General features: G+C 50.0%; 4 protein-coding genes and 3 long non-coding RNA genes across 28 annotated transcripts; 5 read left to right on the top strand and 2 right to left on the bottom strand.

Annotated features, from left to right (window-relative positions):
• Positions 1–739: 739 nt before the first annotated feature.
• On the bottom strand, positions 740–12,749 carry Igfbp4 (insulin-like growth factor binding protein 4). The gene is made up of 4 exons (NM_001004274.2): positions 12,160–12,749; positions 5,412–5,557; positions 4,507–4,641; positions 740–2,032 (listed from the first exon to the last, which is right to left on the bottom strand). The coding sequence occupies exons 1-4, from the start codon at positions 12,506–12,508 to the stop codon at positions 1,898–1,900; spliced, it is 765 nt and encodes a 254-aa protein (NP_001004274.1). The 5' UTR covers positions 12,509–12,749; the 3' UTR covers positions 740–1,897.
• LOC134480868 (uncharacterized) lies at positions 12,459–15,284 on the top strand. Of its 4 annotated transcripts, XR_015632085.1 has the most exons (5): positions 12,459–12,826; positions 12,954–13,196; positions 13,640–14,045; positions 14,292–14,442; positions 15,062–15,284. It is a non-coding gene; the product is annotated as an uncharacterized LOC134480868 (long non-coding RNA). The 4 variants fall into 4 exon arrangements; XR_015632084.1 differs by lacking the exon at positions 15,062–15,284 and having other exon boundaries at positions 14,292–14,852; XR_015632083.1 differs by lacking the exon at positions 12,459–12,826 and having other exon boundaries at positions 12,856–13,196.
• Positions 15,285–31,126: 15,842 nt separating this feature from the next.
• Top2a (DNA topoisomerase II alpha) lies at positions 31,127–62,268 on the top strand. The gene is made up of 35 exons (NM_001393768.1): positions 31,127–31,256; positions 32,307–32,459; positions 33,009–33,099; positions 33,830–33,893; positions 35,609–35,754; positions 37,476–37,573; positions 37,764–37,976; positions 39,112–39,285; positions 39,414–39,515; positions 39,648–39,785; positions 41,492–41,630; positions 43,519–43,676; positions 43,987–44,112; positions 44,413–44,523; positions 44,639–44,744; positions 44,830–44,939; positions 45,612–45,704; positions 47,324–47,438; positions 47,539–47,660; positions 48,110–48,258; positions 50,638–50,869; positions 51,025–51,159; positions 51,277–51,477; positions 51,981–52,176; positions 53,570–53,661; positions 54,086–54,247; positions 54,373–54,456; positions 56,236–56,418; positions 57,177–57,267; positions 58,305–58,457; positions 59,394–59,517; positions 59,641–59,684; positions 60,046–60,180; positions 60,826–61,025; positions 61,282–62,268. Exons 1-35 carry the CDS (start codon positions 31,236–31,238, stop codon positions 61,405–61,407), a joined length of 4,587 nt encoding a protein of 1,528 aa, NP_001380697.1. The 5' UTR covers positions 31,127–31,235; the 3' UTR covers positions 61,408–62,268.
• A 10,755-nt stretch (positions 62,269–73,023) lies between these two features.
• On the top strand, positions 73,024–73,860 carry Gjd3 (gap junction protein, delta 3). The gene has a single exon (NM_001100765.1). It carries the CDS (start codon positions 73,024–73,026, stop codon positions 73,858–73,860), a length of 837 nt encoding a protein of 278 aa, NP_001094235.1.
• A 5,199-nt stretch (positions 73,861–79,059) lies between these two features.
• On the bottom strand, positions 79,060–124,957 carry Rara (retinoic acid receptor, alpha). Of its 18 annotated transcripts, none has more exons than XM_087569792.1 (11): positions 124,826–124,931; positions 124,323–124,536; positions 105,109–105,277; positions 102,041–102,590; positions 86,990–87,138; positions 85,334–85,475; positions 83,207–83,367; positions 82,889–83,065; positions 81,869–82,073; positions 81,320–81,478; positions 79,060–80,580 (listed from the first exon to the last, which is right to left on the bottom strand). In XM_087569792.1, exons 4-11 carry the CDS (start codon positions 102,216–102,218, stop codon positions 80,363–80,365), a joined length of 1,389 nt encoding a protein of 462 aa, XP_087425918.1. In that variant the 5' UTR covers positions 102,219–102,590; positions 105,109–105,277; positions 124,323–124,536; positions 124,826–124,931; the 3' UTR covers positions 79,060–80,362.
• Positions 93,943–98,351, top strand: LOC120095181 (uncharacterized). Its single transcript, XR_015632081.1, has 4 exons — positions 93,943–93,985; positions 96,366–96,606; positions 97,294–97,475; positions 97,945–98,351. It is a non-coding gene; the product is annotated as an uncharacterized LOC120095181 (long non-coding RNA).
• On the top strand, positions 110,083–114,870 carry LOC134480867 (uncharacterized). 2 transcript variants are annotated; one of them, XR_015632080.1, is made up of 4 exons: positions 110,083–110,215; positions 113,170–113,418; positions 114,054–114,330; positions 114,712–114,870. It is a non-coding gene; the product is annotated as an uncharacterized LOC134480867 (long non-coding RNA). The 2 variants fall into 2 exon arrangements; XR_015632079.1 differs by lacking the exons at positions 110,083–110,215; positions 114,712–114,870 and adding an exon at positions 112,207–112,383 and having other exon boundaries at positions 114,054–114,375.
• Positions 124,958–129,469: the final 4,512 nt, after the last annotated feature.

Here is a 129,469-nt window from a genome sequence, read left to right as displayed (position 1 = left end):
CCAAAGCACATAGCCTCTGTTACTCGGCGCTAGACAGCTCTCTCGGAGGCCTACAGTTTACTCCATAAAAAAGATCCACTCATGCATTGCCGGGAGAGAAACACACTCTGTAGAGGTCACATTATCATACACACACACACACACACACACACACACCACACACACACACACACACACACACACACAGAGTGCACCAGGCATACGCGCATGCATACGCACCCACTCCTGGGAACATGTCTATGAATCCACAGAGGAACAAGTTTCGAAGCACAGGCTGACACTGAGAGTTTCATGTCAAAGGTTTGCATTCTCCCAGTCTTTCAGAATTCATGTTGGCGTATGCCCATCCCCCAGTGGAGAACACGATGGACACTGGCACCACGGGCGGAACTTGCCGTCATTTACCCACCTTACCACCACCATCCAGTCCCTCAAGTGCACAGTGTCCTCTCCATCCCCATCTACATAAACTAAATTGAGCTGTGACCTCATCCTGTGCAAACTCTCAGGTTATGTCCCAGGTCCGTTGAGTACCTCATTCAAAAGCCAACTACACCAGATGAGGCTTCCTTGGCCTCCCAAACCACAGGACCCCACTCCACTGTGATAGGACTGCAGGCTGGGGGTACCTTGGGAGAAACCTCAGGGAGAGGGCTTTTGGAAGCAGAGAGGTCCCACCTCCCTCCCCCTGATTCATCCCGGTGTCTCTAACCGTAAATAAATCAAACAAACACATTTCTCTGGATACTTTTTGGTTTTGTTGTTTCATTTTGTTTTTTTAAAAAAAGAAAAAGAAGAATGAATGAATGAAAAGACATTATAGCCAACAAGCAGGTCTCTAAAACTATCCAGGCAAGCCAGAAAATGCCCAGGGGGGTTAGAGAGGTTGGGACAGGAGGTGTCAGGGAAGGGAAATATGGGGGGGCAGGGGGGGGAAAAAGAGCCACAGGTGGTGGGCAATTGGAAAGACAGGGTCATCCTGGTGACTTACTTCATGACCAGTCACCACAAACAGGGAGTGGAACAGGACCCCCACAGCTAATCCCCCAGCACGAGTCTTCCTCTCCTTCATACACACGCAATCCAATCTCACATTCTTTCTTCTCTCCTGTTTGCTCACATCCATGAGCTCACCTCTCTGCGCCCTGTCCCTCAGGCCTTCCTCACCCCATTCCCCTCCCACAGTGGAGATCCACCTGCCAGGCAATGTCAGATGACTGAATCCCCAGACCCAAAGCTGGGCCCTGTCCCTCAAGCTTGTGCCCTGGAGGACCTGAGGAATGACCTACAGAGCACAGAGCGGAGGTGGGTCTCATGAGCTACAAGCCTCTACCCCACTCCTTCCCACACTCTGGCCACATTGAGAGGGAGGGTGTTCAATGTTCACAACTTTCTCTCCGACTCCAAGAATGAGGTTTCTTTTCTCCCACAGGCCTCTAGCTGGGAACACCTCGCATCCCACAATCAAGAGGAAGTCAGGATGAGGCTTCCTGGGGCCGAAAACTAAAGCTGGCTTGTAGTATGTGGTCAATAGATGTTTTCAGATGGCTGAATGAATGAATGAATGAATGAATTCAAGAATGACTTGAAAACTCACCGGGGTTTCCTGTTGCTACACTCAGACCTCTTGGGCTATCTAAGCCCACTGTGGGCACGCCAAGGCTCAGGTTTACCCCGTGGGGCACATCCCATAAACACACACACACACACACACACACACACACACACACACACACACACACAGAGACAGACACACACACACCAAGGGAAACTTTGGGCAGGGCCAGAGGCAGAGAGCCAGGACTCAGGCCAAGACTCCATGCCAGGTCAACTCTACAGTCCCCAGAGCATAGGGACCTAGTAGGGGGCACTGAGTCCCCCCACCTGCTGGCAGGTCTCACTCTTGGAGGCTGTCAGCCAGTTGGTGGCAGTCCAGCTCCCCCTTGGGTTCCAAGCCCCCTGGAAGCTTCACCCCTGTCTTCCGATCCACACACCAGCATTTGCCACGCTGTCCATCCAGAGCAGGATGACACTGCCAAGACAAAGAAAGGGTATAAGGTCAGGTCCCAGGCAGACAAAGAGCCCAGGTACCCACACCACCTCCAATCTAGCCCCCAAGGTCAGACAGACAAATGTTCCTTCAAGATGATACTTGAAGGCAAGGGCTCTTTTGAAACAACAGTTCCCGGAGCTCGTCCCCGGAGCTCACTGTAGTGGGGAGACTTGTCCAAGGAGACATCTACAGAGCTCCTAGAGGCAGGCCCTGAGAAGGCTTGGACTTAAAGGGATAGATGATTATAAAGGCTGGGAAAATCAAAAACCAAACCAAACAGAGACTATGACCCTTGACCCTTTATCGAAAAACAAAATCTCAAAAACATTTCCACAGGAGATGTTCCAGCTTCTTGTGACTGGGCTGGGACTTGAAGCATGGGCTTACAAGCTGAGAGCAAAGGCAGCATCAGGACCACAGATGAGGATGGCTTGGGGATACGGTTAAAACGGGAGCCAGGTGACACTGAGACCCCAAGTCAGAAGCAGTTGGATCAGATGTGGTGGCACAATGCCTATAACCCTGGCACTTAGGAAGAAGAGGCGGGGGGGGGGGGATTGTTGCAAGAAGCTTAAATCAGAAAAAAGACAGAAGTCAAGGTCAGAAGAGTTGAGGTCAGGCTAAAATTCAGGTCAGAATTAGACTAGGGGTAGGAGGAAGGGGCAGGGCACAAAAGTATAATTCAAAGTCAGACTCGAAAGTTAGAATGAAGGCTGGCTCGAGACGCAAAATTTGTTTTGAGATAAAGGGTCAAGGGTCATGGTCTCTGTTTGTTTGGCTTGGTTTCTGATTTTTCCAGGCAGAGTTCCTCTGTGTACCCATGGCTGTCCCCGACTTGCTTTGTAGACCAGGCTGGCCTCGAATTCACAGGGATCCACCTGCCTCTGCCTCCCAAGCGCTAGGATGAAAGGTGTGCGCCACCACGCCTGCCTGCAAGCGCCATAGTTTTTGTTGCGATAAAAATTAGGGGTAAGGGCTGGAGAGATGGCTCAGAGGTTAAGAGCACTGACTGCTCTTCTAGAGGTCCTGAGTTCAATTCCCAGCAACCACATGGTGGCTCACAGCCATCTGTAATGGGATCTGATGCCCTCTTCTGGTGTGTCTGAAGTCAGCAACAGTGTACTTATAGACATTAAATGAAAAATAAATAAATAAATAAATAGATAGATAGATAAATCTTAAAAAAATTAGGGGTAAAAAAAGTATATGTAGCATTTTATGTAACAGGAAAAATGAATCCTGGTATAAATGTTGGACCTTAGTCAACAATCAACTGTACCAAACACAATTCATTACGTCACGAGTAATGAAAAGAAGACACAGTGCAGGCACGGGATATGATCACTCTGCACTTTCTCGCTTTCCCACACACCCAATGGTCAAGTCTTTTGGTCTTGTTTGTTTAATTAAGGACGAGAGGTATTAAAAATTGAGACACCTTGGGGTTGGGAATTTAGCTCAGTGGTAGAGGCCCTGGGTTTGGTCCCCAGCTCCGAAAAAAAAAAAAAAGAAAAAGAAAAAAAAATTGAGACGCCGAGTTTATGTTGGACGGAGGCTGAAGACAGGCCAGGCGCCGGTTCTAAGGAGCCTCCTCTGACCCTTCTTCACTCATCGCACACAACTGCACACCTTCATCTTGCCCCGTATAGACCAAGAACAGTTGTGTCATCCTCCTGGCGAGCCCTCTCTGCTTAGGTGGTATCTGACTATGGGGATGCATCCGCAGCGAGAGGGCAACATTCTCTATTGCTCACGGAACCTAGAGAAGCAGGACAAGGCTCCCCAGGCCACATTCAGCCCAAAACACTCCAACTCCAGTACCCTGCCCAGATCTGACGCCCTCCTGATGGGCCAGCGATGAGATGGGACAGTCTGCTCCTGCTGTACACGCCAGCTGGCGTGCTGGATGGTGTGAATTGGTGAGTCAGTGTGATGCGGCTACCCGCTGCCTTCTCTCCCGGCCCGTTTCCACGTGACACTCTCAGGCCACCAGACCCAGCTCTACCTCTGTCTTTATTGCACCCGGGGAGTCTGAGCTCAGCTTCGGACTGACTTCTCATAACTTGGGATCCGCCAACCCAAATGAAGCTTCGGATGGTCAGAGACAAGGAAAGGAGGAAGGGAAGGGGAAGCATGGGGAGCAAGGTCTACACCATTGATGGCGGGGGGGGGGGGGGGGTCCTGATAAGCTGCAAACTCCAGAAAGAAATCAAGTTCTGCCAGGAGCTCATTCTGTGGCATGGGCTGGCCAGGGTCCTTTCTGAGTCTGAGTCTGTCTCTCATCTCCAAAAGGAATGAGGTGGACAGACCACGCTGAGAGTAGAACAGAGCTTAGGGAGACCCAAATGGTTGGGTTGGATTTGCAGGGCTTCCCTTCCTTCGGAGCATCCTGCGGAGAACTAGGAGTCCCCCCAGGCTGAGGCCAGGGCGGAGCAGCAGGAAGGGAGACCCACCTGTTTGGGGTGGAAGTTGCCGTTGCGGTCACAGTTGGGGATGGGGATGATGAAGAGGTCTTCGTGGGTACGGCTCTGCGAGGCGGCCAGTCGTTCCAGGGCCCGGTGCAGCTCGCTCTGGCAAGAACCCTGGGGCTGGGGACAGAAGACAAGGTGCTCAGTAGATGAGAGAGGCAGATGATCAAGCTGGGGCTCTGAGCTAAAGTGGGGGTGGGTGGGTAATGATCCTGAACCAAGGGTCAAGGCCTGGGCATGGGGCAGGGGCTTAAGAAGCAAATCCAGAAACTCAGACTCAGCACCAGCCACGGATACTGAGCAGAAGGTTTTGACACTAAGCCCTCCTAAAGAAGCAGGAGGTGGGGGCACATATCTGCAATGCCCGCCCTCTGCAAGCAGAAGCAGGACGGTTGTTGCCAGTTCAAGGCTAGCCTAGCATATTTAGGAAGTTCTAGGCCAGCATGGGCTGCAAAGGGAGACTCTGTCTTATAACAAATAACCATTAAGCAAAACGAAACAAAACAAAACAGGCTGTGATGGTTCATGCTTTAATCCCAGTACTAGGGAGGCAGAGGTAATCCAAACCTTTAATTCAAGGCCAGCCTGGTCTACAGAGCAAGTTCCAGGACAGTCAGGGTTACACAGAGAAACCCTGTCTCAAAAAACCCAAACCAACCAAACAAAAAAGGACTGAGAAACATTAGGGCGCTTGGGCCCTGCTTTTACCAGTCAAATATTATCGTGCAGAGAGAAAAAGGAATCGCAGAGAGAGATAAGGATTCTCCCCGTGTCCCGATGAAGTCATGTTGCACATAAGGAGCTTCCATGTTTGCTGGGTGGACATAGCCCAGGTCTGGCAATTTTGGCAGGTCTATAAGCATACACATCTGTGGGCTAGAGGTGCTCACCACAGGACGGGGTTCCTCCCGAGGTGTCCCCACAACCTTCATCTTGCTCCGATCTCTCACTTTGGCCATATGCTTCTGCAGGCACCTGTGATCGTGGGCGCTGCAGGGGTTGAAGCTGTTGTTGGGATGCTCACTCTCATCCTTGTCTGTGGGGCCGTCCAAGAAAGGCAGAGGTCAGCATCAGGTCAGAGGTCAACACTCCTCCAACGCCCCCAACTCCGTCTCCAGCTTCCTCCTCCACCGGGAGTCTCGGGGCAGGAAGGAAGGAATATGACCACCACCACCACCACCCCCATCTCCACCCCAGTCCTCTGGATCTCTTGAAGTCCTTGACGTGTTCCTCTCCCCACCCAGGTCACCATGATGAATCACCAGCTGCAGCTGCCCAGATGGCAGGGGGGGTCCCTTGGGCCCTGCAGGGAGGTCTGAGGCAGGCAATGGGAGGTGGGGCTACTGGATCTTCTCCCTCTCTGTTCGACTCCTCCCACCATCCCCCCTCTCTCCATCTGCTCACTCTTCCTGTCTCCTCTCTGCTCTTTCAGCATCTGGCTGAGCCTGCCGGGGATCCCTAGGGCTAAAATCATATTTTCCATGAGCAAGGAGTCTGGCCCCAAAGTTTCTCCCACTGTCTGCGTCTGCGAGTGTGTGTGTGTGCGTCTGAGAGAGAGAGAGAGAGAGAGAGAGAGAGAGAGAGAGAGAGAAGAAAGAGAGAGAGAGAGAGATCGTGTAGCTCCAGAACAAAGAAAACAGCCGCACGCATTTCTCCAGCCTCTACCTCTAAAGTCTTACATCCTTAAACTTGAGGCCTCATTCAATGTCCATGAGAGACAACCAGAAGCAAGCAGGCAAAGGGCTATCTGGAGATGCAAATTATGAGGACAGATCCTGTCTCCACGGCCTCTCTGAAGGCTCCGTGTGAGTTGCCCCATGCAGAAGGCCCTGCACTGTGACCCGCTGCTCACTCTTGGCTGCCAGGGCCAGAACCCAAGGCTGAGCTGGAGAAAGAGGCTGGAAGACTTCTCAGTACATCAGAGGCACCTCTGAAATACTCAGACTTGGCAGTGCAATGCGGGCCCAAGTGCAGAGGCCCTGCCAGCATTCCAGATGTTGGCAGGCAGACAGGAGGTTACATCTGGTTTGCGTCAGGACTTTTTTTTTTTTTTTCCTGAGGATTTAGCAGGTTCCTCCATACATGGCAACAGTCCCAGAAGCTGCCTCTGGGTCAAATGGTATTTCTCTGCCCAGCCAAACTTGGGGAGTTGGTTTCTGTCTTATTCTTCTAGTTTGGGGGACAAGGGAAGAGAAGCACATAAACGAAGGGACACCAGGCAAGAAGGGATCTAAATCATCATCAAAAAAACAAAAACAAAACAACAACAACAACAACAACAAAAAAAAAAAACAAAAGACAAACAAATTCCATTAAGTTCCGTACCAAAGTAAACCTGACTCACTACAGACAAATTGTATCTTGAGAGACGAGCTAATGTAGAATTAAGTAACAGAACTAGACGGAGCAGATAGGTACAACCATCCTTCTGCCTATGTCGTCAAAGGATTGTCCCAAGGAGGCTCAGGGCTACATCAAGCTTGGGAGAGTCAGCTCAACTGAATGGAGGAGATCACTGGGACTCACATGACACATCTCAGGACTGACTCTAGGCACACTGTTCCAACCGGTTTATTCTGTCCGACGCGCTGTCCTTTCAGTCACAATGGCACTGCCAGCCTCAGTTCTTCTCGGTTAAACATGAAGTGTTTTCGGCAGGAAAGAAGAATTTGAGGCTAGGCAAACATTCTACCCCTAAGCTACTATCCCAGCCCTAATGTCTCTTTTCTTTCTCTTTCGGGTCTCACTGAGCCCAGGCTGGCCTCGAACTTTCGATGTAGCTGAGACTGACCTTTAATTCCCCCTCCTCCCAACTTTGCCACACCAAAGTATTGGATCATAAAGCAGGCGCCACCACACCTGGCTCCTAGCCCTTGAATTATTTTTTAGTTGGGCTTTAGGAGGTTTTTTGTTGTTGTTGTTGTTGTTTTTGTTTTTTTTGTTTTTTTTTTTTTCCGGAGCTGGGGACCAAACCCAGGGCCTTGCGCTTGCTAGGTAAGCTCTCTACCACTGAGCTAAATCCCCAACCCCCTTTAGGAGGTTTTTAAAGAAAGAGGTTGCCTCAGGAGATAAGAGAGCACCCCCACCCTATAGCCCCAGACCTATGATACAATGAGTCCTCAAGAGCGCAGACAAATACGGCCCAGAGACTTGACCACAACAAGGCTTCCCAATGTGGCATATCTGTGAATAGAAGCCAACAATAGGAGTCCTTGGGGAGCTTATCCATGGGTACTTAAGATGTTCCCCATTAATGAGAACAACTGAATAGCTTGTCGAAACCTTACAACTGCACAGGACACAGAGCAAACCCAGAAGCATAACTTATACTGATGTCAGAATTAAATGGCCTCATGTTGCAGAGGGCCTTAACTGGGCACGGCTGCATCAGTGGCCTTCTGAGTGTGCATGGTGTACCCAGAGAACCCTGGTTTGAATATACACTTAGAAAGAACCACCATCTTGGAAGAATGGCTTCTTTTTTTTTTTTTCTTTTCTTTTCTTTTTTTTCGGAGCTGGGGACCGAACCCAGGGCCTTGCGCTTGCTGGGCAAGCGCTCTACCACTGAACTAAATCCCCAACCCCGGAATAGCTTCTTATTCGCCTGGGGTCTTAAGGCAGATTAAGTCTGCACCCACCTACCAACTCAGAATCACAAAAGTTTACCAACAATCACATGTCCAGACACATGCTCTCATCCAGGTGCGTATGTCTACACCCCCTCATGTACTCTGACCTTGCCCTGGTCAGACACACAGACCAAGCCAGGACACGCTAACATCCGGGCCGCTCTCACCATGGTTTGTTGACTCTCCATTTAATCTGTAACTTTCCCCCCATCCATCCATGCTTACCTGTCGGGCTGAGGACTCACCCTGGAGCCCACCTCTAGGAACTGAGCTTCGGAGGGGGAGGGGAGTAACACTGAGCCTATCAAAAACATTAATTCCTAGCACGGGTCAGCTTCTAATGCTCTCTACCAAAGTCCCAATGACCCCAAGCGGGAGCTGGGGGGCAGACCCCTCACCCTCTTGTGAGGTCTCTGAGAAGCTTGTCCAGGAGGGGGAGTTGCCAATGCGAAGCAGGTCTTCTCAACCAGTTCCTGCTTAGAGCTGGGCAGACAGCCATCCAGCCATGCCAGAAGTCCTGCTCTTCCCTTCATTGCAAGGAGCCCCCAGGGAGAAGCTCTGGCCCCAGTAGAGGCAAAGTTCCCACTGCCTAATTTCACTCCCATGATTTCTCTTCAAGACCAGCCCCTGACCCTTCCAAGACACCCAGGTTAAGAACTGAGTGGATCCTGCCAGCCAGACTCAGAAGCGTCAGCCGTGCTCCAAAGGGTCACCCACCTGCCCACAAAAAAAGAAAAAAAAAAAAAGCCTCTCTCTTTCTTCATCCCTATGACAATAGCTGGAGAATGCAAGATGACCCAGGACAGATACCAGGCTGTTTGAGATTTTGCTCAAGGGGTGCCCCTCACTGTTGCTCCCCACTGCTGGCCTCTAATGAGACAGGGGATCCTGCAAAGCCAAAGAACCCCTCTCCTCTCCTGTGACGCCCCCCAGCTTCGCTCCCCTACCCTATGGTCTCCGAAGTCCCAGCCTCAGCTCCTTCCTCTCCATCCTCATCGTCACTCCGATCTATGAACCTCTTAATCTACGTCACACACCTCAAAACTATGAGACACTTGGCGGAGGAGGAAACTGAAGTTGCCTAAGTGGAGAAGAGGAAGGGAGATGTGTCTTTGGCCACTTGAAGTACCAAGAGTTTAGGCAATGTCAATATTAAAGAGAAACTCTAGGCAGCCATGTTCTTCCCCCCGCCCCCCGCCCCCCTAAAGCACAGAATATCTGGGAAAGGACAGTTTCCATGACATGAGTAGATTCCCAGTACTGATGTAGGGACAATATTTGCTATGTTGACTAAAAATTAACCCAGCCTGCCTGTTCCTTAACCCTGTCCCGGAGGGACCTAGAGCCTAGTTTAGGAACTCCCTGTCCCAAGCTTGACCTCCCCATCGAACACCCTCTCGGATTTCAAAAGCCGAGGGTCAGTCGGTACCATGATGTAAAACTGTAGACTTATGATGTATACACCCATCCCCACCTCTGGTGACCTTGGTAGCACTGATTGCCAACCTGTCAGAGGGAAGAGCAAGGCAGGCTGGAAAGAGAAGGGATGGCCTGCCCCCAGCTGAAGCTCATCCCCAAGAGGAAAGAATAGAAAGAATAGAGCTATGTGCCCTTTATTATTAAAGAAAATAATGTCCTTTATTTCTGCATCCCAAATCTGAAGACCTAAGAGGGACAATGGCCTACTGACAGTGTACAGTGTAGGCTGAGCCCCGCTCACTAATTCACCAGAGACCCTGCAAGGCTGTGGTGCATCTATAGGTACTCCTCCCATGATGCAAAGGTGCCAGGCCATGGCAAGGAAGTGCTTCTCTGATGACTAGAAAACATCAGCCATTGCTTGCCAATCACGTGTCTAAGGTCTCCAGGGCCCTCCTGTTACTGAATTTTCCCTGTTCAGATGGCCATATCCACTGTGTTCAGAGACGACAAGTTCAAGAAGTGGGAGGGGAAGGGGTGTCTTGAGATCTGAATTCTAAAACAGACGGTCTGGCACCCTCTTCCTAGACACCTCTTGAGACTGGCTAGCCTCACGTCCACCAAGCAATCAGAAACTGTGCCTTCAGATGCAGGGGATCTGATTCTCCTCCACACAGAAGGGATGTTCCTATGCAACCAGAAGAGAAGGCTTTGTTGGGCTCAAGTTTGGGAGAGGGGGGGACTACCAGCCATCTTCACCTGGGGCTAGAAGCTCACCAGCTGGGAGGGAGCAAAGATTCAAAGTGGGCATCCTAAAAAATGCAACCCTTTCTCCGGGTCTCACTGCCCCAAGATCAAGGAATCTCTCCCCTGGGACCCTCCTCCTCCTCCAGCAATGCTGGTTGCCAGACTGGCATTTCTCCCAGAATATTTTCTGCTGACCCATCTCTCCTTGCCCCAGGAGAAGGAAGGGCAGAGAGGCACCCCTGGGGTCTATCTCCTTCCTGTTTTCCCTGCATCCTGCTTTCCTCAGACTAAAGAGCTGTTGAGGATTGAGGAAGTGGAGTGGTCTGGGACCCAGAGCAGGAAGCTTGGGGCTGAAGTCCCAGCAGCATCCGGACTGCAACAATGGAGGATTCAAATATCAGGAAAGAGAGAAGCTCCGAGGTGGTCAGAGAGCCTGGCTGTCAGAGAAGAGAGGACAACCAGAGTCAGGGATACAGAGAGGCAGAACATGCGAGGAGCAGAGGACGTGCAGAAGGAGTCACTGTCAGAGACGTCAAAAGAGCAACAGAGCAGCAGTATCCGAGATGGAAGCGGGAGGACTACAGAAAACCAGACTAAGACAGAGCAAGAGAAGGAAACTAGTGAAGCCCAGGAGACCCAGAAAAAGAGAACTCGGAGCTGTTTGGTGAAACTGGAAGCTGAGGACACAGCAGGAAATAAAAGGACAAGAGAAAGATTCTAAGAAGAAATTGAGAAAGGCCCAGGGATGAATGGACAAAGGAGAAAGAGTAAATACAAGATCTATCTATCTATCCCTCCTCTCCTCTCAGTCCCATATACCTAAGGGGTCTGTAACTCTGGACTGGCAACAATACTTCCCTCCAACCCCCTCAGATGCCACCTGACAAAAGGAGGGAGCAAGAAACCTGGATGTGCCACCCTGGCAGAAAGAGCCCTGCCTTCTCTTCCCCTGCTTCCCGTGCCTTTAGGGAAGTCCAAGTCTCATGATCTTTACCACTCAAGTCCTTCTGGTTTGTATGCCCCACTTCACCACAGGGTGATCACTGAAAGGCCCAGGCCCTGGGTCCTCACACCTCTGGCTTTCACCTGAAACTGGCTGTGGATCAGGCTCTGGATCAGGAACAGAAAGGAACCATCCCAACACACACACACACACACACACACACACACACACACACACACCATCCTTATCGCATACACTCACGCGCAAATGCAAACACACACACTACCCTTATCCTGCGTGTGCTCACATACACACACATACACATGCACACGCACGGGTAAGTGCAAGCACATGCACTATCCTTATCCCTCATACACACACCCACACATCATCCTTATCCCATGCGCGTGTGCACGCGCGCACACACACATACACACATGCGAATGCGTGCACACACAAAACCACACACTATCCCTATCCCACACGCGCACGCACACACACACACACACACACACACACACACACACACACAGGCATGCACACATCATCCTTTATCGCGGTCTTCTAGCTCTAGATGACAAATGTAACTGAATCTGGTCATGTAACTTACCACAGTCTCCTCAGGAGCTTGGCTTACCACTGAGGCCAAGGCCCCTCTTCCCAAAGAAGTACTTGGGAGGTTTGAGATGAAAAAGTGGGGTAGGTTCCCCTTGACCAGTGGCAACTGGTGTTGGGATTAAGTGGAGCTTTCTTGACTGTTCCTATCAGGCTCTGCCACGTACCTCCCTCCTCCTCAACTCACAAGGGGCATCGACGGGCCTTCCAGACCAGCCAGAATGGGAACCAAGTTGCAGGGAGGAGGGTGTCTGGGAAATGTGGCAGAGGGAAGGTGTATCTTACCAGAGGTCTGCAGGCTTTCCTGGATGGCTTCGATTTCCGACAGCTCCGTGCATACACCTTGCCCGTGCATCAATGTGCGCAGGGGCTTCTCCACCCCCCGGGGCGGGTAGCAGCGCATGCCTGAGCCACAGCGTGGGGTGTACACCCCGCAAGGCATCCCCAAGCCCAGGGCGCAAGTGGCACAACAACCGCAGCCAGGCTCCCGCACCAGCTCCTCACAACCCACGGGGGGGCGGCAGCGCGCCAGCTTCTCCTCGGAGCAAGGAGGGCAGTGGATGGCTTCGTCGCCCAGGCTCGGCCGAGGCCCTGCGGCCAGCAGCAGGGCGGCCACGAGGCCGAAGGGCAGCATGGTGAGAACGAGGGTGGGGCGCAGAAGGGGAGCGCGGGCTCGCGAGCGGGCTGCAAGGAACCCGGAGGCAGCTCCCAGAGAGCTTAGAGAACCAGACCCGGAGAGCGAGAGGACACGGTGCGGCCCCGGCAGGCTGGGACGGAGCCAAGGGAAGTTAGCAAGCACGCTGGAGCAGAGCGAGCCTGGACACCGAGGCGCTGCGCTGCATCCTCGGCCGGCCCAGCAGGCGGCGGGGGCAGGGGGCTGAGCGGCTGCCCGGGACCGGCTCCCGGGACTTTATACCGGCCCCCTGGCCACACCCCCAGCGCCGTCCCCGAGGTGGGAGAGCAGGGGAGGGCGAGGGGGAACTGGAGCAATGGAGCGGGAGAAGAGGCCGTTAGGGGGAGGGGGCGCTGGCCTGAGTCGCCGCCACCGCTACAACATCTGAAAGTCCTTTGCTCCGCAGAAGAAAGCGACGCAGTTGGAAGCGGTGGCCCGCGCAGAGAGCTGGAGGGGAAGCAGGGCGAGGGGAGGTGAAGGGGATGTTGCTTGGTCCCCTCCCTGGACCTCGAAGAATTCCTTCCCAGACAACTAGGCGATCCTCGTGCTGCCACTGAGAACCTGACCTCAGAGCGGACTCAAGATCCTCTCGTTCAGTCCCTATCCCCCGGCCAGAGTCCTACCGCCACCCCCACCCACCCAACACCCGGTACGTCCATTCTCAACTCTAGAGACCGCGCTGAAGTGGGACAAGGAGATCAAGCACACTGCAAGGGGTCCAGGAGAACTCTGGCCTTAAGGTGCTAAATAGGCAGTCTTCTCACTTGCCCCTTGAACCTCTACCGCTTGATACCACCCCACCCCTTCCCTCCCCCGCCCCAGGGTCCATTTGGCCCTTGCTGCACTCTGCTTCCAGAACTCCCGACAGTTGACTGCCATTGACTTTGTATAAGATGTGAGTTGAACAACTCCAGGGGGCGCCACTCCTTGTATTCATTGTGGGTTTTTTTTTTTTGTATTGTTACTGTAACAGTTTCCCAATAGATGGCAGTCAACGATTTCCAGAAAGGGAAGCCTTCTTTTAATTTTCCTGACGCCACTTTGCCCCTGGGTGATGTCTCTATTGATAAACAAATTCCCTTCCCCTCGCAGCAATTCTGTTGGAAACAGGAATTGAGCGGGAATCGCTTTGGAGGAGAGACCCACCCCTACCACCTTCCTTTTCGTTTCTTCCTACGCCTCCTCATCCTCCCCAACCAAGGAGTTCGCTTCACTGTCCAGGCACAGTCTGGGGTCCGATAAATGGGGGTGGATGGGATAGGGAGGGGTTGGGCTAAACATCTGAGGAGCAACCAACCTAAAGACTTCCTAGACCTCTTCCGGTTCTTTGTCCCAGAGTCGGGGTCTTTCAGCCTCCGGGGTATTAGGCCACCTCCCACTTTCTGTAACGCCGACTGTTGGCGCGGTTGGAGGGAGAAAGGCACCAAGACCGGGACCTGGAGGACAGACCAAAAAGTTGCGAACTGACGGCACCTACTGGCAACCTCTAAGACTGCAGGCGAGTTGAAATGTTAGGGCAAGAAACAAGGGTTCACATCTCTTCCTTCTGTCACATCTCAAGGGTAAAGTTGGGTCTCTCCTGTCCCATCTGACACAGAGAAAAGTGAACAGAACAGGTTCTTCAAGCTCCTGGGGGAAGCCAGCGAGGGTTTCCAGCGGGAGGTGGTGGTGGTGGTTTTTGTTTTTTTGTTTTTGATTCTGAAGCCAGTCCCTGCCCCCATTCTCTTCCTTCTACTTAATGCAGGAACTTGAAGTTTGTATCTAGCTAAAAGGCTAAAAGTCACCACTTATGTCACTTCTTGGAGCTCCTGTGGGAACAAGATGGACCGATAAGGACAGTTCTGAAGTCCACCACCCAACTTGCAGGCCAGACAGCAAACCCAAGATGAATAGAAGTGAGTGCTGGTGAAGGCAGGCGGTCTATACAGGTTTCTAGATGAGACAAGATGCCCTGACCCACGACGGAGCACCTCCTCTGCCCCCAAACCTTCCTCCGGTGCCCCTCCCCCCATCACTGCCTAGACTCATTCCCAGGAAGCCAGATCCCAAGCACGGCTCTCCAAATAAGGTACACTCACTAAGCACTTTTACCTCAAGGAGAGAGAAGACACGTGTATAAGGGAAATAAGTTTTCTAAGACATGGACAGGTGCCCTGGGAGATACTTATATGGGCCACAGGGGGACGCAGAGGCACCAGCAGCTATTTCTACCTGCGGGGCATGAGAAATACTGGTCGACACCATGACCTGAGGCCAAGTCTCCTGTGCTCAAGGATAAAATACAACTGGTATCAGCACGGCCAGACTAGATTATTGTCCAGCTTTGTCCCTTGGTCCTCATTAGGGACCCTGAAGCTCTCTGAGCCTTCAGGACTTGTCTAGCAAAAGCATCTGTGGGAAGTGCCTGGAAAGAAATAGACACCAAGGGTTGGGGATTTAGCACAAGGTCCTGGGTTCGGTCCCCAGCTGGGGGGGGCGGGGAGAAATAGACACCAAGCCTTTTGTCCTTCCTAGACCTGCATTGCTAAGAACCCATCCCAGATTACAGGAGCTCTCCTGATGGTGCGACCTGTGTCTCCCCCACCTTACTGGGACTCTTACGGTTTAGCGTGCCTCTCAGCAGGAGAAGCTGGTCAAGGAGAATAGCATAAACAGAAGTCAGAGCGGGGCTCTGAGTGTAAGTTGTCGCAGATCTGCTACTTAGCATCCTTTTATAAAAAAAAAAGATTTATTGGTATTTATTTATTTTGAGATGGGGGATCTCATTATGTAACCTTTGCTGGCCTAGAAGTCACTGTGTAGACCAGGCTATCCCTGAACAGTTGAAGATCCACTTACCTCTGGTTCCTGAGTGCTAGCATTGAAGACGTGCCACCAAGCCCAGCTATTTTTTAATTGTGTGTTTAAGTGGGTGTCTGTTACGTGGACGCGTACGTGAGTGCAGTAACCCACAAAGGCAGGGAGGCCAGATCCTCTTGGAGCTGGGGCTCTAGGCAGCTGTAAGCCACCTGAGAACTTCTGGGAACTGAAGTGGAATTCTCTGGAAGCTGAGCCATTTCTCACAGGTCTCCATTTAACATTTAAATGGGTAATTTTCATTACTGAAGAAACGAAGGGCGGGAGGTAAAAAGGAAGTTGGGGGGAGGGGCAAAATTCTTGGGCTCAACCACAGAGAATGGTTAGAAGAAAACATGAGGTGATGACAGGGGTCCTGAGAACTGGAGATATAGCTTATGGTAGAGTATTTACCTGGCAATGCCTGAGGTTCTGGATTCAAATCTCTGTAGCCCTCGAAGATCATTTTCTCCAGGCACAGTTGTCCATGCCAATATGCCCAGTACTTGGGAGAGGCCAGCCTGGGCCATACAGTAAGACTCTATCTCAAACCATCACCACCGTCCAGAAGAATGGGTGGAGTCTGAAATCCACAGGCAGAGTTACTGGCACTGACTGGTTCCTCCATCTGGCTTTTTGCCTCCTGTGGGCTGGATGCTCCCACAGTGTGCCTCCCGGAAACAGAAGAATTCAGTCCTATTTCCCTGCTCTTGCCTGGGCCAGAGCCTGGACGGCTTTGTCAGTCCCTGTTTCCTGGGACCTGGGAAGACATTCTAGCTGGTGCGCAGATGAGGAAAATCTTCCACTCCCTTCCACTCCATTCTCTCTCTGACTTGTTCAGCCAGTCTCGCTAGCTAGCTGCCCGACTGGGACAGTTCTAGACTTCTGCTGACCCTGAACACTCCTCACAGAACAGATTCGGGGTCGGGGTCCAGGTCAGGGCTCTCAAAGCCAATAAAGACAGAGTTGTGGCTGGGCATGGTGGTGCATATACTTAATCCCAGCACAAGCAGAGACAGGACGGGAGCTCTGTGAGTTTGAGACCAACCTGATCTACATAGTGAGTTCCAGGACAGTCAGGGCTACACAGTGAGAGCCTCTTGTAAATAAATAAATAAATAAATACATACATACATACATACATACATACATACATACATACATTCTGTTCTCAGGGAACGCCCAATCTGATAAGCTTGCCCTCGCGGGCATCTTGTCTGATGGAATAGACAAAATATATAATTATGAGAATTAACCCTTTATCTACCACTGACCATGTCACTCGGAGCTTCACAAAGTCCGTTATCAGTATTGTCCTTTTTAAGACAGGAAAAGCGAGGCACATAAGGATTACATAACTCACTCACAGTCCCCTAGCAAGTAGAGGGACAAGGATGTGAACCTAAGCTGTCTGGCTCCAGTCTGCACAATTAACTCTTATGCCTCACCGTCCCTCGAATCAGCCATCAGCAACACTCGACATGGACATCAAGGGCAGAAGACTATGACAGAGTTTAAACTGAGCACTCCGGGTCAGGTGGAGGTAGTATCAGTATGGGAACATGCCCCAGGCTCCTTACGATTTCACTATCCAGCCCACTCCTGACTGCCCTGGACTTTACTGTGTCAACAGTGATCCCCTTCATATCCACTGATATCCAAGTACTGATAGGGCAGCCCCATAGGTGCCTCCCCGTGTGGGCCACGCCAAAGCATAGCAGGACAGCCTTCTTCCTGCCTACCACGGCTTCATACTTACAGAGGTGTCATCGGGAGAGCCAGGCTCTTCAGAGAAGCCCCGCAATGCAGAGAGACCTCTGGTTCAGCCTATCTCTAGAGATTTCTTCCCTCCCTGCCATCCCACTGAAGGACAGGCAGGGGAGGAGGCACAAAGAGGGAGTCGGGCCATCTGCACTTGGGCTGCTGGGCACCCTGTTTCCCGTCTTCAGGTCAGCCAGTTCAGCCACTCACCGGCTTTGTGAGCATTTCTTTTCCTCACTACGCCCTCACTCTTTGTACAGTGGCGTGGGAGAACCCGTTGGATTTCGAAGCCCTGTCCACTGCTGACAATCTTGGAATATTAGAATTCTGGAGGGTATTGTTTACTTTTGCTTTTGCTTTTTGTTTTTCTTCTTTTGAGACAGGGTTTCTCTGTGTAGCCCTTCCTCGAACTCAAGAGCTCCACTCGCCTCTGCTTCCCAACTGCTGGGATTGAAGGCATGTACCACCACCACCACCATCACCTTCACCATCACCACCACCATCACCACCACCACCACCATCACCACCCTCACCACCACCACCACCATCACCACCCTCACCACCACCACCACCATCACCACCAACACTACCATCACCACCACCACCACCATCACCACCCTCACTACCACCACCACCACCACCACCATCACCACCATCACCATCACCACTACCATCACTACCATCACCACCACCACCACCACCATCACCACCCTCACCACCACCACCACCTCCATCATCACCACCACCATCACCTCCATCATCACCACCATCACCACCACCACCACCACCACCATCACCACCACCACCTCCACCACCACCACCACCACCATCACCACCACCACCACCACCACCGGCAAAATTCTGGAGTTCCTTTGTGGAGAGACAAAGCACCCTCTGACACAGCTCCCAACACTCCAGAGTCTACCCAGGCCAATGGGCAGAGCCTATACAGAAAATAAGCCAAGAGAACAGTGTTGGACTCCCTAAGAGCTCTGTCACCACCCACAGAATGACAAGACTCACCCAAAGGCACGAAGGTAGCCAATGATCCTGCAAGTCCTGTGTGTAACAGATCAACTTCCTGTGCACACTCCTACCTCTGTGCCAGAGCTGTTACCACAAGTTCCGAACTCAAGGTAGGCTGGAAGGGAGAGAAGAAAGGGCAGTCTAGAAGGTTCTACAGACTCTCGGCAGACAGAGCCATGAACTAGCATAGAGAGAGCACTTGCTTTGTCTTCCCTACCGGGAAGGTCAAAAACCCAGAATCAATGTGAAATCCCTGTCTTTTCTCCTCCATACACTAGAGGGCTCCCAGGCCTTGCCTCCTAACCTCCCAACTCTGGGGAACAAAGTGCTTGTTACCTACCCACTAAAGAAACTCTACCAAAGTACCCTTGAGCCAAAAGGAGAACCCCCAAAAGGGCTCCAAGCTTAGAGAGACCCCACAGAGGGTCCCTGGACTCAGCAAACCCCAGAGAGAGTTAAGTCGAAATGCAGAGAAATCCCAACACCTGTACACACCCATAAATCATTCATCCCACAGCTGTATGGCTTCTCTTTCCTGACAAGCACTAGGAGTCTGCACACTGCCCTCTGCTGACTTCTGGACCTCTTCATGTCACCAAAGTGGTAAAAACTAAATCCTGACAATACCAGGATTTGTAGAGGAAAGGGGCTTTCCACTCAGACTGATAGATATTAAGAAGGCAAAAATGTACAAATGCCTGGACGAAACCTCTAATTCCACCCCTCAATGCGCATTCCCAATACAAACGGGTGTGTTCTAAAAAGCGTCAGAGTGCGTTCCCCAGGTTCTGTTTAAAATACTACAGTGGGTGCAGAAGAGATGGCTCAGTGGTTAGGAACACTGGCTGCCCTTCTATGTAAGCTTCAGTTCCTAGCACTCACGTCACGGCTCAAAACTGTCAATAACTCCAGTTCTAGGGGATCCAAGACCCTCTTCTGGCCCCCAGGGCACCGGGCACACATGTGGCACATAGACATACATGTAGGCAAATCACTCCTACATATAAAACTTTAGAAAATATAGTCCCCAGTGAGTTGATGAAGTACCTCACAGGTAGGGGCACCTGTCATCCAATCCTGACAAACTAGAATCCACCATGGAAGGAGAGAATGAACCCCCAAAAGTCTTCTGACCTCCAAAGACATATGTGCAAGCAAAACACCCATACACTAAAATTAAAAAAAAATTTTGGTGGTAAAAATTACTGACGTGGAAACTTAAGGGTTCTTTAGAGAGTCGATTGTGTCGGATGGTGGTTTGCTGAAGCACGACCCGTGCTGAGGCAAGGCACGTGGAGGACACGTGATGTTTGCAGGGTATAAACAGGATTCCATGGAGTGACAAAGACAGAGCTTAGCTAGCTGTGCAACGTTTGTGGGCCTTGCATCTTTGCTGATCTTCGATTCCCTGAGAGGCACAGTTGAAAACTTTTCCTGTTGGTTCCTCCTGCTGACTAGAGCCGAGGCTGAGGCCTGACTCTGTGCTAGGTCGAGTCACCGCTGTTGCTAACCTGACTCTAGCAAACTGCGAGCACTGCTGGTGTATCCATGAGGCGTTTGAGAGTGCATTGAGCTGCAGCTGCCAACCTGTGAACTGAACCAGCGATTTCCAGCCAAAGAACCTTTCTAAACAGGTCCACTTCCCCCATATCCTTTCTGTTCAACTACCTCTGGTGGGTCGTGGGCTAAAGGGAGGTTAAAGCGTTTCAGAACCACCATTAAAAATAGGATTTGAAGAAAATTAAAGTTACAAATTACCATCAGGAAAAAGAATGGGGACAAGGGGTTGGGAATTTAACTCAGTGGTAGAGCGCTTGCCTAGTAAGCACAAGGCCCTGGGTTCGGTCCCCAGCTCCGAAAAAAAGAAAAGAAAAAAAAAAAAAAGAATGGGGACAAACTTATGGAGTATGATTAATGATTATCATTTATTTATCGGGTACATGCACTCACTACATGAATATTCACTGAGCTACATGTCTTTCGTTTCTGCACAATTCTCTGTACATACGCTATGTCAGAACACGGTCAGAGGAATGACTCACAGTGAACTATGCCTTGGAGAACTGTGAGAGAGGCTCCAGGGAAAAAAGAAAGAGGACCTTTAGCTCAAGTGCATTTTGTTCCCTGAACTGTTCTTGGATGTGATTTTGTGCTCCTGCAACAAACGTTTACGTTCAATTTACACGACAAGTTTATTCTTGTTGGGTGTCGGAACACAGCTACTGAACGCAATCTGGTGAAAGGCTGTGCTGGGCGCTGTCCTCAGAGTGCCCTGGATCTGGATCTGGCCTTCTGCCTGGCTTCGTGTCTTCCCAGAAATAATCTCCAGCATGCGCCAGGCGACTGTGTTTAGGTTAGTCGGCCCTGGGAAAGTTCTGGGAACCGGCTGCTCTGTTAATATTTAGTATGTGCTTACTGGCATTTATTTACATGATTTTCTGAACTCAGCCTTCCTTGGATTACTACTTTAATGGTTTGGTGTACATATGGGTGTAATATATGTGTGTCTGTGATTGCAACTGTGTGTGTGTGTGTGTGTGTGTGTGTGTGTGTGTGTGTGTGATGTGTGTGTGCTCGCGCACATGCGTGCATGCACGCCGCACTCTGCTGAAAAGGTGCATGCTGTTTAAGCAGAGGCGGGCATCAGCTGTCTTCCTCCATGACTCTCCACACTAGCTTTTGAGACAGGGTCTCTCCCTGAACCTGGTGCTCACAGATGGCTACAATGGCTGGCTAGTGTGGTCTGGGTATCAGCCTGCCTGCCCACTGTCCACACCACCTAAGATTAGAGAGGCAGGTGATGACATCCAGCTCCTACATCAGTGCTGTAGTATCCTAACGTGTGCTCTCATGTCTTGCTTCAGGTACCTGATCCACTGAGCTAGCCCCTCAAACCCTATACTTCATGTTTTTTTAAAAAAAAAAAAAAGGGCTGGAGAGATGGCTCAGCGGTTAAGAGCACCCGACTGCTCTTCCAGAGGTTATGAGTTCAATTCCCAGCAACCACATGGTGGCTCACAACCATCTGTAAAGAGATCCGATGCCCTCTTCTGGTGTATCTGAGGACAGCTACAGTGTGTACTTATATATAATAAATAAATAAATCTTTAAAAAAAAATAAAAAAAATAAAAAAAAATAAAATAAAAAGGCTAGTGAGACAGCTCACCTGGTAAAAAGAGCTTAGTGCCAAATGTGAGGGCTTGAGTTCCCATCACCTAAAACCTGCCTGGGAAAAGAAGAGACCGGACTTCTAAAAGTTGTCTCCTGACACTACACACTACACACACACATGCATGCACGCACATGGACATGCACACACACACACACACACACACACACACACACACACACCTAAATAAATAAATAAAGTGTTTTGAAAGGTTAAATCTTTTGTTTGTTGTTTTGTAGTGACAACTACAGATACAGCCTTCTGGAGCTGTATTCCTGCCAACAGAGTCCAGAGTTAGCTAGTGCCTCAGTGTCCCTGTCTTTCATAGGAAGCGAATTTCACATAGGGTGATTAAGACGATTAAAAAACAAAAAAGAGTCCAGGCATGGTGGTGGTGCACACCTTTAATCCCAGCCCTCAGGAGGCAGAAGCAGGTGGATCTCTGTGAGTTTGAGACAGCATGTCACACAGAGAAACATGTAATGAATGTCTCAAAAAAGAAAGAAAGAGGCCTGGAGAGATGGCTCAGCGGTTAAGAGCACTGACTGCTCTTCCAGAGGTCCTGAGTTCAATTCCCAGCAACCACATGGTGGCTCACAACCATCTGTAGAGAGATCCGATGCCTTCTTCTGGTGTATCTGAAGACAGCTACAGTGTACTTATATATAATAAATGAATAAAAGAAAGAAAGAAAGAAGAAAAGAAGTAAATAAAGAAAAGAAAAAAAGAAGAGAAAAGAAGACCTTCAATAAAATACTCAAAATGGAACCCAATACATAGTAAGTACCCAGTGAGTATTATTAATCATGACTGGCCAAGTGAGTGGGAAGTCAAAATGCCTAAAGTGGTCCTGGATTTGCTCTTAACTGGCTCTGGGATTTGGCAGTAATGTCTTCTCTCTATCCTCGAATGCCCTTTGTTGTAACCGAGGAATAGTGTCACCCCAGCCTAAGAGGACTGGGCAAAACTTCGGGGATGACACTATGTCTGGCAGGGTTTGTGTCAGAACATTAGCCACTGTGATCATAGTTACCATGGTAACCCTATAAACCTACATATAGGTAGAGCTCCAGGCAGTAAAAAGACCAGCCTAAGGTCATTACAGCTAAATATGATTGAACCTATTTGTGAGACAATGGAGCTTCGACTCCACTGACAACTACCCAGCCTTCAACACATACACACATATGTGCATATATACATACATACATACATACATACATACACATGCACATGCATGCACACGGGCACATACACTCAGACTTGTATGTACATGGACATGTGTACACATACATTCATGCACATGCAGATGCATACACATGACACACATGCACACATACACACATGCACTTGCGTGCATGCGGGCACATACACACAGACTTATATGCACATGGATATGTGCACACATTCATGCACATGCAGATGCATACACATAGATACATGTGCACACATACATACACACATGCACATGCATGCATGTGGGCACATACACACAGACTTGTATGCATATGCACATGTGCACACATACATTCACGTTCATGCAGAAGCATACACATTGACACACGTGCACACATACATATACACACAGAGGTACCAAAGCCTTGGGTTTCCTCGAACCTAGCAGTGTCTCTTCCACCATTGGGCAATGCTGTTAATGTTAAGCCCCTTACCCCTCGAGCTGCAGCGACTAGGGTCCCGTGTCCCCATGAGCCAGCTCTAGAGCCAACCTGACAGCTCTGAAACTCTCAGTCAGGGTGATGAAGACACAGCCCTGGAACCAAGTACAACTATGGGCAAACAGACTCTCAGAGAGAAACCCCAGGACTTCTCCCCTCTGATACCAAGACTCTCTTCTGCTGCAGTCTTGTCTTTGGCCTAACAGAAGGAGTCACACTCTGAAGATGGGAACTGGTTAAGGGCAGAGGGACGAGACTATGTGGCCCTAGAAACAAGGCGTACTGTACCCGATTCCCTAATCATTTAGCCCCCTGTTCATTCCTGAAATCTCCCCATGCTCCCTCAGCCCATTGTGTCTCCAGAGGCTTGATGTTTGGGGAGAGCAAATTTCCAGATCTGTGCAGTCAGATTCCCATCCTACCAAGTCACAGTGCCAGAAGGGCATCAGAAACTGGGCCCTATGCTAGAGGGAACGCAGAGAACCAACGACAGAGGAGATCTCTGCTCCCAGATTTGTATGCACTAGTAAGACTGAGAGCCTGGTGTCCCGCTGTCAGAGCCAGGGCTGCAAGGCCATCTCTGTCTCTATCAGCTGTGCCATGTGAGCTCCCCTCTCCAGAATGGTTGGCCTCACCTTTGACATCTGGTCCCTGATTCTCTCTGTAAGACTGTTGAGAAGGACCAGATCGGGGCTGGAGAGATGGCTCAGCGTTAAGAGCAGTAACGCTCTTGCAGAGGGCCCTTTTTAAAGGGAATACAACTCAAATTTTAATTGTCTTTTCACACAGCCTGACAATATAAAATATAATCTTAGAGTATAGATATAATAATTTGATGTTAACAAAAATACGTATTGTCATGTTTCCACATACCAGATATGGTCATTTAAAAATGGTCCCCATTTTTAAAATTTCACTTTATCAAATTGTTTCTAACCAAAAAATGGTGTTTTATTTAAAATTCTGCTTTTAATTCATTAAATAATTGCTGGCATTGTTAATATTTGAAACAAATGTACAAAGTTTATCACACTTGGAAGCAAGTAATACCACTCAGACACTTTCCGTTCGGATCCATCCCTTAGGTGCGGACTTTGACTGACGTCTCCTACAAAGCTCTCAGGTGCTTATTCCTTAAGTAGAGTCTGATGCAAACATTTATTACAGTCACCTTATCCTTCTACAGAACTCTGGTAGGTGACCCAGCCAGTCGTACAACTGCCTTTAACCTGATGTTAACTTCATATTTAATCTTACTTTATACTGATTGATGTTAACCTTCATGTAAAAGTTTTCCTCCTGTAACTTTGTCTCTTAATATTACCCACAGAGTCACACAGTTATTACCTCCCGCTTACATCCTGGAATTTTGCTGTTAAGTTTTATCATGGCCCCTTGGATGGACCTTCTCCTGCTGTTCCCCTTGGTGTCCTTTGACAGCCTTGAAGAAGTTACTAAGAAGCCAGGTGGCGCTGGCACACTCACAGTTAGTCCCAGCACTCCAGAGTTAGAGGCATGTGGATCTTGGCGTTCAGAGACAACCTGGTCTACAGAGTGAGTTCCAGGACAGCCAAGGCTACACAGAGAAACCCTGTCTCAAAAAAGAAGAGGAGAAGGAAGGAGGAGGAGGAGGAAGAAGAGGAAGAAGAGGAGGAGGGGGAGAGAAGGAGAAAGAAAAAGAAAGAAGAGGAAGAGGAAGAGGAAGAAGTAGTTGTGTTGTTAGTTGTTAATTGGAGACCAATACCCCAAACCCCAAAATCCCTGAAAGCAATTCAGGCAACCCCTAAAAGAGAGACTCATGGGGCCAACTCATCCCTCTTCTATCCATGGAGGGCATGGGCATTGTTTCTAGGATTCAGAACTAAAACAGCTGGGCTGAAGCCTTCTTTGCCTCACTTAACTTGTGTTTCACCAGCTCAGATCAGCTTATCCGCAGGACCAGCAGAACTCCTTGATCGCCGCAGTGCTCCACCATGAGAAGGGACAGCTCTGACTGCTGCTAAGGATGGGACCTGTGTCCTCCTCCACCAACACTGTTCCACCCATGCCGGCAAATCCTAACTGGTTTGAAATGGGGTCTAAAGACAGGGGACTGGACAAAACTCTTTCTGGTTCCCTCCCACTCTGGATCCTCCTCCTGTGGGGTCACTCTGTTGTCGTTTGCCCTGAAGTTATCTGTATTTTGATGCTAATTCCACTGCCCCAAGGACAGCTGCCTAGTCATGTACTCAGGAACCAGGAGACTTCACCAGAGCCTCCCCATAGAATTTGTAAAGTACAGGTGAAGGGCAGGTACAGGATAGAAGGAAGCCTGTCATTGGAGGAAAAGGAAGGATGGGCGGGAGAGAAGTTTGAAGGAAGAGGAGGAGACTAGAGGAGAAGGAGAGACAGGAGAGAGGAGAGGGGGAGAAGCCATGGCAGGTGATGTTAAGATTCTGCTCTGTATTTACAGGTTGTTATCAATGTTCCTAAGGGATGGATGGTACCGGGCTTTGTATGTTTAAGTGGGCAATTATATCTTATCAATTGGGTCAAAGATTATTGTGTTGTGTGTTCTTTTATGTGAGGGTTTGAGTGTAGGAAAGTATGCGGCTGGGATGTGTTTCTATCTAGCAGATATCTTGGGGCACTGCGGTGCGGACCTAGTGGGGTAAAAGACCACACTACCTATTTTATTTTTTTATTTTTACAACAACATCACTCCTCGTTCTCCTCATATTGGTGTTTTCCTTTTAAACTTTTTTTTTATAAACAACTTTTTTTTTAAGATTTATTCATTTATTATATATAAGTACACTGTCGCTGTCTTCAGACACACCAGAAGAGGGCATCAGATCTCATTACAGATGGTTGTGAGCCACCATGTGGTTGCTGGGAATTGAACTCGGGACCTCTGGAAGAGCAGTCGGGTGCTCTTAACCGCTGAGCCATCTCTCCAGCCCCCTAAACTTTTTACTTAATGAACTTCACCCTATACCCACACAAAATGTCCCAGGCATGCTCTCTCAGTAACTCTCATCCTACAACAGTTTGCTTCGATACATCTACAAAAAGACCTTTCAGATGCTGTAGGGAAACTGACCAACGGGCTGGCCTTGAATTTACAGAGATCCACGTGCCTCTGCCTAGCCACCACCATCTGGCTGCAGTCCATTAGTACTCTTCCCCTGTTATATGACCAGAGGACCCCCCCTTCAATGGACTCAAAACTACCCCCTCTGACAAAGACCCTCCTCAGCAGAAAACAGCTTATAACACCCCTGCCCTGCATTTTTTTTTTTTTAAATCTCCTCTCAGTGTTAAGAATGCTTGCTTCCCACTGCAAGACTACACTTCCCAGCTTCCCCTGTGGACTCCAGAAGCCAGTTTTGCCTCAGAAGGAGCACATCTTCCCTGGCAGACATTTTGACCATCCACACGTGTGGGCGACAGAGACACCCCCTCACTGTGGCTATGAATAAACATGATCCCTCCTGAGCTTAGCATCTTTCTTTCTACCTTCCATCGCCCTTCAGTCGTTTTAATAATCTAACACAAACACAAAGCACTGTGCAAGTCAGCGAGGTTGTGGGATAGCATTTGTGATTCCTAGACACTAAGTTGTTGAATGGATACATGCTGCCAGAGGGAACTTCTCAGCACATTTGAGAGTTAATGGTCCCGAGTCACCTCCCAATGGGACCTCCTTTATTCTTTTCTGAGGTATGTGGTCCTCTATCTCCCTTTGGGGCAGGCCTCCCAGAGACTGAGCTCTGTAGGCGATCTGGGGATCCAACTCCTGGGTAATATTCTCAGTAAATGGGAGGAGGGAGGATACAGAGAGAGAGAGACAGGGGGCCAGGGAAGGGAAGAGGGGGTAAAAAAATCCAGAGCTCCTACTCAATTGGTAGTTAATCTCATTGAGGGAAGGAGAAAAGCAACCAACCCAAACCAACATGGCCAAGTTAATTAAAACAAGCTTTTTTAAAGTTTGGATACACGGGCTGCCTCCCCCTTAAGGCAAGGTTTGAGGGGTCAGCCTTGGATGTGAGGAAGACAAGGTTTTAATTGTCCAAGTGCAGGGGTTTCCAGATAGGGGGTTTAGTGGGCAAAATAAGTGGGGTTACAGTAGCAGAAAACAAACACAACAAGTTAGTCCCATCAACCTTCCGGAACCAAGACAGGACTGCGAGGTGGACGAGGTAACAGCCGGCAGTCACAGCAAGACATCCATAACAAACCTTTTGTAACAAAGGTAGGGTCGCAAGATGGTTAACTTTTCTGAAAGGAAACCACCATTGCCATTCTTGGAGCAGGCAGTATAGAACTGTTTGTGGTTAAGGTTACAGATGGAGGATAGCCCAATCCTTGAGAAACAAGTTTAATCAGAAAAGGGAATGAGGGCTTGGGGACTTAGCTCTGTGGTAGAGCACTTGCCTTGCAAGCGCAAGGCCCTGGGTTCGGTCCCCAGCTCCAAAAAAAAAGAAAAAAAAAAAAAAAAAAGAAAAGAAAAGGGAATGAGCCCAGTTCGTCTTTATTGTAAGAGGGCTTTAAAGCCTAAGATGGGGGCAGGTTGGTTCCTCACAACCCACTACAGGGAAGACAGGCAGCTCCGACCCAGGAGTGGCCCAGATTGATAACTGACACACAGAGCTTTTGGAACCTCCTAACCTCCTACTGCTGCACCAGAAAGACCAGACACACACAGGAGAAAATACCCAAACCTTTATTAAAGAAGTGCACATGCTCCTGCAAATACACGACTGACAGAGACACTCCCTAGACACAGGACTGACTGTTAAGGCAGTGTGGGGAGAAGGGGAAGCCAGTCCTGAAGAGAAGTAGAGGTGAGCACTGTGGATATATGCTGAGCACCTCGTCTTTCCTAAGTCGTGTACGGGGCACTTTATCTGTGAGTCTTCACCCTGACAGGAGGAGGAGCTCTCAGTCAGCGCCATTTTAGATGAAGGAACCCACCCACCACACAGCAAGTTGGCACAGCAAGATCCAGTAGCTTGCCCAAGTCGGGATACCTAGCAAGTACTCAGTGACATCCCTACGGGTGGAGGCAGGTCTGAGGCTGGAGAGTAGAAGCCAGTTTAGGCCCCTCTGGAGTCAGGAGGGTCACATGGATGGTAGCCTTCCCCTCCCCTCCGCCATCACCACAGAACTGAGTCCAAAAGCCTGGACTCTCCAACATGTAATGGCTGGAGAGGTGGTTCAGTGGTTAAGAGCACTGACTGCTCTTCCAGAGGTCCTGAGTTCAATTCCCAGCAAGCACATGGTGGCTCACAACCATCTCTAATGGGATCTGACGCCCTCTTCTGGTGTGTCTGAAGACAGCGACAGTGTACTCACACATATATAAATAAATACATCTTTTTAAAAAGTCAGTTAGCATCTAGCTAATTCTGGAATTCTCTTTGTGGGCAATGCCTTTCAGTTCTGTCATTCCCGTATATGCCCACCCTACCCCCACATACACCCTACTTCCACCTTCAATGGATCCTACAAGTCCTGTAAGACACCCCACCCTAGAGGACTCCTAGGAGGAGAGAGTTCTGGCAGAAATGGGGGGGGGGAGCTTGTATCCAGGGAAGGTCAGAGCAAACTGCTACCTTTAATATCTAACACTAAGCCAGCATCTGGGAGGCAAAGACAGGAGGATCTGAGTTCAAAGCAGATCTGAGTTCAGGCAGATATTGAGTTCAAGGCCAGCCTGATCTGCAGAGCAAGTTCCAGGGCAGCCAGGGATACATAGAGAAACCCTGTCTCCAAAAACTGAAATAAATTAAGTATTAACACTAAGTGCCCCCATATCCCATTTAGCTCCATGTACCTTTAACAATGGGTAACGTCATGTGGGGAGGGGGCTGAGGCAGAAGTTATTTGGGGGCTGGTTAGTGGAGTGGTTGCCTAGTATGCATGAAGCCCTGTATTTGATCCTGAGCACTGCACTTTTTTTTTTTAAGGTTTATTTATTTATTATATAGAAGTACGCTGTAGCTGTCTTCATGCACACCAGAAGAGGGCATCAGATCCCATTACAGATGGTTGTGAGCCACCATGTGGTTGCTGGGAATTGAACTCAGGACCTCTGGAAGAGCAACAAGTACTCTTAACCACTGAGCCATCTCTCCAGCCCCTAGCCTTAACCCTTAGGAGGCAGAAGGGAAAGAATCAGTCAGAGGTTCAAGAGCATCCTTGGACACAGCAGGTTTCAGGTCCAGTTTGGGATACCTGAGGCCTGCAGGGGTGGGAGGAGTGACTCTGCCTTCTGAGATTTAGAAAAGACCAAAAATCATGATCCAGTTGAACTTGTGGGGAGACTTTAAAGCTCATGCCTCTCATCTCCACTGAAGCTGTCCCAGAAAACAGGATTGAAACTGCTTCCTGTGGGAACTGAATTCCTGTGGCCTCATCTCCAGGTGGAGCCTGCAGGCTTCGAGCTGGGATGAACTACAGGACAGAGGACAGGAGTGAAAGGGCCTCCTTGAGAAGCATAGCCACCTGGCTTCTGTGCTCCAAGAGAGGTAAAGGTAGCTTGCCTGGCTTCTGAATATCAAGGAAAGCTGCAGAGAATGACAACCCTGGATGTGGCACCCACAGCCTTGTCGGTCTTCCGACTGGACAGAAGTCCTAATTGCTGAGTCCCTACTGGCCCTAAGCATTGAAGTCAGCCTCCTTTATTAACACACAGGATAAGGCTGAAAACACTGAAGAGAAAGAGAAAGACCAGAATAAGATCAAAACTCTATTCCTTTGGTTTTCCTATCATCCAGGCCACATTCCTTCACTGACCTTCTCTTTCATTTGCCAGTGGGGTAATTGTTGGACGTGTGGAGTTATTTAATAATGGTTGACCCCGGGCTTCTTTTGGAAAGGAAAAATATTTTAATTCACCAAATTCGTTGCTGATAATAGCTAGCTTTTTTTTAGGGTGGTGGTGGGGTTAGAGACAGGATTTCTCTATGTAGCCCTGGCTGCTCTGGAACTCACTCTGTAGACCAGGCTGACCATAAACTCTGAGATCCACCTGTTCCTGCCTCCCAAGTACTGGGATTAAAGGTGTGGTGTCGCACACTAGCTTCTTATATTTATCATTTCTGGGTTTGTTTGTTTGTTTGTTTGTTTTTAGCACAGGAAATTGAAGCTTTCTCCATCGAGAACCCACCAAGCCCCAGCCTCCCATGTCAAACTGAACAGCGCTCTAGACTGCATTGTGCGCAGAGGGCAAACATAAAGAACACTTGTGGGTTCCCTCACCAGCTGAGGGAGACGTTATGGTCTCATGACCGCTTCTCATCTTCTCCACTGAAGAAGCACGAATGAATCTTTTTATCAGTGGTGATCCACAGGGGATGTTAACGCTGTCTACGATTCTACTTGGTGTCTACTCTTTCTGTATGGAAGGCTAAGTCCACAGCGGAAGAACTTTACAGAATTTCTCCAGAGCTAACCCAGTGCGTCTCAACTTCCACTTCCTAAGGTTGCAGCCCTTTAACACAGTTCCCTTATGTTGTGGTGCCGTCCTATCATAATCATTCCATTGCTATTTTATCACTGTAATTTTTGCTGCCGTGACGAATTGTAGCGTAGTTATCTTCTATAGGATCCCCCTCAAAGGGGTCACGACCCACAGGTTGAGAACCGCTGCCCCTCGTCAACCCCGCGAGAGAATGGGCGTTGCTTCCTTGGTCAGAAAAAAAAAAAGAAAAGCAGAAAAGCACATCCCAGGATTAGGAGAGAATCTCTGTAATCTCAACGAATCTGAAACAAAGAATGCGCATCCGTGTTCTAGTTTTACTCAGGAGGACAGTTTAGTCAACCGCTTTGCACTTCCAAAAAGCCTTCTCTCTTCAGAGTATCTCTCAGAGCACACAGACCCTCCTCATTGGTCAGATTTCCTGTCAGTCACAGTTACAATTGCTATTGGTCCATCTTGAGGTTTCTCCCGCCTCCCTTTACCTAATTGGTTCATTCGAAAAGGCCGCCTGTTGAGTAAAAGACCTTTGTGAGTAAAAGACCGTCTGCGATTGATTGCTGTAAACAGAGCAAATGAGAGCGAGTCGGTGATTGGTTCCTCTGATTTGGGCGGGCTAGATGAATGTTCAAATGAAACTAGGGAAGCTCTCCTAACCGACGCACGTCTGTGGAGAAGCGTCCAAGTCGCCGGTCGCCTAGCGTTTCTCACTGATTTTGTCGCTTTTAGGATTCTCGAGCCCCTTCAGGACGGTCACCATGGAGTTGTCACCGCTGCAGGTACAGCTCGCGGATGGGACCGGGTAGTAGAGCCTTTACGCGGCTTCTGCGTTCATGGCGGGTGATGAAAGTTGAGGCTCCTGGGCCGAGGGCTGGCCGGCGACGGGCTAGGATCTGGTCAACTCCATCTTCTGGGCCTTGAGGGGTCATGGACAGGGTGAAGCTCTTTACGAAATGATATCGATAATCTAATCTGGGTTCTTGAGTGTCGTGTTTTTATTGTTGGTGGGGGCAGGTTCAACTCGTCCTGTGATCGGTCTGTATTCTAATAGCCCCAGGGTGACTTCCAACCGGCTTATAGTTGAATTCGATGGCCCACTTTCCTTCCCTAGTTGATTTGAATAACTCATCACGGAAGGTGCAGAACATGACAGTTCCCACTGAGGAGCTGGCTGACCGAGTGGCTCAAAAAAGTCCTGTTTCAGGATGTGAATGTGGCCAAGGGTTTGCATCCCTAGCATCCCAACTGCTACGGCTGGATAACACCACCATCTGCAATCTGCACGAGACTGTGTGGGCACTCAGTAAACATTTTTCCATTAGATGAAAGAAGTTGAGTGTAGTTTATCGATGACATAAAAATATTATTCAAGGCAGAAATGTCCATACTTGGCTGAAATAAAATACTTATTTAAACGGGCACCTGTAGCCAGACCTAGTGGGGCAGGCCTGGAATGGCATCTGCTCCAGAGACTGAGGCAGGAGGATGGCTTAAGCTACCTAATGCGACACTATCTCAGAAACAGCAACGGGGTTTTGAGAAGCAGGTCTGGGGAGTTTGCTCAGTGGTCAGAGCATTTGCCAAGCACGTGCATGCAAGGAAGGCCTTGGGTTCCATCCCCAGCACCACACATACACAAACCACAGAACCTAGTTCCAAGGATTTTAATTGAATTGTTTGTTTGAAACTATGCAAACTCTCCCGGTACCTACAAGCAGAGGACAGATTGTGATGCAGTGTATTGACTTTATCATAACTGCAGATACTTTGTTGGCCACTTCTGATAAGGTTGTAAAAATCAGTTTATTTTTGCTTCCCCAAATGACTAGCCTGTAAATGAAAATATGCTACTCAACAAAAAGAAGAATGAAGATGGCAAGAAAAGACTGTCCGTTGAAAGAATCTATCAGAAAAAAACCCAACTGGAACATATACTGCTCCGCCCAGATACCTACATCGGCTCTGTGGAGTTAGTGACCCAGGTAAAACCAAACTAGCTTAGTGCACTTGCTCTATAACACGGCATACTGTGTCAGGTTAATGTTTCTTACTTTACTTGGCGTCACTGGAACTGATCCTTCATTGATGCAGATACGGACTCTGTGCGTGTGTTTCAACATTTATTCTAGAAGACTTTACTCCTGAATGTATTGGTGCAGGCCTTTAATCTCAGCACTCAGGAGTTAGAGGCACATGGATCTCTTGAGTTTGAGGCCAGCCTGGTTTGTGTAGCCAGTCTCTGGCCAGTCAGTGCTACGTAGTGAGACATTGTCTCAGAAAAGGCAAGAATATTAATGTCAAACAATAAATAAATAAATAAATAAATAAATAAAAAAAACTAGTGAGACACTGTCTCAGAAAAAGCATGAGTATTGGGGTTGGGGATTTAGCTCAGCGGTAGAGTGCTTGCCTAGCAAGTGCAAGGCCCTGGGTTCCGTCCCCAGCTCCAAAAAAAAAAAAAAAAAAAAAAAGCAAGAGTATTAATGACAAAACAATAAATAAATAAAAATAACTTTCTTTGCCTTTTCTAGCAAATGTGGGTTTACGATGAAGATGTTGGTATTAACTACAGGGAAGTCACTTTTGTTCCTGGTTTGTATAAAATCTTTGATGAAATTCTAGGTAAGTAAATATTTTTATATAAAGATCTCCTGGTTAAGTTCCTAGGTATCATGCATACCAAACCTTCTGTAGACATAGCCTCTGCTCCTGTCATTTCAGGTAATTAGTGGTCAAAAGTGAGGCAGTCAGGCTGCCTGTGGCAGTCACGTCTTTAATCCTAGCACTTGGGGGTACAGGTGCACAAATGTCTGCATTTAAAATTGGCTTGAGGGGTTGGGGATTTAGCTCAGTGGTAGAGCACTTGCCTAGCAAGTGCAAGGTCCTGGGTTTGGTCCCCAGCTCCGAAAAAAAAAAAAAAGAATAAAGTCGGCTGATCTACGTAGTGAATTCAAGGCACTTAGACCCTACCGCCAAAAAGGAAAACAGACAAAAAAAAAAAAAACCAAGATAATCCAAATAAAGTCCAGAAAGTTAAGTTTTTCTCTGGAAGTAGTACTATGAACAGAGATTGGTATACTAAAGCAACAAGGTGTTAATTCCAATGCCCAGGAGAAAGATGCAGGAAACTCAAAAGTTCAAGGTTATTCTTCACCACGTAGCAAGTTCAAAGGCAGCATGAGATGCGTGTGATTCTGTCTCAATAAAAACTGCTGTAAACTAATGCCGTGTTAATGTTGGGGTTTTGTTTTGTTTTGTTTTTTGTTACTTGTGAATGTTTTTCTTTATTATAGACCTAGTGTGTTGTAAAGCACTTTAATGCCTTCTAAGTGTGTATTTTATTTTCTTACAGTTAATGCTGCTGATAACAAACAAAGGGACCCAAAAATGTCTTGCATTAGAGTCACAATTGATGCGTAAGTGAAGCTGTCTGTGCTAGTGCTCCTATTCTTGTGCTTGCTTTGATTACCGTGAAGATAGCTTCTTTAAAATTAATGTTTTGGGGGCTGGAGAGATGGCTCAGCGGTTAAGAGCACTGACTGCTCTTCCAAAGGTCCTGAGTTCAAATCCCAGCAACCACATGGTGGCTCACAACCATCTGTAATGAGATCTGATGCCCTCTTCTGGTGTGTCTGAACAGCTACAGTGTACTTATATATAATAAATAAATAAATCTTAAAAAAAAAAATTAATGTTTCAGGGGCTGGAGAGATGGCTCAGTGGTTAAGAGCACTGACTGCTCTTCCAGAGGTCCTGAGTTCAATCCCCAGCAACCACATGGTGGCTAATGATCCAATAATGAGATCTGGTGCCCTCTTCTGGCCTGCAGGCATACACGGATGCAGAGCACTATACATAATAAATAAATCTTTGGGGAAGAAAAAGGACTGAGTGTAGCTTGGTGGTAGCATGTGTGTAGTCCAGACCCAGGACTACAAAACCAAAAAGCTTACCAGCTGTGGGTGGTATATACACTTCATCCCTTCAGGAAGAGGCAGAGACAGATATCTGCATACCAGGCCACCTAGAATTTTGTGGTGAGACCCTGTCTCAAAACAAAACAAATTTCCACAGTTGCTCTGAGCCATTTCAAAATAATTTGTAGACATTATGCTTAACCATGCAGTGAGACAGGGCAGGATGTCGGCTAACATTTGCAATAATTATTCTAGTCATCTGAAAGTCTAGAAGGGTTTGGGGTTTTTGTTACTGTTATTTCCTTTTTGATGATGCTATTGAAACAGCAAGCCAGCAGCTGGTAGTAGAGAATAATTTGGGTTTATATTTCTGGTTTTAAATGCGAGTGTGCCTGATCCACATTTTCTATTACCCTGATCAGTGTGATGTAAACTGTTTAAGGCTCCTGGAGGGGGTATGTTATTGATGACCAAGTACTTGAGTACACTTAAGGACTTGATAACGATCTTTTCAAGAATGTTGACCTAGTTTTAACTGATAAGTTTTTTTTTTTTTAATAATATTAAACCAGTATTCTGAGAATTAACCCAAAATAAGATAGAAGTCCAAGTAACTGAGCCGGGGACATGGGTCAGTTTCGAGAACTTGGTATTCTTGTATAGGTACCTGAGTTTGGTTGCCAGCACCCACATTGGGGTGGCGGGGGGTCCAGTGCCTCTAAGCTATGCAAGCACTTGCACTTATGTGCAAACAGGGACACACACCTGTAGACAATTAAAAAAGTCTGAGTGACCGTCAACATTTTGCTAGTGAGCAGGGAAGTTTGTTTATTATGGGTAATATTTTTCCTTTTTAATGCTTTTCAGTGTGCTTTATTGGGTGGGAACACTAAAGGAAGTAGGAACTCACAGATGATCCTCTTGAAAATGATAGTATTTCCTGATTGTCTTTCTTTCTGTTAGCATAACTAATTTTCTTTTGTTTATCCTAGTATTTTTAAATTTCATGTTTTTTCAGCATTATCAGTGTCTATCCAGGTGTTGGAAAAGGTTTCTATTCCCAACCCTGCCTGGTGGGAAAGGCTGACCATGCTAGCTAGTAGCTTCAGAGGCAGTCACAATGAAATACACTTGTAGATTTATGTAGTTTATTTTTCAATGTTAAGCATTAATTTAACATTTGTTGTATAGTAAAATTTTCTATCTTTTCTCAGAGAAAATAATTTAATTAGTATATGGAATAATGGAAAAGGAATTCCTGTTGTTGAACACAAAGTGGAGAAAATGTATGTCCCAGCTCTCATATTTGGACAGCTCCTGACCTCCAGTAACTACGATGATGATGAGAAGAAAGTGACAGGTGACTACTGCTAGAGAAGAGTGCTTGTGGCTGGGAAGGACACATCTTTTAAATCACTGTCTGCAGTATGAGGATTAATAATATGGAATTAGGGGACTAGAGAGATGGCTTATTGATTAAGAGAATTGGCTCCTCTATGAGAGGACCCGAGTTTAACTGTGAGCATCTAAGACTTGTAACTAGGGGTTGGGGATTTAGCTCAGTGGTAGAGCGCTTGCCTAGCAAGCACAAGGCCCTGGGTTCAGTCCCCAGCTCTGAAAAAAAAAGACTTGTAACTATATTAGATGGCCTCTTCTAACCTCTGTGAGACCATGCATGCATATGGTGCACTGACATACATACAGGTAAAATATGCATACAATTAAAGTTTAATACAAATTTCAATATGGGAATAAGCTGGATATAGTATCTGGAAGCAAAGGCTCACTGTGTGGCTCTGGCTGGCCTAGAAATCTACTATGTAGATCAGGCTGGTCTTGGTGTCAAGACAGCCAGGGCTACACAAAGAAACCCCTTATTGAAAAGCCAAAGGAAAAAGACGAATGTCTTAGGGTTTTACTGCTGTGAACAGACACCATGACCAAGGCAACTCTTATAAGGACAACATTTAATTGGGGCTAACTTACAGGTTCAGAGGTTCAGTCCATTATCATTAAGATGGGAGCATGGCAGCATCCAGACAGGCATGGTGCAGGAGGAGCTGAGAGTTCTACATCTTCATCTGAAGGCCTCTAGAGGAAGACTTGCTTCCAGGCAGTTAGGGCAAGGTTGTGAAAGAAAGCCCACGCCCACGTTGACACACCTACTCCAACAAGGCCACACCTCCTAATAGTGCCATTCCCTGGGCCAAGCATATACAAACCATCACAAGGAGGTAGAGAAACAGGAGGAAATCTACTCACAGAGATGTTCCTGCCTCTCTGTCTCCAACTGCTGAGATTAAAGAGGTGTACCACCACTCTCAACAAGGGGAAGAACTTTCTTAAAGAAAAACTTAAAACTTTTGTAAAGGTAGAGTGTTTTATGTATGTGGGGGTCCATCACAGGCAAGGGCCGCTTAATGAGACTGACTCAGAATGAGAAGGCTAAGCTCGGTGATACACACATTTAATCCCAGCACTGGGAGGCAGAGGCAGGTGGCTCTGTGAGAAGCCAACCTGGTCTACAGAGCGAGTCTTAAGACAGGGCTATACAGAAGAAACTCTTGTGTCTAAAAACAGAGGAAAAGTGGGGAGAGAAAGGAGGAAATTGATTAGTAAATAAGGTAAACTGTATTTAATAACTTTGCCAGCAATAAAGAAAACTACAGAACTTGGAGAAACGCTCTGCAGTTAGAGCATTTGCCAGGTCCAGTTACAGTACCCGGATGGTGCTTCACAACCATGTGCGATTCCAGGCCTAGCAGAGCAGACACCCTTTCTGGGTTCCGCACATGCAGGCAAAACCCCAATGTGCGCGCGCGTGCGCGTGCATGCATACGCGCGCACGCGCGCGCGCACACACACACACACACACACACACTCTCTCTCTCTCTCTCTCTCTCTCTCTCTCTCTCTCTCTCTCTCTCTCATTCACCTTAAAATACTAAAGCTGTGTGTGCTCAGTAGTAGATTGCTGGCTGCCATGGACAAGGCAGTGTTCCCATTCTAGTATTCAAAAAGAAAATAACCATAAGAAAAGGAATTTAGTTGAGTAATAATGTTATATATTTACTTGCCCAGGTGGTCGAAATGGCTATGGAGCTAAACTGTGTAACATATTCAGCACCAAATTTACTGTGGAAACAGCCAGTAGGGAATACAAGAAAATGTTCAAACAGGTAAGTAAATAGGTATCTTGTGATTTGCTAAATTGCAGACCAGTCATTTATAGCATCACTAATGTTTGGCTAAATTGAACAGTTTTTAAGCTACATAAAATTACTTTCCAGAACCTGTACACTTACATTGTTTGCCTCTAGGTTGTGAACTGAATCGCTTTTTCCTCGTTCCTTTTCTTTACTGCCATAGACATGGATGGATAACATGGGGAGAGCTGGTGACATGGAGCTCAAGCCCTTTAGCGGAGAGGATTACACGTGTATTACCTTCCAGCCTGACTTATCTAAGTTTAAAATGCAAAGCCTGGACAAAGATATTGTCGCACTGATGGTCAGAAGAGCATACGATATTGCTGGTTCCACCAAAGATGTAAAAGTCTTTCTTAATGGAAACAGGCTGCCAGTGAGTATTTTCCTGGGAATGCGGGCTGCAAAGGAATCCCTGATCATTATTGTCAACTGCACAATTTGTTTTCCACTCAACATTTTTTTTCTTACTACTTCTCAGATAAGTTCCTGAAAGAAAAGACTAGACTAGCACAATTTGTAAGAATTATCTAATTTTAAGCTTAGAGAAAGAAACTTTATTGTTTTTGAGACAGGATGCAACTGTGTAGCTCTGGCTGACCTAGAATTCCACTATGTAGATCAGGCTGGCCTTCTAAGTCCTTTTAAGTTTTTTATGCATGTGGGCTTTTGCCTGGCCTGTGTAAGTATGTGTGCAACGTGTGTGCACACATGAGACTTTTTTATACATTTATTTGTGTGTGCATGTGATAACACATACTACATGCCACAGGGGTGTTTGGAGGTCAGGGGACCGTTCTGTCCAATCAGTTCTCTTCTACCATATGGGTCCCAGGGGTTGAGCCTGATCACCAGAGTTCCATTCTCTGGAACACATATGGGTAGGAGTGACTGAGTTCTGACATTTCTGCACCTCTGCACATACTGCCACGGCACATGCACACCCTCTTCTCCTCTCCCTCCTTTTTCACATGTACATAAGCTAAAGTTTCGAAATAAAAAAATTACAATCCTCATTTTCTTTCTTTTTTTTTTTTAAGGTTTGTTTTTTTATTATTATATATAAGTACACTGTAGCTGTCTTCAGATACACCAGAAGAGGGCATTGGATCCCATTACAGATGGTTGTGAGCCACCATGTGGTTGCTGGGAATTGAACTCAGGACCTCTGGTAGAGCAGTCTGTGCTCTTAACCACTGAGCCATCTCTCCAGCCCTCATTTTCTTTATTTTAAACATTTATTTTATATGTGTGAATGTCTTATTTGCACATATGCATATGCATCCCATGAGAATACTTGGTGCCCAAGAAGGTCAGAAGAGGTCATCAGATCTCTTGAAACTGAAGTTAAAGATAGTTGTGGACTTCTGTATGGGTGCTGAGACATAAATGCTGGTGCTGCTCAAGAGGAACAACATCTCTTCAGCCCTCTCACAGTTTATTGTTGATTTTATTTTCCATTGTTTAAGTTTCCCATTATTTTAGCACGCCCTTCTTTAATTCCTCTACAGGTCAAAGGGTTCCGTAGTTACGTGGATATGTATTTGAAGGATAAGGTTGATGAAACTGGGAACGCACTGAAGGTGGTGCATGAACAAGTAAATCCCCGGTGGGAAGTGTGCTTAACAATGAGCGAGAAAGGCTTTCAGCAGATTAGCTTCGTCAACAGCATCGCTACTTCTAAGGTGAGTTCTGAGAATTCTTACTAGTTTTTTACTATATAATGTAAAGTGGAAGTGGGTTTAGACCTTTGTCTAAATTATGTTTACAGTTATAATCTGGAGGAGTTTTAAAAGGATATTTTTTTCTTTAGGGTGGCAGACATGTCGATTATGTAGCCGATCAGATTGTGAGTAAACTCGTTGATGTGGTGAAAAAGAAGAACAAGGGAGGTGTTGCAGTGAAGGCCCATCAGGTATGCAGTTTGTCAGCTCCCCTGTTCTAGAATCAGGAAGATGAAGCGCTGGGGTGCAGCTTAGAATAGAACATTTGCTTTAAGTACAGCAGGACATAAGACATTTCCGTGACATATCATCTTTCTCTACAGGTGAAGAATCACATGTGGATTTTTGTAAATGCCTTAATTGAAAACCCAACCTTTGACTCTCAAACAAAAGAAAACATGACTTTACAAGCCAAGAGCTTTGGATCAACTTGTCAATTAAGTGAAAAATTCATCAAAGCTGTGAGTACCTACATGGAAATTAAAATAGAGAAGTCTTATTTTTCATTATCCTCCACTCTGCAGAAACAAAGATTGCCTGCTGAACTACGCCTCTTCAGAACTTCTGCCTTAGTTTGGCTTTTACTGGTGTGAAGAGACCCTGTGACCATAGTAACTTTTCCTCCAAACAGGGACATGTGACGAAGCCTGTCACAACAATACTCTACTCCTGATGCAAACTTGTCCAGTTAGTATTGCTCTGAAAAAACACTGTGACCAAAAAGCAAATTGGGTTAATTCAGCTCACACTTCCTGGTCATATTCAAATCACAGGGTCTAGCTTTGTAGCCCATGATGGACTCTTAACTCAAAGTCCTCCTACCTTGTACCCCAGTAGTGCTAGGGTTAAGCAATACACCTCCATGCCTAGCCCTGATCTGACAGATTCACCAGTCTTACCCAGGTGCTGTCTTACCATTGACTTGTCTGTATTTCCCCCAAAACACAAATTAAACTAGTTATCCAATACTGTTAGTTTAAAAGCGTAAATATATTTTTTATTGTTTCGTTCTCCCCACCATCCCACCTGGAGGCAGGGTTTCTCTGTGTAGCCTTGACTGTTCTGAAACTTGCTCTGTAAGCCAGGGACTGGCCTCGTACTCACAGAAGTCTTCCTGCCTCTTGGCTCCCGGGTGCTGGGGTTAAAGGCGTGCGCCACTTGTAACTTCTTCTTCTTTTTTTTTTTTTTTTAAATTAAACTGTGAAGTTTTTTTTGTTTTTTTTTGTTTTTTTTAAGATGTATTTATTCATTTACTATATATAAGTACACTGTAGCTGTCTTCAGATACACCAGAAGAGGGCATCAGATCTCTTTACAGATGGTTGTGAGCCACCATGTGGTTGCTGGGAATTGAACTCAGGACCTCTGGAAGAGCAGTCGGTGCTCTAAACCGCTGAGCCATCTCTCCAGCCCCACTTGTAACTTCTTATTTCTGTCTTCCATGTTATACTTTCAACTACAAGAAGACACAAACATGGCTTGTTTGCTTTTCTGTTTTCATATGCATGTAGTGTGCATATGTGTGTTCATGGTTTGATTCTTTAGGCACATACATATGTGTGAGAGATGTGCATGGATATGGATGCCTGCCTGGGTTGAACTTGAGGATTATTCTGGATCACTCTTCCCCTGAATTCAATGAGGCAGGGTCTCTCAATACAATGTAGAACTGGCCAATGTCTAGTCTCACTCTCCCAGGCTGGGATCAGAGATAGCCTGCCATACCTCTCTGGTATTTACTTGAGATCTATACAATAAGCCCTTATACTTCTATCCACAAGTTATCTCCCTTGTCCTAATTTTGACCACTGTATCACTAACAAGTTGCTCAGTGCCAGGCACAGCATAAGTTCATTAAAAACACTGAGCTAAAGGCACCAGCTTCCTTGCTGATAACAGCTAACATGGAGAGATCCAGGGTCACTATGGCACACACACCACACCCAGTCTAGAAATGTTGTAATTTTTTTGAGTTTTGTTTTGCTTTGTGGTTTTGGTTGTTTTTTAAATATCTCATTAGATAATGATGGCTTGTCTTAAACTCACAGAAATCCACCTGCCTCTAGCAGCCAAATGCTAGGATCAGAGGTTTATGTCAACATACCCAACTTGTATTCTATATTTGACTGAGTCTTCCTTTCCTAATGCAAATGTTTTTGTTTTGAAGGCAATTGGTTGTGGTATTGTCGAAAGCATACTAAACTGGGTGAAGTTTAAGGCCCAAATCCAATTAAACAAGAAGTGTTCAGCTGTAAAACATAACAGGATCAAGGGAATCCCCAAACTTGACGACGCCAATGACGCAGGTACACACCTCACATGTCTCTTTCAATGACAGCAGCACACTCACACTCACAATAGCCAGCACAATAGCTCTCTTTAAAAAATTAAACAATTTCTTATTGAATATTTAGGTTATTTTAAATTTGTGGCATTTTAAATAATATTGAGATGATTTTATAGAGAAAGCGGTGATCTACCTAACAAGTATTTATAATATGATATGAAATGAGCATCCAACAGCAGCATAATTATTATGAGGCATTGGTCTAAGAGATTAAGATGTTAAGCCTGGGAATGGTGGCTCTCGCCTTTAATCCCAGCACTTGGGATGCAGAGACAGGTGGATCTCTGAGTTCAAGGCCAGCCTGGTCTACAGAATGAATTCTAGGACAGCCAGGGCTACACAAAGAAACCCTGTCTTGGGAGTTGGGGGTTTACAATACACTATTATTTGTATGGGGATGTTTTCTTAAAGCCTCAGTGAATTCCAGATACAACCCCTGGAATTCTTATGCTTATGATAAAAGCACAGAGATTATAGCTGATAGAACAGTTAAAGCAATGTACACTATAATAACTATGTCACTTTGCTGCACTCACCTTATGCATTCTGGGGAATGTTCTATCGTAAAAGAGATGAGTAAGTTCATACATGGTATTACTTGCTTGTATCCCCAACATAGCCAGGCAGGTCTCTGATCAAGGCCAGCCTAGCTTATGCAGTATGTTCTAGGCCAGCCACAGCTACGGGATGAGAGAGATGAATGACAAGCAATGTGACGTTATGTTTATTTACTATTAACGATTATTTGAATTCACATTCAAGTACTGTGGTGCCAAGACAAATGATCTGATAGCTGAGAAATCTACTAAGTGACTAACGGACAAATAGTGTATGAGCACTTTGAGAAAGTAATAACTGATGTTCCAGGCAGAATTGCATGAAGTTTGGAAACATCAGACAAACCTAATGAATTGTCTTTTCTTGAACCTTTGGAAATGTGTGTGTGCTACAGCACATGTGCAAAGGTCAGGACACCTTGCAAATGGTTTTTCTTCTTTTACCATTGGGTCCCAGGCTGTCGGGTTTGGAGACAAGGGCTGGCTCTGTTTTAGGGTTTTTTGAGGCAAAATTGTATTAGATAACTCAGGCTGGTTTTGAATTCATGATCTTATTTTCTAAAGTTCTAGGCTTACAGTCGTGAGCTGTCATAATTGGGTATGAATTTTCCCTTAATATTCTCAGGCTACTGTTAATTGGAAATGTGGAAAAGTAAAACCATAAGGCCTAGAGAGATAGTTCAGCTTTAAAGAGCCTGTATTAGTGTTACGGGGGAGCCAGGATGGGTTCCCAGTGCTTATGTTGGATGACTCACAGCTTCCTGTAACTCCAGCACCAGGGGAATCCAATGCCTCTGACCTCTGCAGGTACCTGCAGTCACACAAATGAACCTCACAGACATATAGTTCAAAATAATAGAAATATGTTTTTAAAGCACACCATAGGTAAGGTGTACTACTGTATTAATTTACTATGATCCTTAACTGGAAAAGATGTGTATGAGGGAGTGTGGTGGAGAGTTAGTTCAGCAGTTAAGAATACTTGGGCTGGAGAAATGGCTCAGAGGTTAAGAGCACTGACTGCTCTTCCAGAGGTCCTGAGTTCAAATCCCAGCAACTACATGGTGGCTCATAACCATCTGTAATAGGATCCAATGCCCTCTTCGGGTGTGTCTGCAGATGGCTATACTGTACTCATATAAAAATAAATAAGAATACTTGATGCTCTTAGGATACAAGTTCAGGTTCCCACATTATCTGCTTTATTAGAGTTTATTGACAGTATATTTAAATGATTATGCTTTAAATTGAGTTAAATGTGCTAAAATTAATTTGTATGTTTTATTTTAGGGAGCCGAAACTCTGCTGAATGCACACTTATCCTGACTGAAGGGGACTCAGCCAAAACTCTGGCAGTCTCAGGACTTGGAGTGGTTGGAAGAGACAAATATGGGGTGTTCCCTCTCAGAGGAAAAATACTCAATGTGCGAGAAGCTTCTCATAAACAGGTAAGTGGTTATACTATTTTCAGAATCTGAACCTAGGTCTGAGAGTGCAGCTCTGGTACAGCACTTGTCTGGAATGCACAAGGCCCTGTGTTTAATCCCCAGTACTACAGAAGGGCTGGCGGAGCGGAGGGGAGGGGATCTACTTCTAGTTTATAATGCAGGAATCCATGCTTGTATTTTGTTTCCTCACTCACTGGCGTCTTAATAGACCTGATTTACTAAAGTGTAAATAATTCAAAATATAGAGGCTTATAAACATTCAAGCAAAACCTATGATTATATCTCTTTATTCTTTTCAAACGCATTTCAGATCATGGAAAATGCTGAAATTAACAATATCATCAAGATTGTGGGGCTTCAGTACAAGAAAAACTATGAGGATGAAGATTCATTGAAAACTCTTCGTTATGGGAAGATCATGATTATGACAGATCAGGTCAGTTATGTCAGATTTTTTTAAACTGCTGTCAAATGTGTGGGCTCAGCTCTCCAGCCCTACACACAGAATGGCTGGAACTGCAAGCAGGTGTTACTATTGCTCTACTTCCTGCCACAAAAAGATGTTTCTAGAAACTTTGTCCATTATCTCTAGTAAACATATGTACAGGACAAGTGAATTTACTTTTAAATAGGCTTTGTTTTTAATTTGCATAGAAAAATTTTTGAAAAGTTGCCTATCGGTGGTAATTTTATTTCTAAATAGTTCTTTGTGTTTTGGCTTTTCAAATATTTGTAGGACCAAGATGGTTCCCACATCAAAGGCTTGCTGATCAATTTTATCCATCACAATTGGCCATCTCTTCTGCGACATCGTTTTCTAGAAGAATTTATCACTCCTATTGTAAAGGTATGAATGTTCAAGGATGCAAAAAGACTCTAAGGCCATGCTCAATGCTGGGTGTACCTGTAACTGGCTACGTTATGTAGGGAGCCTACACTGACAGATGTGCTCTTTACCACAGGTGTCTAAAAACAAGCAAGAAATAGCATTCTACAGTCTTCCCGAGTTTGAAGAATGGAAGAGTGCAAATCCAAATCACAAAAAATGGAAAGTCAAGTACTACAAAGGTTTGTGATGAAACCTACGTAGAAATTCTCAGTTTTGTTCTGTAGGGCTACATGGGGAACTGACCTGTTTTGTTTGTCTCTGTAGGTTTGGGCACGAGCACATCAAAGGAAGCTAAGGAGTATTTTGCAAATATGAAACGACATCGTATTCAGTTCAAATACTCTGGCCCTGAAGACGATGCTGCGATCAGCCTGGTGAGTTGGAGTCAGACTGTCCCTGTCCATTCTGCCTCCAGGAGTCACTATCAGTGTGCTCAGTTACAGCGCTTAGCTCCCAGAAGAGGGTTTGTGCTCAATTTTAGCAGTTAACCCTAGAAGAGTTTTTTATGAAATAAAACTTTTTTGAGGGCTGGAGAGATGGCTCAGAGGTTAAGAGCACTGACTGCTCTGCCAGAGGTCCTGAGTTCAATTCCCAGCAACCACATGGTGGCTCATAACCATCTGTAATCAGGTCTGGTGCCCTCTTCTGGCCTGCGGTGTACATGCAGGCAGAAAGCTGTATGATGTATACATGATAAATAAATACATGTTTAAAAAAAGTGATTTTTGTAAGCATATCTGAGTGACAGAACTAGATACCTTAGAAAATGGGACCTTTGATGTTTCTGTTGTATAAAAAAGATGGGACCGGGCTGCTGAGATGGCCCAGTGGTTTAGAGCGCTGGCTGCTCTTCCAGAGGTCCTGAGTTCAATTCCCAGCAACCACATGGTGGCTCACAACCATCTGTAATGAGATCCGATGCCCTCTTCTGGTGTGTCTGAGGACAGCGACAGTGTACAGTGACAGTGACTCATATAAATAAATTAATTAAAAAAAAATGGAACCAGTAAGTACCAGTGACATCTTTTCTACCTTCTAATTTATAGGCCTTTAGTAAAAAACAGGTCGATGATCGAAAGGAATGGTTAACTAATTTCATGGAAGATAGAAGACAGCGGAAGTTACTTGGCCTTCCTGAGGTAAGAGCTTTAAATATATCCCATAAAGTATGCTATTTTAATTGACTTTAGAATTGGTGTTACACCAAGTTAATATTACTAAGCAGTAGTTTCAGTATAAAATTTGTAATAACTATAGTATATAACACTGGTCCTATGAGCTTATGACGGCATTGAAAAAGTTCGGGTGTTGGGAGTTCTTTGTTTGTTTGGATTTTTTTGGTTTTTTTTTTGGTTTTTGTTTTGTTTTTGTTTTTGTTTTTTTTTCTGAGCTGGGGACCGAACCCAGGGCCTTGCGCTTGCTAGGCAAGCGCTCTACCACTGAGCTAAATCCCCAACTCCGATTTTTTTGGTTTTTGTTTTTTTGTTTTTTTTGTTTTTTGTTTTTTTTTTTCAGACAGGGTTTCTCTGAGTAGGCCTGGCTGGCCTGGAATTTGCTTTGTAGACCAGGCTGGCTTTGAATTCACACAGATCCTCCTGCCAGTATTTGAATCATAGGCAAGACCACCTCCTTAAATGTCTTGAAGTTAAGAGGCAAGACATTTTTCACACGTTTATGCTGATGCTGCTATAAACAGTTACCATGTGGTCAGGCACCTGCAAGTGTGTGCTCTTGTGTGTAATATGAAGTATTTATATGACAAGCAGCCAGGTCAGGCTGGGCTAGAGAATAAGTAAAGTTAAAAAAAAAAAATTAAAGGGCTGGAGCTACAGCTGAGATCGAGTGCTTGCCTGGGCCTTGAGTTTAATTCTTAGTAACACTCCACTTCCCCTACAAAAGAGCTTCAGTGTTTTACACACCGCGGTGTTAGACAGCAGCAACATCATCTACCTGTTGTTTTCCTTTTGTGATTATTTGTCTCTTTGTTTTTCTCTGTTTGTCCTCGGCTGTTGTAAAACTTGCTCTGTAGATCAGGCTGCCCTTGAACTCACAGAGAAGAGATCTTTCTACCTGCCCTCTGCCTCCCAAGCACTGGGATTAAAGGTGTGTGCCACCACTTTCTGGCTCACCTATTGGTTTTGTTTTCGTTTTAATTGTGGAATATTTATTATTGCAATGAAGAATATGTACAGTATAAATGGACAAATGAAATTAATTCATGCAATATACTGAATAGAATCCAAATCAATTAAGACAGAAACACAGGAGATATTTTAAAGACAGAATGTTCTCAATTACAAAAAGACAGAAGGAAGCATCAACTTAGATGGCTTCTCTCAGTTTATGCTTGGTGTTTTGAGTATTTTCTGGAGGAATTCACTTCTGTACAGGCAGGATTTAAACTAAGTTCTAACAAATCCTGCCAGCATTTTGAAAAGGAGTTGTCAAGAATGCTCAAACATCAAATGAAGAAGGAAGAAAATATGTGGTTACAGGGATTCTAGTCTCTAATGAAAGAAAAACAAAATTATGGACAGCTAGCTAAACAGGCAGGTCTGGAGAAGACCTCAGACCACCTACTGCAGTTGTCCCTGCTGCAGAACACTGCGGTCTTCAATGGTCTTTTGCCAGCTCACTTAGGGTGTTTTAAGGAGTGAAGAAGTGATAGTTCTGAGTGTTTTTAGTGTTGTACTAAGTGTTGGTAAGACCAGTAGTTTATTTCCAAGCAGACCCTTTAATGCTGTCTTTGGTCCCTTAGGATTATTTGTATGGACAAACCACTATGTACCTGACCTATAATGATTTCATTAACAAGGAACTTATCCTCTTTTCAAACTCTGATAATGAAAGATCTATCCCATCTATGGTAGATGGTAAGTGCCAGTGGGTTAGTCTGTTTTTACCATGAAATGGTGATTTATGCCCAGAAATTACTAAATTGAAAATGCTAATGATTGTTCTTTCATTTTAAAGGTTTGAAACCAGGTCAGAGAAAGGTTTTGTTTACTTGTTTCAAACGGAATGACAAGCGAGAGGTGAAAGTTGCCCAGTTAGCTGGGTCAGTGGCAGAAATGTCCTCTTATCACCATGGTGAGGTAAATGCACTTTAACATTTCCACCATGCCTTGAGCAGGAATAATTGAAAGTTATCCTTGAAACACATTTGGTACAAGTGTACGATGCTCTCTCTCTGTCCATAGTAGAGAACAGCTTATAAAACCTTTCAAAACTAAAATATGATTACCCTCTGACCAACAGTTCTATTTCTAGAAATAACATTCCACTAGGATATTTGTCTGCCAAGTTATGTTCATAGGTTTTTAGTAAGATTTAGTATTCTTGTGTGATGTAAAAGTTTAGACACCTTGAAGTCTTATGTTTTGTGCCCTTTCTGCCATCTATTCATCTTGAAAAGATCACTAAACATCTAACCCTCACAACCTTAGAAGACTGCATGACTTAGTTGAAGTAGTGAAGACGTACACAGACACAGGTTTGTGTCCCTCTTTGGATCAGAGCAGTGATTGTTCTTTTCCCTCCACAGATGTCGCTGATGATGACCATTATCAATTTGGCTCAGAATTTTGTGGGTAGCAATAATTTGAACCTTCTACAGCCTATTGGTCAGTTTGGTACCAGGCTGCATGGTGGCAAGGACTCAGCCAGCCCTAGGTACATCTTTACAATGCTCAGGTGAGTTGCTTTAGTGCCTCGAAGCAATATGCAACCAAAGGATAAAAAGGTCAATGCTATGGATGGTCAGTTTTCAGCCTCAGCATCACCTTTGCAACAACACTTAGCAGTTGTCAGCCACTGTCCACACTAAACACTGGCCTATGAAGGGACTCCTTCATCACACTGATCTAAAAAAAAGTCACTTCCAACCAAAAAAATGTATACATACACACATCCTCCAAAACCAAACCCTCAGCTAAGATTAGCTTAGTCAGCAAAGTGCCTGCTGTGCAAACATGCAGATCTGAGCTCACACTCAGAATTCACGTTGTTAAAGAAAGCGTCAGGTGTAAGGGCCAGGGAGATGGCTCAGCATTTAAGAGCATTTGCTGCTCTTCTATGAAGACCCAGTTTGGCTCCCAGCCTCCTCATGGTGGCTCACAGATGTCTGTGCTCCACTTCCAAGGGATCTGGCACTCTCAACTGGTCTCCTTGGTCACCAGGCCACACGTATGGTACACAGACATACACGAAGGTAAAGCCCTCGTACTCATAAATTCATTTTGTTCTTTGTTTGTTTGCTTGCTTTTTGAGACAGGGTTTCTCTGTAGAGCCCTGGCTGCCCTGGAACTCACCCTGAAGACCAGGCATCGAACTCACAGTGCTATTTTTTTCATAATTTATAATTATTAACTTACGATCCCTACACTGGTAAGGTGGAAACAGGCAGGTTCCTGGGGTTTGCTAGGCATCCATCTAAGCCTAATTATGGAGCCTCAAATAAGAGATGCTGTCTCAAAAATCAGAAAACTGTGGATGGCTCCTGAGGAATGGCACCCAAAGTTGATCTCTGATCTTTACATGCATATGTACATATACATATGACCTATATGCAAAAGACAAAAAGTTCAAAATCAAAATTCATTTATTGTTGTTTTGCTTTTTTTGTTTGAGATCAGGTCTCACTATGTAGCACTGGACCTCACCAGAGACCGGGCTGCCTCTGACTCCCCAGTAGGAAAGGTGTGGGCCACCACACCTAGCATTTCCTGGGGTTTTTTGTTTTGTTTGTTTTTCAAATCCTGAATTGTCCTTATTTAAAAAACATGTTCTCCTTCTAATTGTTCAGGCTAAAAACCTTGAAGTCACCCCTGACTCTTTCTTACTATTTTATTCAGTTTATTAGCAAGTGTGGTGGTTTCTGCACCGGAAAGGTAGTAAGCACTCACCTCACCATCTTTCCAGTTAGTGTCTCACCAAGCAGACGGCTCAGCGAGGGATGCCCTTGCCTCACAAGCAAGTGCCTGCATTCTGAGTCCCAAAACCCACATAAGAACCGGGTGCAGTAGTTGGCACATGTCCCTGATCCCTGTGCTCTGATGACATTACGGAGGTGGAGGCAGTAGAGTGTAAGCTTGAGGAGTTGGAGTGGGGAGGAGACAACAACAAGGTAACCTGGCCTCACAGTAACAAACAACGAAAGACTGTCTCAAAAAGGTGGAAGCAAGGACTGACATCCAGGGTTGCCTTGCACCTCCACATGTGCGTCCACACTAACACTCTCCACGCACATAATGCATATTACATACACACCTTCTCAACATATATACACAGAGAGAGGTAGAAAAGAGAGATCGGAAGGAACTCATGTTGCCCAGGTTAAACTAACTCCGGGCCTGAAGAAATCCATTTGTACCAGCTTTCCATGGGCGCATGCCTCAATTTGACATTGTTCTTTTGTAAGTTTTTACCCAGTTTAGCATTTTTTTGTGTCCATACATGCATGTCTGGGCAGCCTTGGGTGTCATCCCCCCCATTTCTTATAAGGCAACACCTCTCCTGACCTAGAATGAGGTGGACTAGCTAGGCCACCTGTTTTCACTTGTCCAGCACCAGGGTTATAACTGAGTGGGTTGTTCTGGGGTTAACGCTCATGTCCTTGTGCTAGCATATGGACTGAGCTGTCTACCTAGCCCCAGCACCTGCTTTATTTAGTTTGGTTTTAATTTGGGTTTTTTGAAGCAGTCTTAATACATATCCAAGGTAAGCCCCAAACTCAAAATCCTCTGACTGCATCTTCAGGTCCAGCGTTATAGACATGTTACTATAACAGTCATTTCTTAGCATCCTAAGTAACCTATTGTCTAAGTTTCCTTTTTAGCCTTTTGCCCTACAGAATACATGTTCATTATCTGCCTGCCTATACTGAATCTTGAGCTTGAGAGGCTTTTGCTTGCTGTTGAAGCAAGGTCTCATCTCACCATGCACCCCGCCTGGCCTAGAAGTCAGAGAGCTGCCTGAGGTCTTTGTCCAGCGAGTGCAGGCTTGTGTCACCACGCCCAACTGAGTGAAAAGTGTCAGGGCCATTTTCTAAATGATGTTCTTTGCTCTCTTTAGCCCTTTGGCTCGGTTGTTATTTCCATCAAAAGATGATCACACGTTACGGTTTCTGTATGACGACAACCAGCGTGTTGAGCCTGAATGGTACATCCCTATTATACCCATGGTGCTGATAAATGGTGCTGAGGGAATTGGTACTGGGTGGTCCTGCAAAATCCCCAACTTTGATGTTCGTGAAGTCGTAAATAATATCAGGCGGCTGTTGGATGGAGAAGAGCCTCTGCCCATGGTGAGTGCTCTGGGTTAAAACTGTTTCTCCTCAGGCACAGTTGAGTAGATTGGACAGTAAGAGAGGGTATAAGTACGAGATTTATTTCATAGTTTAGATTTGTTTGTCGAACATATTTGTGATTTAACATTTAGAAATCTTTGTTATTAATTTAGCTCCCAAGTTATAAGAATTACAAAGGTACTATTGAAGAACTGGCTTCAAATCAGTATGTGATTAATGGAGAAGTAGCTATTCTGAATTCCACAACCATTGAGATCACTGAGCTTCCCATCAGAACATGGACCCAGGTAAGTAACTATTGAATTCTTGGATTTTCAAGAGAAAGATATTGTTTTTGCTGTTGACTTTTCAAGAGACTCCTTAGCAAAGATTATTGTGTTTTGGTTTTTGGTTTTGTTTTTTAGACATATAAGGAACAGGTTCTAGAACCTATGTTGAATGGCACCGAGAAGACACCCCCTCTAATAACAGACTATAGGGAATACCACACAGATACCACTGTGAAGTTTGTCATAAAGATGACTGAAGAAAAATTGGCAGAGGCAGAGAGAGTGGGACTACACAAAGTCTTCAAACTCCAGACTAGTCTCACTTGCAACTCTATGGTATGTCTTATTTTGTAAGAGATAATACTTTAAAACTATTATCATAATAATCCTAGCACTCAGGAGATCCCTATGAAGTCCAAGGTTATCCTGGGCTATGTAGTCAGATCCTGTCTCAAAAAGAAAGGCTGGAGCGATGGCTCAGTGGTTGAGAGCACTGACTCTTCTTCCAGAGATTCTGTAAGATCTGATGCCCTCTTCTGGTGTCTGAAGACAGTGACAGTGTACTCATAAGAGCACTTAGTACTTGTACATTGGACCTGTGTTCTGTTTTCGGCACTCACACAACAGTTCACGACTGTCTGACTCAGTCATAAGTGATTCAAGGTCCTCTTCTGGCCTTCATGGGATAGTGCTACAAGCATAAGCTGCACATATACATGTAGACAAACATCCATGTAAATTAAAAATTATACATCACAATTTTAAAGAGTGTATCAGGCAACTTTTATGGGGGTTAGCCAATTTATTGATCATAGCTTAAATGTGCTTTTCTCTTCCAGGTACTTTTTGACCATGTTGGTTGTTTAAAGAAATATGACACTGTGTTGGATATTCTAAGAGACTTCTTTGAGCTCAGGCTTAAATATTATGGATTAAGAAAAGAATGGCTTCTAGGAATGCTTGGTGCAGAATCTTCTAAACTGAATAATCAAGCTCGCTTTATATTAGAGAAAATAGATGGCAAAATAGTCATTGGTATGTAAATATCTATACCTAAATGTTGGGGACCGGTCTTCCTGGATCGTTTATTATTTGAAAAGCTTTAGTGGTACTGGGGCTCAAATATAGGGTCTTGTACTTGCTAAGCCTATATTCTGCATTAGCTTCATCCCCCTAGATTGAACATTGAAGAAATCTATACTCAGTTAATGTTTACACAGAATCTAGAGAACTAAAAGACCTTGTGTATGGCTGGGGTGTAGCTCTCAAAGTGGTAGAATGCTTTCCTGACATCCACAGATCCTAGGTCCAACCCCAGTCTCTGCATCAGCTTCATGTGTTAGTGCATGCCGTGATCCCAGCACTCAGGCGTGGGAGGGTGGGGGAGGTGGGGGGGGAGAATCAAGGCCAGCGAGCACATGACCCCTGTCTGAGAAAAGAAATCTTGTATAGCTAAATTGATCACAAGAAGAGACACTGATTTGCTCTTAAAATGAAGGAAGGTTATAAATGCCTTATAAGCACGGAAGACTGGAAAATGGCAAATCTTAGTGATGTTTTATCTTTTGCTTTACTGGAAATTTCATAAGCAATTAAACAGGGTTTAAATGAGTAGGAAGAGTCTTGACTGAAGCTGAATATAAGAGGAAGATTAGGGGTTGGAGAGATGGCTCAGTGGTTACAGCTCTTATTTATAAACAGCCCAAGTTCAGTTCCTAGCACCTACGTGTTGTTTCGCTATCATCCATAACTCCAGTCCAAGGGAGCTGCTGCCCTCTTATGGCCTGCATGCGCACCAGACACACATGCACAATAGGTACATTGCCAGTGATTTTGACTGACTTTAAAGCATGATGGTCTGCAACAGACACTGAGAGAACCGCTGGAGAAAGGGAACAGACGTGCCCCGTGCTTCTGTAACTAAGAGATTCAAGCTCTGTGCAAACTGCCCTAAAACCTGATGAAGTGTTGAAATAAAAGCCAGAAAACAGGATTGAGTTCCAGGCTCTTCAGAAGTGGAAGTTTTCCTTCTATTTTAAGATTATGTAGATTACTGTCTCCTCTATGGTCTAACTGGAACTGTCCCATGGTAATTCCTTTGTCCTGGCTTACAGAAACTTGTCTGTTCTGCAGAAAAATGTAGGCAAATCATAGTTCTGCAGGGAGGAAGGTTGGGGTAGGGGAATTGTTGGTTTGTTTTTCATGGCAGGGTTTCCCTGTGTAGCCCTGGCTGTCCTGGAACTCACTCTGTAGACAAGGCTGGCCTCAAACTCAGAGATCACCTGCCTCTGCCTCCTGGGTGCTGGGATTAGATTCGAGGGCTGCCACCACCTGGCTCTAATTTTCCAGTTTTAATCTTTTGACTTAACAACGTAAAAATAACTTGTTTTTCCAAATCTTACTCAAAGCTTTCTCTCTTTTTAAATAGAAAATAAACCTAAGAAAGAATTAATTAAAGTTCTGATTCAGAGAGGCTATGACTCCGACCCTGTGAAAGCCTGGAAAGAAGCTCAGCAGAAGGTATTTCCTCCCTCTCTGTCAGCCCTGCAGCTCCACATGTGCTTGTCCTGCTTACGATCCTGCTGTGACACTCACACAGGCAGAGCATCACACACAGAAAGAAAATAGAAAAAATACTTCGTTAAAAAATGTAAAATTTGGGGCTGGAGAGGTGGCTCAGTGGTTAGAGCACTGACTGCTCTTCCAGAGGTCCTGAGTTCAATTCCCAACAACCACATGGTGGCTCTCAACCATCTGTAATGGGATCTGATGCCCTCTTCTGGTGTGTCTGAGGACAGTGACAGTGTACTCATATACAATAAACATATAAATCTTAAAAATAAAAAAAGTAAAATTTACTTTCTAGCATTTCTAGAGGTCACAGTACAGAGTAAAGGAAGCTGTGTGTCTGTATTTCATAGTCCGCGTGCAATTCACCCTTCAGGTCCCAGAAGAAGAGGAAAATGAAGAGAATGAAGAGAGCGAGAGTGAAAGCAGCAGCCCTGCAGCGGAGTCTGGACCGACCTTCAACTACCTTCTTGATATGCCCCTGTGGTATCTAACCAAGGAGAAGAAGGACGAGCTGTGCAAGCAAAGGGACGAGAAGGTAAGCTGCTGGTAGGAGGGGTGGTCAGTGTTTAATTTCGTTCTCATGGGAAAATGGTGTTCTGTTTAAAAACGAATGGTCCTTGTACATATTTACTAACCCCATATTTTGGTGATTTTATGAAGGAACAAGAGCTCAACACGTTAAAGAAAAAGACTCCATCGGATTTGTGGAAGGAAGACCTGGCTGCTTTTGTGGAAGAACTGGAGGTTTGCATTTATAAAGCCTGTATTACTATTTACAGCCTAGCAACATTCCCTTTCTTATTTTCCTTATGGATGAGGAGGTGGAGGGGGAGTAGGTGCAGGTGCCCACAGAAGCCAAGGTGCCAGTCTCCCAGAGCTTCAGTTGTGAGTCACCCAGGGTGTGTGCTGAGGACAGAACTCAGTCTTTGCAGCAGTAAGGGCTCCTAACCACTGAGCCATCCTTCCAGCACGAGCAACCTGTCTTTTTATCAAGAAAGTTCTATTGGATAAAAGAAAAAATATAGGAAAAGAGACTACATGACAAAATAATGAAGAGGCTGACTGTGGTAGCCATGTAGACAGCCCTCAGACTAAGGCAGGGACATCACAAGTCTGCGGAGCCTGGGCTACCAAGTGAGTTCAAGTCCAGACTAAACCATAACACAGTAAGACTGTGTCAAAAACCAAGGACTAGGATGTAATAGAATTATAGAGCACTTTCCATACACTTATAAACCTTTGCCCTCTATGCTTTGCACTTCAAAAAATAATAACATGGCACAAAAAATAATGGCATAGCATATGGTGAGTGAACATAAAAGAACCCTGGCTGGGCTGGAGAGATGGCTCAGTGGTTAAGAGCACCCGACCTGGGTTGGGGATTTAGCTCAGTGGTAGAGCACTTGCCTAGCAAGCGCAAGGCCCTGGGTTCGGTCCCCAGCTCCGGAAAAAAAAAAAAAAAAAGAGCACCCGACTACTCTTCCAGAGGTCCTGAGTTCAATTCCCAACAACCACATGGTGGCTCACAACCATCTGTAATGGGGTCCGATGCCCTCCTCTGGTGTGTCTGAAGACAGCAACAGTGTGCTTACATATAATAAATAAATAAATCTTTAAAAAAAAAAGAACCTTGGCTGGGGTGGTACAAGCCTTTAATCCCAGCACTCAGGATGCAGAGGCAGGCAGATCTCTGAGTTCAAGGCAGCCAGGGCTATACAGAGAACCCCTCTCGGAAGAGGGGAACCACACGTTAGGCAGGTGTGGCACACCCAGGGATTGGCGGCCATCCTGCACAACTTGGAGACAGAAGCAGAGAGCAGTCAAGATGGCTTAGCCAATAAAGCCCGACAGAGAGAGTTTAGTCCCCAGAGCCCAGGGGAGGCGCAGAGTGCGCCTCTGGTTCTGTAAGGTTGCCGTGGTGTGTATGTGACCGTGCACACACATCAGTAATGATAATGTGCTTGTAGAGAGAGAAGGAAAAACAACATTATTAAGTAACAGCCTGAAGCAAATGATGGCAAGAAATAAACTAAAATTAATATTTTTACAAAAGAAAGGGTAGAGTTGTTCATTTTGGGGGTGGTCCCTCTGTTACCGAATGTCCTTTGTTACTTAAACCCCCCAAACAATACTTTGTTTCTGGATATTGCAGATATATGTGTGTGTACATGGTTTACCTTATGGCACAGCTTCTTCTTTGTTTCAGAAAGGTTAAGTGATGAAGTTAGGCATAGGCACTCAATTCTTTTGTTTCTGCTTTTTCTTTTTTTTTTTTTTTGGTTCTTTTTTTCGGAGCTGGGGACCGAACCCAGGGCCTTGCGCTTCCTAGGTAAGCACTCTAACCACTGAGCTAAATCCCCAGCCCCTGTTTCTGCTTTTTCAAAGTAAGCCCATACTGTGTCTTCATCATGGCTGATCACAGAATCACCTCAACTGTAAAATTCTAAAGTTTGCTCAACTGATGCTTTTTAGGTGTTGTATTTTCTCCACGTGTACATTTGTTCTCACTCTTCCCTCTCATAGGTTGTTGAAGCCAAGGAAAAACAGGATGAACAAGTAGGACTTCCTGGAAAGGGGGTGAAAGCGAAGGGGAAGAAAGCGCAGATATCTGAAGTCCTGCCTTCTCCTGTGGGGAAAAGGGTCATCCCGCAGGTGACTATGGAGATGAGAGCTGAGGCAGAGAAGAAAATCAGGAGGAAAATTAAGGTAATAACAAATTAAAAATAGGCAGTCAGATGGCTCAGGTATAGGTTTGAATGACCAACGTTTCAGTCCCTGGGATCACATGGTGGATGAAGAGAGCTGGCATCTGACCATAAATAAATAAGTGAAATACCATTTTTTTTTTCAATGGAAAAAATAATATATAAATTTCTAATCCTACTGATGGAAATTTATCCTATGTCCAACTAGCTTTCCTTTTTCAAGCACCCAATTTTTTTAATCCTTAAATATTAGAGATCATGACTTACCTGTAGTTGGATCTCTTAATATTTTACGTCTATGGACATTTGCCTGCACCACGTTCATTGTCCACAGAAACCAGCAGATGACATTGGATCCCTTGGAACTAGAGGTACAGACAGTTGTGAACCTCCATGTGGTTGCTGGGAACTGAACCCTGGTCCTCTGGAAGAGTAGCCAGTGACCTTAACCACTGAGCCATCTCTCCGGCCCTTTAATTAAGACTTCTTTTCTTTTTGTTGGTTTTGTTTTGTTTCCAGACAGCCTCACTATATAGCTCTGACTGTCCTGGAGCTTACGAGATAGACCAGGCTGGCCTTGAACTCTGCCCCCTCCACACCCGAGTGCTGGGATTAAAGGCTGGCTTATTTTTTCACTGTATTTGTCTCTGTCATCTATATATGTGAATATTTGACTTTATTATTCCAAATTATAAGATAGAAGTTGAGTGGTTCTGTTTTGCTAAGTTTCCTTATTCCTTGCATGTTGCTGTCTTTTAGAGCGAGAATGTTGAGGGCACCCCTGCTGAGGATGGTGCTGAGCCAGGAGGCCTCCGGCAGAGACTAGAGAAGAGGCAGAAGAGAGAGCCAGGTATTGCAGTGTCGGGCAGGATGGTATAAATTCTCGTTTAAACTGTTACTATAGCCTATATAGGTGTTGTTTTTGTACAGTTGGACTACGTGTGTAAAGGAAAGTGCACATGAGTTTTATTTGGATCTTGTGTTGCCCTTGATGTTTGACTTATTTTAGAAGAGTCTCTTAGAATATAGTTATTAGGGGGCTGGAGAGAAGGCTCAGCAGTTAAGAGCACTGACTGCTCTTCCAGAGGTCCTGAGTTCAATTCCCAGCAACCACATGGTGGCTCACAACCATCTGTAATGAGATCTGATTCCTCTTCTGGTGTGTCTGAAAACAGTGATGGTGTACTTATATATAATAAATGAATATCTTTAGAATATAGTTATTAATCTAATGACTTGAATTCCTTAGTTGGGATCTAAAATAGCTCCCACCCCTTTCCAGGAAGTCCTACTTGTTTCTCCTGGGCTTCAACAGCCTACAGAAGAGAGATGTGAGAGCAAATTCATAACTATTAAAGCATTGTAGCACGTGAGACTATCTTTACAGCCTGTGAGCATGGGTGACAGAAAGAGGAAGGGTTAATTCCTAGTGAGCTCCAGATCTCAGCTCAGACATCTACTTCTCAGGGAACGTTGATACTTAGGCATTTGTATCACATTATTTACTAGAAATACATCATCATATACTCGTGTATTAAATAAGCAAACTCTATAGGAACAGGAAATGCAGCTGTTTCTACTCATGCTTATACCTTACCCCTTTACAGTGTATAGGTAATGATGAAGAGGCCAGAGTATATCATACAGTTAGTTTCTGGGCCAGTAGAGTGGCTTACTGTGTACAGGACCTTGTCATTAAGACTAACAACTTGAGTTTGACCCCACGACCCATATGGCAGAAGGAAAGAACCAACTCCCCATAAGCTGTCCTCTGACCTTCATTTCAGTGTGCATGCGCACACGCACACACGCACACAAATGTAATAATATAAAACTTTTTTTTAATATAAAACTTTTATAAAGAGTAAATTCCTGTCTCCCTTCTAGGTACCAGGGCAAAGAAGCAAACTACATTGCCATTTAAGCCTATCAAAAAAGGGAAAAAGAAAAACCCTTGGTCTGATTCTGAATCAGATATGAGCAGTAACGAAAGTAATTTTGATGTCCCTCCACGAGAGAAAGAGCCAAGAATTGCTGCAAGTAAGGAAAGCTACAGAAGAGCATGCTAGCAGTGCTGGGCGATTGGGTGGCCATTGGGCAGTGGTGGCACATGGCTTCATTCCAGCACTTGGGAGGCAGACACAGACAAATCTCTGTGAGTTCACAGAGTCTACAGAGTGTGGTCCAGGACAGCCGGGCTACACGGAAGGGCCCTGTCTTGAAAGAAAGAAAAGAAAAATAATGTAGTACACATATTCCTAAAAAGTCAGGGTCTGGAGAGGGTCTCAGTGGTTAACAACAGTGGTGTGGGTGTGTTCCTTTAATGCCAGTTCGTTCTCTCTCTCTCTCTCTCTCTCTCTCTCTCTCTCTCTCTCTCTCTCTCTCTCTCAGTTCAAGGCAGGCCTGTCTACAGTGTGAGGTACAGGGCCGACAGGGAAGTTTTGCAGAGAAACTCTGTCTTCACCCCACCCCCACCACCCCACCACCCCACCCCCACCACCCCACCACCCCACCCCCACCACCCCACCACCACCACCACCCCACCACCACCACACCACCCCCACCACCCCACCCCCACCACCCCACCCCCACCACCCCACCACCCCACCACCCCACCACCACCAAAAAAGAAAAAAAGCATTAGTTGCTCTTCCCGAGTACCTGGTTCCATTCCCAGCACCCACATGCATTGTCCCGAGGTTCTGTCTTCTGGCCTCCACTAGAATCAGGTGTCCACGTAGTACACAGACAGAAATGCAGTGAAGTGGGGTTGGGGATTTAGCTCAGTGGTAGAGCGCTTGCCTAGGAAGCACAAGGCCCTGGGTTCGGTTCCCCGCTCCGAAAAAAAGAAAAAGAAAAAAAAAGAAAGAAAAGAAATGCAGTGAAGTGAGCACTATGGTAATGCGTGTGCACAAGACGGATGACCTATGCTTAATGTCTGTGTCCTCTCTGCTTGTTCGTGTATGTATTCAACAGCAAAAGCCAAATTCACGGCGGATTTAGACTCTGATGACGATTTCTCAGGCTTGGATGAGAAGGATGAGGATGAAGATTTCTTCCCATTAGATGATACTCCACCTAAGACCAAAATGCCCCCAAAGTAAGTACCTTATCTAACGTAGTTAACCATGGCTATTTGTCTATTTCTTGATCACTGATGTTTTACACAGGTAGAGTGGGTTGGCGGGATGCCTTCTGAGTGCTTTTGTTCTTTTTCTTTTAGAAATACTAAAAAAGCACTGAAGCCACAGAAGAGCTCCACATCAGGTATGCTTGTGGGTAGGATCATTAGAGCTGCACATCGGGTATGCATGTGGACAGAATCATTCAGTGCTTAGAAGATGGCTCGGTCAGTCCTGTGTGTGCTACCCAAGGGTGAGGACCTGAGTTCTGCCCACAGCACCCGAATAAACCCGTAATCCTTAGTGCTCAGGACTTAGAGGAAGGAGGTTTGTAAGTTCAGAGCCAACTTGTGCAAAGCTCTGTGCCCCAAAAAGTAAAAAACTTAAATTCAACTAAGTTCTAAGATTATTTAAAATAGTCCAAGCAAGTTAGGATGGGAATACATAGCAGCAGTGCAATGTTTGAAATTGTTATCATGACCAAACATTTTCCTTCCTGTTTGAAGTTGATCTTGAAAGTGATGGGAAAGACAGTGTGCCAGCTTCTCCAGGCGCTTCTGCTGCTGACGTCCCAGCTGAGACTGAACCCTCCAAGCCGTCCTCCAAACAGACAGTGGGAGTGAAGAGGACAATAACCAAAGGTAAGCCTGGAGATTGCTAGCATTAACTCACTTGGCCAAGTTAAGCTTAATTTTTTATTCTGAAAATATCTGTTGATCATGAAGTAAAACATTATCCAAATGGGAGTGGCATCTTTTACATCTTTATTTTCAAATAAAATACAAAAAATAGTGGGTGCTTAGAGAGATGGTTCAGTGGTTAAGAACATCGCCTACTTTTCCAAAGGACCTGGGTTCAATTCCCAGCACCCACCTGATAGCTCACCACCATCTGTAATTTCCAGTTCCAGGAGATCTGACACCCTCACACAGGCATCATGGAGGAAAAATACTAGTGCTCTATAATAAAAATAATTATTTTAAAAACCAAAATTCAAAGTTTAAACTCAGCACATTACTTAGACTCCAGACATTGTGTAGTTCATTTCTTTGAATACAGAAGGAATTTCTAGGCACTGGAAGTAATCCAGCTTACTTAGGTAACTTAGAAACCTAGGCTGGGCAGTGGCTTGGCTGGTGGGTTGCTGGCCTAGAACGTATGAATCGCTCTCCAGCACAGCAGCACCAGGCGTGTGGTGACTGATTACAGTGCTGGGGCAAGAGATAGAGTTCACAACGAGAAGAATCTCCAGAGCGACTATGACCCACACTCACGTTGACTTACAGGTCAGTCTTTAACCTCCACTGCTGGCACCAAAAAGAGAGCTGTACCAAAGGAGACCAAGTCAGATTCAGCCTTGAATGCTCATGTCTCCAAAAAGCCTGCTCCTGCCAAAGCCAAGAACAGTCGCAAGAGGAAGCCATCTTCTTCTGACAGCTCGGACTCTGAGTTTGAGAAGGCGATTTCTAAAGGTGCCACAAGCAAGGTATTTATCACTGCTTACTCATCCGCCCTAGGTGTCTGTCCTACGTAGGTTTTGCTCTTAATTTTCCATATTTTTAAGGAAGTAAATTTTAAACCTCAGAGTTCATTCCCATTTCGCTGTAGGAGGTTTAATCTGTCAGTCATTTGCTGTGGACCTTTTCCTCACTACTTAGTAGAAGGTGGGGAGTGACCCCAGAGCCCTGGGAGCTGCCCCTGTGCATTAACCACGGGAAATTACTTGGATTTTCTCTTTTTAGAAACCCAAGGGAGAGGAGCGGGATTTCCATGTGGACTTAGATGACACTGTGGCTCCTCGAGCAAAATCCGGACGAGCAAGGAAGCCGATTAAGTACCTGGAGGAGTCGGATGACGACCTCTTCTAAGGGGTGAGGGGATTTCAGGAATGGTTTTACTGAGCCACGTTAGTTTTAAAGTTCTTCCTTAACCACTCTGAATTTAATTGGAGGAAGACTTTTTTTTAAATAAGAATATGCAAGTGAGCAGGGCCCCTGTGGCCTTCACCTTTGTTCTCAACATACTGTCAGTAGTGGCCGTCTCGTGGGCATTGTCGTCTTCTCTGATTGTCTGTTTTATGTCTGTTTTCTTTGGTCTCTGAAACCTGGCTTGAATATTTTTTGGATTCCACATAATTATATGCTTACTCAGCACAGTAGCATTTATCAATTTAAACTAAAGTGGAAATGGTTTCAAAAGCATTCCTGCCTCCTTTCCTATCCCACTAAATATGAGGTAAGACAGCCCTTGTTTTCAATTTTATAGGTAGAATTCAGTCATAAAGAGCTGGTTAGTTCTAGTACAGATACAGTGCCCAGCCTCTGATGTGATGGACTTTTGTTTGGCCATGAGAAATTGCTCGTACCTTTTGAACATCATCAGAGGCTGGAGGAAGTCACCTTGACCATGTCTTCATGACTCAGCACAAGCAGCAGGATGAAGAAAGTTAGGCCAGTTACGTGAAGTCTTGACTCTTGTTTGGGGGTGCCTTCCGAACTCGAGATCCCTGGGGGGAGGCAGGACTGTTGACATCTCCACACTCAGCCAGGAAGTGTGATCCGTGCCAATCTCCGTAATTCCGACTTGTGAATGCCGAGACCTTCTGTGCTGTTGTATATGTTACTTAAGTGCTATTATCAGTGTCTTTTGTAAATATTTAATATGTCTGTCTATTCAGCTTAATTCCAACTATTTTGTACTTTAATAAATGTTCTAAACATCGAAAGTCATCCACTCTTATTTTACATTGTCTCCTATAGTCAGGTCTTGTTACAGCCATATTCTGCTAAGACTGTCAGCCTGTGGCAGGTAAGTATCCAAAAGAGAGACACTGTGTCCTAGATGGGTCCAGTTTTACTTAGAATCTTATACATGGCTTCTCAGTGCTCAGGGAGTTAATTATAAAAGTACAGGTATCTCGTCAGGAATGGAGCTTGCTGGCATGCTCTGGTGCTTGCCGAACGTGCACGAGGCCCTGGATTCAGTCCCCAGCGCTACATAGATAACGTATGGTAGCATCCACCTGGAATCCCAGCACAACGGAAGTGGAAGCAACAGGCTCAGGAGTTCACGGCTGCACTCTTTTTTTTTTTTTTTTTTTTTTTTTTTTTCAGAGCTGGGGACCGAACCCAGGGCCTTGCGCTCGATAGGCAAGCGCTCTACCACTGAGCTAAATCCCCAACCCCACGGCTGCACTCTCTTAAGTTTGCACTGTGTGTGCAAATTTTTGAGACAGGGTTTCTCTCTGTAGCCCTACATGTCCTGGAACTGGTACTGTAGACCAGGTTAGCCTCAAACTCAGAGGTCCACCAGCCTCTGGGTCCCAAGTGCTGGGATTAAAGGCATGTGCTAGGCCACCTGGGAGTACATGAGACAAAACAAAAAAGCATTTATCTTTTAAAAGATGACTACCTTAGCCATTTTTGACAACTTAGTCAATTACTAGATGGAATCAATAATATTGGAGCGACTGGTTAATCCCTCTAGATAAAATGGTTAATTTACTTCCTTCCTTAATATATGACACAAAATTCTGTCAAAATAGAGAGTTTTGTTTTTATGGTGGAGATCAAGTCTGGAGTGTGGTGGATATTCTGGGAATTGTACCAAAGCTACCACCCACTCGAGACCAAATGCTTAGATGTCAGAGATTAGAAAGTGTTTCTCAGGGTGGAGAAAGGTGGCTGTCCACAAAGCCTGACCTGACTTGGATCTCCAGGACCCACGCGGTGGACAAAACTGACGCCCTCGAGGCCTCCTCTGGCTTCCACACAGGCAAATGACTTCTTCCCCTCCCCCAACACACACACACAGAGAAATGCATTTCGTGTTTGTAGGAGCAGAGAGCACTGATGAGCTGCTCAGTGGTTAAGAGGAGCTGGGTTCAATTCCCCTTTCCCAGGGGAGGCTCACAGCCATCTGTAACTCCAGTAGCAGGGAATCGTGACACACATGGGGTGCACGAACAAACATATTTGCTAGAGTTTCAGTGACAAAGTGAGCAGTTATCTATGTCCAGGGCCGGGGACTGAACAACAGGTCTAAACATGGCAAATGCTCACTGGGCACAGCTGTACCCTTGACAGGTTGGACCTTGCTGAGTGGAAAGCAGCAGCTTCGAGGCAAGAAACACAGTCTGGTGAGAGAAAACCACAAATTCACAAAGGAAAAATCAGAAAAGGTTTGCTCTGGCTGGTCACATGTGCTTGTGACTAGAGAAGTTAGTACCTTGACTAGTCACTCTTCCTCGTGCTAATATTCAAGGCCTGGGGGTTGGGGATTTAGCTCAGTGGTAGAGCGCTTGCCTAGCAACCACAAGGCCCTGGGTTCGGTCCCCAGCTCCGAAAAAAAGAAAAAAGAAAAAAAAATGTTCAAGGCCTTTTCTTTTTTTAAAGAAAACCTATCACTAACAACTCGATGGTTACAGAAATGTAGACTCTTCTTTAGAGAATTTGGTTGTTTTCCTATATGTATGAAGCATGACATAGTTATTTATTATAAACAGTTATTCAGAGAAGGGATTCAAACCCTGTATTAAGGGACTGGGGAGATGGCTAGGTGGGCGGAGTGCATGCTAAGTTAGGCTTACAGCCCTCCCCATGACCTCAGCATTGGGGAGCCATGAGTCTCCAGGGGACTCAGCCACCCTAGCTGCAACTGAGCTCTGGGTTCAGTAGAGTCTCAAAAGCTAGGTGGGAGAATGAGAAAACCACCCAGTATTGACTCCTGGCCGCCGTACAGGCGAGTGTGCCCACCCAAACACCGACATACACGTCTAGTGTACCCACCAAAAACAAACAAAACTAGCGATACGTGAGCCGTCCAGACCTATCCATATCTAGACTTCCTCCACAATTCCACTTCGCTAAGTTGTGTGAACAAGGGCTGGTGTGGCGGTGCAGGCCTGCGACCCCAGCTTCTTCAGTAGTACCAAGAGGCTCTATACGGCTCTAGCCCATCTCAAAAGTAAAAAGATGAAACACACCTAGGGACGGCTCAGCAGGTAGGAGTTTGACCCTTCTTACAGAGGACCTGTTCAGTCATCTGCACATGCATCGGGCGGTTCGTACGCAGCTGTATTTCCAGGGGATCCAATACCTCTGGCCTCCTAGGGTATCTGCCCTTCCATGTCTACACTCCTCTCAACGCAGAAACATAATGAAAAGTAATAAAAGTTAAACCTAAAAACATACGTCCAGAGCCAGTCATCGAGTCGAGCATCTAACTCAAGTTCAAGGCCAGACTGGACAATTCGAGAGCTGTCCATCTTGCAAACAACAGGTATCCATTAAAGCGCTATTTACACAGGTGGGCAATTGGGACCAGCACTGATGTCAGCCACAGGGTCACTGAGATTGAGCCAGATGCGGTGGCTGTCGCCTGTAACCCTAGCACTGCGGAGACGGAAGGATCTCTGCCAGTTCTGAGTCCAGCCCAGAGTGAGACCATGCCTCAGAAGGAAAAACAAAACACTTCATTTCTCATCTGCAGTGAACCACACAGCCACTAAACACCTTTCGCCCTGTATACTTAACACAAAAACATCCTCAAGCTGGCGTTTGCTTCTTATTGCTGGGATAAACACCAGTGACACCCCCCCCCCCCAAAAAAAAAAGTACCTCAGAGAGGAAAGTGTTTGTTTGGCTTGCCATCACCGAAGGAAGGAAGCAGGAACCTGGAGGCAGGAACTAAGGCAGAGACCATGGAGGAGTGCTGCTTACTAGAGTGCTCTCAGGCCTGCATTCAGCTACATTTTTATACAACGAGACCCCCTTCTCAGGGATGGCACCACCCATAGTGCAGTGCGCGGGACCCTCCCATGTCAATCATGAATTCTAAAAACTATCCCACAGGCTTGCGTGCAGGCAGTTAAGGTTCCCTCTTCCCAGATTCCCGTAGCTTGTGTTAAACTCACAAACTAACCAGCATAATAGCCGAAGCGGAGCTCGACCCCTGATCCTCTTGCCTCTACCTCCCAAATGCTGGGATACAGCATGCAGCGTCACACCCAGCATAGCGTATTTGACTTCTGGAAAACTTCATTCCAGTGCATGGTCCTCAGACCAGCCGTCACAGCACCACCCACAGCACGGGGGGCGGGGGGGCTGCAGAGATGGCTCAGGGGTTAAGAGCACTGACCGCCCTTCCACAGAACTCTGGTTCAATCTTCAGCAACCACATGGCTGCTAACAAGAGTCTGCCACTCCAGTTCCAGGGCATCTGAACTGGCCTCCACCAATACTGCACGCACGTGGTACACAGATACTCCTGCAGGCGGAAAACCCAGACGCGTCAAATAAGAATTGTAGCTTTTTGTTATTTTGTTCGTTAGAAAGTAAGGAACAAAAGGGGGGGGGGGAGTGTGTATTGAGCACATATCAGAATTCTGGGCTCAAAAAGACTTTTTCTTTAAAATGATGCTCAGCTGGGGAGGTGACTTGGGAACTGATCACTCTTCTTAGGAACTGAAAACAATGAGTTTTCTTGTTTGTTCAGGTGGGTGTTCCAGCTCTTTAGCCTGGGTTTGCCTTGACCCCTTCTCCCTCAGGCACCACATCAGGCTGTTTGAAAGCCTTTACCTCTGCATGCTAACAGGCCTCATCAGACACCTCAGAGCCAACCATGGATCTGCTGTCCACACCTACGGGTCACTTGTTCCTGTTCCATTCCCCCTAGAAGCAGAATAAACCAGTGTCCCGGTCTTCGTGCTTAGCTTCTTTTATTTAGTACGACAATGTCTTGCATTTTATTCCTAGTTAGGGGCTGGGGATGGCTCAGTGGGTAGAGGAGTTTGCCACACAAACCTGAAAATCAGAGTTTGTGCCCCAAAACCCAAACAAAAATGGAAGATCTGACTCCACAGAAATGTCCTCTGACCTCCAGGTTTGCCGTGGGACATGAACCCCTACCCCACAATGATGTCTTTTGAAAAATAAGTGTTAGTGAGTTAGAGAGATGGCTCAGTGGGTAGGACCAGGGTTCAACTCCGAGCACCTACACGGTAGTTCAACTCTCTCCGTAACTCCATTCCCAGGAATCTTATACTTTCTGTGACCGCCTCAGGGCACGAGCTCTCATGTGGCACGAAGACACGCATACAGGCAAAGCACTCCTATACATAAAACTAAAAATACGGAAGAAAGCCAGACAGGGTGACCCACACCTTTAACCACAGCACTTGGGGAACAGAGGCAGGATGATCTCTGAGTTTGAGGGCTGCATAGCCTGGTCTACATAGCAAGTTCCAGGACAGCCAGGAGATATATATGTACGTATATATGTGTGTATGTGTGTATATACATATATACATATGACAAGACAAGCAGTGATGAGTGCAAAATCTTTAAAATAAAAATGTTAAATAAAATTTAAAATGTACCTATACTGCATATATCAGTAGTTCCTTTTTCAAAACAGACAAAAAAATTACTTTCTTTTTTATTATTGCCGAGTATTACTCCATTGTACAGGTTTGTTTATCCAGCCACCTGTTGATGGATATTTGGGTCATTTCCAGGTTGGACCTGTTCTCTATGGGTGGAATTCCTGGCATGGGACCTCTGGGTCCCGTGTTTAACTTTATAAACCGAAGAGCTGTCTTTCCAAACTCGGGTTCATTTATACTCCCTCTTACATTTTTCCTGGAAAATCAGACGTGTTTCTTTGGTATAAAATGTCACACTCATTCACCTCAGGTTTCCCAGTATATCCTCAAATCAAAAGACGTGCCAGAAAATGTCATTTTAGCAGGAGGAAAGGAAGCCCAGCCTACAGGTGAACTTTCTAAGGTCCGTCTCAAGCTTGGTCCTTTGGATGGAGAGAGGCTGCCGAGGAGGATACGGCTGTGGTCCACCAGTGCCTTGGTTTCGGGTGGAGCTGATTCCTGTTCTGCCTACATCATCTTCCTCAGCAGATAGACCTCGGAGTGTTGTCAGGATCACACCAACGACAGGATCTTATGCCTCGGGAAATGGCAGCTAGGAGCAGTCTGTGTGTGGCGATGTGGCTGCTTGTATATGCACACAGAGACGCAGGGTTTGCTGTTTGCTTTGAGACAGAGTCTTGCTCTGTCATCCAGGATAGCCTTGAACTTGCCCCCTGATTTAACATCCAAAATATAGGAATTACCAATCTGTGCTACCGTCTGGCCGCCTTTATCTTGAAGTTCACAAACACCAGCCAGCCAGGCTGAGCTTTGCGGAGAGGGACTTTGAAATATGTTTTGTTTTTAAGGATTTTCTTTAAAATTTAAGTTTAGGAGTATTTAACCTGCATGTATGTGTGTTCACCACATATGTACCTGGTGCCTGAGGAGGACAAAAGGCAGCCTTGGATCCCTGGAACTGGGGTTACAAATTGTGAGCTGACGTGTGGGCACTGGGAACCAAACCTGAGTTCTCTGTAAGTTCTCCCAATCGCTGAGCTGTCTCTCCAGCCCCAAAAGATGCTACTTAAAGAGTCAAGCCCAGGGCTGGAGAGATGGCCAGGACTACACAGAGAAACCCTGTCTTGAAAAATCAACCAATGGGGCTGGAGCGATGGCTCAGTGGTTAAGAGCACTGACTGCTTTTCCAGAGGTCCTGAGTTCAATTCCCAGCAACCACATGGTGCTCATAGCCATCTGTAAAGAGATCCGATGCCCTCTTCTGGTGAGTCTGAAGACAGCTACAGTGTACTTATATATAATAAATAAATCCTTTTAAAAAAGAGTCAAGAGCGCTTACCTAGGAAGCGCAAGGCCCTGGGTTCGGTCCCCAGCTCCGAAAAAAAAAAAAACAACAAAAAAATAAAAAATAAAAAAATAAAAAAGTCAAGCCCAAACTGGATACAGATCACAGTGCTCCCTCAGTAAGCACAAGGACAACACACACACACACACACACACACACACACACACACACACACACACACATCTATAAATATAACAAATGTTTCTAAGAGGGTCGGTCAGCAAGATGCTTCAGGGGGTAAAAGCACTTGCTACACAAGCTCCCTGACCACCTGAGTTTGGACCCTGAACTCTCCAGAGACATCATGTGGAGCAAGTCTTAGGCAATGTCCCCATGGTGTCGACTGCATGATGGTTGCAGTCCTTTGTCCTTCTTTGTGAGGAAGTCACTACCCTCTCGGTTAATTAAGCCACTGGTTACGACCAAACCAAATAGTATAGAATTCCAAAGGGGGTATCCAAACAGAAGGAGATGGGTTCTAACTGTAAGAACTGCAGCACACAGAAGCCAAGGCCTTGCAGTCATGAGCTGTCCTGGGATGAGGGGGACATGAGGCTGTGAAAGGTTCAAAGGCTCAGGTGTCAGTGGCTTTTTTTTTTTTTTTTTCCGGAGCTGGGGACCGAAATCCAGGGCCTTGCGCTTCCTAGGCAAGCGCTCTACCACTGAGCTAAATCCCCAACCCCCATGTGTCAGTGGCTTTTAAGTGTCGCACTTTCCCTCTTAACCCAGCTAGCTCCCAAATAATTGAGACTGGATTGTTATATTTGTTTAACAAGCTTTAAGGGCACAACGACTGAGCAGTAGCTTTCTATCTTAATCCTCTAAACTAATCTGGCTACCTCCCAGTCAGAATCCCAGTGACACTTGCATTTTAGTACGGATCTGGTTCTCTGGACTCCAGATGTTTTCTCATGGCGTCTCCAGGACTCTCTCCCCCTGTCTAATCCTCACGTCTTTCTCCTTCCTGCCTCTCCTGGCTGGGAGGAAGTCCAACCCTATTGGCTGATCAGCTCTTATTGACAAATCAGAGAATAAATGGGGAGCAGTGCTAATACAACATTGAGGCAGGAGATAATTAGACTAAGCCTCGAAACCAGACATGGAGGCAGGGAGGTCAGCATTTGAATAATAAAGATAATCTTTACAGAGTCTACAAACAACGACTCACGATATTACGCCTACACTCAAGAGCTATGCAGGTTTGAAGGTAGCTACAGAAGGACCGGAAATGCTGGAGAGCTCCCACCCCTGACCCCACTCGGGAGCTGGCCCTTCTGCGCAGGCCTGTGCATTTTGCATGGAAATCTCATACTGACTACAACACTTACTGGACAGAAGGCCCGGAGAACAGGGAGAGCAGTCGGTCCTGGATTGGCTCTGACTGTGCCACCCCCTTTATCCGCCCAACGCGGACAGCTCAGTGTCTACTGTGGCTCCTAGCGATCGAGGGGCTGGGGGGGGCATGGAAGGGAGCGCCCAAAGTCCCACCACTAATAGCGCTTATACGTTTAACTGAACAGACAAATAAAATACCTAATGATCAATACAGAGGAGAAAGGCAGGAGGGGATTAAGTTCAAATATAACAATACCACTGAGAAGGCCTGGAATGATTCCATACAGCCTCGGGGTTTTTTTGGGGGGGTGGGGGGGAGCTTATTTGTTTCTTTTTCAAAACTGCCGCCCTGTGTCTGTTACGGCACTGTTATGAACCTATTAGATACGAACATGTCCACGTCCCTGTGTATGTCCACGTGTGACTGATACAGGACTATGGCTCCCCAGCCAGACTGAAGTGTCTGGGACACAAACAGGGGAGCACTCTCTCATCCCAGCCCTTCTTCAAGCAGGGCCAAGAAGGGCCAATGCCACCAGCTCTGGGTATTGTCAGCAACACCTTCCAGGCTGCCCGCTGCTATCTGGGAAGGGGACCGGGTCCTGGAGACTGTCGAGTCTCCTCTGGCATCGGGAGCTAGGTGGGGGGACAGGACAGAGTGACGATGGCGCTCCATCTACTGCTCCACCCCAGCTATCACCGTGGCACTTTCCCACTCCCTGCAGTGCCACACAGGGCGGGATAGGGTGGGGTCTGGTGGGCTTTTTCCAGCCTGACGAAGCAGGAGTAATGGGACTGGGGCCCTTCCTGGGCAGTTAGGAGAGAAGAGATGTGACCCCGAGCCTCCACAGCTGAGGACAGGGAGCAGACGACAGCGCGGCCGGAAGCGAGTTGCAGGGGTCGACCGTGCTCCACCTCACATCCTGTTTTCAGAATGTGGGGTTCCAGCACGTGCTATTTTCTCGGCTCTTATCCAGGGTAGCACCCCCACACCCAGGCCTGTTCCTAAGAGACCCTGCAGGAGGATGGAAATGTTTAAGGGCACACCCAAGCTGGCGTTAACCAAAAGTTTTTCCAGGCGGGGCTGGACCCCTGACCGAGCCAATCGGCAGAGAACACATCTCCCATCAAGGACCCACAGACAGATAGAAATCCATGCGGGTCTTTGTATTGACTCAGGGAGAAAATCTTCCAGAGTATGAGGACTAATGACCTTTCCCTTCATAGGAATAAACACAGCCCACCTCAGTGCTGGCAGCCTCCGGCCCACGCAAGACGCAAGACGCCGGGGAGGCCCCGCCCAGCTAATGTGAGGAGACAGTTTTCCCTTGCATGCTGCAGCGAGCATGCGGCCCAGAACCATTGAGGCCAAGTGTGAGTGCGCACGGTCTGCCTTTCTCTGACCGCACATCTGTGACTCTCTAAGCCTCTGTTTCCCCAGATGTAAATGGCGCGCCCTCCTGCCTGGGATGCTGAAGAATGAATGAGTGGGTGGCTGTGCTAGACAGAAGGAAGAGACCAAAAAAAAAAAAATTCTTCCCGGTCCACTCAGGTCCCCCATGGATCCTTTACTGTGGCCTGGCATCTCCCTGCCCCTAGACTGGTAGAAACCACTCCACATTAGAAAACCCTTGGTGGGGGGTTGGGGATTTAGCTCAGTGGTAGAGCGCTTGCCTAGGAAGCGCAAGGCCCTGGGTTCAGTCCCCAGCTCCGGAAAAAAAGAACCAAAAAAAAAAAAAAAAAAAAAAAAAAAACCCTTGGTGGAAGCTTTTTGCCTGCTGTTGACCTTATGAAGTTCCAACACTCCTCATGGTGAAGCTAGACATGGCTGGGAAGGAGAGACCAGAGCCTCGGCTTAACCACGGGAGCCAGCTGCCACCCACACCTTCAGGACATCAGTTCGCCCGGAGTTTTCCCAGGCATCGGGTTTTGGGTTTCTCTAAATACACTTGAGACCTGATCGTTAAGATGGACAGCTACTGGGGATGGGGCGTACATACCTAATGTCCTGGCACTGGGGAGACTGAGGCAGGAGGATCAATTACTTAGGGGCAGCCGGGCCTACATGGTAAGGTCTGGGCCAGCTTAAACTACTCAGCGAGACTCTGTCTCAGAACAAAGTAAGATGGGTCTCAGAGTCTAGCTGGCTCAAGTGACAGACCAAGAGATCTTAGCTCTAATGACCTAACTGGCTCACCCAAGGTCCAATAGTGGCAGGGCCAAAAGCCAAAAAAGAAAAAAAAAAGGCCATCAGATATTTGCTGTTCCCTAAAATCCGAGGTATCTCTCTCCGGCCTACCAGACCACCTTCAAAAGGGGGTTCAGTCACTTGTGGTGGACTTAGTCTTCAGTTTGGGGAGTCTGTCAGGAGAGAGGTCCCATGATTGATCTCCCTGGCTTCCTCAATTAAAAACAAACAAACAAACTACGAGGCTCTAGTTTGCCTCAGCCCATGGTCAGATGGAGTCATGGCTACGGATGGGCATAGGGGCTAAGGGGTGGAAAAGGAGGGCAGGGAGGACCCAGCAGGGGGTGTGGCCCTGGATCTATTCCCAGGGTGGAGCCAGACCACAGGTCACCCTGTCCCTTTAAGAGAAGGGGGAGAGCTAGCCCCTCTCAGCCATACTTGTCCTATCGTCCATCCCAGCCAAATCCAAAAAGGAAAATGAAAGAGGGACCCAGAGGGACAGGCCCCAGCTGTCTCCCAAGGTCCTCCGCTCAGCTCTAAGGCCCAGGTCCCAGGGTAAGTGGGGTTGGGGACATCTAGAGGCCACTAAGGGTCTACAGGGACGTGGTGTATTCCGTGTGTCTGGGGAAGCTTACAGGAGATGCTTGACAACTGCTGTCAGAGAAGAGTAGAGGGGGCTGTTCCCGGTCTCCTTGGCTGAGGTGGGAGAGGAAGGGAGGATGGAGGGTGAGAGATCCCTAAGTTAGGACAACAGGCTTCTGTGTCAGCCTCCAACCCTGAAGGGCGTTCCTTCCCTGCTGCGAGGTGAGAGAGAAAGAAGACAGTGGGGGCTTAACTGGGCCAGGCCCTCCCCTTGCTCCCAGGGGTCTCAAACAGAAGGAATGTGAAATTCCAGACGCCAGCAGCCGCTCTTGCTCCTGGAAATTATCCTGGTGCAAAAAGCCAGGCCAGCAAGGTTGGCCCTGCAGAAGAACCTAGAATCTGGGAGACCTCAGGATCTCCCTAGCCAATCATGCCCGTGGCCTGGGGTGCTGGGGAATCCCTCCTCAGTCCCCCTCTATGCCCAGATGAAGGAATCCCATAATTGAGGCTGGCCTATCCTCACACTCATTGAACCCCATAAAATCTCCTTCCCCTAGCGCCCTCCGATATTAGAGATTGTTGAGGGAGGGGGATGGGAGGGGGCTTCAGTCCGTCCCAGCCTGACTACCCCCTTTCTCGTCCCCAGCACCATGGGGGAGTGGGCGTTCCTAGGCTCCCTGCTGGACGCCGTGCAGCTGCAGTCGCCGCTCGTGGGTCGCCTCTGGCTGGTGATCATGCTGATCTTCCGCATCCTGGTGCTGGCCACGGTGGGAGGTGCGGTGTTCGAGGACGAGCAGGAGGAGTTCGTGTGTAACACGCTGCAGCCGGGTTGTCGCCAGACCTGCTACGACCGCGCCTTCCCGGTGTCCCACTACCGCTTCTGGCTGTTCCACATCCTGCTGCTGTCGGCCCCGCCGGTGCTGTTCGTCATCTACTCCATGCACCAGGCCAGCAAGGAGGCGGGTGGCGCGCAGCCGGCCCCGCCGTGCGCGCGCGGGCGTGCCGAGGTGCCGTGCTCCCCGTGCGCCCTGCGCGCCCGCCGCGCGCGCCGCTGCTACCTGCTGAGCGTGGCTCTGCGCCTGCTCGCCGAGCTGGCCTTCCTGGGCGGCCAGGCGCTGCTCTATGGCTTCCGCGTGGCCCCGCACTACGCGTGCGCCGGGCCACCTTGTCCGCACACGGTCGACTGTTTCGTGAGCCGGCCCACCGAGAAGACGGTCTTCGTGGTCTTCTACTTCGCCGTCGGGCTGCTGTCGGCGCTGCTCAGCGTGGCGGAGCTGGGCCACCTGCTCTGGAAGGGTCGCCAGCGAGCCAAGCTGCTCCCGCCGCCGCCGCCGTCGCCCTCTCTGCCTTCACAGCGCGGGGATCCGGACCCCTTCGGCCCGCCAGCCTACGCGCACCGCTCACCGGCCGGCGACAGCGAGGGCGAGGGCGGCAGCGGCCACAGCAAAGCGTCGCTGGCCACCGTGCGCCAGGACCTGGCCATCTAGCGGCGAGATCGGAGGCTGGATGTCAGCACCTGGGTCTTTGGAGGCAGAAGACGTGGCTTCTGAAAGACTGCATAGGACCCTGCCTGAGCAGAAGATGAACAGAGGGGGCCCCCTGAGCGGAAAATACGCAGAGTGGAACGCCGGGGTTTGGGTGAGGGTGGTGTCGCTAGTTATAGCATCCGTGTTGAATCGGGGAGGCTCCTCCATGCTGTGATCCCAGAAGAAAGGAAAGACACCGAGGGTCCCCTGAGAGGAGGCAAACAAGCAGTGGGCGACTTGATTGTTGCACAAGGGACAAAACCGACAGTGATGGCAACATTCCCAGGTCCCCCGCTAATTCAGAGAAAAGTGATTCTCTGTGAGCGCTGTGCACACAAGCACACCTGGACACACTCAGATAGGTTGGTTGTTCGAGAACAGTAAACCTTTGTGAGCTGTGTATGTGTTTGCATGTGTACGCTTGTGAGGGTCCGCACACACGTGTGTACACAAGTATTCACCTCCTCAGTGACGGGAAATACAGACTCCGGTTCATGCTTGTGTGCACAGACACGCACATGTATGTCCTTGAGGGTGGATACATGCACCCATCCTGTATAAGCTCTGTGTACACACACACACACACACACACACACACACACACACACATTCTGTGTGTGCATCTGCCATCACTGCCAGTCACTCCCAGAACCCAAAACCGGGGCAGCCAAGATGGCCTCCTCCCTATTCAACCTAACCCAGCCACCTGTGAGGGCATCAGTGTCCCCCATAGCAACAGACTGGTTCAATCATCAGCCTGTATATCTGTGCTCTGCACCCGGTGACCAGGCAGGGTAGCCAAGCCCCACAGTGGAGGGAGACTGGGAGTGGGGGTGGACTTGAAACAATGTTGTTCTTTTGGCTTAGTTCATCTCTGGTCCCACCCATCACTGTTCCTGTGATCTGTAAACAGGCCTGAGTCCTTTCCACCCTCAAGGAAAACTGCCCTTCAATGAGAGATGTTTGAGTCCCCATTCCCTTGCAACTAGCCCTACTTCTCCCAGACTTTCAAAGAGATGCCACACAGCTATGGCTCGGTCACACCTCTCTGTCTGTCCTCTCACCTGCCTTCCTCCTTTGTCACCTGTGTGGCCATTCTGAATAGTCTCACCGGGACCAAGTGATAAATCCTGACAGAGCAGGGCTGACGCCTTCCGTAGCACCTGTGGCTCTGTCAGGTTGCCCAGGCCCTGCTTTAAGCCCCCATACCCCAAACTGTTCATTCTCTCCCACACCAGCCTTCCTCTGTCCTTTATGAGCTGATCTCTCACCTGAGAGCTTCCTGTATAGCCTTACTTGGCGGGGGGGGGGGGGGGGGGGGGGGGGGGGGCGTTTCCCTGTCCTTGGAGTACAACCAGCTTTTTCCACCAGGCTTCCTGCACACTGGGCTCCCCTTGGTTGGGCCTCCACCCCCACCTTGCCATCTGTCAAACCAGCCTGAAGTTTCTGTCCCCAGCAAGCATGCCCACGTGGGATGCCAGTTTTAGTCACGCTTCAGGTGCAGTCTTACTTCACGAAGCCCTTCCCCCCACCACTGCCAGTCCTTGTTGTTTGGACTCATTTGAAGGAAACTCGTGCCTCCAGGCATGGCTTTCTCTGCCCCAAGCTAGAGTCAGGCGTCCTGTGTTCCAGCCCTGTACCATCTGGGCATGACATTTAGTAAGTCACTCCATCACGACACTGAAGCTCATGCCCGCCCTCCCCGTGGACATGCCTGGCTCTCAGATGTTGAGTAGCTCTTTGTCTATAGCCTGGAGCCCTCCACATGAGCATACTTGTGGATGTGCAGCTGCCATTCAAAGGTAGTCAGTCACTCAACAAATATTGATTCAAGATCGGCATCATTCAATACAATTGCATATGAGGCACAATGTAAATTTACTGTTTGGTTTGATTTTGATTTTTGAGATAGGATCTCTCCACATAGCCCTGGCTGGCTAGGAACTCACTACGTAGACCAGGCTGGCTTCAAATTCAATGAGCTCCGACTGCTTCTGTCCCTTACTGCCGGAATTAAAGGCATGCATACACCACCATGTCCGTCCAATTTACAATGTAATTTCCAATTTTCATTCAACCACATTAAAAAAGCAAAAGGGGGGCTGGGGATTTAGCTCAGTGGTAGAGCGCTTGCCTAGGAAGCGCAAGGCCCTGGGTTCGGTCCCCAGCTCCGGGGGGGAAAAAAAAAACCAAAAAAAAAAAAAAATAATAATAATAAAGCAAAAGGAAACAGGCATGGTTGGTGTAAGTAGTGTGATTTTCTTTAACCCACTTTATCCAAAAATAGTATCATTTGAGTGCATCATCCATGTCTGGATGGATCACGGAGGTATTTCCTGTCCTTTTTCTCACACAAATCTAGAGCGTACTTTCCACATAAGGCGCATGCCAGTTCAAACCAGCCCAATCTGCACACATGCAGCACAGATCCGGATGTTGGGCTATCGGATGGTACCTCTGTCCTCGCAGAGTTTGCATTCTGGTGGGAAAGACATCAGAAAAGATAAGGGGAGAGCGATGTTCCTGAGGAGGTGACACTTAAGAGACCAGTCATGAAGCCGTTTCCAAGAAAAGCATTCAGGTGGTCAGTGCCAAATCCCTGAGGTGGAGGTTTGCCAAAGCCAGCGGAGACAAGTGTGGCTGGAGTTGAGTGAACACCGATGACTGTGGTAGGGAGTGGCCAGCAACTTAGAAACAGTCCGACTGTTCTTAATCGTTCCTCTCCATTACTGGCTCCTCCATCCCGTGGGACCTCCTCTGCCAGCTGTAGTCCTGCCATCTTCAGCTTATTTTCTGTAAGGTACCAGTCACCTACACCTCCCCTTTGACTTTGTCATCAGCATCTCCTGTGTCTGCTCTGTTCAACCCCTGCAGACGCTGCTCAGGACCACACGTGCCTAGAGCTGCCCACAGCCTTTGCTCCCGCCCCGCCCCGCCAGCTCCTTCTGAACACCGTCTTGCCAGCGTTAATCTCCTTTCAGGGTTGAATCTTGCTCCTGCCACCCCTGTCCCAGCCTCTGCAAACACACCTTCTCCATATCCACTCACACACAGATGCGAGCCGCTGACAAACTCTGATCATTAAAAGCCACCGGATTACCCCCATCCCACACAGTTACTGTCCTGAAGGAAGGGGGACTCACCCACAAAGTTTCCTGAGTCTCGGCGGGGAAACACTTCTGACTTTACCAATCTTCTGAGTCCCTCTGTTCGCGGAAGATGAGTCTTGGCACAGCACAGAACTCAGCTAGGGGTGCATCTGCCTCTAGGGGACATTCCCCCAGCCTACGAGGAGGCATTATGAGTACACGCTGCAGACAGAGTTTAGTTTGGTGGAGTGCTTACTGAACAGGAAACCATGCTTGATCCCCAGGCATGGGGCTCCTAATACTTGGGAGGTAGAGGCAGGAGGATCAGAAATGCAGAATTGGTTATGTAGTGAATTCAAGGTCATCCTGGGATACCCAAGACTGTCCAAAAATAGAAGGTTGAGGGGGCTGGAGTGAACTGTGTGTGGAGGCACACAACTGTAATTTCAGAATCTGAGAGGCTGAGACAAGGGCTGGAGAGATGGCTCAGTGGTTAAGAGCATTGACTGTTCTCCCAGGGATCCTGGGTTCAATTCCCAGCAACTGCATGGTGGCTCACAACCATCTGTAATGAGATCTGGTGCCTCCTTCTGGCTGCAGGCATACATGCAGATATTTTTACATTAAATAAATAAAATCTTGAAAAAGAAAAAAAGGCTATTAAGAGGTTATTAAGAGAGGCTGAGGGGTTGGGGATTTAGCTCAGTGGTAGAGTGCTTGCCTAGCAAGTGCAAGGCCCTGGGTTCGGTCCCCAGCTCCGAAAAAAAGAAAAAAAAAAGAGGGTCTCAAATTCCAGGTTTGCCCCAGCTGTACAGCAAGACCAACAGAGATCAACAATGTTGTTAATCATTTTGAGCACCCAGGACAAACGCTCACAGCAAAAAAGTGATCCCACCCAACCAAAAATAAATGAAGATTTATTTATTTATTTATTTATTTATTTATTTGGTTCTTTTTTTCGGAGCTGGGGACCGAACCCAGGGCCTTGCGCTTGAAGATTTATTTTTATGAGTACACTGTTGCCGTCTCAGACACCAGAAGAGGGCATCAGATCTCATGACATGGTTGTGAGCCACCATGTGGTTGCTGGGAATTGGATTCAGGACCTCTGGAAGAGCAGTCAGCACTCTTAACCGCTGAGCCATCTCTCCAGCACCCAGCCCTGTTCTTTGTTCCTGCTCTATAACGCAATGATAGCAAACACCCTGGTTTTTGCTTTTTTAGGGCAAGATTTTACTGTTGTAGTCCAGGCTAACCTGGAACTTGTAACACCAGACTGGCTCTGAACTTGTAGTGATCCTACATCCTATGCCTCCCAAGTGCATATTGGTTCTTGGAAACCTGTGTACATTTATTTCAGCTAAGTAACCACATTAGAAAATTACTAGTGAAGAAGTCCTCCCAAGGCTCCCTTGAGACAGTTTCGTGAACAGCTGCTGCCACCAAGTGGCTGACCTAAAAACTGACTAGAGCCTGGGGGGGGGGAACCCATTGGCTCAGCTTCCCCACCAAGGACGGAGCATCTGGTGTCTCAGAAGTGTTTCCCCAAAGAACAACCCTGAGTTGAGCAGGGACCCTGAGTGCTGATCCCCCACTTGCCACTGTGTGTCACCCTGGAAAAGGAAGGACATTGGCCTCTCTGGACTGAGATATGGCAGCAAGGAACGGATAGCTCCAGGATTGTGTAGCCAAATGTAGCCACTGGTCTGTCACTGGGTAACTTCAAGGCCAGGGGCTCTGAGGCCAAGGGCTGGCTTCTTATCTCACAGAACGTGGGGAGCATCATTTCTCCTCCTGTTCGGCTGGCTCTCCTTTCCCAGAATTCCCTGCTGTGGGGGAAACTCTCCCTGCCCCCAGTTTGAGGGCATTGCCAAATTGTGTTCTATCTCAGCTCTCAGGGATTCCCAGAACCAGACCCCACCAGAGAGCAACCTGGAGAAACACTGGCCAAGCCTTTGGTACTTAGTGCTTGTGCTTAGCCACTGTGACCCTGGGCCTGTAGAAAGCACCCCATCTTGAGTCCCCTGCCCAGACAGGGAGAAGAGAGGGGAGAGGCAGAGAGGCAGAGGCATTATAGAATAAATAGAACTTTATTCTTTCTCCAGTAGATCTCAGTGGAAACCCAGCAGGAACAAGTGCACCAGTGGGCTCCAGGGTGAGACCCCACCCAGGCAGGAGGGCAAGGTAGAGCCTGCTCCCCCAGCCCAGGGGTGTAGGGGAGGGGACCCCCTGGAGTCCCGTCCTGCGGGGCAAGGAGGGGGCTGAGGGGTTAGGGGTAGGCTGGGGGGAATTGGAGGAACTCAGGCCAGAGGTGTGTGTGTGTATGTGTGTGTTTGTGTGTGTGTGTGTGTCCACGCATGAGTACATGCGCATGTGTGTTGGAGGGCCCCATGGGGTGCTGGTGGCTATGAGGCTGGGGGCTGGGGTAAACTTGGACCCCTTAGCCGGCCCCTTCACAGTGGGGCTGGGGCTTGGATGAAGTGAGCTCTGACGGGCAGTGAGGAGTAACAGCCTACTCATCCCAGGGGCCCTAGCTTCACCCTTACCCTGCTTCTTGGTGAGTAAGGAGACAAGCCAAAAGCCAGGATCTCCTCCTCCCAGGGGTAGCTGCCCAAGATGCCCACACCCAGTGGCTAGGCAAAGGGAGGAGGGAGCTGCTTTCCTGCACAGGGTAGGGAAGGTGGCCTTGGAAAGTTAGTTTTTCACAGTATTAGAGAAAACTGAGGAGAAAAGACTGGAGGTGGGAGCATCCGCTCGGACATCAGGGGAGAGGGGAGCCCTTCTGAGCCCTGCCCATCCCCAGGGCCCACCCCCTTCAGCTCTAGATCCAGCTCCCCCAATACACAGCACAAATTCCTTCAGTATAAATGTGCTTAAAATGAAAATTCTTATTAAAAAAAAACAAAACAAAAAAAATTAAAATAAAAACAAAACCATCGAGAATTAATATCTGGGGGTTGGTACGCAGGATATGTACAGGGGGTCTCCCCCACCCTGGGCATCTTCTGTCACCATCCGAAGCAGGGGGAAGTTCCCCAACTGGGGGGTGATGGCTTGAGTTCGGAGGACAGGGAGCCAGGCCCTGGTGTTTGCTGGTGATGAAGACATGGCAAGCTGGGTGAGGGCTCAGGCCCAGGTCCTCACGTGGCTCAATGCCTGGCCCCTGATGCCAGCCCAGGCTGCCAGGAGAGAGCAGTCCATCTCAGGGTCCAGGCCTCTGTCCACAGAGTCACTGCCTTCTCCCTCCTGTCCCCCCTGGAAGGTCCCCAGTTCTGTCCGGAAGGACAAGCAGGGCTGGGCTGATAGGTCACATGGCCAGTAGGAAGGCAGAGAAAGCCAGGGCAGGGGTGAGGGCTGTCCATGTGTCGAGGTGGTCATGGGGATTGAGTGGCTGGGCTGCTTCTGTGGGAGCTGGGACTGAGGCTGGGGCTACAGCTACCCGGAGGAGGGGCCAGGCCACCCCCATCTCGTGTTCCGCCCCCCGACTGTCCGCTTAGAGTGTCCAAGCCCTCAGAGTTCTCCAACATTTCCTGGATAAGTGGTGGCATGGAACCAGGGATCTCCATCTTCAATGTGATCACCCGTTCAGCTCCTGTGGGGGAGGAGGGGGAGGTCAGAGAGCCAGACCAGAAGGGGAGGGTCACGGGGCGAGGGGACCAGTACCACCCACGTGGGCATCTACCGCACATTGCACCTGGGGGCTCAGTTACTTGACATAGGCCAGCTCTCCTGAGCCCCCAGTGTGGAGACTGGGTGAAACATTGTGAATTCAGGCTTCTTGTTTAGGTTTGGCCCCAATGCCCCGTGTCAAGGGTTATCCAGCAGACGCTTCCAAACATTATCATCCCCCCACCGACACACACACACACAGGAAACAGGCTCAGAGCTGGCAAACGCCCTTTCCACAGACTACACCCACACAGCTTATTATAGAGGCTTGTCTTAAAGTGGAAAAGTGACAACTAGAGAGCCACGGCTTAAGACAGATGGGGACATGCCGATTAGGAAGACACCGTGTAGACACCAAGACATGAGGGACCAGCTTGACTGTGGACAGCAGGTCCCAGGCCAGTCCTGGGTGGGCCTCCCTCTAGGTCCATAGTTCTCAGCCTTCCTAATGCTGCAACCCTTTTAATACACAAGTTCCTCCGGCGGCGGCGACCCCAACCATAAAATCATTCCATTGCTACTTCAAATCTGTTACTGTTATGAGCCCTCATGTGAATGTCTGACATGAGACTCGCTGTGAGTCATGTAACCCCCGAGGGTTCGTGACCCCCCCACCCATGCTAGAAACCACTGCCCTAGGTGAAGGCCACCAGGAGACTCACCCTTGGCGCTGATACTCCGAAGGTCCGTGATCTTCATCAGCATCTTGGGGAACATGTGGGGTCGGCTGGGCCTCCGTTTCCGGACATAGACTTTCAGTGCTTCCAACAGCGGCTCCTGCAGCATGTCCACCTTGTCTGGCTGCTCCAGGTCCTGTCGGTCTGAGCACAAAACTGTCCCTGAGCAAGAGCCCCAGCCCCAGTCCCAGCCCCAGCCAACTCCACCGACCAGGAATACAGTTGCATTCCCAGATATGGCCACTTGGGGGCGGTGTGCCCAAGCCACAGAGGGCAGAAGGCTGCTCCCACACACCTGGCCAGGAAGGGTCTCTGGGCTCGTAGGCAAGAGATATACTTTATACTCTAAAACAAGAGTGGGGTGTGGGCTTCTCAAAGCTCTCCGTAGCAGCTGTGTTGGTGGATATGGAAACCCCTGCCCCAATGCGGGCGGCTCCCCTCACAGAAAGCAGGGGATTCCCAGCAGGTCTCCCCTGCCACCATCATCACTACAGCAGGGTGACGCCTCCTGAGAGCCACCTGCGCCTCACCCACCTCCACAGATGAGGCAGATGGCACTGAGCAGTCCGGTCTCAGCATCGTCCATCTCCAGGGGCAGCAGCTGGTTGGCGAAGGCAAAGACCAAGTCGGTGAGGGGGCCAAAGCCAGCGTTGTGCATCTGAGTCCGGTTCAGGGTCAGTCCATCTGAGAAGGTCATTGTGTCTTGCTCAGGTGTGTACCGCGTGCAGATTCGCAGAATCTGGGTGCAGAGGATGTATACGGGTTCAGAGGCTGGAGCGCCCCCAAGTCCTGCCCCAGCCCCTGGCACACCAGCTCCAGCATCCCCCGGAGGCCTCTCTCTCCCTGGCAAGCAGCCAGAGAGCATGGCTGTCTGACAAGAATTTTCTCCAGTGATGGAAAGGTTCTGTCTGCAGCATCCGAGACGGTAGCCACCGGCCCCATGTGGCTGCTGAACACTCGAGATGTGGCTAATGCAACCGGGAGACTGAACTGAGTCTGATTGTAATTAAATTTAAATAGACGCGCATGCGTATCCAGGAGATTGCTCTGGCCAGCAGATCTAGGCCATGCTGCCTTCGTATAGAGAAATCAGGAGGGAAAGGAGTTTCCAGCCAGCAAGAAACAAGGCAGATCTGTTCCTAGGACCATCCCATTCAGCTTCAACACTTTGTGCCAATGGCGCCTCCCACATCTGTGCACTGGGGACCGGGCACATGACACCCTCCCCTTCCCAGCAGACCTGTCCGTGCCTCTAGTTCTCTACCTACGATGTGTCTGGAAGACATTACCGGGAGTCCTACTCTTAGCCTTCACTCGGACAATTCTTACTACATCCGGCATCCACAACTCAGGCTACCAAACGCTCCAGCACTGTGTCCCAGCAGCAGGCCCCTCTACTTCCTGCTCCCAGGAATGGCCACCTTCCCGTGATACAGCTAGGTGGACAGGAGCCCACAGTGGACTCCGGGAAAGCATCAGAAAGTGACTGCCTGGCTGGGAACAGACCCTACAGGGGCAGGGACCCGGGGTTGAAGAACAGGGGCGGACTCTCACCAGGATGTCCAGGCAGGCAGCCTTGAGAAGGGTAATCTGGTCGGCAATGGTGAGGGTGGTGAAGCCGGGAAGCTGCTTGGCGAACTCCACAGTCTTAATGATACACTTGGTGGAGAGTTCACTGAACTTGTCCCAGAGGTCAATGTCCAGAGAGACACGTTGTTCTGAGCTGTTGTTCTGGGGGAGGCAGGGAGAGTAAGGGCCTCAGCTACGACACCCGCTTCAGCCTGGCCCCTGCCTGCCCTCCACCCAGCCTACACTTCCTGACAGTGTAGGACACAGAGGGAGGATAGCAGAGGAGGGCCTGGGCTGGCATACCGTAGTGTACTTGCCCAGCTGGCAGAGGGCCGGGAAGGTCTCCTGGTGTGCTTTGCGCACCTTCTCGATGAGTTCCCCCACCTCCGGTGTCAGCGTGTAGCTCTCTGAGCACTCGGGCTTGGGTGTTTCTTTCTTCTTTTTGTTTCGGTCGTTTCGCACCGCTGGGGGGAGGGTGGCATGGGTGGGTTAGAGTGAATGCTTCCGGTTCGGGGTCAGGCCCAGCCTATGCTATCCATCAGCCAGATGGACACACAGATACACACACACACACACACACACACACACACAGACACACACAGAGACAGATATATACACAAAACAGTGCACCACACTAACCCTCCATGTCTATGTGAATCATGTCCTCAATCCTATTCTAGGCCCCATGACTGGCCAAGGCCATACATGTGCACACATGCCCTTGGTCAGTGTGTGGTACTCTGTCAGGCATCCAACGGAGCTCACACTCTAAGAACATGTGCCCAGGTTGGCAGTCATGCAAACTGAGCCCTGCTCTGCGCCTGCTAGAAATCCTTGGAGTCTCAGCGCTCCTGGCAGCAGTCTCCCTGGGGGATCCCTAAGACTGGCTCAGAGCAGCTCCCTGGGCGGACAGGGAATAAGGCTCCCCAACCCAAGAATGGGGGGCCCCTGGCAGAGGAATCTCTTGGCCCATTAGCTGGGGAGCTGACAAATCACCGGGGGGCGCTGAGCCGCACACACCACTCGGCTTTAAAGAAGCGATGGGGTCGTTACCAGCCGATTATCCCAGACACACAATCACTCACAGGGCCTCTGTGGCGGCTGCTGACGCGGGAGGAAGGAAGGATGGGGGTGGGGGGGGGTCCGGGGAGGGGGCTGGGGTGGGGGGGAGCTGGCATAATTTGGAGATCACTCATGTCGATTCTGCAAATTCAATAAAGTGCAGGGGAGAGAAGGGAGAGGGAGAGGCAGAGTGGGGGGATAATTTGGGAAGAGAAAATTGCAGCTGTGACAAGACGTTTATCATTCGGAAGCTTTAATTCTATTGAAATGGCAGCTGCTCAGCTCCGGGGCACAGAGCAGCCGGGAGAGGGAAAGGAGGGAGAGAAAGGGGGAGTTGTTGTGGGAAGGAGAGGGGGTCCCCACCCTCGTGTCCTGTCCTTCTACAGTTCAAAGGAGGAAGGTGGAGCAAAGGGAGAAGGAAGTGACGGCCCTTTTACCAAAAGGTTCAGTTCTGCACGTCCCAAGTTGTCATAGACTCTGCAGAGGACGGGCACTACTTCCTGAGCGAGTGCAAGACCAGCACTCCCAGTCTCTGGTGACGGAAGGCAGCAGGATATCCAGCCCCCGATTCTTGGCTGGGGCTGCTGGTGCATTAGTCAGAACCATCTTTCTCTGCACCCCTCCCCACAAAGGGCTGGAGGGGGTCTTGCAGCCCCCTCCCCCACCTCATCCCCCAAGGCTCAGGCTCCATGGCAACGGCCACGCAGACAAGGAGGCGTCTGTCAGCGTCATTTATCTCTGACATCATCAATCACTGGTCACCACGGCAACACCCATGATTCAACACAAGAGGGTCTCCCTGTCCAGCCCTCCCTCTGTCCCTCCCTCTGTCAGGGCCTCAGCTGAGTCCAAACTGGAAACCCCTTTTCCTCTGGGATCTGAGAAGCCCAATTCTCTTCTAACTCTGGGTTCCAGGCTTATCCAGACAATGGCTTCAGGGGTCCTATGTCAGCCCCCCTATACATACAAACCAACTTCACACCCTCTGGAGTTCAGGCCCCTCCCCTAAGATACAGGAGAGACTGGGATAAGCTACCGAGCCACACCCCAAAGGCAAGCGAAACCCAGAAGAAAGCTATCCTGGGGGCAGGCACCCCATGCACAAGCACATAAGCACCGTGCTAATGGGATGGCTCTGTGCATTCTGGGGCTTGAACACCAAATGACACACGCACGCATGCACACACGCACGGACACACAGTCCGCCAGACTCACAGGTTTGCGGCGTTACTTACAAAGCATCCTCAACTAGAAGCTTGCCCGCCCATCACGGCACACACGTTCCCACATGTACACACAGGCACACACACGGTGCCCCTGCACGCCCCACCTTGGGTGGGGCTTGGCCCCTGGCCCTTCGACACTCACACTCCTTGGACATGCCCACTTCGAAGCATTTCTGCAGCCGGCAGTACTGGCAGCGGTTCCGGGTCACCTTGTTGATGATGCAGTTCTTGTCCCGGTGACACGTATACACCATGTTCTTTTGGATACTGCGTCGGAAGAAGCCCTGGGTACGGGAGAAGGAGTCGGGTCATCCACACCCATAGTGGGAGCAGCCTGGTTGCTACCCTAAGCTTTTGCTATGGCCTATGTAAGAGATGGGGGGAGATGACTCTCCTGTAAGGATTCTCTTTGGGAGAGTCCAGGCCTATCGCTATCCCACAGGCTGGCCTGGAGTCTTCCCCAACCTATATCCCTGTACCTGATTTCTCTTTCAGAGGCCAAAAAAGAACTCTCAGGGCTGAGTAGAACATAGGACACGCAAGGCTGGAGATGGGAAAGGAGGCATCTGGGACTCGGGACACAGCAAGAAAAGACAGCAGGACGAGCTAGGTGTGGTGGAACATTCCTTTAATCCCAGCACTTGGGAGGCTTGAAGCAAGTGGATCTCTGAGTCCAGCCTGGTCTACATAGAGTCCCAGGACAGCCAGAGCTGCATAACAGAGAGGACCCTTTTAAGAGTCTGGCAATGTCCCAGGTCAAATTCTGTTTAAAAAAAAAAAAAAGAGAGGACCCTGTCTCAAAAGACCAAAAAAGCAGCAGGAGAAGCTGACAAGGGACGCTGTACAGTTACACACACATGAGGCCAAGAGGGGACTGTGCAGTCAGTCATGTACACTAGTGAGGCCATGAAGGGACAGCGTGAGGCCACTGCAAGCAAGACAACAGGATATCCACCACCTAGACAAACATACTAGACAGTCACAGAAAAGCCACGCTGTCCGGGGTTCTGCAATGTAAGCTAAGCTAGCACGGAAACAGACCTGACCAGGGAGCAATGAGACAGGACAAACCAGACAGGGCCAGCACATACATACACAGTCTTACACTAACTACCCTTGACCTCTATCTTATACCTGGAGATGGCTATTCCAGTCTGAGGTTCCTTCCAGGGCCAAGAGCCCCAAGTACTGAGGAGGTATAGCTTCTAGGCCCTTATCTTTGACGGAACAAACTAGAGCAGAGGCCCTGCCATCAATCAGGTAGAGAGATGATGTCCCAGCCAGGAAGGGTTAGCCACATGCGTGCCCAGAGACCAGTATAACTGAGATGGCAGGAAACCCAGTAGCCACTGGGGAGCCCGCAGCCTGGACACCTGAAGGGAGGCCAAGGCAGGGTGTCTGCTACTAGCTGTCTCTTGCAAGGAGACCACGGGTAAGCTTCAGGCAAGGCCACTGGGGGCAGGCCTCCTGGGTCCCCAGCCAAGAGCCAGGCAGCAAACGGCCAGCTCACCATGACAACCTGGGAAACAGTGGCAGGGCCAGTGTATGTATACCCCGCTGCTGGCCAGAGGATAGACACAGGGAGAACATGGCAGGAGGGAACTTCTGGTCACAGAGAGCGCTGCTCATTTATGGAGGAGGCCTTGCTGCAGGCGTCTTCCTCCACGGTTGCTGAAGAAGCGAAAGTAGGCAGCCTTGGTAACGGCCCTGCTGACTGCACACCGAGGACACGAACGAATGTGGGGGTATCCCGTTTATCCAACCAAGACTGTCCTTCTCTGGGACTCCCTCCACTCACCTTACAGCCCTCACAGGCGCTAACCCCATAGTGGTAGCCGGATGACTTGTCTTGACAAACAAAGCAAGGCTTGTAGATTCGAGGCAGGGGTGGTGGTGAGGGAGGGCTGGGCACTATCTCTTCCGAACTGCTGCTCTGGGTCTCGATGGCTAGGAGAGAAGGAGGAGACTTGAGAGACCCAGGTACCCATCCCCCTGCAACCTGTCCACCTTGTCTGTGCTAATCCTGGACAGAGGTGGTCTCTGCAAACTCAGCTCTCCCCTTCCACAATTCCCCGACAGGCTGACAGGTAAATATTCAGGCCCCATTACTCCTATGTCCCCAGGATACAGCTTCAATCCCAGATCTGTGTGTGAACACATACACACACACACACACACACACACACACACACACACACACGCACACACACGCACACACACGCACACACAGAGAGAGAGAGAGAGAGAGAGAGAGAGAGAGAGAGAGAGAACACAGCTGTAATCGGAGGGTAAGGGACTGGCTTTTATTTCAAAACCTTAATACAAACAGCACCCTTGCCAGGGCCCCCCAAAGTTCAGAAGGAGTCAAGGCTTAATGAAGATGGACTGAAGGGCACAGACTAGAGGCAGAGGAAACTGGGGTCGACAGGATGTTCGATGCTGGCCACTCCCTGGCCCCTTTGCGTTTGCTTCCTTTCTACTTCCTCCAGCCCCTCTGACATCAGCCACGCCCCTCCCCCCATCCAACAATCCCCTGGCTAAGGTGGGGTCCAAGGCAGCACACAAGAATCACAAGAGGCTTGGGCAAAGCAGGAGGGCACTCCCTGAGATGACAGGGGGACCTCCTGAAGACAGTGAAAGAGTCCCTAGGGCTCCTAGAAGCCCATCACTTTAGATGCCCCGCGTCTATAGGGAGACACTATGACAAAGGGGGGTCTGTTTCTATCAATGGTCTGTCTGTCTGGCCTAAATACTACGTCCGGGTTACCCCCCTCCATTCCTGTTATTCAGCTCCAAGAGGGCAGCCAGGAGGGGTGACCCAACCAGCGGGGGGCAGTCCCCCCTTTCCCTCCCAAGCAAAAATCTCTGTGCCTGGCTCTAGGCCCATCACCCCAGACAGAACATGGCTATTTGGGTGAGAGCTGTCTGTGCCCAGGGCCTGGGCAGCTAAGGATACAGTGTGACAGATGTAAACTATAGAGAGAAGACTATCCCAGATCCCCAGAGGGCTCTCCGGCAGCCTCTTTTGCCACATCTATTTGCAGAGAGCCAAGGATGGGTGAGTAGCTGCTCTGCTGAGTCCCGCTGAGCTCCAGCCATTCCCAGCGAATGCTAGATGTACACAGTTCTGTGCTCAAGCATCCAACAGCATGTGTTATGTCAGGCTGTAAATGACTCCTGTGGCTGCAAAGCCCAGGCAGAGAGGTTAGGACACTTGGGGACACGGGAGCTTGGCTGCATACTACCACCGTCCTACCTGCAAACACACCGGGAACTCTGCCAATGGCCTTGGCAGGACTTTCCTGGCTCCTACTTGGGCCTGGACATCAGCCGGGCGGTCCAGCATTGCTGTAACCATGTCCCCTCTCTAACCAGAGGGAAAGGACTCATCGGTGCCTACAACCCCCCAAGGGTCCAGAGGACTGACCAGCTGCAATCTGCTGCTCATGCCTACACAGAACTGCTCTGCCCTGGTTTTTCACCTCACTTCCTTCTCAGGAGGCCCGACAAGCAAATCAAACGGGGCGGGAGGGAGGCCTGAGAACAGCTGCTGGGGGGCGGGGTTGGGGGGGCCTGGGTGAGGCCAGGAGGCAAAGGAGTGAAGTGACAAAGGAGTCCTTTGTTGTGTTAACTTTTTCCAAGACGTAAAAACAGTAACAATAGACAATCCAGACTTAGGGGGGCGTCAAGGACAAGGGGGGGTTGCCCTGGCCTCCAATCCTGGTGAGCATTCCAACAAGCACAGGAAGAAGGCATTGACCTCCTCTCTTCCCTCCCCCTAAACCACCCTCCGCCCTGGACCTGCCACCCCCCAAATCCCAACCTCCCAATCGGAGTCAAATTGGAGGGAAAGGAGGACAGAGGGGGACCAGGGTACAGGGCTGAGGGGAGTGGGGTACATGGCACATGGAATCAGGAGAATGAGGAGGAAGAGCAAAAGGCCAAGGACAGAGCAGAGGGGCAAAGGCTCAGAGAAACGTGGAGTTAAAGCCAAGTCCAGAGAGTTGTTTATAGAGATGAAAGCTGTGCTCTTTAAAAATTGTTTTTGGCAAGATGGCGGACAGACCCTAGGAGGGGGTGGGGGCTCGGTGAGGCCCCTTTTCAAACCATCGGCTGTAGCTCCGTCAGTACCCTATCCTCAAATGTCACCCCCGTAACCCCACCTCTGAGGGTTCCAGATCTAGGTTTTGAACTTAAAACCCAAGGTCCAGTCCCCCACCTCCCCAGGCCTGGAGCCAGCACCCGAGGGAATCCAGTGTCGGCACCAAGCATGAAATGTGGGTCTTCTCAGCCCCTGCAGAGTTAGGACACAGTAACAGTGTAGCTCAAGCAGGTGGGGGGAGGGACTATCCTGAGCTGGCCCCACCCCACCGGCCACCCTCCCTGGAGGCCCCAGCCCACAAATCTCTCCACTTCCTGCAGAAAGGCTGGGCTGGAGAAGGACCAGACCTCAGCTCAAAGTTTCAGTGCTCAGCCAAGGGCTGGAACCAGACCAGGAAGCCCGGCGTCCCCTCTCACCACCGCTGCCAGGGTGCCCCTCCCCCCGCTCCCCTCCTGGGCGGGCGCACACGGCGCGGGTCCCCACGCCCCAGAGCCGTTCGCAGGCTCGCGCAAGGGGCCAGTTTCCTGGAGGAGATCAGCAGGAAATCAGCTGGGCCCTTGGCCAGCAGCTCCCCTCCCAATCCAGCTGGCGCCCTCTTTGCAGCTCCCTTCACAGCCTCTAGAGACGGGAGGGGAGGGGGTGCGGAACCCTCCCTATTGCCCTTCCTCCTCGTGGGGCGATGGTGAGGGTGACTCTGGGTGCAGTATAGCCCAGCAAAGCTCAGCGCAAGGTCCAAACCTAGCGGTCGGCGGGTGATAAGCATCTCTCCCATTCCCCCACCCCACTACAGGCATCCACGTGCTTCACATTCTTGGATGTCTGGGAGCAGGCAGAGGCGTGAGCTGTGGAGACTGGTGGGGGACAGATGGGGGCCACATCCTGTGCACCCCTTGTCCTCTAGTGCACTGAAATGGGGGCTGTGGGAGGAAAGCAAAGTCTCCAGGGCTCTGCAATACCCAGCAGGTCTCCACCTACAACCAACCTGCTATCTTCCCTCCGTTGGTGGAGACCAGGGAGTTGTATTCTTCAAGACAACTAGAGGTGACTCAAGGCACCAGATAGTCTCCACACAGCAAAAGACTCTTCTCCAAGGAGGAAATACAAGGCTAGTAGAGGTCCAGTAGCCACCCTGACTTGAGGCCCTTAGTGTGTCCCAGGGCAAGCAACTCCACAAGGGTGAAGGCTGGTGAACAGACTTCTAGCTAGGTTATCCCAGACAGGTCTCTACTTCCCCATGTCCAAGCGGTTGAAGGGAGGGAGCAGGGAGGCTTCTGCGTGGGCTGTCTCCCAAGTTCTCTGCAAGCCTCCTCCCTTCAAGTTCTGTGCCAAGAGCTCAGCTGTCCTAGAGGGCTTGGGCTCAGAGATAGGAGCTGGACCTCAGGGAGCTTAAATCCTAGCTTCACCCAGTGCAGAGAAGGAAGCCTGGAGGCTCACCCTAGGGGTGGCTCCTTCCTACAGCGCTAGGATAATAAGAAGGGTCAAGGAGCCACTTCTCACCTCTGCTTTTTTCCCCCAAAGCCAATGATCACCCACCCCTCCTAGTCTGAAACCTCACAGCTGATTCTGCCTTGGAAGGCAAAGGTCAGGGGGCAGGACAATAGGTCAGGGCGCAGGACAATAGGAAAGGCCTGATAGAGGTGTCTCTGGAAGGGCAGTGGTCAGCTGTCATTCACCCCAGGTCTCTCAATGATGAAGGAAGGTTTGTGTGCGGGCAGATTCTACTCCAGCCTTCTTCAATAGGCTACGCCAGTGGTTCTCAACCCTCCTAACACTGTGACCCTTTAAATATGGTTCCTCATGCCGTGGTGGCCCCCCCATCATAAAATTAGTTTCACAGCTACTTTGTAATTGTAACTTTGCTATCGTTATGATTCATAATGTGAGCATCTTTTGTGCAAAATATCTGGTGTGACCCCTGTGGAAAGGGTTGACACCCCCCACCACACACACACCAGGGGTCGACACTCAGGTTGAGAACTGCTGTACCGGACCATAAGAGACCCAGTCTTCTGTTGCTCCCTGGCACGCAGAAGGGTGGCAGCAGGTATGGGAAGGTGGGGGCCCTCCTGGGAAGAAATCGCTCCCATAACAGAGTGGGAGACGAAATCTGAGCCACCTAACAATAATACCCTAGAACCAGCTCTCTGACATGGAAATCACACTAATACACACTGCCTCGCGGCTGGGCATAAACATGCCCAGGTGTGCACCCTGGGTGTTAACAGAAGCCTCCCTCACAGCACAGCCGGCTAGAACCAGGCTGGAGGGCTCGGCGGCCAGGACAACAGGGTTCACATCGGTTCTCCCTCTTTAACAGCACAAGGTCTGGACTTATTTCCCTAGACAGGGTAACAAAAAGACCCAGGAGCAGCAGAGATACACCCTGATTGCCAGAGGACCCCCAGGCCTTAAAAAACAAATACGCCCTAGAGAACAGCAATTTTGAGTTTTTACACCAGCTTCTCCCATGTTCCCAGCATCAAAGTCTCCAGGATGTTAGGCAGGTGTCTGGGGCCAGACCTTTCCCCAAGACGGACTAGGTGCCTCTGAAAGTATAAGGGGGTGGACGGGCAGGCAACTGTCCTGTGAAGTCCCGTTCTGCCACACCCCATTACCAACCCAAAGACAGAGACCAGTCCGTGTCACCCCCACAGTCGGCGGGAGCTGGAGGTAGTAGCTGTCACACAGGGGAAAGCTCATCCTAGATTTTGGCAGGGGTGGGATTCGGGGAGGTGGCCCCTCCCCTTCGGAACAGACAAGCCCACAGTCAGGATCTTTACCCCACCCTCCAGCAGGCTGTGGATCCTAACCAAGAAGATGTAAATGGGGCGCCAGAGGCTGAGATTTCACGTCTCCTGGAGAAGGAACGCTCAAAGTTACTGAGCCCTAACATGGCAGTGCGCCAGGGTCACTGGGTGGAGGGCAACTGTCCAGCTAGGACATCCGAGTTACAGCGAGACAGACAGAGAAAGTGAGGTGTAGAGAGGTTCCTACCGCCACCCCCACCCCAGCTTCTAAGGTAGCAAAGCGGGGGCCGGTACGTACAGTGGTTTGAGCCATTCCAAAGCGGAGTCCGGAGTGGGGTGGAGTAGGGACCCGGGGCAGGGAGCCCCTTCTCCTGGAGCAAACAGGCCCGGTTCTGGTTATAAAAGTCCACCACTAGGAAGGGGTTAGGGGCGGGGGCAAGCCCCCCGACTTCTACACTCTCGTACATCTTGCCCCGCGAAGGCCGAAGATCCAGGAGGGGGAAGTCCTGCACCGGGGCTCTCGTCACTCAGCCGGCGGCGCCATCCGTGCAAGTCGGCTAGGGGGGCAAAGGGACAAGTCCCTTCGCCCCGATGGGCGGCCCCTCAGCGGGGCGCCCAGCCCAGAATTGCCCGCGCCTAAGTCCGCAGGTCACTCCGCCGGTCCCAGGTGAAAAGCGGGAAGTTGTGCAGGTTGGAGGAAGAGGTCTCTCGGTGCTCGCTCGCAGGGAACGCTCGGTGGCTCGAGAACTCGAGGCTTCGGTGTCCCAGGCAGAGTCCAGCGGCTCCCCAAGTTCGCTGGCCCGGGGCGGGATCAGGGCGGAGACGGGGGTCACCGAGCACTTCCTTTTGCCGGCCGGGGCTCCCGGGCTTCTCCGTGGCTTAGATTCCGGGTGCGGGTGGGGGAACCCCCGTACGGCCCCGCCTCCGCCAGGCCGGCGGCGGGCCGCTTGCTTGGTCTCCGGTGTGCGCGCCACCACCCCCCAAGCCCGCGCGCCCCCTCTCTGGGATTCCAGCCCCTAGCCTCCGCCCCGCCCCGGCCAGGCGCCGCCCCTGGCTTAACCCTTTCCCTGCGGGTCCCACTGCAAAGGGAGAGATGCAGGGATGCAAGGGCCTAAAGGCTGCACGTGGACCACGAGTTGTGGCAGCCTCGGAGAGGGAGCAGAGGCGGGAAAAGCGCTGTGCATAGAACCAGGTCGGGTATGGATAGCAGGGTGCACCGGGAGGCAGGACAGACGAGGAGAGAGCATCCTCCCCATCCCAGTTCTGGCACCCGGCCTCCCTAAGTGCTTTTGGTCAATCCCCTGCTGGGCGAAGCAGCGGCGGGGAGGTGGGGTGGTCCTGGGGTCCTCCCCGTAAACACGCCCCCCACCCCCAGCCCCAGCTTCATTTGCCTAATGCAATGCGACTGAACTCTTGCTGAACTCGCCTGACGGCGCCTCACCTCCGGGTGACCCACCCACTGCTGCCCGTGACATCACCAGCTCGCCAACCCGCCCTCCGGGCTCGCCCACTGGCCCCCTTCTCGGTCCTGTCCAGCCCCAAAGTCCGAACAGGCGGGCAGTAAGCATAGGGCCCAGAGGCAGGTGGCCCAGCGTTAGAACCACAAACGCAGCGTGCTGGGTGTCCCGGGTGTGACATTGTGCAGCCTGGGTGCTGTGTCGGAATGAGACATCTAGCTTGTGTCACTGTCTGTGACATCATGTGAGACTCCGGCTGCCGGCTCACTCGCCCGAAAACGACGCGGCAGAACTGAGCTGTTAGCACAAACACTAGCGGGGAGCTCTCCTCCCACACTCTGCGTGCTTCCGGCAAGCAAAGCTCCGCCCAGGGTGTCTCCCAGCCCGGGAACGAGGATGGGCCAGCCCAGGACAGATAAAAGGAGACTTCCAGCTGAACCACTTCCTCCCTAGGACAACTGTTTCAGTGGAAGAAAGGCCTGGGTTAGGTAGGTCCCTGGAAAGAAGAGATACCCAGAAAAGATCAGGGTGTCCTATTATATGTCCTCTTAAAAGCCTGATCTACATGTTAACCTTCTAGAAGCCAGTTTTTGTCCATATGTGAAGTCCAGAGGTCCGCATGCACTAACAAATGATCTATCTCCCAGCCCAAAGCCAACTTCTTCACAGTATGAGGTCATTTAATTCTCACAGCAACTCCCAAGAACCTTTACAGACAGGCCTGGAGGTACAAGACTATTATCCCAGCTATTTGGGAGACAGAGGCAAATGGGTCCCAAATCCAAAGGCAGTCCCAGCTAAAGAGCGAATCAACATTCTGGGCAACACAGTGAAATGGTGTAAAAGAAAAGAAAAAAAGGTTTAAAAAAAAAAAGGTGGGGTTGGGGATTTAGCTCAGTGGTAGAGCGCTTGCCTAGGAAGCGCAAGGCCCTGGGTTCGGTCCCCAGCTCCGAAAAAAAGAACCAAGAAAAAAAAAAACAATGGTAAAAGAGCTTAGAGGGGGCACTGGGGATGTCTCCAAGCGGTTAAGGCAGCATGCAGTGCACACACCTGTGATCCCAGCAGGGGAAGGTGGAAGCAGGAGAAGCACAAGTTCTAGGGTCACCAGGTAGTGGTGGCCCACTCCTTTAATCCCAACACTTGGGAGGCAGAGGCAGTTGGAACTCTTGAGTTTGAGGCTGGCCCGGTCTACAAAGAAAGTTCCAGGATAGCCAGGCTACAAGGGGAAACCCTGTCTGGAAAAACCAAGGAAGGAAGGAAGGAAGGAAGGAAGGAAGGAAGAAGGAGCGAACAAACTCACTCTTGGGGCTGGAGAGATGGCTCAGATGTTAAGAGCACTGACTGCTCTTCCAGAGGTCCTGAGTTCAAATCCCAGCAACCACATGGTGGCTCACAACCATCAGTAATGGGATCCGATGCCATCTTCTGGTGTGTCTGAAGAGAGCAGCAGTGTACATACATACATACATACATACATACATACATACATACATACATAAATGCATACATACAATAAATTTTAAAAAAAAAAGAGGGACCTCTCAGCCACCCAAAGCTCATGTTCCTACTAAACCTGGTCAAACTAACCTGGATAAATTTCATTTTCTGACTGCCTTCCCATATGGCTGTCCTGGTGAGCCTGCCCTTAAGACTTGATGAAATGACAGAAAACAGGCAAATAAACCCACCATCACAAATATGTGTTTATGGACACACACTGCAAGCCGACAAGTGGTACTGTGACGCAACACAGTGTGTTCTTAAGGGAAATTAAGTTCAAGGGTCAGTGGATAACTCAAGGCAGGGACCCAAAGAAAGCTGAAGTTCAGGGCAAGGCAAAGAGGAGTGCTGATAGCCATGCGATGGTCTGACAGCCACAGATGGTGTTCGTCCTACCGACTGAAAGAAACCCACAAAGGGTGCAAAATAAGTCTCCAAAGGCAGTCAGTGGCACACGCCTTTGATTCAACACTCGGGAGACAGAGATGGGCAGCTCTCTGTGGGTTCCAGGCCAGCCTGGTGTACAGAGTGAGTTCTCGGACAGCCAGGGCTACATGAAGAAACCCTGTCTCAAAACAAAACAAAACAAAACAAAACACACATGCACACATACATAAAAGAAAACAGAAAGAAAAGTCCGTAGGAGAACATATAAAACCTGGCCAGCAGAGAGTAAGCTAAAGCCAGCCCAGACCAGATGGGTTTGTAGGCTTGAAGGTTAAGTAAAGGCGAGGCTAGATTCCATGATAGCACAAGAAGACCCTTCCAGGTTATGAAGAATGAGTTAGCAAGATGGCAAGAATGTCCAGTTAGAGACCAGGCATGCTAATGCACGCCTTCAATCCCAGCACTCAGGAGGCAGAGGCAGGCGGATCTATGAGTTTGACGCCAGCCTGGTCTACAGAGCTAGTTCCAGAACAACCAGGGGCTACACAGGAAAATCCTGTCTTAAAAAAAAAAGCAAAAAGAAAAAGAATGTCTGGTTGCAAGTCACTATGGTAATCCTACACACAGCAAAGGCTGGCTTAGCTTAAGCAGGGGTAATAGAGGAGGAGGAGGGTGGGCTCATTTTAAAATACCATCTCATTTATTGTGTATGCATGCTACAGCACGTGGGTGGGTGTCCGAGGACAATCTTCAAGGGGTGTGGTGATATACATACACCTTTAATCCCAGCACTTACGAGGTAGGTGCTGATGGACCTCTCTGAATTCCAGGCCAACCAGGGATGTGGTTGGGGTGTGTGTGTGTGTGTGTGTGTAAGCTGGAAAGAAACATCAACAGTTCAGGCCAATGGCTACTCTTCCAGAGGACCATGGTTCAATTCCCAGCACCCACATGGTGGCTCACAACCATTCCTAATTCCAGTTCTAGGCGATCCAACGACCTGAGACAGCAGAGAGTCTACTGACCGCAGGAGGGAAACTTCTGGACTCCCAAGAGAGGGCAGAGGCTTGCAAATGAAGGTCCAGGGCAAATGCGAGGCCTTGGCATGGACGCCCTTTATATTGATGCAGCTCCTGCGCCAGGGATGCGGTGGACCCTGTGTGCTCATAGCTTCAAGATGCAGAAGGAGCCTGAGACTCTCGTCCTTCATGGTCAGGCAAAGGTCTCACAAATAGCAAAAACTCAGTATAGAATTCGGAGAAGTAACTTTATGGTAGAAAGATGCAGACAGAGAGACAGACAGAGAGAGAGAATGTGAGCCACAGGCATTCAGAGGAGGGAGGAGACTGATGAGGATGGGAACATCTGTGAAGGATTCTGGGAGAATCCTCATTCGAGATCTCCGACTTTAAAAAAGAAAGAAAGAAAACCAAAGGTCCCTTGAAGGAGGGACAGGATTTCCGAAGCTAGACAGAAAGGCTGGGGTAAGGTGTCTGCTCTGGCAGCCATGAGGTCGAGATGCAGGTCAAGGAGGAACACAGTGTCCTGGGGGCCGTGACAGAAAGGAGGGAGGACTGAAAGGCTCTGGCCTGCAGCAGGAGCTGGGATCCTGGGTGGCAGTGGCTAGCAGGCTGTGGCCTCACCCTGCTCAGTCCCATCTCCCATTCCCAGCTCCCCCTCACCAGGGTTTTATGCTTAGCAAGCCTTTAGCAGGTGTGGGCTGAATCCTCATGGCTGCCACCGCCACCACCTCCAACCTGTGCCAAACAGGGCTCCCTCCTCTGCCCCAGGGACAGAGGGACGACATTAGGCTGTGTGCCAGACAGACATCAGGGCCTGATACAGGGTGGCCATCTCCAGGACAATACCCAGACCCACAACCCCCGCCCCACCCCCACTGCTCTTCAAGGTACTTGAAGCTACTGAAGGCCACAACCAACAAGCAGGTCACTGCGGCCTCACAGCAAGTGGCCTACCAGAGACAGACCAGAAGGGCAAAGAGATTCTGAGAAAGGTTCAGTGACCTGCCCAAGGCTGCACCAGCAGAGCTGACTTGAAAGATTTTTGGCCCTGGAGCAAGTAGGGAAGCAGGTATTCGACTTTAAGCTGAATGACACTTTCAGCAACTTGGGGTCCAGCTGGGCAGGGGAGGACCTGAGTCACTAATGCTACCACTACCAGGGCAAAGGGACCCCCAGTCTATACTGACTACAGAGGGGTAGGAAGATACTGTTCTAACATTATTTGGAGGTTCCCAATTCCTCTTTTTACTGATGCTACCCTGCGCGCGTGTGTGCGCGCGCGCGCGCATACACACACACACACCACCCTCAACACATATACAAAGGCTGCACTGGCACGGCCCCATGGCACACACATCCCTTGGCAAGAGGTTGGTAAGAGGTGGATATAATGCCTGAGGCCCTGACAGGCCTAAGAGGAAGACAGGCTTCCTTCCCTGTGTCCCCTCCCCAGTCTGTGCTGGAATCCTACCCTGAGAGAGCCTCCTGGAAGACAGATAGTCAGGGAACTTTATTTTCAATGAAAACCCCCTGTGTAGGTCTTTTGGCTGACTCTGCATTTTGGACCCCCAAGCAAGACACACCTAGGCAGTACCCGCCTCCTCCAGGTCGTCCATCCTATTGTGCCGGGTGTGAACCAGCAAGGAAGAACGGTCAAGTCTGCAAGCCTCAAGAAGTAGCAGAGCAAGGGATGAAGAGACAGGCACACCCCCTCCTCCTTCCTCTGGGCTTCCTTCCCAGGTTCCCCTAGGCCTGGGCTCCCGAGGCAGGGAGGGGGAGGGGAACACATCCCCATATCTAGACAAGAACCCAGCCAACGAGTAGAAGGAAAATCTGTTACCACCCTTTGAGGTTCCTGTCCTAACTCCTCTATTGATTGCTTCCAACTTCCCTGCCCCCCGCGTCACAAATTGCAACAAAATATGAATAACAACCATGGCTTTTACACTCTGTTCCTTCGGAGTCTGTCGGGGATGGGGGGGAGGAGGGAAGTGGCGGCTGCTGCCGAGTTCTGCAAGCTCACAGACTGCTAGAGGGCAGAGTAGGGTTGGGTGGGGGTGTGAACAGATTGTGTCCACGGCTTCTAGGACAGGATGGAGATCTTCCCTGGGCCCTCTTATCTTTCCAGTCTCAAAACCCAACACGGAGGAGGGGGCGGCCGGGGGTGAGGGGTGGCCTTGTCTGCGCCCCCTACTGGGGGTGGGGAGTCAGAGGCAGGGTTTCAAGATTCAACAATGATTCAACAATGGTGGTGATAAGGCCCCAATAATCTCTACCGGCCCCAGAATGTCCCCCACAGTCTCCTCCTAAAGCTGCCTATCTGGGTGGCAGGCCAAGGGCCTGATTGACAGCTCCCAGGATGGTTCTGCTGTACTCTGGCTTTCTCTGCCCTCCTCTATACACGAGTACAAGGTGACTGACTCCACTGAAACAGTCCAGATGGTTTTGTGTTTTTTTAAGGCGCAGATAATGTCCCTACCCACAGTAGGTTCTCACCAGGCTCCCATTCTACTGGGTCACATGCCAGGCACACACCAAGTGTCCTCCCGGATGAGTTCGCCTCACTTGGCCCTCTTAGGTATCTGGTAATGCCCCTGTGTTACAGACCAGGAAACAAAGCCAGGGGATCGACGCGGAAGTGACACAGGTGTCGACATTTTCACCCCTGAAGCCCAAGGAATTCCAAAGGTGCAGAAGCCAATGAGCTTCACCCCTGGGCCCTCAGGCCTGGAGACACAAGAACATTAGAGGCGGAGCTCTTCTTTTCCCCAGCGCATTATGAAGGCCAAACCCCTCTGAAGCCCTCACACCAGGAGGCCTCTGCCCTAAATCAGGCCTGCCCACCCCCACCCCCCAGCCCGACTGACGTTCCCCTCCCCAGCTCAGGATTTGATTCTCTGCAAACACACTGGTTTCACCCAGTATACACAAGCCATTAACCACCCCCTTCTCAGCCCTGACCCCCTCCTCCCAAAGAACACACAACCCTGACCCTCCTCACCAGAGAAGCTCAAACCTCCACAGTAAACAGGCTTCGGGGGCCAAGCGCCAAAGGGACAGGAGTCTTGTGCTATCTCTCAGGCCTCCACCCTGGTTCCCAAGGAGACTCCCAGTAGGACAATACCTAGCTCTCCCCACAGTGACCTGGAGAGGCCTCGGCCCTCCCACAGGTCACCTGCTCTCTGAAGAGTACATACAACACACCTAAGGTGCGACCTTGCAAGAGGCCCAGGCAGGGGAGCCCATCTCCACAGCTATGTGCTGTGTGCGACTGGAGCAGGCAGCCTGGAAGGTCACCAGGGCATCGAATCACTGCTGCGAGCAGAGATGGAAGAGAAGACCTTGCTTCTCACCTCCAGGAACTCCCTGACCCCGTGGCCTAGTCCTGAGGGCTAGAAAGCTGTAAAACTTTCAGCTGTTTCCAGGCACCAGGAGCCCTGAAGGAGACGGTTGTCTCAGACCCAAGGCATCTGGTCCCTGGTCCTAGAAGGTGCTCAGAGGCTGGGGAGAAGAGAGGTAGAGACTGTTGTTGTTTACTAGGAGAGGGGGAGGGGTGGGAAACCCACAAGCTCACAGAGGATGGGGCAGGAAGAGGGCATTGCCTAACCTGGGTGGAGAAAGCCAAAGAAGGGTGCCATTTGCCCGAAAAATGGGTACTCCACCCTAGAAGTAGGTTACCAGGGTGGGGGCTCACCCCACCCACCTCTAAGAAAGAGGAAGGAGCTTGCAACACTCAGGGGGAGGGCAGAGAATTTATTTTTTCTCTCATAGTGTCAGATCCTAAATCCCCCCCCCCACAAGCCTTCCAGTGAGTCAGGTTCATCTGTCCAGCCCCCTGTGACGTAGCTTGGAGGACTCCCTAATTCCTCTCCTCCTCTCCTCTCCTTCCTCTTTGGTTTGTTTTTGTTTGGTTCTGTTTTTCAAGACAGGGTTGCTCTGCATAGCCCTGGCTGTCCTCGAACTTGGTCTGTAGACCCGGCTAGCCTTATACTTAGAGCTCCTCCACCTGCTTCTGCCTCCGGGGCAAAAGTCATCCTCCGCTACCACCACCAACACCCTCTTTCCTTTCTGTCTGAAAATCCCACCCTCAAAGAAAGTATAATTCTTCCAGCTTCTGGGATGGCCGACAATGTGAGCTCTCACTCCCTTCAAATGCAGGGAACATTTTTATGAAGGTGTCCTCGCCCAATCACCAGTGACTCTGAGCCCCAGAGGTTGCTCTCCTCATTAGCACAGACACCAGAAAACCAGAGCACAGTAGGGGATTCTCAGACTCTCCTGTGTAAGGTGGAGAGGAAAAAAGGCAGAGAGAAAGGTGGAGGCTTGGAGGCTTACGGAAACTGAGGTAGCACTTGTCCACTCCCTAGCCTACAGCATAAAGGACTGAAGCCTTAAAGGCTCATGGGCATTGACTACCTGCTCCTGAGGGCTGGTTGCGCCTGGAAGGGAGGGGGCTGCGACAAAGCCAAAGGCGGTGATCCAGGAAGCAATGGTGGCTGTGGGCAGACAGCCAGTTGTGGGCAGTGAGGCGCCCAGCCAGAGCCTGCCCCAGGGACAAAGAGACTCCCTGGCTCTGGGGAAAGAGCGCTGCCCCCACACCAAGAAGGGGGCACTGACCCAACCCAGCCAGGCACGCAGGGCAGTGGTGCCAGGCAGCTTGCCAGTGGCTGTGGGAGGGGCAGTGGGTGCCAGGCAGGGTGCTCTGTCCCTGCCAACCAGGAGAGGTGGGACACGTTTCCCAGGTCAGCAGCTGACCAGCCAGCCAGCCGGCCAGCCAGCCATGGCCGGCTCTGCTGCTTCCACTCCCTCCAGCCCCGGGCTGGGCCCAGATCCCTCCTCCAAGGCTCTGGCCTGGAGCCCAGCTAGGCCCTGGGGGCCAGAGTTACTGTAAGCGGCCTGGCAGGCCCCAAGGCTGGACTTTGCCAGCTGGCCCTAGCCACCGCCACCTCCCACTACCTGGCTTGACCAGCTAGGGAAGGGCACTAAGACCCCCGCCCGGCTAACGAGGACCCTCGTGGTGGAGGGGAGAGGCAGAAAACACGAGCCCTGCCAAGCCTGTGAATGTGTCCAAGGCCAGAGTCCAGGCAGAAAGCCCCCATGGAGTCCCTCCCTGTCCTTCTGGGGCGGGGGAGTTGGCAGGGGGCGAGCAAGGGCCCCAGCTGTGCTGGGCTGCCCTGGACTGTGTCTTGAAGCCCTTTCCCTCAGAGTACTGGGAGGGAAGGGGGGGTGCGTGGAGGTGGGGGTTCATGCTCACTGTGTAGGGCTGTCATTTCCACCAAACAACGTTGAGAGGTTTGTTTATCCACCTCAGCCACTGCATCCATTCCCCCTCAGAGCTATTTATAATGCACTCAATAGCATAGCACCAGGGACACAGAGACAAAGGGGGACAATGACATGGGAAGAGACAAAATGGTTTCACCTCTCCTCTACACCCAGTATTAAAACCACCGATTGGCTTGCGGACTTTCTTCAGGCCCCACCCCACCCAATACACACAATGGTCACCCCAGGTCTAGAAAAGACCTTGCCACGCATCGTGTCTCGAGCAGAACAGATGTGTCCAGGAGCCCAAATCCAGAGGCTGGCCACCCTCCACACTCCCTTCCCCCAAGCCTCCCCACGCAGACTTACTGGCTGGGGACGGTGTGCTGTAGCCGCTAACTGGGAGCTGATGCTGGAGGCTGGTGAGAGCGCCTGGTGGGGAGAGTCCACCCAGCATAGGGGGGAAGAAGAAGGCGTAGGGGGGTACTGGGTACCCATTGAGGTGCCCGCCCCCAGGTGTCGGGCAGGAACTGCTATTGCTGGCCATGCCAAGCGGCCACAGTCAGAAGGGCAGGCAGACAGTCTGACAGGCAGCTGTGATGGGTTTCACGCAGTCTCTCTTCCTCGGGGCATGAGGCCTGGGCCCAGAGGGGGTTTGGGTGGTCAGCCCACCCCCACCCCCTTCTGTCCCTGGAGCAGCAGTCCCAAGTTAGTCAACTTCAGCCTTCTGGAGCCCCCTCCCTAGCCAGGGGGGCCAGGTGGGTTGGGGGATGTCACAAGAGTCTGTCCTTTGGTTAAGCAGTCCTGGGAGCTGACACTTTTGTAGGAAGGTCCAGAGCTGGTCTTCAGGGTATCAAAAAGGATGGCACTCCCAGAAGGGCCCCAGCTAGGTGGCTGGGGGGAGGCATGTCCTGTGATGCTGCAGAGAGAGGAAAGACACAGGTAAGTGGGCACTGAGCAGGCACACGGGATTCCCCACGGCGCTCCCCAACCTGGGCAGCCAGAGATTTTCCTGTGGCACCCAGCTGAGCAGACACCTGGCACCATGCCTGGCTGGCAGCGCCAGCCTAGGACCAGGGCCCAGACACTGCTGGGGACGGCAGGACAGCACAACCGGGCTGGGAATATGGGGACAGGACCCAGAGTACAGGATGGCCTCTCACCCAGAATGCTTGGGAAAGGGTCCACAGTGTAACCCCAAAGATCCCTGCAGCTGAGGCAGGCAGCTGCCTCTCCTTCCCCCCCAGTGTGGGTTACCTGAGGTCAAGACACAGAGAACGTGTGCTGGCAGGGAGGGGGGGAACGCCGCTTCCCTAAAACATTGGCACTTCTCAGAAAAATGACTCCTAAGCTAGGGGGGCCTCTCTTACACCACTTCCCCCCTTAAACCTGGCATCCCAGGCCAGTCTGTCCCTCCCTTGAGGAGGAGACCCAATTCTATGCATTCAGGGAAATGGATCTCCAGGTCTCCTAGGCAACATCTCCAATGCAGAACAGTACAGTAGTCCTGGGAAGACCTATGTCAGGAAGACAAGGCTTGCCCAGGACGGAAGTTCCCAGCAAGAGAGACGAAGTTCAGACTTCATCAGACTTCCATCTGTAAAAGCAATACATGGGGGTGGTGGGCTGGTGGGTGGACAGGAGATGCACTACCAGCCGCTCCCCTCACCAGCGTATGCACAGATCCACACCCCACTGGAACAACTGAGGCCAGAGATTATACACGGGCAGCCCGTGGGGTAGGTGCACAGCTGTGACCTACAGATTCCCTGACTCAGCCAGGTAGGCAGAAGCAGGGCAGAGAGGAAGGAGGAGAGAGTTGAGGACTTTTCAAGCCTGTTTGAATATAGATTAGACATAAACACATACCCACGTGTATGTGTGTGGATGGATGGACGGACGGATGGACAGAGAGAGGAAACACAAAAATAATCACAGCCGATCAAAACCAGCTGTTTACTTCCTTCCGTTCTCCTGTCAGGTGCTGGTCCCGAGAACGCTCTCGAATGTCCACACACTAGGCTGACTGTGACTGGTCAGCTAACAGACACCAGGGATTTGGTTCTGTTGGTAAACAACTTGCTACAAAAATAACGGGGCCTAATTTTGGATACCCAGCCACCCTGTAAAAAGTCAGGCCCAGTGGCACACACCAGTACTCTCAGTGCAGGAGAGGCAAAGCCAGGAGGATTCCCGAGGTTTGCCGGCCGGCCAGACTAACTCAATCGGTGAGCTCCAGGTTTGCTCAGAGACACTATCTCAAAAATTAATAAGATAGAGAGCTATTGAGAGAGACACCCAATCCCAGCAGCGTCTGGTCTCCACACATACACGCGTGTACACGCACAGGCGACACACACACACACACACACACACACACACACACGCCAGGTAAGAAGTACTGGCTGGGAATATGTAGGAATGAATCCGCACGCTGCTGGTGGAAGTGGCAAATGCTACAACTGCTTTTTTTTTTTTTGGAGCTGGGGACCGAACCCAGGGCCTTGCACTTCCTAGGTAAGCGCTCTACCACTGAGCTAAATCCCCAGCCCCGCTACAACTGCTTTGCAGCACAGCTAGGTGGGTTCCTCAAAAACTCAAGCATGGCGCTAGGGCATAGAGCAAGTCCACCCTTCGGTGTCCACCCAGAAAACAAGACCGAGGCCGTCAGGCACAAAAGTGCTTGTGTGGTAAATGTTCAAAGCAGGAGCACCAACCATGACTGGGCAGTGAAACGAACCCCGATGTCTATCAATGGGCAACAGATAATAAAATGTTAGAAACACTGACACTAGATTAACACCAGATTCTTTCTGGGCCAGAGGGGGGCGGGGGTGGAGAGGGGAGGGGAGAGACACAAGGAGCTGACACAATAACATGGCCCAAGCCCTGAGAACAGTAGAGTTGCCAAAGACCGTATGTTGTATGATTCCATTTCTAAGAACGTTCAGGAGAAGCAGATCTGCATGCATAGATTTGTGGTTACTAGGAACTGGGGTGTGAATGTGAGGGAAATGAGAAGTAACTGCTCGTGGTAGGGGAGGGAGCTCTTGGGGTGGTGTCTTAAAAGTGATAGTGGGTGCATGATTCCAAGTGCATGAAAACCATGCAGCTGCACGATGCTTGTCTTTCTGGCTTCTTTTTGAGAAAGGTCTCGAGGTATTAAATCGTTCAGGCTGACCGGAACTTGCAATCCCTCTGCCTCAACATCCAGGGCACTGGAATTACAAGTGTGCACCAGCCACTCTTGGGCTTAAGACTGTATGCTTTAGTGGATGTGATTGGTTGTAGTTAATATCTCAGTAAAACTCTTAGGGGAGAGAGGGAGAGGGGAAGCGAGGGGGACAGGCAGAGAGGGAGAGAAAGAGCATGCCCTAAAGAACTGTCCCTTTCCAACACTCTCCCTCCATCCTTAACACTGAAAATTTAGGACATACCAGGTTCCAAGCTCCAAGCTCCGGGCTTAAGCTTGGAGACTGGGGGATGCATATATAAGCAGCATTTGGCTGGGGACCAGGATGAGGATGGGGTCAGTTCTTGCCAAGGCCACTGTGGAAGAATACTGTGTCCTCTGTTGACTGTCCCAGCCTGTGTCTTCTCTGTCAACTGAGGAAGACAGGGAGAAAGGGGGCAGGTAGTGGCCAGCAGGTAGTAGAAACAACAGCTCCCTCTGGAATGAAATCTAAGCTGTGTTAAAAGACCAGGATCTCTATTGAAATTCCTCACACCAACCACTGGGCCTCAATCCTGAGAGAGGCATCTCCTTCCCTTCACAGGCTGATGACTCACGTCAGAGAAGCAAGGGAGGAGGGGACACTTGTAGAGCCAGCTGCCTCTGACCCCAGTCCCTCATGAGATTCTATTCAACAGGGACAGGAGCTGAAGAACCAGGCATGAGGAAGAGGGCTGGTTGACCTCATCAACAAGTGTCTACCCTTGGATCCCTGCACAGACACCGCACACACTTGCAGAAACCCACACATACAGGCCAACGGAAGGCACCTGGGTGGGCAAGAGCACACCTGCTGCCCTCGTCTGTCCAGGCAAGCATACGAACAGAGGCAGCCTAGGGAGAGCACCTCTCCACTCCTGGGCCCAAGCACACAATGAGTACAGTTCAGGACCTGTGTGCAGGGGCTGTGCACACTCTGAGGAGATATACAACTGTCACCTTACAGTCTCTCAAAGTCCATGCTTTGTTCCCAGCCCCCACACAGCCTACTGGACCCTGGCCTTCTTCTCATACTAGGGGACGCTTCTGGGCTCTCTCTGTGAGCCATCTCCTATGCTGTGCCCTCCCCTCCCCACCCCATACCAACATATCCCAGGATTCCTCAACCCTCCTGTGGATTCATGTCTACACGGAGGCGTACTTCCTTCCATACAGGTGAGGCCTAAGAAGCAGCTGACCAGAGAGAGGCCAACCAGAACCATGGCTGAAGCCAGAAAGCTGCTCACTCCAAACCCCAGGCATCCTGACCTGGCTTTTGAGGGGGAGGAGGGATGGGTGATACTTAGCTTTGACTTTTGAGGCCCAGTCTTTCATATTCTAGAATCCAGCTTTGCCCACAGAGAAGACTGATGATATCTACCTTACAACATGCCTCGTCAAGTCTCTCCCTGAAGAGGTTAAAACTGGATCGGGCTTCAAACTACCGGCCTACCCCAAACACACACCTCCAGGGAAGGGTCTGGAAGGCCTCAGCTCCTCTAGTAACTGACCCAGCTGGGCCTAAAATTCAGTACAAAGCTGTTCAGCTCCCTGACAGAGGAGGAAGGGCTCTCCAGTGAGGGCAGGGACAAAGGTCACGGAAATGGGCCATGGGCCAGGCTGACCAGGGATGAGGGATAGGCAAGGGAGATGGGGTGGAGCTTGGAAGGTCCTTTGGGAGCCATGACCCTCACAACGATGCCTGGGCCCTGGCCCCTTGTACCCAGGCAAGAGAGTTTAAACCAGCATCAAAGAGGGAAAACAAGTTACCCACACCTAACCTCCACCCTCTGCCAGCAACCTCCACTGTTTCACAGACGCCCTGCCATTAGAGAGAAAACCACAGACCTGGGCCTCCAATCCACTAAGCCCAGCAGAAAAAAAAGGGGTGGGAGGCATGTTGCCGGCCACGCATCACCTCCTTACTAGGTCCTTTAATCCCTCCAAGTTATCTGAATCTCTTGCACACGCGCGCGCGCACACACACACACACACTTTGTGCACCACACTCTTAGAGTTTCACACTTTAGAAACAAACAAACCAAAAGGAAAAAAAAAATAAGAGAGCTGCGTGCGGCTGCCAGGAAGATGGGAGAGAAAAACCCGGAGGTCTGAAGGGTCAAATCTCAGCTCTGCCACTCTGGGTGACCTTAGGCAAGTGGCTTAACCTCTCTAAGCATGTTTACTTGCCGGTGAACTGTCTCCCTTGAGAGCACCCAGCACTGCCTGGTGCAGGGAAAGCACTTAAGCACCCCCTCCCCCATCTCCATCACCTGGGGTCCCTTGAGCCCTTTGGCTTCTCTCTGTTGCCTTGCCCCCCAGCCAGAGCCAGCATCTGTGGAGAGGGCTAGCATGGAACCTTAGCCATGTTTCTGGATCTGCTTCCTCCCAGACGGAGGGGAGGGTTGTGGGGAAAGGGATATCAGGGGTGTGGGCAGAGGCCTGACCACAACCCTTTCCCAAATTCCCTTCTTGCATTTCACAAACCAAAAAAGGGAAATCTTTGGATTTGGGGAGGGGAGAAGGGGAAGAGAAATAGGCCATTTCCTCCCGTGTTCTGGGGAGAGAGAAGTTAGAGGCCCCCCCAGACCTAGCTGAGCCCTCCCCTCCCCAACCTCCCTTCAACTTCTCCACTCTGCTCCTTCAAAGCAAGGGTTCCCCCAGAGACAGAAGTCAAGCCGTTCCCTCTGTTTTATTTTTATTTTTTGACACAGGGTCTACTGCCCAAGCTGGCCTCAAACTAGCTGATGACCTAACGTTTCTGTTTCTCTGGCCCTTACTCTCCGAATCCTGGGGAGGTAGGCATGGATCGCCATGATGGGTTTACCTGGCGCCTAGAACACAGAGGCTTCGGGCATGGTAGGCAGCACATTACCAAACACGTTACAAACCCGGCCCCAAGCAGTTCCTTCTGAAGGGGCAAAACCTAAAGAGTTTTAAGAAAGGGGAGACGGGGGTTTCCTAATCATTCTAGACAATTAGTGAATCATATTCAAATGAGACTCAGAATGCAAACTTGACTCGGGTGGGAGGGCCTCCAGCCTGGCAGAGAGGAAGCCCTTCATCTTTTGGAACCCCCCCTATCCTGCCTGGAGTTAGACGGGCTGGCCAGGCAGGGGCAGGGCAGGATAGGACCAATTTCAAACCAGAACAGTGGGGCTAGAACTATTTATAAGTTTTCCAGGAAAAATACTCGTACACACAAAGCCACAGCCCCTCCTGCCCTCCCCCACTCAGCTTCGTCCTCTGCAGCCCTGGGTTGGGAAGTAGTTGTGACCGGAACTCCCTTTTCCCCAAGCCCCCCAACCCCACCCCCAGTCATAGCTCCATTCTCCTCCTCATAGGCAAGTTCATCCTCACTTCGGAAAAAGACTATCAAGGACAGGACCAAGTGGAAGGGTCCCCTCTTTCCCAGGAGCCAGCCCTACACACTGCCGGCAGGAGTCTGTCTCTACAGCTAGGCCTGATGGGCAAACCAGGCCCTGAGCGTGTCCTCCAGGGTTCAGCGAGGTAACAAAACACAATTGTTTTGCTGCTGGGTGCCAACGCTGACAGCAGCTCTAAGGTACGGCACCTCACCCCACAAGAATGGCTCTGATACATCTCTAATTTTATACTCCGCAAAACCCCAAATTCTGCCCCAGCTCCCAGAGGCCACATGTCAGCTGGGAATGGCTAACGGACAAGATCAATCAGACAATAGAAGCCCAACAAGCTGGGCACAAGAAAAAGATGTAGGGGCTCTGCCCCATACCCCAGAGCTTCTGAGGTACACATTTATTCATTCGTCCAATCACTCATCCAATCATTCATTCATGCAGGATTTCCCATGCCCGGGATAGCTGAGGGACCCATCAAGAACCAGGACTGTAACTGGGCCTTCCATGGAAACAGAGAGTAGGTGAAAGGCCAGGGGGCAGCCCAGGCCTACAGGAAGAAGGGGGCCAACCCATGAGGAAGGAAGAAAACAGGAAGAGGAAGAAGAGAGCCTGCCTTGGTCACAGCCAGACCATAGGAGTATCTGGACGGTACAACAGTAACTGTCTATAGAGGACCAAAGGGGCACCAAGGGGACCCCCCAGCTTGGAAATCACCTATGTACAAGCCCAGCTTGGCACGGGGCTTTCCCCACCCTCACCTTGGCAGCTGCCCCCCCCCACCTACTCTCCACCATGCACAATTCAGTCATAATTAGAGGAAGGGGGTGGGGGGGTGAGCGGAGAAGCAGACAGACCAACAGCAAGTAAGGGGTGGGCTCCACCAGTGCCCACTCATTGCCTCAGTCCAGCCCCAACCCCAGCCCGCTACACTCTGAATCCTAGGGCACAGTGCCAATAGAACTAGATGCTACCAGTCCCCTCCCATCATCCCTCTCCGGGGACCCAAGCTGCAGGGAAGCCAGGAACACCCCCTCCTACCTCAGGATATCCTTTTGGCTCTGACCCCAGACCAGGCCTGAGTCAGACTGTTCCCTGCCCCACAACTCCACACCCTAGGACCCCCCAGGAACTTCCTACTCTACAGGGAGCCCCTCAGTCCAGCAAGAATCAGGGGGAATCTCTTCCCTCCTCCAATGCTAGCCAGCAGAGAAGCCCACATTAGGTGGGAAAATCTGGTCACTGAGCTCTTGGATCTCCCCTTCTTGCTCAACCAGAGAGAGGCTCGGGTGGCTGTGTGCAGAACCAAGTGGCCATAAAACACCAGGGACCCAGTGGCCCAGAGTCCTGTATATTCCAACTTGGATCCTAAGAAGCCGCAAACTTCCCAGGGAGGAAGGAAGGAGAGAGAGGAAGGCAAGGGTCTATGAAGTGAGGTCTGAAGAAGCAGAAGGACCCAGACTGAAGGGATGCGGCTACTAAATCAGTCTCACACAATCATGGCCACAAGTCAGTCTTCCCAACACAGTCTGAGTAGGTGGCTGTGACTGCTTCCCACAGACAGAAGTCTGAGGGCCCTAAGGGACCTGAGTTGTCAGAGACCACACACACAGACTCAGCTTGAAAGGGCCCCCTAGTCGGGCCTCCCAAGTGCCCCCCCTCCCAATTGTGGGCCTTGAGGGGAGGGGCAGGTCCCTCCCCACAAAAACCAGGGGTAGTGCCTACGGCGGCCATCACCATGGCAACCAACAACAAACATCCCAGGAACCACAGTGGGACAGGAAGTGATAGGCACGTGACAGGAAGACATTTTTTTTCTCGCTGTTAGGGGGGTGCTGACAGGAGAGTTTGCAGCCCTTGGGGAATCAGCTGTCGTTCCCCAACATTCCCCCACCTGGAGCTGGAGAGAAGAGGGATCAGATGGGAGGGTGGCCACTCCCCACCACTGTGTGCACGGTCAGTTCATTTACAGGGCTCACAGAGCCCTCCTCCTCCACCTGCCACTCAAGGTTACCTCCCTCCTCCTCCCCCCTCCTCTCCACTTCCTGCCGTGACTGGAGATCAGAGAACTCCGTGCCACAGCTTCCCCTTCTCAAGTCTCGATTCCTGTGGGGCAAGGGACAGAAGGGCTGGGGACCTGCAGTAGGGCCCAAAGGGCAGATGCTCCCGGGGGAGGGGCCGGGAGGGGCCACCTCATAGGTATCTACTCACAGGCACACAATGAGTAGGTCACCGTGACACACTGAGGCTGCCTGACCTTAGACAACTTTTTGGGGAAGAGGGAGCCAGGACCAGAGGACCTAACCCTTGTACCTCACTCACACGGGTCTCCTGGTCCTGAGCCTACGGGTTCGTTTTGGTTTTCTGCTGGCCTCCAAGCAGGCAAATTCCCAAACGTCCAGCCCCCACCACCACTCCCCTGCCCTTTGTGCTGAGGAATCCCCGCTCCCCGCTCCAAGGTGCCCGCCCAGACGAGGGCACCTTGGCTGAGGTGAGGGGAATGGAACCTCCCTCCACTCCCCTCCCCTTCTCTGCAGATGTCCCAGGCTATATTTAGCTCAAACCGGGCGGCCAGCCAGCCCCAGACTCCCCACCGGCCGAGAGCTGAGCTCCCAGTTTTTATGCAATTAAAACATTAAGAGAACCACCCCATCTGCCCCCATGTACGTACACACACACACACACACACACACACACACACACACACACACACACACGCTCACTCCTGTCAAGAGCTCTAAGAACTTGAAGGAGGGCTGCCTAACTGTACAGCAGCCAATGATAGGGCATAAAGGGGTCCCTCAGGCAGGATAGGTGCATAGGTGCATCTGGGCTCAGATTAGGTTGACACTGGGAGGTGGGGGGATGGGCTTCCCTAGTTCCAACCTGAAAGAGGTATCCAGTTGAGGCCGGGGGGCTGACTGCAGAAATTCCACCTGTCATTTTGCAGCCCCTCAGTGGCCAGCTCCAGTTACAAGGCTGGGGCTGGCAACAGGTGCTGGCCATGCTGGCAGCAGCCTAATCCCCCCATCAGCGCCTGGGACAGTATCTGGAGCCTGGAGGTCCAGCAGGGGGCTTTGGGGGGGGAGATGCTAAATGGAAGGAGGTATCTCAGGGCAGTCTCGAACCTCTGCAGGAGGCAGCCCCTTTATTGATGGAAGAAGCCGGGAAGCCAGGCAAAACCTACAACACCTATTTCATCCTCCTTACCATGCCAGGCTGGGCGGGCGGACCAGAGTGTGGGAGGTCTGTCTGCCTGCCTGCCTGCCTGCCTGCCTGCCTGCCTCTTCCTCCTCCTTAGTAAATTCCTGGAACAAGGGAGGTTCCAGTTGCAAAGAGAGGAGAAGGCAGGCGGTCCCAGCTTTTTTTTGGGGGGGGATCCAAGGAGGGGTGTGAGGACCAGGGAGGGAGGCAAGAGTCAGACAAGAGCCAGACGAAGCAAGAGACACCCACACCCAAACCAGACTAGGGACACACACACACACACCCACACTGACATATTCTCACACTCCGGGCCAGGTCCCCTCATGCCGCCCACCCTGCAGGGACACCCAGACACCCTCAACCGATCTTGCCAATTCCCAGAACACCTCCTGAACACACAAGGAGATCCAGACCCTGCCCTGCCCCCACAGCCCACAGAAAGCGTGTGGGCTCCAGACAGCAGCAGGAGGGTGGAGGAAACATAGGAGGAAAGACAGCAGGCGTCAGCTAGGATGTGTAGCCAAAGCCTCTGCAAGCTGGGGGTATCAGTGGCCACATTTCTTTCCCAAGACTTGGTAAGTCAAGACAACCTTGGTCATCTTGCCAGAGGCTCTTGCCACAGCCTCTCACACTCCTAAAACCACCACCACCAGACAGGGGTGGGGTGCTGGGAGTGAATTATTGTACTTACTTGCAAAGGGATAGGATTACCTTCCTCAGCCGCCCATCACCCTGCATCCCAGCAGAACTCCCCAGCAGACCCTTCCGAGGGCTCAGCTCACCGTGGCCCCTACAATTGAGAAAGGATCCTTCCCTGCTCAAGCATCCCAGGGGTCAGGGATCACGCCCTGCCTGCATTATCACCCAACTCTGAAGACCATTCATCTAAAAACCTCAGAGCTTTTGAACAGAGTCACCTGGTAAGAAAAATCCCAGAAGGCAGGAGCCAGCTTCGGAGAGCAAATGGTTAACAGAAGAATCTGTGTCAATGTCCCCCAAGCAGACCTGAAGGCCACTCAAGTGTCCTCACCACCCCCCCTCACTACACGGGCTGACAGGAACAACGTCATGGCATGTGTGGGTGACTGTGCCCATCAGAGGAGGCACAGGGTGATCAGGATGAGCTCCAGCTAGCTTCCTGCCAGGTTGCCACATGGTCAGGAGTAGGAGGTGAACTAAGAAAGGGACCCCAGGGTGGCAGCAGGTGCATTCAGGGTCAGGAGTGGGGGGGGGGGAGATGGAGAGAAAGATAGTAGGGCAATGCTAATTCCCAGCCCAGGGGCTTCTCAGAACTGCCACCAGCTTCTCTCTGTCCTCTGCATATACCACAGGTTCACACCCTCCACCGTCATAGGCTCCCAAGGGCCCACTTGAGTCTGACCCCACTGACCTCTCTGCTTCATGGCCCAGACTCCCAGGCAGTACTGATGTGCCAGCCCCTCCCAGAGTACAGTCTTCCACAGAAATGAACCCTGTGACTCCACATCCCCCTATTCTTCAGGACGAAGAGCTACATGTATAACTCCAAAACCTCTTCTTATCCGACAACCCCCCCCCCAACACACTCTTCTCCACCCCTCCTAGGGGAAGCCCCAAGGCTCCAGGCCACCCCTACTCCAATCTGGGGCCTTCCTCAGCTTCAACTCCATACAAAGCCCTGGAGGAGTTGGAGGAGTTGAGGGGTCTGAGCCCTAATTTCCTCGCAGCACATCAGAGTCCTTACTGGATAATTCCCACCGACCCAGGCTCAAGTTCTGCCCTGTGAAGCAGGAGAAAAAGGGTGACAAGCCTCAGCCCTGCCTGTGCCCAGGGTGGTGAGGTGATCAGGAACAGAACTAAGAGTTGGGTAAAGAGCAACGGGAAACGATTCTGTTAGAGAACACGCACACATACATGTGCACACGGTCCAAGGCAGAAGGTAGCAGTCTGGCTGCAGACTCGGAAGCTGGCACCAGGTAAGGAGCAGGGGGTACCATCTCTTACATGCCAACGTGCTGGGCACCCTATCCAAGACAAGATGAATAGTGGTGGGGGAGGGCAAGAAACTTCTCAAGACAGTTTGTTGTTGTTGTTGCTTTTTAAATTATTTCCATATGACTTAACCCCCACCCCCAGCCTAGCACACTGGGGGATCTGACCCCCTTTCCCACGAACAGTAATACAGCAGGGCAGTGCCCAGAGAGAAAAGGAGACACAGTTAAACTGATCTGCCAACCACCCCTCAACATACACACATCTGGCTAGCAGCTTCCAAGCCTCGTGGGTGGCACTAAATCCCAGACATCCTCAGTGAAGCAAGGTCGGCCAGTCTATTCTGTCCTTCCCTCACCCCAAAAGGCTTCCACAACCCCCAAGTAACACAAGACTCAGGCGCGTCTCACTCAACTGCTCTGGCTCCCGCACCCAATTCTGACGGCTCCCCCACACTCCGACCGAGACACCAGCTGAGCGGGCCCCGCCCCCCCAGCCAGTTCCCTCTGGTGGGGGTGGGCCCCTGGCTGATTCTCCCCAAACCACAGGGCGGCTCAGGTAACAGGAGAAAGAGTAGGAGGGGGCTAGTCCGTTGGGCATCTGATCTCTCCCCAAACAGGTTTCAAGAAGTCTTTTTGTTTGGTTTGGTTTTGGAGAGAAAAGAGTTCCCAGCAGTGGATCTGCCACGGCTGGAGCGCCGGGGACACGCGCGGCAGACGGCCGCAGAAGCCTCAAGGCTGTGCGCGCGAAGACGCGGCGTAGACGGGGCTCCCCAACCCCGGACACGCCAGCGGCAGGCTGGGAAGTCCAGGAAACCCCAGGTCCCCGTCGAAACCGCCCGGCACCCAGTCCCCGCCCGCAGCTCCGGTCCAGAGCGGGCCACCGGGCCCCGATGTGTGAGAGAGCCGAGGGTTCCCCAGAGTTCCAGGGGAGAGATTACCTCGAAGCGAGGGGATGCAACCCGTCTGCGCGTCTGCGGGCACAGGGTCTGCCCCAAGCAGGCGCCGCGGCGCTGCCGGGCGTCAGGGGTTTGGGGTCCTCGGAGAGGAGCCGTCCGGGGGGCCGCAGCTCAGGGGCGCGGGGCGACGGCAGCGGCCATGGCGAGTCACGTGCAGAGGCTGAAACTTTACCCGGAGCCCTAGACTGGGGGGGCGGAGGGTATGGAGCTGGGGTGGGAGGGAGGCCCCCCTGCCGCAGGTCCGCCCCTGTACGCCACGGGCCAATCACTAACCGGGGGCGGGTTCTCAAGCTCACACCCGCCCCTCTCTCCTTAATAGACCCAGGGAAGGGCGAGTCTTAAAGGAGACGCTTCCAGCTGGTGGCTGGACCGTGGGAATCTGGGAGAATCCCTCCCTCAACACGCCAGAAAGAGATTGAGAGCGAGAAGGGGTGTGTGTGAAGTTCAGAGAAAAAAATAAAAATACGACTCGGCGGAGAAAGAACCTCAGGGTGCGGTATCCTACACACACTCCCTTCTCCCCCCCCCCCCCGCCACACGCCCACACTCAGGGACACACACACACACATCACACACACTTACTAAACCTGGGAAGAAAGGATGGTGTAATGTGGAGAACGCACTGACTCCTGCCCCAGCTGTCAAGTCTCTGTCTCTCCTAATCACAATCCTCCGGGGTCAGCTGAAACTGAAAGCTATCTGACCTTGAGCTAAACACTTCGCTCCTCTGGACTTCAATATTTTCTCGTCTGCAAAATCCCGGAGTACAAAGAGAAGACCGCCTTCCCCATAAGAACATCTCTCGTCTTTCCCAAACACCTCTCCGACTTGAGTGGATGAGAGGAAATTTCTAGCCCAACTGAATCCCTCCGAGTAGCTATAAGTATGGTCACCCCAAGTCAGGTCTTGGGACGGCCAGGAGTCCCCCTCCATTCTAGAACACTCCCACTTGAGGGCCGAGGGCAGTTCATGGATGTTCCAGGAGGACAGGATCTGAATCACACTCCACATCTGCAGACCTCGATCCCCAACTGTCACAACCCCCCTCCCGGCCAGCCAGGGAGGTTAACGTCTCCACCTTCAGCACTGCACTGGAGGAGGGTGGGTCCACCGTGCAGTGCCTCCCTCACCGAGTTCCTGGGCAGAGAAGTGGCAAGTGCCCCCCACAGGACATCCCACTGGAAAGGGAAGTGCCACACACCCAGGCCTCCACCCTAGAGACGCTCAGTCTAATCCTGTGTCCGGATTTTCAGACTAGGAACAGGAGGTCCGAGGCCCACATAGCATTTTGTCCACGGTTGCATGAGTGTCTGAACCGGGTCTAGAACTGGAGTATCTGCTTGTCTCTCTCTGGCTCTGCTCTGGCGGCCTTGGAAGGTAGCACAGGTCAGGTCCGTGGGACACTCTGCCTAGAGGTCGGACGCAAGGGAAAACTCGGCAAAGCGGTGCAGCGCTTCCCCAGACCCTCGCCGCCCGCTGGGCTAGAGCAGTCTCCCGCTCCTGTCTGGATTTCCGCCGGTGCGAACCACCCGCCCAGCCCCTTTCTCCCGCCCCGCCCCGATCTGTCCCGTCCAGATCCATCCACAAACATGCGCTCAGCAGGCAAGAATGCGTCAATGGCTCCCAGATGTGGAGGCCGACGCTTAACCCATTCCCTTCCACGCACCCCCTCCGGTGCCCTCACCAAGCCTTTCGGCCAGAGTCTCACCATCATCAGGAGCCTTCAAACAAGTGAGGAACCTTGGCTAAGAGGGTGGCCTAGGGTCAGTCTACCTCTAATTCCCATAGCCTCCTCCTAGCCTAGATCTTACCAGGTAGGTGCATGCATAGAATTACACTGTCTCCCACACGGACAGCACACCTGCCAGCAAGTGGTTTCAGGTAAACTTTTTCCTCTCTTTTTTTTTCTCTCTTTCTTTCCTTCTTTTCTTTCTTTCTTTCTTTCTTTCTTTCTTTCTTTCTTTCTTTCTTTCTTTCTTTCTTTCTTTCTTTCTTTCTTGTTGAGACAGGGGATTCTCTGTGTAGTCCTGGCTGTACTGGTACTTGCTCAGTAGACATGGCTGGCTTTGAACTCACAGAGATCTGCCTGCCTCTGCCTTTTGAGTGGTGGGATTAACGGTGTGTGCCCAGGGGGTCCATTCTTCTTGTACACACTTCAGGCTTACCTGCCAGCCTATGAGAATGTTCTTGTACACACACCCTGGAACAAATGCACAACCTCACACATATTCATGGTGTGACTATGTACACCTCATATATATGCACACCCAGCACACCCAGCACACACACACACACACACACACACACACACACACACACAAAGCCATGATGGAGAGTGGAGTGTGCTTCCGAATTGATGCAGCTGTAGGTCCATATGGGGATGAAAGAGAAAAGCCCATGCTCACACAAACCACTTCCTACAGGAGTCAGACACAAGATGGGACACACACCCTACACACTCTGGGAAACTTCCTTCATGCCCGGGGCACCACGGGTCCAAAGTCCAGGCCTACCCAAGCATGACTGCAGGATCGGAAGAGGTCCCTAGGTTGGGGGCCAGGAGTCATGAGTCCACAGCAGTGGCTGTGTTGGTCTGAAAACGGGGCTTTCACACCCTTCAAACAGGGACCCTGTTTCAGGAACAGAATACTCAGAATACAGCAAGAGGCTAGCAGAAGAGAAGGGCCCCTGGGCGCTCCTAGGGCCTCCACTATCCCTGCAAGCAGGAGACAGTCTGTGGGGGTTGGGGGAAGCACTGGTTTCCCAAGACAAGAAGTCAGTCCCTCACTGGGTTCAGACAGGTAATAACTGTCCAGTGACAGCTCCTAGTCCTCAAAGGAGTGACAACTTGAGCAACTCCTTAAAAAGAGCACCGAGCCAGGTGTGGTTGCCCACACTGTACCCTCTAACACCAGTACTTGAGAAGCTGCAGCAGGAGCACCGTTTGAGTTCAAGGCCAGTTTAGGCTATGTAGTCATGGCTACGGAGTAAGACCTTGTTTCAAAACAGACTGACCAAAGAACAGCATCAAGTCCGGTGTGGTACATATATATAATCTCGGCATCTAGCACTCCGGAAGCGGAAGCAGGGGGATTAGATGTTTGAGAACAGCCTAACAGACAGGAGGGAGAGAGAGACGGCACAGCACACACACACATCCAAGCACTAAGCAGGATCTGAAGTAGGCATGGGGGAAGAATGTCTCTCTCAGACCACCTGAAGGTGGGCGAGGTGAGAGGGAGGTGCCTGGTAGAACCAGCCTCAACTTCCTCCTCCCCAGCCTCCAGATTATGTATCTCCCAGGTATACTTCCCACAGTCACCTTTTACGTCTCAGTCTAACAGGGGTCCTGTTTCCTTTTTTTTTTTTTTTTTTTTTTTGGTTCTTTTTTTCGGAGCTGGGGACCGAACCCAGGGCCTTGGGCTTCCTAGGCAAGCGCTCTACCACTGAGCTAAATCCCCAACCCCCTGTTTCCATTTTTATAGGATAGAAAACTGAGGCTCAAAAAGAAATTGTCAGGCTGGAGAGATGGCTCAGTGGTTAAGAGCACTGACTGCTCTTCCAGAGGTCCTGAGTTCAAATCCCAGCAAACCATCTCACAAACCATCTGTCATGGGGTCCGATGCCCTCTTCTGGTGTGTGTGAAAACAGTGACAGTGTACTCACATACATAAAATAAGTAAATCTTTTTTAAGAAAAGAAAGAAATTAACCAACTGGATGTAGTGGTTCATGCTTATAGTCCCCAGGCCTTGGGAGACTGAAGCAGGGGGGATGGCCATGAGCTCTAGAACTTACATAGTAAGTTCCAGGCCAGTCCTGGCTACAGAATAAGAACCTATCTCAAACAAAACAATTGCTTTGCCAAGGTCTTACGGTTTGTCGATGCAGACGTGGGATTCGAACTCACAGCTGTCTGCCCCACACTCCCCCACTTCCTCCTCCAAATCAAACATATCCCACTCTATTCTCAAGCCTGCTACCTCTTCCTTTACCTCCACAGGGTATGTGGGGGAAGCAGCACGCTTGCCTGGCTCTGCAGGTTTATGGGTAGGGCTAGGAGATGAAAGAGATGAGAGAGGACACTGGGGGCTACACGTGTAACCCGCCACCCTAACCCTAGCATGATGCCCACCTACCGGCCGGGTGACTCAGCTGCATCCGGGGAAGATGCCAGGGCAGTGACTCACCTACCGAGAAGAGCTGAGTCTGGTACTTTGCCAGCCCCGGGACAGAAGCGACTTAGTCACTACCAGGGCTGTGCTGCCCAGCAGGCACGGTCTAAGGATCAGGGACAGAGGCCAGCAAAGTCCTCCCTGGTTACATGCGCCCCCTGGTGAAGGCAGGCTTCAGCATCCAGGATTGAACTGTGGCTCTGCTGGCCCCTGTCCTCCCACTACTGCCCAGCTCCATGACACCAGCTCTGCTCTAGTGCCAGCAAGTTTAGTGAGACCCTCAGGCTGGGCTGCACTGCCCCCTTGCAGCCAGCTCCCCCTGCCCCCCTCCCGTCATCACTCACCACCTACCCTCTGATTTAACCCCACCTCCTCCTGCCACCCAAGTTGTACCCAGCTATGAGTCTCCTTTAAACATGTCCTGGCAGCACTCCTGCCCCCACAGCCCCTCTCACCGTACACACACACACACACACACACACACACACACACACACACACACTCCTGCCAGCAGCTGCTGAAGTTGTCGAGCAGGAGGGAAATCATGAGGGTGGGGCTGGGGATTGAGTTACCAAAGCCAATGGGGTGGGCTGTCACCCAATCCCCCATCTCCCTCACCCATTTCCCTCACCCACCTGCCTCCCTCCCTACCTCTGGCTGGCAGCCTGCTCTCCCTTGAGCCCCTCCACCCCACTCCACCCAAAGTAGGAAATAAATGTTCAAGGGTACTTGTCATGCAAAGACCAGCCCAGTTTATGTGTAAGAAAGAGAAGGCGAGAGAGATGGAGACAGCCGGAGCTACAGAGCTCCCTGATCAGTGTCTGGGCTACAACTACTAGGTGTGTCTATGCCTGCTGTGTTGAGAGACTGGAAGGCTGGGAGTAGCTCATGGGTCCCAGTGGAGTTGGTGGAGCCCAAAGGGAGTTGACAGGTTGAACAGCCTCAATCCATTTACGCTATTGATTTCTTACACGGTGCAGCAGGCTTGATGGGGGGCATGATAAATCAGGACCCCAGAGATGGGGGGGACTGGGGAGGGGGGAGGGGCTCCTGCACCATAATTTGTGGCCCTCTTAGAGCTGCTGGGTGAGGAGGTGGCCAGCCAGGAAACAGGAGGGGCTGACTGACAGGGGGTAAGGTTGGGAAAGGAGGTGTTGGATTAAGGTCCCCATCTGCAACAACTCCTTCCAGGGCTGGCAACACAGAGAGGTTCCGGAACAACTCTAGGGGGCACCATTCGCCTTACAATTCCATGAATGGCTTTCTCGGCGCCTATACAACGTGGAGTCCCCCAGGGAGATGGAATGCCAGTGGAATCCCCAGAGATGGCTTCTTGGCTATTCTCTACCATCCCCTGCTCCTAGGACTCAGACAACCCTACCCCCTAATCTGAGACCTCTGCTAATTGCACTGGCTCCTTACTATGCTGTGGGGGCAATGGCATAGCATGGGTTCTGGGCATGGCAGGAATGAGCTCAGGATGGGTTCTGGGGAGTCTAAGGATATGTGTCCTTGTCACCCATCTGTCCTCAACTCATCTTGCAACTGTGGACAAAAATCCCTGGCCCTCTCTAGGTCTCCGAAATGAAACAGCTGGACGAGATGTCCCTTCCGAAAGGTGGCTCCAAGCCCCACAGCTCGCCAGCCTGGAGTGTGTTGGAAGCTGTCCAGCGTTTCCATTCACACCAGTGGCCACAGGCCGCCCAAACAAACCAAGCTGGGGTTTACAGAGACCCTGCACAGACAAGCAGGGAGGGAAACAGCCCTCCCTCACGTCCCTGGTCTGAGGTTCTCCTTGCTGCAAACCAGTGAAGGAAGTACAAACCGTGTGGTAGAGACCAGAGAAGTGTGGTATAAGCCACCTGGGCTCCAGGCCCAGCATAGCCAGCCACTGGTCGAGAGTCCTAGGGTAAAACACATCCCTCTCTGGTTCCCATCAGTGATGGGAAGGGCTTGTCTAGGTGGCAAAAGTTCCTTCCAGGTCCAAGGGATATTGGACAGAGAAACCTAAGGGGTCCTCAGAGCTATTCTGCTCTGAGCTGAGTTAAGCCCCTCTCAGCAAGCTTGTTACCCTGGCTGACATACTTCCTTGTTCTCTACTGCCCCTGGCCTCTCCTCACTTCTCAGTCTGTCTTTTTACCCTCACCTTGGCCAGCCCCTCGGCCTGCCCCGTGCTTTTCTGCACGTCTCTCCTGCCAGGGGACAGACCAACTAAAAATAGTCCCCACAGCCTTTCTCGCCCACAGCTGCCCAAAGAGCAGGAAATAAGGGGGGCAGGGAGGCCTGTGCCCTGCCCTCACCCACCAACTCTCAGCTCAGAACGGTGTCCAGCACTGCAGTCTGGGGCTAGTGCCAACTTGGCCATCTCTGGGGCATCCACACCCGTTCCCTAGAGGGGACGGCCTGCTCATAAGTGCTTACAATCACAGTTGCCCCTGTCCTGTGGGAGAAGAAGAAAGGAGGTCATTGGTCTAGAAGGAATCCTTCCCAATGTCTGACAAATCAATGCCAACCACATTGTGGGCACTGAGAAGGGAAGGCCTGGCTCTACCCACTGGCTTTTGAGGGCATAGGGAATTGGCATTGGTAAAGCGTGTGCTAGTTTCCTTTATCCTAGCTTGACTAGAGGGGAAACAAGCTGGGACTCCAGCCCCAATTATGCTAACCCTCTGCTCTCCGAAAGACACACGGCTCGGATATAAGGGTTCCAATAGGCACCCTCTCAGATACTATAGCCAAAACAGCAACAGAAGGTGTCGGATACCCATATAGAAAGCCAGAAGCCTGGGGGCAGACCCAGGCTGGCTGTGTCCACCAAGCTGGGTAAGCACTGCCTGCAAGCTGAATCAGAGGTCATGAGAGAAGTCAGCTCTCACTGGTGCCACAGGCTACCTACACACAGTACCTGCTCCCCATCCCATCTGCAATTCCTGGCACCGCCCAGCCCTAGGGAAAGGCCTTCTCCAAAGAGACTGCAGGAAAGCAGTTCAGAAACTCTCTGGAGGCCAGCAGGGGAGCCCTGTACAGTGAAGCAGGCGGGAAACCCAGGCATCCTGGCCTCCAGCCCAGAGAGTAAATGAGAAAAATATCTTTGAGGGAAAGAGAGGAAACAGACTTGATAGGAATACACACAGACACAGACACACACATAGACACACACAGACATACACACTCATACACACAGACATACACACACAGACACACATACTCACATACACAGAGACACACGCGCACACACTTACACACAGACACACGCACACTCACACAGACACACACAGTCATACACGCACACTCACACTTACACACACAGACACACACACTCACACAGACACACACTCACACACACAGACATAGACACTCACACATACACACACATACACACACAATCACACAGACACACACACTCACACACACAGACATACACACTTACACTCACACTCACAGACACACACAGACACATACACACAGACATACACACTCACACAGACACACACACACATACACACACAATCACACAGACACACACACAGACACACAGACACACACACACACACACACACACACACACACACACACACACTGCCCCTGCAGCTCTCCCGAGAAGCGAATACTACTTTGAACAGAAGGAAAGAGCAAGAAGGTGAAGCCATGGGAATGGGGAGACAGCCTGGCCCCTACATCTCCTCATCAGAGTAGTAAGGTGCCTGCATTTTAAGACCAAGGATCATTCAGGGCCTCAGGCGTGAGAGCTACCCCAACCTCTAGTCCTTAGTCCCTAGGGGTTCATCCCGGGCTCCCTCTGGCTCCCCTTTCCTGGGACTAAGCCAGGAGTGCGCAAGCCCAAGGTGCTGGTGCTCTTGGAGTCAGGGCAGTGTCAGGGGCAGCTCTCACACCATCCTCCCCACTGGCTTCCCTCCGCCTGCTCTCAGCCAGCACACATATCTCAGCTGTCCAATCCGATTAGGGCTCCTGCCCAGTGAGCCGGACAAGGAGGCCACTGGGCAGGGAAGAGACAGACAAGGACGCAGACGGGGATGGAGAAAGGAAGGTGGGGAAGAGGCTCCTGGGCTAAGCTGTGTGGCCTCTGAGGAAAAGGGGAATCTGGTGCCCAGATCTGTGCCTTGTGCCAGGCATCCTGGTGGCAGGGAAAGCTGTTGTTCTCCGGAAGTTCTGCATCCCTAAATTAGGCTCCTGCGTCCCCTGGGCAGTGGTGGAAGGAGACGGAAGGCAGGGAATCTGACCCAGATTTAAGGAGGGTTCCCATCCTGGAACTCTGCGGTCATGACTGGAGTTTACACATTATCTCCAGGGACCTTGTATGGCAGGGTCACAGTCAGGTAAGCCAAGGCTGCTGTGCTTGGCAGTTTTACAAATGAAGAAACTGAGGCTTCGCTGAGGAGAAGGCTATCGATGCCATTTGGTGAAGTCTCTCAAATTTGGGCCTTTGACTCAAAGTCTGTGGTTCCTACCCAGCACTCCACTCTTTTTGTATTGGAGCAGAACTAAGTCTAGAATCCATTCCATGGCTGACTGACCCTTTCCTCCAAAGCCAACCATCAGGGGGACCTTGGGAAACACGAGGGAGGACAGAGTACACACAGAACTAGTTTCCAAATAGGTACATGTCACCCACCCTCACAACGTCTATCCACAGAGCTAAACTATCTCCCTCCCCATCCGGCTACCCCTGGGGCAAGATACACACCTGGCTACTACCAGTTATTCAGACAAGCCACCGGCCCTTCATGGAAACCCACCAAACCATAATGAGATGCCCCCTGAGCTTCAGCAAACAGAGCCTATCAGCCTACCACAGGAGAGGAGAATCAGCCAAGGTAAACAGAAGGTGCTCTCCCAGAGAGCCTGCAGGAGAGCTGGGGACCTCCCAGCTCTAGGGTAACACCAGGAGCCCAAGGCTCTGAAAGCCAAGGAGTGCAGGGAGCTGGCATAGCTGATCAGCCTTCCAGATCTGGTCCACACCCCCTTCCCCAGCCATCTGGACTGAGCCTGATCTGGCTTGGGCCTCCCTGGGATCTCTCCCTTTGGATACACACAGTAACCTCTTTCCAAAAACGTATAGGTCTTACAACCACATGGTCTACACACGGGCACTCAAAGGAAGGGGCTTCTGCACTAAGCGCGGAGGTGTTGGCGGGGATGAGAGTTCTAAGCTGAAAGGACTTTCCCTAGAGAACAAGGTCAGCAAACACTGGAACCTCCGCCACCTTTCTGCAAAGCCCTTGGGCACCCAAGGGTATCATGCACCTGGAAGGAGACCTGGGCTCCTTAGATAGGGAGGGAGGCAAAGTCCTGAGCTCCAGGCTGGGAAGCCACGAGGAAGCATGGGAGAGAAATCCCTCAGGGAGAGTACGGTCACCTTCATGCCCCTCACCACTTTTTCAGTCAGGCTACCTTCGGTCTAGGTGAGATGGGGGTGGAGGGCTTGGGGCAATACTGCAAAAGAGGGTGCAAGGGCGTGGGGCCTGGGCAGACCTCCCCCACTTTCCACTCTTAGCTAGAGAATGCGGACCGCCTGAGGGGGGCGAATTGCACAAGGGCGCTCCGGGGGTCGAGGGCTCCGAGGTTTCCAACGCCCCAGGGTTCCCAGGCTCCCACCTCCCTGGACTGTGAGCAATGGGGGAGGAGGGATGGGGAAAGCCTGAACTGCCGAAGAAGGAAGCGGCCGGATCAGAAGCCGGGAGGCCCCAGAGAAAGGAGACCTAGGGAGAATTGGGAGGGGGCGTGCACCATCTTACCTGCTCAGGTGTGTGCCGGCAGGGGGGCGATGGGGTTCCCAGGAGAACCGGGGAAGCCCTCTCAGCTCGATTCAGGATTCCCCCCTGCTTCTGGGTTAGGCTGCTGCAAGAGGCACGGTTCCCGTTGGGTCCTAAAGCCCACTGTTCAGGTTGTAGGCTCACCCTGCCCTCTTACTACCAGCCCCCACTTGGTTAGCCGGTGCAGCGCTGAGGACTGAAGGAGGAAAAAGGAATCCACTGTTAGCAAGATAGAGGGTCGGAGACACGGGCAGGGTCCAGGAGCCGTATCAGGTCCCAAGACACACGCCACAGGACAAATGGCCATTTTCTTTTTGCTTTTCCTGAGCCTATGGATTTGGTCTTAAGTCATAGGGGTGTTACTCTCTAACACTCCCATTGGGCTATCAAGAACGTAGGGAAAGCAATTTTCCGTTCAGACAAACAAACACCTACTTTTCTCCTTTTTTTCAGACTATAGTAGTCTGTTCATCCCACCTCTTTACCTCTTAAGTGCCTAAGAGGTTATCCCAGGGGAAACCCTTGGTCTTCAGAAGAGAGCCGGATGGAATCTCAATGCGGCTGGAGACTATGACCTCAGCCTGTTAGACTGAGGCGTACTTGGGACCTTGTGGTGTGGACTCGTGTGTAAGAGAGCCTGGGCAGGTAGATTAGGGAGAAGGGAAGGCTTTGGATATATCCAGTACTTGAGATGGCAGTTAGCAGGGGATGCCAAAGACACAGAACCTCGGTGTCCAGCAGGGTCCTGGATCTTGAACCTTCATTACCGTAGGGATACGTTAAAGTCCATTTCCTGTTCTAGGGCAGAGGTGTCTCTAAACACAGTAGATAACTTCAAGGTCACTGGCTTTGTAGTAGAGGGTGACCAGCTTTTCTCAAAGGTTGCCCTTTCTCTGGTCACCTTGAAAGAAAAATTGAGGCGTGGTGGGCCAGATGGGCCGAGGAGTCTGCAGAGTGCTGGACTGAGAGCATTTTGTAAACAGTGTTACATACTATTTCTAGCAACAGAGGCAGGGCTGGGGTGGAGGGTGTCATGAGCATGAAGGGCCAGAAGACCAGAGTATATTGAGGGAAGGAGAGGAACGTGGCTTCTCCTTAGAAGGGGAGAAGGCAAGGGCAGCGCCTCCAGCCCTCACAGTCTTGCAGGAAGAACTGGAAGGAGCTAGACAGCTTGTATGGAAGCCCCAGGGTGGAGTCTGTAGGGTGAGCTCAGGTCAAGCCTTTCACCCTAATGTGCCTCAGTTCTCTCCCAGCTGTTAAACAGGACTCCGGATTCTTCCCAGGCAGTTAATGAGTGTTTACCAAAGGGCTTGGAGCTCCTCAGATCTCAGCTGGGCCGCCACTACAGTTATAAAGCTCCAGTAAGAACCGAGTGTTATTTGGGGAGGGGAGGAGCAGGGGAAAGAGAAGCGGACCTAGTCTCTCACAAGCTGAGGATGAAACCCAGCTCCGGGAGGAGCCCAGGCCCGGCTGCCACAGGATATCCTTGTACCCAGGAATGGAGGTCACCCTCCCCCTCCACCTAACCACCACTGAACGCGGGCCTCCAGCTCGCTGTAGGCAGAACCCAGCCGGGCAGCTGGCCTTCATTAACTCCAGCTTTTTCGCCCCCCACTGTGAACCCACAGCTTCTACAGGCCTAGGCTACAGGGGGCTGCCCTAGTCTGACCTTGCAGCTGATACTGGGGTGGGGGGTACCACAGCAAAGGCCAAGTTACCAGCCGAAAAGAAAGTCAAGCGAGACTCCTTTTTTTTCCCACTGGGAGCAAGCAGAGAGGAAAGGAGTGTGGGGGTGAGAGGGTGGAGGTGGGGGAATTTAGGGCAAACAGCAGGCAGTGAAGTCAGCTGGATTGAGGCCCAGAAACCCCCACACCCTGAGGCCAAGTCTTACTCTAGCTTTACTTTCAGCTAGAGTCTTGGCGAGGCCCCAAACTAGGGAAGGCCCTGGCTGCCCCTTTCCGCCTCCCTGCCCCCACCCTTATTAAATACACATTTTATCTCTCAGCATCTTCATTATCTTAACTGAAGGAGACAGGCAGTGGATGGCAGCGGCAGAGGGCGTCAGGGGAGGGGGGTGTGGGGAGCAGGCGCACCCTTGTTACAAAGTGCTGATCTGGCTCTTTTAGGCAGTGTGGGAAACAGAGGAGGGATCAAAGCGAGTGAGGCTGATTCAGAACTCAATTAGAAATTAAAAAAAAACAAAAAACAAAAAAACGGGAGCCGATTCTCCTTTTGACAGCCTCCAGCTTTTTACCCAGCCGCTTGCACCCAGTGAGCTTCTTACGGGCAGCCTCTGGACTGGTGGACCCGGAGACAGGAGGACACACACTTATGCCTCATCCACCTTTCTCTGTGGAGGAGAAGACATCAGGAGGAAACGGAGATCATATCCCCCACAAAGCTAAAAATGTAGGACATCAAAGGTGGCTTCCTCCCCAGTCCCCAGTGCCCAGAAGCAGCTTTCTGGGCAATCTCTGGGGATGTGAGGTAACTTCTTGACAGACCTACTTCTTCCTAACCTGTAGGCAAGTCTCCTACCCACAGCCAAAGCCTCCCTGAAGCAACAGAGGTTGCCTGAAGCAAATTAGTGGGACATCCAAATGGACGGGCTGCCGGGCCATGGGTCTGCCAGAAGGCCTTCTGCAGGGTCCCAGCCCACCAGAGTGGGTCTGCAGCCGGCCGGCAGCTTAACCTCCAGCTGAGAACTGTTTTCTGGGTAGGGGGAAAAGCCAGTATCTTCCTAGTACCACTCACTGAATGGCAGTTAATGAATAGCTACCAGAGTAGGTGCTAGAGGACCATACAAATGTAAATAAAGTCTGCAGAGAGTTTCTCCTACACAGTAAACAAAACCCGTCTCCTATACCATAAATAACAAAACCGTTTTGGGTCCCCCCCCCCCCACTCCAAATAGTCAAGATATTTTTATGCTTGTGAAGGCTAAAGGTCAATTGTAGGTGTGTCATTCCTCAGGGGCCCACAGGCTTATTTTGTTCTGTTTTTAACATCAGGCTATCTCTCACCTGAACTGACCAAGCAGAAGCTGGCCAGCCACCAAGTCCCAAGGATCTGCCTGCCTCATCAGTGCTGGAATTAGAGTCCTTGTGTGTGAATATGTGGCCGAGTGTCCTGGAGATCGAGTTTGGGTCTTCAATGTTTGCACAGGAAGCACTTTGCCAACTGAACTGTCAAAGGATTTTTTTCTCTCTCTCAAACACGGCTTAAATTGTTGGTCTTTATGGTGGTGTCTTTCCTATCCAGCCCCAGCACTGAGGACTGGACCCCAGGGCCTTGTGCAGATCAGGCCTTGAACTTGTCCTATGTAACTGGGATTGTAGGCCTGTACCACCCAGGTCCAGTTCACTGTAATCTTTAGGAAGTACTCATGGGAAGAGAGGACTGAGGACTGGGAATGTGGCTCAGTGGTAACGTCCCTGTGCCGGGGGTGGAGCCAAGGAGCAAGGGGAAAGGAGAGAAGGAAAAGATTCCGCCAAGTTTTCTGATTTCTGGGTAGCTAGGCTGGACCTCACACACTCTTGGAATTAGCTAGCCACAGGCTAGTCTTCACTGAGCCAGAAATGTCAGAGGCATCTTGGGGCTGGAATTCATACCAAGTTTATTGAGGCCATGTTCTTTCCATAGCAATACCCAACACTATGGAAGCTTAATCTGGTTCTTAAATAATAATAATAATAATAATAATAATAATAATAATAATAATGACAAACCAGGATATACACACCCCAGTGTCTTCAAAAGGAGAAAATGTAGGTCAGCATCTTCGCCATCACTCCATGTGGCCTAAGATCCTGGCAAAAAACTAGTAACCGCAGGCCCATCCCTTTCCACTTAAACTCCCACTACCTTCCCATAGCTTCCAGCTTCAGTGAGAAAAACCGGCAAGGAAAGGACTGTCTTCCTTTCCGCCCCGGCGTCTGAATTACACTTAAGACTTTACTGACAAACATACATCAGCCTCTGCTCCCACAAGGGCAGCGGCGGAAGCCAAGCAGGGACTCGAAGTCTGCTTCACGCATCATTGACAGAACCAACCCTGTTCCAATTGCTGAAGTCTTAAGAGCAGCAATGACCTAGAAATCGACAGTGGGGGGTTGGGGGTGAGGGGAGAGCTGAAGGAAAGTAACAAAACAGTATACAGAAAGCCCGGTTTCCAGATGGGGAGGTGGGGAGGAGCTGAGGTAGAGAGGGGGGGAGGAACTTGGCCCCTTTGAATCTGCAAATGCAATCTTGGCCAGAAGCCAGGGAGGATGCACCCAGTCCCACTGAGAGTCAAACCGTGTTCCTGACTCAAGCCCTACAGTTAGAGGAAGGCGCCAAGCCTCAAACACAACGAGGCGGGGAGGCTGCTCCGTTTTGGGCAGGATCCTACTATGGACGCAGAACAGACAGCAGCTGCCCACAGTGTGGAAACAAACTGTAAAGCAGTCACGTCTCTTAAGGCTGCAGGATCCAATAAAATGTAATTTAAATCAAGCTTCACATCTGTTCCCAATCCCATTCGGCCTCTGCTTCCCATCAGACTTCGGACAATCTTAACAATCCTGCTCGTTAACCCTTCCAGTCCCAGGCACTTCCCAAACTTCGGGGGAGAGTCTTGCCCCTGCACTCTAGTAAATGCGGGAGTGCTTCATATCCAAATCCCTATCTACAGCCTCTCCCGCCATGCCCCTGCACTCTAGTAAATGCGGGAGTGCTTCATATCCAAATCCCTATCTACAGCCTCTCCCGCCACACACACACCACACACAGCAGCGGGGCAGTGTACATCTCAGACGGCTCACTGCCCTCCCCTCCCCTCCCACCTGCTGTGGTTCAGATCACTTTACAAGGATACAGTGGGCAGGCTGAATGAAAGTGGCCAACACATCTCCTGTACCCATATCAAATTCCCAGACTCAGGGTCGGATCAGACGACAAGGCCTCGCCTGGAGAAATGCAAAGGCTCAGGCTGTTCATACCACGCGCCGTTTGCTCCCAAGAATTTAGCCAGGGACTAAAGGAGCAGCAACCGCCCCCCAAACAAGTCGGACCTTCCTGCCCCTTCCCTCAAAACCACCTTTGCCTGGCCCACACTTTTCAAAGCAGTGTTACAATAGTGCCCTCTGGTG

The sequence above is a fragment of the Rattus norvegicus genome, chromosome 10, assembly GCF_021556685.1.
Source record: "Rattus norvegicus strain SHRSP/BbbUtx chromosome 10, alternate assembly SHRSP_T2T, whole genome shotgun sequence".
Taxonomy (NCBI): domain Eukaryota; kingdom Metazoa; phylum Chordata; class Mammalia; order Rodentia; family Muridae; genus Rattus; species Rattus norvegicus.
This window is presented reverse-complemented; position numbering and strand designations above follow the sequence as displayed.

Bases quoted from the DNA above. Each gene is read 5' to 3' on its own strand.
- Igfbp4 (NM_001004274.2), bottom strand. From the start codon at position 12,508: ATGCTGCCCTTCGGCCTCGTGGCCGCCCTGCTGCTGGCCGCAGGGCCT. The intron at 5,558-12,159 runs GTAAGATACACC...ACGGCCCCACAG, and splicing joins GGAAAGCCTGCAGACCTCTG to ACAAGGATGAGAGTGAGCAT. The intron at 2,033-4,506 runs GTGGGTCTCCCT...TTGTCTTGGCAG, and splicing joins GCAACTTCCACCCCAAACAG to TGTCATCCTGCTCTGGATGG.
- Top2a (NM_001393768.1), top strand. From the start codon at position 31,236: ATGGAGTTGTCACCGCTGCAG. The intron at 32,460-33,008 runs GTAAAACCAAAC...TGCCTTTTCTAG, and splicing joins CTGTGGAGTTAGTGACCCAG to CAAATGTGGGTTTACGATGA. The intron at 58,458-59,393 runs GTAAGGAAAGCT...TGTATTCAACAG, and splicing joins AGAGCCAAGAATTGCTGCAA to CAAAAGCCAAATTCACGGCG.
- Gjd3 (NM_001100765.1), top strand. From the start codon at position 73,024: ATGGGGGAGTGGGCGTTCCTAGGCTCCCTGCTGGACGCCGTGCAGCTG.
- Rara (XM_087569789.1), bottom strand. From the start codon at position 102,218: ATGGCCAGCAATAGCAGTTCCTGCCCGACACCTGGGGGCGGGCACCTC. The intron at 85,476-86,989 runs GTGAGTGGAGGG...TCCCGTACCCAG, and splicing joins GCGCCTGTGAGGGCTGTAAG to GGCTTCTTCCGACGCAGTAT. The intron at 83,368-85,333 runs GTGAGTGTCGAA...CCCTCCCCCCAG, and splicing joins AGTGGGCATGTCCAAGGAGT to CGGTGCGAAACGACCGAAAC.